General features: G+C 45.3%; 1 protein-coding gene across 2 annotated transcripts; it reads left to right on the forward strand.

Moving 5' to 3' along the window:
* The first annotated feature begins 24,278 nt into the window (after positions 1-24,278).
* Positions 24,279-97,702, forward strand: LOC142767581 (uncharacterized). Of its 2 annotated transcripts, XM_075869544.1 has the most exons (10): positions 24,279-24,374; positions 25,596-25,693; positions 41,680-41,850; positions 51,981-52,006; positions 78,379-78,522; positions 82,046-82,071; positions 83,211-83,272; positions 87,195-87,275; positions 90,337-90,463; positions 97,429-97,517. In XM_075869544.1, the coding sequence occupies exons 1-9, from the start codon at positions 24,334-24,336 to the stop codon at positions 90,453-90,455; spliced, it is 768 nt and encodes a 255-aa protein (XP_075725659.1). In that variant the 5' UTR covers positions 24,279-24,333; the 3' UTR covers positions 90,456-90,463; positions 97,429-97,517. The 2 variants fall into 2 exon arrangements, with proteins under 2 accessions (XP_075725659.1, XP_075725658.1); XM_075869543.1 differs by lacking the exon at positions 90,337-90,463 and having other exon boundaries at positions 97,429-97,702.
* The last annotated feature ends 46,477 nt before the right edge of the window (positions 97,703-144,179 follow it).

A 144,179-nucleotide genomic window follows, 5' to 3' on the forward strand; every position in this document is an offset into this window, starting at 1 on the left:
GAAAGAAAAACACTGCACAAATGTCATGTAGCAGAAGGAGTCTCCTTAACGCACTTTCTTCGACACGTCTCACCACGAAAACGAGCCCATTTGGTGATTTGTAGGTGCATTTTGGAGGCCATGAAACTGCGTCAAAAAACGCGCCGTGATATTATAGTGGCTAAGGTACTGCGCTGTTGACCCGCAAGTCACGGGATTGAATCCCGGCAGCGGCAGCTGCTATTTAGTTGGAGGCTTAATTGCTGTAGGCCCGTTCGCTCATATTTGGATGCAAGTTAAAGAACCACAGGCAGACGAAATTTCAGGAGCCGTTCACTGCAACGTCTCTAATAGTCATTGGTGGCTTTAAGACGGTAAATTTCAGATATAAATCAATCAATTAGTCAATCAAAAAAGGCTTGGATAGTGCAGCCATCGCCGCTGAAAACAAATAGAAAATTCGCAACAGACCTAAAATTGTACAACTATGTCCATCTAGCGAAAAACATATTGTGGCAATACTGAACCACACAGGCTCATAAAACAGTCGTATTTATTATGGTGACGCTGTGCTCACAAGTTAAAGTAACTGTAAAAATAACTGTGAGCCCTTCGAACAACAGAGGAATCTCAGAACACCTCTTCTTTTTCCTCACCAGAACCTTCAGCACGTGACGCATGCGAGCTGGGTCTGGCCATGTGCTTGTGCTGCCACGGTCTCTCTGTGGCACGATGAAGAGCGCTCTATTCAAATGCAGCCAATATATCATAGAAAAATTATGCCTTTCCCGAGGCGTTGATCAAGCAAACAGCAAACGCTAATCAATGTGCTGCCATCGCCGAGGCAATGCGAGACTCTTTATGGCCTCCGAAATGGCGAGCAAGTGGCGTGTGTCCTAAAGGCAATGTGACTCTTGCTTTAGATCAAAAACCTGTATGTACCATCTGCTGTGTGCGTGAGTTTTTTTTTGTGTGTAACAAAGCACATTAATAAGTATTCACTAAGAGGTTGAAGTGCCCACAAACGGCCAGATTTTGCTATCGCGTTTGACTCTTAAAGGCGAAGCTTAAGGTTCCTCGTTTTTTTTTTCAACAATCTTTAGGTATCAGTAAAAAGGTCCTGTCGAAGATGCGGAAGACGTTTTGGGCCAATTTGAGAACGCTTACGACCAAAATCGGTAAGATGATAGAAGAAGACGTCGATGAAGAGAAACTAATGACGCTTTAAACCAGATAAAGAGAGTGTCACAGACGTTTGGCCATGTTAACGAGCAGACAGAACCACTCAACGAAGAAGGCGCGGAGGCACAATTCGAAAGAGCTTTGCTCTATCAGATGAATATCGTCGCCGCTACGACAAAAATTGAGGAGCCATTACGAGAGTTAGAAGAAGGGACGCAGTTGACAACGAGAATAGTGACAGTACAGGCGTGTTCAGTGCATTGTGCAAACCACCTGTCGGAGGCGCAAGAGCTTGTTAAGTTGCCACGCCTTAAGATGACGAAGTTTGACGAGCAAAGAACGGTGTCAACAAGGTCTTGACATTAGTTGTGAACATCGGTGCATAGCAGACTGAACATGCCAAATTGTCCAAAATTTATTACCTTCTGGCATCGCTCAGCTGAGAGATTGCGTCACTATTTGAAGTTTTGCAGTTTTCTGATGAGAATGAAGAGCATGCACTCGGTGTACTGAAATATGCATTCAGACGACAAGATCATTTCAGAGAGACATACATAAAACAGCTAGCAAAGTAAGAACGGTAAAGAGTTCTAAAGATGTGGATGGATTGAAGAAATTTTGATTTTCCAGATGTTGCAAGTGAACACACGAACATTGTAGTTGTAAGACGTGAAAATGAATAGTTACGCTACAGTGATAACACCTCTTGAGAAATCTGCGCTACCGGTAGACATGAAGATATAGATGAAGATGAAGAAGATAGAGAAATGCACCAACAGACCAGTGATGACGGACTCAGACTCAACGTCAAGATAGAGCACGTGCATTTTCAAAGAAAATATAGAGTTTTATAACATATATATATATATATATATATATGCAGCAGAGAAGAAACTTCTGAAGAAACGTTTGACGTTACTCAGTCACTGCACAGCACAAGGCAGGCTAGAACATCTACGCTTCAAAGCACCTAGATGAAAAAGTGCATCTTCTGTTAGGTGACTGGACTTTGCACGGAAGATTGCGGAAGAAGCATCATGATGGAACAAAATAATGAAGCCTTGCAGTGGGAGCGAAAGTGCTTCAGATGCACTAAACCTCACCACATAGCCAAAAAATATGCCGAAGTAACGGGTGCTGGAAGACTTGCAAAGGGAGGCATGAAACGTCCATGTGTCGTCAACGTGTGCCTACAGGAAAGATAGCTAAACAGCAAAGCAAACAACAAAGTCAGTCTACGTTACTGAGCAGAGCCGCGGGGATGAGGAAGTGCGTACAAGTGTGCAAACGGACCAAGAAGTCCTACAACATGCGCGCACGGCAGCCTGGAGAGCACAAGTGCATATTACTGCAGACAGCCTTTCTATGAACGGAGGAAGAAGACCGCCAGGGCTACGCAAGAAGTTTGTTGGACATTGATAGCATGAGGACACTCATCCCGAAAAAACTGACAAGGACACTGCGGTGCAAAATACAAAAGATCTCGAAGGATCACTGTGTGGATTGTTTGGAGGTGGAGAGGAAAAACTAAACATAAAAGAGGTCGAACTCAACGTCAAAAAGGCACGTTAAAGAACCCCAGGTGGTCTAAATTTCCGCAGCCGTCCGCTACGGCGTCTCTCATATTCAATTAGTGCTTTTGGGACGTTAAACCCCACAAAGCAATTAATCAATGTCAAAAAGGACTCTACATGACAACAAGTCATGTTTGCGGCGCTGGAGATAAAAGTTGTAGCCTGTGACGTACTACCATTGCCACCGTTGACGATACACGAAAAAGCAAGATTAATAGGAATTAGTTTGAAGAATGACAGTAAGAAGATCAGCAGTGAGGTCAAAATCTGGAAAATGCTGCATTATTGGAGCTAAATATTACTGTATTGTGGTCACTTGTCGCATTAACTAGATTCATCCAAAAGTAATTGCGATAAAAATGGTGTTTGGACGGAGGGTACGAGGTCTTTAAGAACTTCGTTGTGTACCACTGAAATAATCGATGGTTATGGTACTTAAGGTCAGTGCCAAATTCGACACGATCAGTGATGAATTTCCAAAAGTATTGGACTTGGAAACCATGGGAATCAAGGAGAAACCTGTAACGAAGCTGAGCCAAGACCACGAGCTAGTGTACGTCCGAAAATTAATGGAGTTCAAAGCAGGAACATATCAAGGGTGACTACAATAGAAGGAAGGCGTAACGTTGAGCGACGATAACACCATAGCAAACAATAAGCTTATCCAGAACACAAAGAAATGAACAAGAATAAAGAAGACCTCCAAGCCTACGACAAAGCTATCCGAGAGCACTTCGAGAATAAAATAGCAGAAAACGTTGAAGAAGCTTTCAGATCAGATATACAGAACAGGTTTGTCTACTACATGCCACGTCAGGCAGTAATGAAGAAAGACCAAACAGCAAGAAAAATACGGATCGTCTTTAACGCATCGCCAAGCCAGAAGCCTGAACAATCCCTGATTGACAGCTTGAAAAATCACAAGTTTGTGGTATAACAACACAAGTTTGCTGATGAACATTCGACGGCACGAGATTGCCTTGTCATTCATTGTAGTAAAAGCATTTTTACAGATCGGTATACACAAAAACCCCCGAGATGCCCTGCGATTTCTGTGGTGGCTAAGGATACCCATCGAAAATATGTCAAACCGAAGAAAATAACTTGGGAAATGCCGAGCACAGCTTTCGGCACCACACCAAGTAGCTTTTTTCTAGTGGCAGAAATACATCGATATTTGGATAACTTTGAGGAGAAATATACTGTAGTTGCTGGCCACTTCGCAAAGGAATTTACGTCAATGATGTCTAACCAGGAGCCTGGAATACTTGACATCAACAAAGTTGTATAAATAAGCAAGGTACACTTTTCGTAGTACAAGAATGAATTTAAGGAAATGAACTACAAATGACGCTGACGTGAAACAAACTATTTGACGAAGGAAAATATTTAGATTGAAAAACAAAAAATATGGACAAATTAAGGTTTTGGGACTGCAATGAAATGACGTCGACGACGTGTTGAGCTTTCCCGACACTACATGGCAAAAATACATGTATATAACACTACTCTAAGAACGACAAGTTCTGCAAGCTATGGCAAGGCGATATGAACGTTTAGCTTTCTGACACCATTTTCAGTTAGAGCAAAGTGAATGCTGACTAAATTTTGATGGCGAAAGTGAAAGAGAACGGGCCGTTGCCAAGTCAGCACCGATCAGCTTGGAAGGACTGGTTTGAGGAGCTTCAGCCCTTAGGTGATTTTATTATTAGCAGACGCTACAACAACAGGCAAGCTGAAATGAAAGCAGTGACGTGCTCTCCTATAAATAGCCAATGGCGTGGTGCAGCAGCATATATTGTAATAGAGTACTACAGTAAAATCAATGAAGCCTTCCTAATCATTACTAAAGGAACCATTGCTCTAATAAAAAATTTTACCCTAGCAAGGCTTGAATTGTTGGCTGGCACCACATCAGTCAGAATTTCCAGTCATATAACTGAGAACTTTATTGGGAAAATAAAGACTAATAAATTCTCGACTCACTCTCAAATTGTATCATGCTGGACAAAGTCAAACAAGACGAAGGACTTGTTTGTGCATAACCGCGCAACAGAAATCAAGAGGAAGTCAAACGACGATTGATGTAGCTATGTTGAAACCCATTATTATGCGGCGCATTTGACAACAAGCATGAAGATGAAACGTTCACTCAACAGTGAGCTAAGTTGGAAGGGCCTCACGTGGATCAAGGACGAAAAACACAAGCTTGAACGATGACTTCGCGATAGAGGCGGACAATGACGAATACAAACGCAGCGAAGAAACCATGGCAAGCTTAACTACCACTACGAATCACGGGCAGTTAATTGATGGAAACAGGTTCGGATCGCACCAGGAAGCATTACGAGTTACATCAAGGGTGATGTGTCGTATTCGAACTTTAAGAAGAGAAAAAACCAAGCAGAGTTTGTCCTCATAAAGCAGGAGCATAAGACGTTACAAACTACAGTGACACGAATGTATGACAAGATGAATCTTTACATGAATATTTTCGTAAAGAGTCAAGGTGTTCTAAAAGTGAAAGGGAGGCTTCAGTTGATTGATTTGAGCTTTTGTGAAAAACATCCTATTGCTTTGCCAACAGAAAGCCACTTGTCAAAACACTTGGTTCTTATTGCGCAACGAGTGACACTGCATGGTGACGTTGTGCCAACAATGACGCAGTTCAAAACAAGGTTTTAGATTGTGGCCGACAGATGCAAAAACAAGTTAAAAAATACCTCGCTTCTAGGAGGTTTATTCTCAACTATGACGCAAGAAACTAGACTACTGCTGGCGGGTGGTGTAACGCAGAAAAGTCCATTTGACATAATTGGTATAAACTTTTCTCTCCCGCTAAATGCTCGAGAGGAGAAAGGCAGCATTACTGCAAAGTTCTAGATTGTGATATTTACGTGTGCAGTAACAAGAGCTCTACAACTGGGTTTGGTTCAGAGAATGCCATCAGGAGCCTTTTTACAAGCATTTAGAAGATTAGTAGCTAGAAGAGAATAGGGTACAACTATTTTCAGAGACAATGTAAGAGCGTTGAAGAAATCTGAGAAAGAGTGAAACAAGATATTAAAGATGGTATATGAAAGAGTGCAACAGTATGCGAGTGACCAGAAAGTGAAAGAAAGTTTATTGCAGAGTTAGTGTTACGGCAGGGAGGATTTCAGCAAAGACTGATCGAAAGCTTTAAGACGTGCATGTCAACAAGTATAGGAGATTGACTTATGGATGAAGAATTGCGAACTGTGGTTGTTGAAGCAGGTGTAAATAACAACCAGCCTCTTAAGTGTATGATGGTTCTAACGAGTCCCAGCCTATCACACCCATGAATGTAGTATGAGGTTTGCAAGCAATCAACATACTTGAACAATACTGTTTGCTAAATTACTGGAGACAAAGAAAACAGGCTATGAGAACATGCTGGAAAAACTGAAAAAAAGGAGTACCTGAGGTAAATTAGGTGTGTCCGCAGAGGCAGTAGTTCAAAGAACTATACAAAAAGGAGATGTACTTCTGATATCAGAAGCGCGAAAAATAACACAGTGGCATTTATGCAGGGTCGAAAATACTTTCCAGGCAAGTATAGACGTGTACGATCATGCTTGCTTCGAACATCTGAAAAAGAAAAAAAGCTTAAAGGCCGATTTAACGGCTGTATTGGCTCGAAGGCTGCTTTAGTTTTATCTGACCGGTGAGAAGTTGTGGAAAACACATAGAGGCTGAAGCTCGGAGGCAAAGAACGGGTTGCTTGTGGTGCGCTATGTACATTTTTCGATGGTCGTTCTGTTAACAATAGGCGAAGGCGTTTTGGATCTGCGGTCTCTCTGGTTTTTTTTGGAAACCCGTCTGTTATTGCGAGTCTGTTGTGTAGCCCACACCAGTGGAGTGATACGTCCATAGAACCAATGGAGACAGAAATTACACGCCTTGACAGCGCCGTCTCCATTACGGCAGCAGTTGTACAAATGGTAAAAAATTTATAATTTACTGACAACCCTATCGGAAAAATTGCCATGGTGGATACTGGAAAACATGGTGGGCGTAGTGAAAATAATAGTGGGCACGGTGGAAATAATAGTGGGCATGGTGGAAATTATGATGGCTATGGTGGGACGTAGTGCAAAATATGGTGGTTATGCCGGGACATACTGGGTGGTATGGTGTACAGATGATGGGTAAAGTGGAAATGATGGTGGAAAGCAGAGGCTAGATAGTGGGCAATAATGGGACACTCTGCCCACCATTGCGATAATGCTGGGAAGCCCTAAGCATATGGTGGGTGGTGCTTATTATGGTGGGCTACATGGTGTACCAACCTGAGAAACTCTTTTCACCATTGCCATAATGCTGGGAAGCACTAAGCAGATGATGGGTGCTGCTTGTTATAGTGGGCCACATGGTGTACCAAGCTGAGAAGCACTGCCCACCATCGCGATGATGCTGGGAAGCAGTAAGCAGATGATGGGTGGGCTTATAATGGCGGGCAATTTATATAGTGTACCAAGCTGGGATCTGTACACTAAATGTTCTACCACCATGATTTCCACCAAAGGTTAGGCCTACTGACCAAGCCCGTAAAATTGTGTTATCCGTGCTTCCGGGTTTCAGAATACACGATTACGACGATTAAGTATGACAATACAGCGCAGCCATAAGGCATCAATTAACCTAAATGAAGCATTTTTCATTGCGTATGGTGTCCGCTTAAGAAGCAACAAACATCGATGCGACGCGATTAAAGCACTCCCAGAAAACGTAATCTCACCGACAGCCGCCAGTCGCACTCACCGGCACTTCTCTAGCTTTTGTACGAGAACTCAGACGTGGCAGTTCGTGTGCTTGGTGAACCAATATGATAGCGTAATGTTTCCGGCACACTGCATTCGTTTTGGCCAAGCCGTTATGTAGTTGTTGCTTTAGCGAAAGAGCTACAGCATTGCGCTGGCGCGACCGCCCTCTACAATGCGCGAAAAGCATCCCAATACTCCATCAAATAAATTAGGCGGGCGTATCTATGGAATGAGCCTAGAAGCGTCGTAAAGCGTGAGCAGATGTCGCCCTTTAGAACGAGCGCGAAACGGATATTAAACTTGGCAGACCCCGCCGGTAAACTGTTGCTGCTCCCCAGTCCACTTGGTTTTTTTTCTTGAAGTTGTGAATTGTAAAAAAAATAGCACTAGTGCCATTAACATAGTGGCAATCGTTAGAGGCCGCAGTTGCTTGTGTTTTACAAATGTGCAATTTTTAGTAGCAGGTGTAGATCTTGTCTATGTTGTGTACCCGACAAACATAACTCAAGTTGAACCTTAAGTTTGTATGCCAACTAAGTATTTACACACAATCAACGTCATGTTGCTGTGGCGCAGAGGTTAGCGTCTTCGTATTGGAATCCACAGGTTGCACGTTCGATCCTCCGTGGCGCCTTGTTTTGTTACGGGATGGGTGTTTTTTATACCGCTTTTATAGAATTCTTTTTTTATTTTTTGTGGCAGCTCGTCACGGTGATTCTGACGTCATTTCGCGCTCAAGTGTTGCCGGAACTGCAGCACCCACCATACCCACCATGCGCCATGGTGGGCGTTTCCCACCATTCACCCACTACATTAATCCACTATAATGGTGAGTGGTGGTTTCCACCATGCCCACCATTCGTTTTTTTTCCGATAGGGAACTTAACAAGTTTATCTATCTTCTGCTCTCAAATAGCTTCTTTGAACAAATAATAACCAAAAAATTTTTTTCTATATTTATAGTGTCGTATAAAGCGAAATGAGTTTCAGAGCGTCGGGGCGTTTTCACAGGACGGCTGGCCGTTCGCATAGCAGACGACACCACCGTCACATTCGTTGTCCGCTTCTGCTTCATGGCTGTCGTCCGCTCGTTGGTGCAGCTCCCTGTCTCAACGTGTCTCGTTTCCGTGTAGTGAAACGCAGTAAACTACTCACTAAACGCTGACAAGTGTCTTGCATGTTTTAGTAAGTGAGTGATGCCACATACAGGCTGAGTTAAATGACAACGCTGATCAAACAAACTGTTTTTTTTTCATTGCAGGATATCAATTGTTTATCGCAGGCCATCAATGGTTTTATTGGAGGGCAATCGACGTTTACATGAAATAAAGATCACGTAGTAACGTTTTAGAGTGTACAGCAGTGAAGAATTTGCGTGCAAAAGCGTTCTTGTGCAAGCAAGGTGCGTACTGCGCGCATATCCAACGCAGATGCCAGGAGCACAGAAGCTGTTCAGCGCTGGCTTGTATATCCATCGCATTCCACGAAACGTTTGCTGCTGTGTGTAAAGGTATACTGATAAAGTTCCAGCACTTCTGTAGCTTAAGATGTCATAACACCTCATTGTCAGTATTCGCCAAACTTTCCGTAAATAATATCAACGTATTCGCGTGCCTTTCCCGAGCAATTAGGCACGGCTGTTCGTTTTGTTGACCACGCTGCCACCTAAAGCACGTGAACTTCCAATTTCACAGGTGTTCGCACCAAGCATGTTTCTCAATGCCTAGAGAATTGAAAAACAGTGTTTTAAGCTTACCATTCTAAAATCTTAGAAATAAAAGTGTCAAAAAAGGCTTGACGTTCGTTTGCCGCCGCCAGTGGTGCGCTGTCATCGTTTCGATGGTTGCAACGCCTTAGGGCGCGGATGCAAATCTTCCATCATGCCACGGGTTGGCCCACACTGAACAACTGTGTTGTGTCACCTGACCCCTGGTGTCGCGGTAGCACACCAGCGGGTTAGAGTTCTTGTAAAACCCCTAGTTAGAGCTAGGCTCTCACCAGATCTGTTCTTTGCGAAGCGCATGACTTAATTAGTGTGGTGCGCATGGAATAGTTCGATACAGTACTGTGGAGCCCCTATTGAAGCTGACGTTCCGTGAGTGTCGACGGGGGTAAGTTCAGAGCCTTCTTGAAAGTCACACGTATGACCCTGTCTGTTTTGTGCTCACCTGCTTCCTAAGATAAAGAAAGCTATAGGTTATGCGACTGATAACGAATGCCTGAATCAGTCGCATGATGTGTTCTTTCATCTCTCGTCATCAGTAAGCCATCCGACTTGGAAGCAGGACTGCATCATCAAACCACAACCACGCAACAAGCATGCGCAGTTCCATGAACATCGACGTCGGGCATGGGCAAAAGTTCACGACAACTACTCAGGCACTGAGGGCGCCTTCTTTGTCGATGCAGCTGGACCAATGAACGGCAAATCTACAGGAAGCGTCATTCATTGTTGAAAATGGGTCGATTGTATATCAGTCCAGGACACAGACACAACTAGTATGGAAGAAGCAGGAATAGCCTTCGGGCTACGAAACCCAAAGTTCACTTTAATTTTAACAGATTCAAAAGCAGCCTACCGGCATTTTGCAAAGGCTACATTGGCCCCACTGCGCATCGACTTCTTACACAACTCTCGTCCTCACGCTCAGAGGGCGATTGGAAACAGCTGCTATGGATACCCGGCCACTGCGGAGTTAGAGGCAATGAGCTCGTCAATGCCTCGGCCCGACAAATACTCTACCAGAAATCCAACCCCGCCATATCGTACCCGCCCTCGCCTATGCGTATTGACTCGTTTCTAACATATACAAATCTTCTAGAACATCAAAGACTCGAAAGACGGAAAATTCCACCCCCAGGGCCAAACTCAGTAAAGAATCTCAGGTAGCGTGGCGTTGCATACAGACCATGTCTTACCCCAATCCATATATACTGTCCAAGATAGATCCCGACACACACACACCACAGTGCAGGTTCTTCGTCACTAAAACAGCCACCCTATACCACATGGTATGGGAATGCCCACACAATCTACCTTCAGAACCCAGAGCACAGCAGAACACTGTAGGGTTGGAGGCAGCTCTGTTCAGCTCGGATCCGAATACCCAAGAGGCCATCTTGAGACGAGCGATGACAGCAGCCCATTCCTATAGGATCCCAGACTAAGGAACCCACCCACCAACATTCCTTCCTTAGTCGCAAATAAATGTTTTATTCTCTGTCTCTTCTTTGCGAAGCAAGGAGGAGGGCAAAACTCACAAGAGGGCCTGACGTCACTCGTTGTGAAGCCGTGGTTGAGCAGGAAGTCGGCCATATTGACTTTGCGAATTCTCTTTTCCTGTTTACATGCGCATGTAAACCAGAAGGTGCAACTTTCTCTCCTGCTGAGAAAGCACGTGAGCTACGCAGCTCACATGTCGTGACGATCAGAAACTAATGGAACGAGGCTCAACACTCTGCAACAGCGCGACACCTTCAACGAAATCATAGAGTTCGAGTATTACCAGCAAGTTATGGCTTGCCGACAAAGAAACAAGTACAACATAACGCGCTCTAGATGCACTGACAACGGCAACTGTTTTCACGTCTATAATTCAGCAACTGTAGAGACAACGCGATCGGTCGTGCAGCTTCTTCAATGATTGCGCTCCGACACGAGACCGACACAGCGCCCGGCCACTGTACCAGTGTTTCGCGTGAAACCCACTGGCATCAGCAATCAGCGACCGTGTTGACTTTGAGCATGGTGCAAGCGACACTTGAACGTGGTTGCTATAACGTTGAGATTACAATAATGAAGGCCGAAAAACAAGCAGTACAGAAAAGGTGTTTTATTACGCATATGAGAGTTGTAACTGCACTAATACCTTACACGAAACTACGTATGTGCACATGAACCTCATTGCGTTTTGCTGGGCACAACAGTTTCGCCCATTTCCACAAACAGGAGCACTGCCAAACCGTCACTGACCTGCAAGGCGTTTGTCGTCATTGTACTTCGTCATGGTGCCCAACATCATTGCGCTGAACACTTCAAATGCTTCATCCGCGTCATCCACCGCACGACACATGAATATATTTATGTGTCGTGCAGCGGATGCTCTTGTTCTACGCACGACACATGCCCTCAATCTACGCACTTTTCACGCCCGGTGGTGGACGAAAGGTTTGTAAATGTTGCTAAGAGTACAGAACTGCCAGGAGAACACTGTGTAACCATTAATACGGTGCAGAGCATGGATATTGTTCTTCACGGCTCAGCACGAGACCTGTGGAGGCAAACGTACCACCACCAGCCGCGGCTGCGCAGAGTTAGACCACCTACAATTCGCAACACGTAACCATAGAAACGCCGCCATTGTGCACAGTGATAATGGCCGCCATGACGTCCTTTCCTTCACTTTTTTCACGTTGCGCGCCGTCTGAGCATGCCGTCTCCTATCTTTCCTTCCTCCGAGCTGCAAACTACCTAGTGTGCACCTGCCGTCATGTGCCCAGTGTATTCAGTGACCAATCATATGCTTCCCAATCATAAAGAACCACCACAATAACCACAGGAGAGTATTCTCTCGTCAGCCACGCCGAACTTCGTCTGTATGTCGTAACTCACTGATCGCTCGGCCTCTCCGCCGGCCTATTGCCGGCTTTGCCATGCTCCAGCCGCACAGAACATATGGCGACAAAGTACTGAACCCTAAACTCAGGCGACGCCATGAAGTGCCCGACGTAAATGCCTCTTCCCGCCACCTTCTACCGCACGTCGGTGCCTTAGCTTCGCGCTGCGGTGGCGCCGTCTGATTGTCTATTTTGTGTGTGGTCTGGTTTCCTCGCGAAGCCACCCTTCCGTTACAGTTTGCTGCCTTCACTACGCGCGACGCTGGTGCCGTCTTGTGACTTTTCTTTGTGCTTGATCTGGCTTCCTCGCAAAGGTACCCTTCCGCTTAAGCTTGCTGACTCTCTCCTGCACCATGGCTTCCCTCTTTGCAAACCTTCCTCCGTTCCTCATTGTGCCCGCGCGCCTTCCATTCCGCAAAACAAATGAAAACAAATTATCTAGTTACACCTCAAGGCAGCCGGTGGAGGCACCCGTGACGACTGTCAGACGAGCGACAGCGCTCTTCAGCGCACTCGGCATCGAAGTTCACTGGAAAAACTGCCGCACGGGCAAATCTTGAAGCGTAATCTATCCAAATGCTTCACAAACTGCATCAGGCTTGGTGGCAGTGTCAACGATGGACAAAGACGCAGCGGCGACAGAGATTGACGCGGCAGCATCACGCTATACGCTACTTCAATTTCTCGATGAGCTTTTTGTCTAGACGACGATCGTCCTAGCTGAGTGGCACTTAATCCCATCCCGCAAACAACCACCCGGGGAAACGTTCCGCAAATACATCACTGCTTTCCAGGAGAAAGCCCTTACGTGCAAGTTTGGCGCCACTTACGGCGAGAGAATTAGGGATCAAATATTACACGAAGTGGCGAACGTGGAGGTACGAGCCAAAGCACTGTGTTGCAGTGAAACCCTTGGGCTACATAAAGCAGAGCAACTTGGACGAGACTTCGAGCACTTTACAGGGCAAACGCAGCGCTCAGCAGAAATGAACAGTTCGCCAGTGCCAGCACCATATTTCAGCACGTCGAAGCAGCTCAAAATAGTGGCTCGGTTGCTTCAACGGCAGTGAAGTTGCCTCAACGTGGCCACACTGGTTTGTGAGCAAGCCTGCACGGCTTCGGGACCAACACGTGGGTCGGCCTCCTTCCAAGCCCCCCCTGGGCCCTTGATTCTGCTGCGGCTAATTTGGACCCATGGCACGTTCACGAAACTGCCAGGCCAGGAATAAAATCTGCCACTTCTGCCGCATCAAAGGCCACTTCGCAGCAGTTTGCCTTGATTAGCAATTGTCTGTACAGGCGGTCAGCCCCGTTCAAAACTCTGAATCCGGCGCTGCCACCGTTTTTTTTTTGTGAACGTTATGCCGAGTAGCTCGAGGGCCTTCATATTGCTTCGGTTGTTGGCGACTAAGCCCGTACGTCCTTTTGATGGATACCGGCGCCCACTGCGTTGCTAATGACGAAGAAGGACTAGGACACGTCTTTCGCTTCCAAGCACAAACTGCTCCAGACGCTCGTTCAACTACAAAACTTTTCGAAACACCGCATAGCAGCCGTTCCATATTTCCGCACTGACGTGCAGCATGGCGGGAAACGCACCTCCGTTACTTTCTCTGTAACAGCACATGGCACTTCATTTCTGGGGCTGGATGCTATCCAACATTTGGGTCTGCTGATCCAGGGCACGACATTATTGTGTCAGTTTGCCACTCCAGTTTCTTCAAAGCTTTCTGCAGGTATCGCTCAGGGGTTCGAGCATCTATTTGACGGACAGCTGAGACTCGTCCATGACTTCACCCCCTAGGTCAAGCGGCGGGAAGACATGGTTCCAGTGTCCGCCAATCTGCGTTAGCTGTCCTTGGCCTATTCAAACAAGTCGCCAGCAAGCTGCATCGACTCGAGGAAAGCGACATCATCGAGCGGGTTTCGGCATCTGAATGGGTGTCGCCAATCGTGGTCACCCGTGCGAAAGATGGGAACATCTGCCTATGCGTTGATGTGCGAGAACCCAATAAGGCCATTGTCATGCACGCCTTCCACTGCCCCATGTAGATGAACTCTCCCGAATGCTGAATGGTGTGTCCTTCTTTAATAAATTGGACTTAGTGTCAGCTTACTACCATCTCCTCCCATAAAAATCTAGTAGAGACTTAACCACGTTCATTACGCATGAAGTATTGTTCGGTTTCAAACAAGTATGCTTTGGTCTAACCTCCGCACCTGCAGTATTTCAAAGAATGATGTATACCAATTTGCAATCCTGTAAGATTGTTGTTTGCTACTTAGACGACATAGTTGTGTGGGGAAGCTCGAAGTCTGAGCAAGATGAGAATTTAGGACAAGTCTTGAATTATATTGCGGAGATTGGCATGAAGTTGAATCACAATTGTCTTTTTGCAGTGAAGGAATTAACATTCCTGGCACATAAAATTTCTGCTGAGGTTATATGGCTCATAGAAAGCAAAGCTCACGAAATTCTCAATGCTCCTCCTCTACGTGCCTGAAAACCCTTCACTCCTTCCTTGACCTTACAGGGTATTATGCCAAACTCCTTCACCACTACGCCGATATTGCTGAACCTATCCGCACCATGCTGAGAAAGGGACAACAATTCTGCTGGTCGCAAGACGCGCAACGCAGCTTAAAACAAAGCCTTGCTTGTGCTCCTTATATAAAAACGTTTGATTTTTTATTGCCAGTGGTTGTCAAGACGGATGCCTCTGATGTTGGTTTAGGTGCACTATTGCAGCAACGTGCGGGTTCCCAGCTACACACTCTAGCACTTGCATCGAGGACGTTAACCCCTACACAACGGAAGTACTTTGTGGGTGAAAGAGGAGCCTTAACAAGCTTATTTGCATGTGAGCGGTGGTATATCTGCTTGTGGGGCAGACGTTTTACGCTCAGAACAGATCACCAGTTGGTCGTTGCCCTGCTTGCAGCAGGCAATTCAGGCAGACGTCTGCTGCGTATTTCCCGCTGGCCGGTCAGGTTACTCTATTACTACTTCAACAATGTGTACTGCAAAGATTCCGAGAACCGCATAGCTGATACCTTGTCGAGGCTTCCAGTGCGAAAGGATAATTCTCTTACAAAAGGGTAGGAAATTGTTTCCCTTGTGAATACTGTAATCAATGAGCAAGCTGTTCAGGCAGCTACTGCTTCCGATGAAACATTGAAGTGGGTTATCAACTATGTAGCTCCAGGGCGGTTCGAGAGGAAATCTTGGACCGGCACTAGCATAATACTTAAATGTACACGAATTCTTTCGTTGACGGACTCATATACTGGGGTGAACGTGTCAATATTTAAGATATACTAATATGGATCTTTTTGCAATTGGCACATGAGCCCATCACGGTATTGTTGGCACTAAGCAGCTACTACGTGAGCGCTATTTGTGGCCCGACGTTGATAAGTATGTGATGATTTTGCCAGGCAATAACCCATCTGGCAGCTTGCAGATAAATTCGCTGAAACTGCAGTGCCTCTCTTTATGCCAGTACAATGGCTGCAAAAGCCATAGAAGCAACTGAGTATGGGCAAACGTAGTCCTTTGCATACAGTTCCTGATCCTACATATGCCATCACCTTAATGTACAATTATTCTTAATGGCCTGAAGTCCTTTTTCCAAATTCAGGCACAACGCACAACATCATAACACTACTGAGTACTGGTTTCATCCGGGAAGGTCTGCCAGAAACCCTAGTTACTGATAATGCACCCCAATTTACGTCCAGATAATCTAAGAATTTTTTTGGAGAAAGAGGTATCGTTCATCAAAACTCTTTCAAGTGTTACCCAGAGGCAAACGGGCTTCTAAAGAGATTCAACCGTGTTCTCAAAGAAAACATTCAAGTGGCCAAGTTGCAAGGGAAGGATGTCATTCAAAGCACTACCGAGCTCTTAGGATCTTACAGGATAACCCCATATGCCACCACAGTTTTTCGCCAGCTGTCCTACTTCACGGCCGCAAACCACGATCAACATTAGACATCAGTAAGCACAAGCTTCCAGTACTGCAACGTACCTCTCCGTCCGCACTTCGCCAGAAGGTTCAGTAAAAGCTGAAAAACGAAGTCCATTTTAGATATGCGCAAAGGCGCTAAATTAACTCTCGTTTAAGTAGGCGACAAAGTGAAAGTTAGGCTACATTTGAAAGGCCCGTTCAGGTTCTGCCAAACCCTTACCGTTCCGGAACAAGCTAATCCATCGAAATTCCTTCTAAGCGATTGAAAAACGTGGAATGCGTCAAAGTTAACAATCTTCCTGCATGTGACTGCGGCATCTCTTCCATTAACGCTTCAGTCTGCAACAACCTCTCGCGCACATGTTCTCTTTATTCATGATCACTCGAGCAATTAAACCTCTCCCTCAAATACAGAGGTCTTCCATCAACACTCCATTTCTAGTGTCACGGCTGTACAGCACAGCTCTGCGCCTGCTATAGCCAGTACGACCCCGTCCAACCTGGCTTACACCCTCCAGTACCTGTGGCCCCAGATCATTCGTTTGGCCTTCAAGAGACAAACCCTCGGTATTCTTCACCTACAGTAGCTGGTCCAAATGCCCATTTGGGGACGAGGTATGTGGGACATGGGTTTTCAGAGTCTCCTCTCAACAGCAGATATCTGCCAAGTTCTTCTGCGAGTAGTGCAGATGAGATTTTGGAGTCGACTCCCGACAACCGCATTTCTGAAAGTCATCCTGCAGAGCCAGGGTCGCGGCGTCCACAAAAGACACGCAAGATTCCCGCCTTCTTTAAGAACTATGCCACGAACTAATGTAGTCAACTGTCTGCAGTATAGCTACCGAATACAAGTGCTTGTTCATACATTTCATTTAGGTGTGCAAGTTGCGATATGTGTTATTTGTTTGTAAAGTGTATTTCATTTCTGTTACACTGGGTTGTTGTTCCTTAGAGCATGCTTATTAGGTCAGGCTTCATTCTCTATGTTAGTCCCTGTACTTAAGAGGTGCGACTAACCCCTAGTAATTATGCGAATAGATTGAAGGTTTTTTTTTCATATTGTATAAGAATGCAATTTTCTGAAGGGGGATAATGTTGTGTACAGCGAATCCTGGCGTCACAGTAACACAACAGTTGGTTAGAGGTTTGTAAATGCCCCTAGACGGAGCTAGAACCTTACTAGGTTTGTTTTCTCCATCCAACCAGGTGTGCATCTGCCGTCATGTCACCAGTGTACTCAGTGGTCAATCAACTTCTTCCAATCCTCAAAAAACCACCGCAATGAACACGGGAGAGCATTATCTCGTCAGCCAAGCCAAAGTTCGTCTGCGTGTCGTCACTTTCCGGGCGCTTGGCCTCTCCGCCGTCCTGCCGCAGGCTTTGCCGCGCTCCAGCCCTGCACAACAACATGCTCACGCAAATGCCCCTGCTTGATATTGGGCTTGTGCTGTAATATTTTAGGGCGTGGGCGTGGGCTCCTTAGGGCGTGGGCTGTGCGTCCCCTGTAGCCTGTATGTTGCCACCTCTAGTTTAGTTCTTGCAGTGTTCACTAGATGGCGGTACCGTCTCCTGTATGTAAGCTCAGGGGAATGCACATAGATGAAGGTGGCTCCAGAAGTCTGGGTAGCGATCACAAACGTATCAAGCTAAGTTTTGGAAGAGGAGTGAAAGTGGGAAGGAGACAAGATGAGCAACTACAGGAAAAATTTTATCCAGAAAGGCAAATTGAAATAGCCACTAAACAAATTGAAAAAGTAATCATGGAGGATAATAAGACAGTGTGGACATACACGAATCTAATTAGACTCTTTGAGCTAGAGCTTGCTAAGACGCGTGACAAGTCACCCCGGAAAAGAAGACACAAACCCAAAAGTTGGTGGGATGAGGAAGTTAAGAGAGCCATAGCAAAACGTCAGGAAGCCTCTAGGGAACACAGACATGCTAAGCAGCGGGGTGAACCGACAGAGGATGTTGAAAGAAAATGGGCAACCTTTCTAAGCTGTAGAAGGGATTCATTCCTTCTGATCAATGAAAAGATTAGAAGTAAGGGAGCTCAGTGGCTGGCAGAAGTACATAAAAAAGATAGAAAGGCAGCTGCGAAATTTTGGAACCATCTAAACTCCCTAAGAAGTGAGACGAGCCTAGAGCAGAGATTTATAACTACAGCCCAAAGTGCTAGGCTAGAAGGGGACGAAGCCATTGAATATATAAGAACAAAAGTGACAGAAAAATTTCAACAAAGAAGTACTTTATGCACCACAATAGACGAGGACGAATCAAGTGGTGCAATGGCTCCATTTTCACAACAAGAGTGGGAAAGAGCAGAGAAAAGGGTTCCTAGTAGTACATCAACAGGCCCAGATGGCATTCCAATTAGGCTGATAAAGACATTAGGTCCGAAGTCTAAGCAGGCTTTGAGAGAGGCAGTGAGCACAATAATAATCGATGGTGATGTTCCCGATGGATGGAAACTTAGCAGGATGAGCATGATCTATAAAGGAAAGGGGGACAAAGCTGACATAAACAACTACCGTCCTATAACAGTGACATCAGTGGTCTACAGGCTGGCGATGCAGATTATAAGGGAAAGACTGCAGGCGCGGATAGAGGATGAGGGGGTGCTGGGGGAACTGCAGAATGGGTTTCGGAAACACAGGGGGTTGGAAGACAATCTGTTCTCACTGACGCAGTGCATCGAAATAGCAGAAAAGGAACACAGGCCCCTGTGGCTAGCATTTTTGGATATCAAGGGAGCGTACGATAGCGTGGTTCAAGAGGAATTGTGGGGAATACTGGACACACTAGGCGTGGAACATGTAGTCACTAATCTTTTAAAGGATATCTATAAAGGAAACAAAGGAAATAAAGTGGGAAAACAGGTATCCAAGCCTGCAGAGGTAAAACGGGGGCTTAGGCAGGGGTGCCCCCTGTCACCCTTATTATTCATGATGTACCTACAAGGATTAGAGGCGAAATTAGAGGGAAGTGGACTGGGCTTCAACCTCTCTTTAGTCAAACAAGGAAAACTTATTGATCAGGCACTACCAGCATTGATGTACGCAGATGATATAGTGCTAATGGCCAACAACAAGGAAGATTTGCAGAGATTGATGGACATCTGCGGTAATGAGGGAGATAGGTTAGATTTTAGATTCAGTAAAGAAAAATCAGCAGTCATGATTTTCAATGACAATGAAGGTAGTGAGCTTAGAATACAGGAGGTCACGCTAGAGATTACAGATAAATACAAATATATGGGCGTATGGATAAGCAATGGGACCGAGTATCTGAGGGAACACGAAATATACGTGACGACTAAAGGTAACAGGAATGGAGCAGTCATGAAAAATAGGGCACTGTGGAATTACAATAGGTATGATATGTTGAGAGGAATATGGAAAGGGGTCATGGTTCCTGGGCTGACGTTCGGCTATGCGGTCTTGTGCATGAGATCAGAAGTTCAAGCAAGATTAGAAATTAAGCAACGTGGAATAGGTAGGCTTGCTTTAGGAGCTCACGGGAATACACCAAATCAGGGAGTACAAGGTGATATGGGATGGACATCATTTGAGAGCAGGGAAGCTAGCAGCAAGATAAAATTTGAGAAGCGATTGAGAGAAATGGGGGAAGAGCGTTGGGCTAGGAAGGTTTTCAGCTACTTCTACATGAAGAATGTCGATACAAAATGGAGGAAGCGAACCAGGAAGTTGACTGGTAAATACTTAGAAAAGAGCAGGTGGCCAAACCAAAAAGAACTATCGGTTAAGAAGAAAGTGAAGGAAACGGAGACTGACATGTGGAGAATGGGCATAATAAAGAAGTCCGCACTAGAGATCTATTGAACGTTTAACCAGGAAATTGCCAAGGAAAGGATCTATGATAATACTCGGGGTAGTTCTCTACTGTTTGAGGCCAGAACCGGAGTACTGCGAACCAAGACATATCGGGCCAAATACGAAGGGGTAGACACAGTATGCAGTGCGTGTGGAGAGGAAAAAGAAACTGCCGAACACTTGATAATGTTCTGTAAAGGGCTTCACCCTATAGTTCAGGATGATGGCGCAGAGTTTTTCAAAGCACTGGGGTTTAGGGACCGGGAGGGCAAAATAAACTTTAAGCGGGTTGACTTAACTAGTAGGAGGTTATCTGATTGGTGGCTAAAGTCAAGGCGCGAGTGAAAATTAAACTCTTCACTGCAAAGTACGAATCCTCAAACTCTTTTTCTAAGAAAAAAAATATAGTTTTTCGTTCATTAGCTATTACGGCTTTGTGGCGCTAGCCACCGCCCGATCTAAAGGGTACAGCCATATCCATCCATCCATCCATCCATGTAGCCACCTCTCGTTTAGTTCTTGTAGTGTTTACTAGATGGTGGTACTTGTAGCTGATGATGAAAAGATGCAAGATGTTATAAACTAGAAAGCGGTACTTGTAGTTGATTAAAGACGCGAGATCTTATAAAATAGGAATGATGTCCCATATGGCGCGTGTCATTGGTTGAAGGCAATTGTTCGCTTTAGTGCGGCGACGTACGCTAGGGGGAGCGATGTAATGAAATCGGGTGGGCAAAATGTACAGAGAATTTATGGTTTACCAGGTTTACTTCCGGAGCTTTGCCCACTCATCATCATTCAATTCGTGGATATGGCGGAATTTTTGGTTTATTAGGAACTTGTTAGGTGAGTTGGGGATCATTTACCATGTAAAAATAGCATTCGGTACTTATGATTCTGACTTCTGTATCCTACCTTTATTGTGCAACTGTCACACCACATCCTATTTACATCGAAATAAAGTACATTTTCACCTACCAGTGCGTCTGTAGAAGTGCTATGGGGAATATATACGTAGAAGATCTGAAGAGCAAAGACGCCAGATTGGGTTAGAGGTGAGCTAGGCCTGAAACGCCACTTAGCACCACAGTGTGGGTTCTCATCAGATATGTAGAGGAGCTTCGAAATCTGGACCTCCTCTTTCAAACCAGACTCGCGCCACACTTTATTTTAGCCAAGCTCGAGAGAACACGCAGAAAGGCAGGACGCCTGGTTCAGCCTGTTTTCAGCAAGACAGGTGCTTTCAGGAGCAGGGTCGTGCTTTAGCCTGCCCATGCCTTCGTGACAAGACTGATTCTTTACGCCACTCAGTAAATTTGTCCTCACAAGTGAGAAGACAAAAGATTAAATGGCATCATCCGCAAGGCAAGTTGGCTAGCTCGAGATCTTAAAGTGACTACCTGGAGCACCAATCACAGGGCATTGAGTATGCTCAACTACTTCCATAGCTGCGGCATGCCCACCTTACGCAGACCACCCACAACTTTGATTACTCAATATTTTATGGCGTATTCAGTCGGGCGTGTTCGAACGCTCTGGTGCGTTCTGGAAAGATGCCACACCTTTGGTTGGTAGAATTGGGGCGCTCGGACTATTTTCAGTTGGTTCTTTCAAAGCGTTAGCCTCTGACTCAGAGCACTCCCGACCGCTCTGACTTCGAAGAGCGTAGCGTAGCGCGCTCTGACCGGGGGGGATGGATCGCGTGACGCAAGTTAGCCAATCGCGTGGCTGCCGGCAGGTGACTGAGGTGAGGAGCATGAGCGTGCATTCCAAAAGGAGGTATCACCAGGCGCGAAATACTTCGAACACGTGGGTTGTTATTGCCATTTGTGCACCTGTGTGGGGCGAATGCACATCTACGAAGCCATAAATGAACCAAGTCAATAAAGAGGCGGCTACAGTGCTTCGGAGACGACTTCGTGATTTGCCTTGAAGATAGCAGCTCGAACAAAAACGCTCGCCAGATTTATGTGTTGAGGTCACAAGGATTTTGCTGCCCCCAGACATGTCACACAGAGAAATTAATAATATAAAAATTGACAGACATGTCAGAGACGTCCACTGAGCCGATTGGCACCAGTTGTTTACGCAACGCAGAATGTTTACTGGGCAACTTTCCGTGCTGGTTGTACGGTGGCGCAACTGGCGCGCTGCTGTAAGCGCTGTTAGATTTCTGGTATATTTGCTTGGTATATTCGCAATTTGAGCGCCTTTCGCGCTCAAATTGCGAGCTGCCTCTGTATCTGGCGACGATGAGTCAGAGTACCAGAGAGGCCAACCGAATATGTATTACACATCCAAAATTCTTCTGCTCTAGAGGAAGTGGCACGTATTTCAGAATTGAGCTGGCATATGCTCTGGGTCCCAAGCAACCAAATTACTTACATGCACAAATGCGAACGACAAGCACAGCCTTGGATGCTTCCAAAGAAATTATGGCTCTCGATCGAGGGCGTAATTCGCAGACTTAGCTGGGCGGTCGCCCAATCGATTTTAGATGGCACCTCTACATCACCAAGAAAGCACGCTATTGGACTATTTTTCCGAGCGCAAAACAAAACACGCTGAGGGAGTAATTCGCTATAACGCTTGATGCATGAAATCCAGGTCCTAGAGTCAAATTCAGGGACTCCCATAAATCATCTGCTCATTACATGGCCCCCTTTGTGCGCCTGGTAGTTAGACAGGCTGTCACAAGTACAACCCCGAAATAAAAAATTTGGGCTGATAGTCGCCAGGCCTTATAGAAAAGAGGCCTCCGCAGCAGCCACCTGGGCGCTGATCCACCGAATGGCTCACACCAGTTGTCTTGACTCGGATTTGAACAAATCGAAGCCAGAATTAAGAGAATATCTTTCAGGTTATCACGACATTCACTGCATTTTTCTGGCTTCTGCAAAAAAATGAGTGACGTGGAGAAGTGAACATTATGACAGGTAGTCTACTCAGCACACGCTGTCTGCAGGACAGGTAGACTACTCCGTCCGGCCATTAATAAACACTTCTGGAACAACATGGATGAGTGTCGCCAACAATTTGGGCAGACATGTGATGTCTTCTACATGGTTGAAGCATGTACAAAAATCCTATTTACCAGCCCCTTTCTCAAGCTCATTGCCAAGGCGAAAGAAGCACATGCCTTTCTGGACCGCTGTGATAGGGTTATGAAGTTTTCCTTCCAAATACAGGCACTAATCCACCGTCCTGACGTCCACCGGATGAAAGTAGTCAATCATGTAAAAGTACCATGCTTTGAACCTTCTGCACTCTTTCAGTAGCAGTGATTTTTTTTCATCGCTCTTTCTTTACGTATTTTATCTGTAAGGCGTCATTCGTACTCTTGTGTGGTTGATGACTATGTCAATGTATGAGCCACTTTCAATTGAGATGAAAGCATTCAGCAGTAAACTCCTTGTGCAATCATCGTCGTGTGACGCCTGGTTTTCATGCTTCTGTTCTACAGAAAAATACTATATACGTACGTTGTCTCAAATAAACACGCGACTTATCGCTTTTACATGGTATTTTGTGAAAGTATCTGAAGCACAAGTGCGCCTCGGTAGAAGAACATTCAAGTGCTGCCCCGCCGCGGTGATCTAGTGGCAAAGGTACTCGGCTGCTGACTCGAAAGCCGCGGAATCGAATCCCAGCTCTGGCGGCGTCATTTTCCACGAAGGTGAAAATGCTGTAGGCCCGTGTGCTCATATTTGGTTGCAGGTTAAACAACACCCATGGTCAAAATTTCCGGAGCCCTTGACTACGGCCTCTCTCACTGTCACAGGTGGTTTTAGAACGTCGAACGCCACATATAAATCGAACAATCAACTGCTACGCAAAGGGCATGAATGAATATCTCACCCTACCCTTTTGTTTTTTTTGTTTTCATTTTTTCTACATGCTCGCGTGATGGTGCTTGCAGACAACCGTGGGGGCGGAAAAAGTACGACGCCAAAGTCCGATTGTAAAATATTCTCAATAAACATTTCACTGAATAGCTCCTAGACATAGAGACGAACACCCATATTAGGTGGCAGCACCCTCTGTGATTTCATTGGTTGCGCTTCCCGCCGTTTGCATCTCGTTAACGTGCTTCTGCCTGTCGACAGTCGGTGTCTAAAATCAACCTTGCACAGCAGGTTATTGTGTCCCGCAGTGAAGCTCTGCTGCCATGTGGTACAATCTGTCGATTGTGAAGAAACTATACATCATATATATTATCTTTCACTTCCAACATTAGGCATTGGTGCTACGAATAATAAAAAAAGAAGCAAGTTCACTATGGGGTTTTAAGAGCGATTGCAGAATTGTTTTATTTTTTGCTTCTACACTGCTATAAAAGGAATGCTGATATGCGTACCATTCAGTGTGCGGGGACTGTTCTCGGCGGAAAACCATGACGACTCGACAGCAGCAAAACTCTTCGCATTGCCATAGGTGAGCTTTCAACTTCAACAATGTAGCCAGTTTGTACATATTTTTATTCTTCTGTTTACATTGATAATAATGTGGCGGCGACATTCTTGAAAAGCAACCTAAAATTTAACCTATGCTGGTCTACGGAATGTTCTTTGTAGTCATTTTACTGTATTATAGTGATTTTGTATCTAAGAATGGGTGAATATAGGACACAGCGCCAGCACTGAGAAAATTGGTAAGCGTGGTTAAAGCACATGGTGTTCCATCAACTGACCGAGAAATACTGCCATGCTTCCGTCCTCCTAATGGACTATGAAGAGGACCCTCTTCCAATGAAAAACGCTAGAAAAAAAAACACCGGCATACCCACAAAGAGAATGTTGGTAAAAGAGCCTATATACATATATATCTTACCAACATGATCTTCAATATTATTTGAATGCATTATGCACATTGTATAAACTTACGAGGTATTCTTTTCCAAAGTTCCAAAACGGCGTCCGTCAATAAGCTCAGGGACTCGCTTCCCATAGAAAATGCTTGCTCAACAATGCATAAAATATATTATTATTATACATGATATGTTATTTCACAAAGTATAAGAAGTGCGGCCCTCGAAATTTGAAGACTCATTTTTCTTTGAATATTATTACTTTATTACCACTGAAGTGAGTTGGTAAGAAATTATTATGATGTGCTGTGGGACGTCCACCTGTAACGGGTCATCGACGTCTGAGATTTCAGGCGCCTGCTTGATATCCTCATCGCAGACCTTCTCGTTCTCTTGCATTTCAGTGAACAGGTGGCTGCAATGCTTATTGATTTCAGGGTATTTGTACAACGGTGAATGTTAGTGAAGTATGACCGGCCATATACGTGGAGTTTTTGACGAGACCTTTTCTGTAGGAAGGCTTGTTAATCATCCGCCACTTGATGTCTCCCTCGAAAGCATCGGCAGCGGGCAGTGTACACAGTCGGCCGAAATATCGAAATTTCAGCGTCTCTATCTAGTCTCTCGTAAAATATGGGTGTTGTAGCTGCACTTCTCTACATGAACGATCTTGTTTAGGTGTTTGTCGGTTATATGCTGGACGTGATGCTTACGCATTATTTATGTTATCCCAAAACGGGTTTGTATGTCAACCTGCTTCTCCAGTCTTAGAACATTAGCCATAGGCATTCTTATTCCAATTTACTTCATTGCGCATGTGTAAGATAACTTGTCTTTTTCTCGTGCAGATGCATTTCCGCAACAATGAGATGCACCCTTTTCTTATGTGCGGTGCTCTGGAGCTGTCTTACTCCCGTTTACACGCGTGTTACTTGTTGCCCAAAAGGTGCGTATTTTCTAGTTTGCAAAGCTAAGAGGCAGTTCAGCACCCATGCATTACCTGAGATGTTCAACACCAAGCGGCGTTTTACCGGATGGAGTACTTTTATATCTTGTGATATTACACTCAATATTATTTACTTCAATTTTTTCCAGTTTTGAGAACACATCTGAAAACATTTCCTGCATTCACAGCCCCAAGAGAGGGCCGGCGACTCTCTTTGAGGGAGTGGAAACTTGTCATATATTTCACTCTCTTTTCTTGAGTGCTGAAAACTATCTGCTGCACGGAGTAGGCACATTCCGCCGACAAATCGCCTCTACTGTGGTAGAAATATAGTGACCAAGCTTCCTCGCTTGAGTACAGTCATGCTTCTGAAGTAGATTTCATACACTGTCACAGATTGTTTCCATATGCTCCGGCTAAAGTGCGTTAACTCCCCCCAAGAGTAGAATTACTCCTGCTGCTAGGCCTAACATTGAAAACCAAAGTCAGGCATTTTTTACATATAAATAGTCAACATGCTGCAGAGATTGCTTGTAGCTTATGTCACAAATTTCTGCGAATAGCGCCGCTGACATCACTGATGGGTAACGCACCGCTGTCACCGCTGTTGGGTATAGCGTGTTTCTCAGCTCTTGGCTGCAACTGCGCAGAGCTGATAGACGGAGTGGACAAGGCTACTGTGAAATCAGGCAACATTTATGTACTGCACAAACTGAGGTGTTAGAAGAGTGGCAACTAAACATCGGTGACTCGGTGTTTCATAACGCATAGAGTTCGAAATTGACCGTTAGGGGCCGGTGCCACGTAGCTGGCAAAGCCAATGTATGGGGGACAATGAGATGCCGCTAGGGCGAAGCGCAGCATCAGTTATCGATCCCGCTCGACATAAGTTTGCTGCAGGCTCAACAAGGATAGTGACCTCCTAGATGGAGAACAACGAGGCCTCGCAGTGTAAGAAGAGGCATACAGAGAAGGGAGTATAGGGTGACAACGATGAGGCCACATCGATTTACCGTCTTAATGACATGACTCATATGGATAAAGAGGCACCCGATTAAGAGAAGAGAGCGTACATTGAGGTCACCTATCAAAAGAACCGAGCTACAGAGATTCCGTGGACCTCAGTATAATAACCGCCGAGGACTCCCTGTGGAAGGTGAATCCAAATGGCATGGTCTGGGATCAAGCCTGCTCTAAATTCGAAAGTAGCATCTTCAAGAATCAGCAGAGACAAAAGTTCTGGTGTTGGAGTACGATCTTTGTACACGGCAAACAAATTGCTGTTCATTAGGAGTCTGGCTGGCTTGCCTGTGCGTGTGACTCTACTCCAGTCTTATTTGAAGAATCTAACAAAGATAAGAGATGTTCATTTTGAATACAGCGATTCTTACCTAATGGAGTATTTCGAAGATGTTGGAGTAACCTCAGTCACATGACAAAAAAGATGGGCAAGAAATGAAGGTAGAATTGCCACAATGCAGCCAGTACGCAATGTAATAATCCAGTTTAGGCCTGACAGGCCATTGCCAAAAAAGGTTCTCTCGGCTTCACAGTTCACACTGTCGAGGAATACATTAAGCCAGCTGTAAGATGCAGCACTTTCCAAAGATATAGGCATATGACCAAGGCTTGCAGGAAAACCAAGAGATGCAAGGTACACGCGGGCGCACATCATTACAGAGCATGCACCACGAAGCGTCAACCTAAGTGTGGGAACTGTGCTGGACAACATCCGACGTAGTTTTCACGCTGTTCTCAAAACTGTTTGTCATCGGCTGCACAAAGAGATAAAATTGTAAAAGTGTACCTTAACATACAAAGAAGGTCAGCGCAAACTGCGGATATATATCTAGTGGTTGCTGCAGCACAAAGAAATGTAAAATAGTGGCGTCACGACTCCTACTCGGAAGTATGGAAGCGCTGAACATCGAAACATTGTGTTTGCGAAGAAGTCCGGGCCCAAGAACTTGCTGAAGTGGCCCCTTCTGCCAGGATAGACTCAGCGAAGGAGTCATTCTCTACCAAAGGAAAGGGTCACCCAAGCTTGGTACTGACAGGGCAGAAGGAAAGTATCGTTCTCTTCATAGATAGCGTTGTAAATATTCACTGGTGCGCATGATAGACTGTAAGCATCGGCACTCGAAGCCTTCACCACACTAGGCGTTCTGAGGGCTTTTAGGGTTCTTGAGCCAGCACAAAGAATGGTGGTCAATGAAAACCCTCAATGGGTGGCCATTCAGGGTAGTCAGCGGACAGGGTGGCCGTACACACACTGTGGCAAGAAAAGTAAGGTCGAAACATTGTTACGGCCCACACAACTGCTAAGCATTATTTATTCGCTGCAGAACAGTTTTTCTCAACAGGTGACAACGTTTTTTTGCATATGCAATCACGCGCTTCACGCAGTAATGCTACGGAAGCAATACAGCACTTAGGGCGTTGCTGGTGTCTGTGAGCAGCTCCGTGTCAGCAGTTTTGTCAAAATGACCCAGATGGTGTCTGCTAAAGGTCTCAGAGAGTGTCGAAGGCATAGTGCTGATCTGGTCCCCAAAAAAGCTGGATACCCTTTTTGGTGAGTTCACTGAGAGTTCGTGAGTTCTTTGAGAGTCGTACAAAAACCGTAGGTTGCGTTTATTTCTTGGCACAGGAATCGGGGCACCAGCGCTGTTTTTCTCTGGTTGAGCGTGGATGCCGGCATGAGTCCCGACGTGGCCAAGAAATTTCAGTACTTCTTACAGAAAACGACGCTTCTAAGGCTCGATAAAGAGCAGAACTTTTTAAATTGCATGAAGAACTATCTGAAGATGCTGGACAAATTGCGCAAACGTGTCTGTGAAAACCACTACATCGTCAAGGTACACAAGACAGTTTCTAACTGAGTCTCGCGAAAACTGTGTCCATCATCCTTTGGAAAGGTGCTGGCACTGAGCATAGACTGAAACGTGCGACCTTAAATTTGTAGAGGCCGTCAGGAGTGATAAAATTTGTCTTTTCGCGGTCATGATCGTGAACTGTGACTTGTCAATAGCCCTTACACAATTCTAGAGGAGACCTTGTGTGGTTCTGGACATCCCAGCGAAAAACTAGCTTATGACAGACATTTTTAGCGCGCTATGTCGGCCCAATCATTACCGTAAATGACTTGAGTGACGTGACCTACATAGTGGCATGCTTGACGTGAGCTGGTCGACGTTCAAGCAAAACACACTTGGCGCACGTATATCTTCTCAAGCAATTCCATCCCGCTCTCTGCCAGTGATTTGACTCGCCCAGTGGGCTTCACCTGCGAACCAGTGAATGATACGGTATGAGCTAGGTCATGATATGGGGACGAAGGTGGAGGGTTGGTTTGTCCTATATTAGCGATGAATAAACGTAGTTACACTCGATTTGCCCGTAACAATATATATATACATATATATATATATATATATATATATATATATATATATATATATATATATATATATATATATATATATATATATATATATATATATATATATATATATATATATATATACGTGCAAATTGAGTGTAACTTGAACTGATGGGAGACTTTGATGCAAAAGTAGGGAAGAAACAACAAGCTGGACCCCACCCAGTAGGGGATTATGGCATCATCACTAGAAATGCCAGAGGCGAGCTACTAGTAGAATCCATTTACCACAATTCTTTTACGGATTTTGAATACCTTCTACCGAAAGCGAAAAGACCGTAAGTGAACATGTTGGAGCCCTAATAGTGATATGAAGAACGAAATAGACTTTGGACTGAGTGCACAACCAGGCATCGTGCAGGATGTGGAAGTGCTTCGCAAGGTACGATGCCTTCGCGAAGACCATATATTGGTACGGTCCTAAACTGACCTAAACGTGAAGAAGGAACGACAGAAACTGACATGAAAGAAGCCAATCAATGAGCTAACACTGAGAGGGAAAGAATAGGAATTCAGAGTCTCACTTCAAAACAGGTACTCGGCTCTTATCGAGGAAAACAGCCTTAGCATTGACGCAATAAAGAATAATCTTACGAGTGCCTTTACTGAGTGTGCAGTGGATGTTAAAGATACGGTAGTTGGACAGGACACTGGCAAGCTGTCCCACGAAACAAAGAATCTCATCAAGAAGCATCGAAGTTTAAAAGCCTCAAGTAAAACAGACGAAATAGAGTTGGTGCAGCTTTCGAAATAGATCAGTAAGCGTGGGGTACCCGATGTAAGAAGGTTTAACGTGAAAAGAATTCAATACGCTCTGAAGAACAAAGGAATCATCAAAGCAGTGCAGACAAAACTTGCGATAGGTAAAAAAATGTAAGCACTAAGGAACGAGGAAGGCAATGTAACTACCAATATGAATGGGATAGTGAAACTAGCGGAGGAGTTTTGCAGAGATCTGTACTGTAGCCAGCACAACCACGACCTTAATCTAATAAATAGCAGTAACTTAGATGACACCCCAGCAGTAATGATAGAAGTCAGAAAAGTCTTGGAGAGCACGTAAAGAGGCGAAGCTGCTGTCGAGGATGATGTATCATCAGATCTGCTGAAAAATGGAGCACAGATTGTGTTAGAAAAGCAAGCGAACCTGTTTACCAGGTGTCTCCTGACAGAAAGAATACCAGAATCTTGGAAGAATGCTGATACCATCCTAAATCTTACGAAAGCAGATGAAGGGGACTTGAAGAATTACAGGCCGACCAGCTTGCCCTCCGTAGTCTACCAGCTATTTACTAAGGTAATTGTTAGCAGCATTAAGACAACATTAAAATTTTAACAACCAAATGAATAAGCAGGATTTTGAACAGGCTACTCAACGATCGACCACATTCTTACTGATACAAGTCATCATTAACATAAACGAATTCACCATGGTGGCAACGAAGATGACGATTGAACAAAAGCTCCAGTTCTTGTTGCCACTCCGCCATATTGGTTCTAGAACACTGTGTACTCCAAGAACAACCTGTAAATGTATTTCTCCCCTCTGCTTACTCTCACCCCGTTACATTTTGGTGGAGGTGCTGGGTAACAAGATGGAGCCACGCAGCAGCAGACACCTGGTTTCTTCCACAACGGCACAAAAGTGTCCCACTGCAGCTCCCGCAGCGGCCAGCGCAACAACGATAGTTGTTCTGCCCCAGCTGAAAGAACCTGGTACGTTCTGCGGGACCGACAAAGTTGACATTGAGGAATGGTTGCCGCTGTACAAGCGAACAAGCAGGAATTATCGCTGGGACGAAACGCTCATGCTGACGAACATCCTATTTTACCCGAAGGGGACAGCCAAAGTGTGGTTTGAAAGCACGAAACGGAAATTGGCAGCTGGGACGCGTGCAAAGGAAATATTCTTGCACTGTTCGGCAAATCGACTGGCAGGAAGACAGCGGCCAAGAAGGAGCTGGCATCTCGCGCTGAACCGTCATCAGAGTCGTACCTGTCTTACACACTGGACGTGCTTGCCTTTCGCCGCAAAGGAGACGACGGCATGGAGGAGTCCGAGAAGGTGGCGCACATATTAAAAGGCATTGTCGATGACGCGTTCAATTGGCTAACTTGCAAGGACTGTGACACAGTAGATGCCACTAACGTAGAGTGCCAGCGGTTTGAGACCGCCAAAAGCCGACGCATTCCCTATCAGTTCACTCGACTTCCGAAAGCCCCAGCGACATGGTTGTGCAAAGACATGCCTGTACCACCGGCACCACTGACAGCAGAGCACGTCACGAACATCAATTATGGAGAACTTGAAGTTGTGTCTCCCGCTTCAACATTCTCTCGTGCCTCTGAGTCCAGCTCCAAATTGGTACCTTTAGTGCATGCCATCGTTCACCAAGTGCTTTCAAACGTTGGCCTGGAATCTGTGTGCTCCGCCGCCCCCTCCCGACCGACGAACCACCGTCCGCCAGTTTCCTACGCCCAAGGCCACAGGCTTCTAGCGTGCTCTCGCAATCCCGCTGAGTGAAGGACTGCTGATGACCGGCCCATTTGCTTTAACTGCCATCGTGTTGGTCATGTGGCCCGCTATTGCCATAGCAGGTGGTATTGGCCTCAGCCTTCGTATGGCTACAACCGTGACGCAGTGGCAGATTATGGCCACTTCGGAACTTGCCACGAGTTGCCTCGGCCAGTCGGTGGTGTCTGTTCATCGATGGTGCATTGTCGGTCACCATTTCCTTTCCGCCATCAGTCCCGCTCAGCGCTGTCTCGTCGCCCATCATCGCACTCACCCCAATTTCGCCGTCCTCTTCGCTGACTGCACATGTGGCTCAGGCAAACTAGACAATGCAGCCCCCAGAGGTAATGCTACACTAACCATTCGCCAGCCAAATCCTCTCACTATGCCAACAGGACGCAACCTAACAGATGTTAAAGTAGACGATGCACTTGTTGTAGCCCTTGTAGACACAGGGTCTCACATTTCGGTGATGAACTCGGAGATTCGCCGCGGTTTTAAAGAGATTTTAACACCGCCCACAGGTCCGGTCATTCTCGTCGCCGACGGTAGAACTTTTCCAGGGCTTGGGATGTGCTGCACACGTGGTAGTGTTGCTGACCGCTCTCACCTATGCTTTTCGCCGTACACGAAAAGTGCTCTCTTGAACTCAACCTGGGAATGGACTTTCTAGACGCACACTCTGCCTTATTTGACTGAGGAATAGGCTTGCGTTTGCTTGACCGACCTTATTTCTATGACACTCCAACTTCACCTCAACCGCGTTTGTGTTCTGTTGAGTACGTTTGCCTAGTACTCCAAGTCGTTACCTGTGTAATCATGAGGTCTTTTCTTCCGGTACCCGATGGCGATTATGTGCTGGCATCAATTATGAACGTGTTACTAGACGGAAATGTGGCTCTTCCTCATACTCTGTAGACGATTACGAATATTGTGGCGTCGTTACTGATACTGAACTTCAGCTGGTGTGCTCGAGTTGTTCTAGATGGCATGACTCTAGCCAACGAATCTTCCATCATTGAACATTCTGTTTCTGCATTCACTGCTGACGCTCCTTTCCCGCTACTGCATCCTCTTCACAGAGCTCCACTCATTCTGACTTTGACAAGATGATCGCGCCAGACGTCGTTCCAGCACAGGAAGCCGATCTCCGGCACATCTTGGCATTTTTCAGAGACATCTGGGGCGACAGCCCTTTAGGTCAGACGTCGGTTGTTACTCACACGATCAACACTGCAGACGCCAGTCCGATTCGACGACGTCCTTATCGCGTGTCACAAGCAGAGCGACAAGTCATCCAACGTGAAGTACATAAAATGCTCCCAAAAAAATTTATTGAATCAGCATGCGGTCCATGGGCCTCACCAGTCGTTCTAGTAAAAGGGAAAGGATGGCCGATGGTACTTCTGCGTTGACACCGTAATTTAAACAAGGTCACGCGCAAGGACGTCTACCCATTGCCATGGATTGACGATGCCCTCAAATGCCTGCAAAGGTCTGCCTACTTCTCCTCTATCGATCGCCATTCAGGATACTGGAAGATTTCCGTCAATGAATTAGACCGTGAAAAGACGGCATTTGTCACACCAGATGGACTTTTGCAGTGTAAGGCAACGCCTTTTGGCTTATGCAATGCTCCCGATAAATTTGAGAAAACGATGGACTTTCTGCTACGGGATTACCAATGCTCAACCTGCCTCTGTAATCTCGATGGCGTTACTGTATTCCCGCCATCATTCAAAAGTCACCTTAGCCGTCCGTCAGCTTTCGTGGAAGTCTTCAGATAGTCAGGCCTACAGTTCAACTCTTCCAAATGCTGTTTCGGTCACCAAACAACATTGTCACCAAAAATGTTGTTTCGGTCACCTTCTTGTCTGTGCTAAAGGCGTGCAACCCGATTCCGGCGAAATTCGCGTCGTCAAAAATTTCCCCACACCACGTACCACGAAAGATGTACGGAGCTTTGTCGGCCTCTGTTTTTATTTCCGGAGTTTCGTCCACAACTTCGCCGACATTTCCCATCCTTCAGCACAGCTACTGGAGAAGGACCCGCCGTTTTCTTGGCGTCCCCAGCAAGCCGATTCATTTCCCCGCCCATCTTCCCCACTCACTTCCCCGCCCATCTTAGGTCATTTCGATCCTTCAGCGCCCACTGAAGTTCGCACCAATGCCAGCGGACACGGTATTGGCGCTGTCTTCGCCCAGCGGCTTTAGGTTCAGAATCGTGTAATCGCCTACGCAGGTCGCCTCTTCTCACCATCTGAGCGCAAGTTTTCCATCACTGAGTGTGAGTGCCTCGCTATTGTATGGGAAGTTGGAAAGTTCAACCATACTTGTTCGGCCGCCACTATTCGGTCATCACGGCCACCACGCCCTGTGCTGGTTTTCCTCCCTGAACGATCGTTCTGGACGTCTGGGTCATTGGGCTTTAAAGCTACAGGAATATAGCTTTGACGTGATCTTCAGGTCTGGCCAAATGCACCAGGATGCCGACTGTCTATCTCGCCATCCCGTCGATCCCCCTGGCATGTCAGCGCATGATTCTGATGCATTTGTCTTCGCCATTTCTAATCTCACGGGCATACGTAGGGAAAAACTCAGTCATACCAATTTGCGGCCTATCATACGCCGTCTAGCTTCTGACACCTCGGATCTTTCCCTTCGCCTGCTCACGTTTCATGACGGAATTCTCTATCGGCACAACACAAGCACCAAATACCCAGAACATCTGGTATTTTATGCAACGATTCGTGCTGCTGTGCTCGAGCAACATTATTATGCCCCAACTACTGGACATCTTGGAGTTGCCCGCACGTTTCACCACGTATGGCGTCGATTTTTCTTGGCCTGTCTTACCGCTCTTTGTGCCGATACGTTGCGTCTTTGGAGCCTTGCCAGCGCCTCAAGAATCGTTCATTGGTGCCACCTAGGCCACTTCAGCCTAATGACATTCCAACAGACCACGTTTACCGCGCTGGTCTTGATCTAATTGGACCATTTCCAACGTCTCTGAGTGGGAATAAGTGGGTAGTGGTGGGTTCAGACTACGCGACACGCTTTGCCATCAGGTGAGCCCTACCAACAAGCTATGCTACTGATATGTCGCGGACTTTCTTCTTCATGACGTTATTCTCCACCATGGAGCGCCGCGTCTACTGCTGACTGACCGCGGTTGTTCATTTCTCTCCAAAGTCGTGGACGACATTCTTCGCTCGTTTTCCACACGTCATAAACTCACCACTTCCTACCAGCCGAAAACAAATGATTTCACTGAGCGCCTTAACCGAACATTGACAACAATGCTATTCATGTATGTCTCCGCATATTATCATGATTCGGATGTCACTTTGCCTTAGGTGACGCTTGCCTACAACTCGTCATGACACGACTACGCTAGCTTTTCCCTCTTCTATCTCTTGGACGGCCGTCACCCCACTTTGCCTAGTGACATTCTTCTGCTGTCGCATACTCATACGCCTACCGACTACGCTCGCGATGCAACAACTCGGGCTCAACGCAACCGACAGATTGCCCAGAACCGCCTTTCTGCCTCGTAGCTATCTGAAAATGATAGCTACTACAGCCGTCACAGAGCTGTCTCTTTCTACGCAAGATTGTTCGTCTTGATCTGGAATCTCTCTCGTCATATTGGCCTCTCCTTGAAGTTCCTCGCTCACTACATTGGGCCTTACAAAGTCTTGCGCCAACTCTCTGAGGTCACCTATGAGATTGCCCCTTTAGACACTCTATCCTCATCGTCTCTGCGGTCCACTGATCTTGTTCACGTCTCCCGCCTTAAGTCGTACTTCTCTGCGCAAGATCGCACGCTTTCTTAAGCCCCGAGACGGCGTTTTCACCGGCGGCGGCTATATGATAAAAATCATCAACATCAACAATTGCACTGTAACTGCGACGAGATGACGATTGAACAAAAGCTCGTGTTGTTGTCACTCCACCATCTAGGTTCAAGGACACTGTGGCCGACCCTGTACTCTCTTTAAATATATTCATACCCTCTGCCTACTCTCACGCTGTGACCATACTATCAACCAGGTTATAGAGAACTGCTCAGAATATAACCAAACAAGATACATAGCCTTCTTAGATAGCGAGAGTGCGTTAAATTCAGCAGAAATATCAGCAGTCATGCAGACACTGCTTAGTCAGGGCTTCGACAAAGCATATGTAAATATCCTGAAAAAATATACAGGGAATCCACTGATTCCATAGTTCTTAATAAAAAAAGAAACCGAATACCAACCAAGAAGGATTTAAAATTGGGTGATACTATCTCCCCAATGCTTTTCACTGCGTGCTTACAGGAAGTTTTCAGAGGCGTAGATTGGGAACAGTTAGTCATTAGAGTTAATAAAGAGTACCTTAGTAACCTGCACTTCGCCTATGACGTTGAATTGCTGAGTAAATCAGGAGATGAATTGCAAGTCATGATTACGGAGTTAAACAAGAAAAGCAGGAAAGTAGGTCTTAAGAGTATTCTTCGGACAACGAAAGTAATTTGCAGCAACTTCGGAAGACGACAGCGCTTCGAGATGCGTAGTAGTGCACCTGAAATTGTGAAAGGCTATGTCCACTTAGGACAGGTAAAGACCGCAGAGCCGAACCACGGGACTGAAGTAACTAGACGAATAAGAACGAAGTGGAGCACATTTTCCAAGCACTCTTAAATCATTACTGATAGACTGCCACTATTCATCAAGAGAAAGTTATATAACAGCTGCATCTTGCCGGTACTTACCTACTGAGAAGAAATCTGGAAGCTTACAAAGAAGGTTCAGCTTAAATAGAGCATGACGCAGCGGGCGATAGAAAGAAAAATGATAGGTGTAACCTCAAGGGACAAGAAGGGAGCACAGTGAATAATGAAACAAACCGAGTTTAATATTATCATAGTTAAAATCAAAAAGAAGAAATCAACATTAACAGATTATACGCAATTAACATTGCATATAGTCTGCCGGCAGTGTAAATGCTGGTCACTAAGGATAACTTACTGAATCCCCAGAGAAGGCAAGTGGGTTAGAGGGAGGTTCAAGGTTGTGCCCCTAAACCTTCTTGATTATGAGCGCACAGACACACAGACTTTACTCATCCATTGAAAATGCAGCCGCGGCAGCGGGGATTCAATGCCGTGACCTGCGGGTCAGCAGCCATGTACCTTAGCTACTAGAACACCACGATGGGGCGCGTTCCCGGTAAAGAACAGCGAGAATGTCTTCCGCGTGGATTTCATGGTGAATGCTTGAAAGAGCGATGCCAAGGAATCCTTTATTTGTTTTAGTAGCTCTCACATACACATTTAGGCACTTCAGTAGTGAAAAGGAGCGTTGTATTGCAGCTGTCTTCGCGGGTAGAGTTGTCAGATTTTTAAGAAGATGGTGCGCGATTGGCAGGCATACATGGGGGCTATTGGCAACCACTTGCATCGCAGATAACCTAAGTGCTTCTCACATCACCTACTTTCATTTCACAGCCAACACTGCTAACTTCCCTTCAGCTGTAGAACGGACCACTCCCAACGCGGCAGCTGCGTAAATACCTGCTGCTGTATTCGCTGCCCTTCGCTTAATTAGTCGAGAACAACTTCAACAGTGGTCGATCTTCATCAAATCCTAAGCGGCCCAGCACTCTGTGCTATCAGCACTGCGTCGTCGCCCAAACGAACAGCTCTTGTGTTAAATTCGGCAGGTTATCCAACTATCACATGAGAAACGGCACCACGTGACGTTTCAGGGTTTTCCAAGTCACTGCGACGTCATAGGAAACGGACACGCTGATATTGCCACTCGGGCTGCTCTTGACGGCACACATGAAGATGGTATGCAACTTTCAAGGTATGACGATGCCAGCAACCTTCGAGGGCTTGCACAGGAGACAAATCTTTTTGTATGTTGACTACCAAGCAGCCAGATCAACTAGATTACTCAGCAACACCGCCTGCACTCTTTGATGTATCTCTGTATGCCAAGTTGGCTCCACCAAATATACGCTACACTGCTTTATAATTTATGGATACGTGTGGCCTTTACGAATCCATATGCTTTCGCACTGCAAAAGCCGACAATGCTCTCCACGATATATGTAATCGTGAAAAGGGGCTGCCCCACATACTACTTTCTGACTGTATGGTCTACGATGTGCAGAGACAACCACTGGCGTTCAATATAGAGCACATTAGCATTAGACGAATAACGGTTTTATCTATTATAGCATGTCTAGAAGATTGCAGCCGAAGGTGACCAATAAACTGCTGTGGTATTGAAGAAGACGGAGTTGCTATGTGTCTGTGACAGTGATGCCGCATTCCACGCCAGAAAGTTGTAGGTACTTGCGCGCGTGCTGTGTTTTGTGCTATCTCTCTGTATTTTTCTCTCTTTCCCCTTCTTTCTATCTCCCCGTCCCTTTCCCATGTGTACAGAAACTGATGAATTATCCCGGACTAGTTGACCTTCCTACCTTCCTTTTTCTTCTATTCTGTTCTATCTCCTCGCCATGCCGAAGTTCAGATAATGTTCAAATACTACGCCAGAAAACTCCTCGGCAGTACGAAGAGTGGCAGATTCGAGATTATTCTGCGGCAGAAGAAAAGAAAGCATCTTCAATGTTAGCCGATGCCTTTTAAAACACTCGAGGAACTCGCCCATTAGATAATGCAGAAAAGACAGAAGTACCCAAAGCCTAAACGGCTGCGCCCACACCAGGCACTTGCATGTTACTTTGATGAAGCTGCCTTCATGTGACACGCTGAATTCTCATTTCAACATGTGAGGCCTCGGCAGATTTTACAGCGGTGTCGTATATATATATATATATATATATATATATATATATATATATATATATATATATATATATATATATATATATATATATATATATATATATATATATATATATATATATATATATACAAGACTCCTGCATCGAGAGGAATCCAGCCTAAAGGTCGTCGACATGCATTAGGGTGACGGACAGGTCCGCAGGGCTATATTTAAGCAATTTCGAAAGCGGAAGCTGTATAGGGAGTACTTTTCTCCTGTAGAGTTCAGAGCAACCAAAGCTACGAAAAAAAGCACATTATGCATTTTGTAGCGTACTTTGGTTTCCTCGCGCATATACGGAGCGAACAAGCACCTTTCATGTGAGTAGGCTTGTTCTGGTGCCAGGTGCGATTTCGGTTGAGACAAAGTGAACATTCGTCAGCAATGGTTAGCCTGCTCTCGCAGAGGACACAAAAATGTCTGTACGATTGGATTACTTCATTCATATCAAAAGTCACTGAGCAACTGTAAAGAGAACCAATATTTCGATAAAATCTGCTGGAAAATGATGCGCGCGCATCGTGTTGCCAACGTGCAGCATAACTTAGAAAGGATTACTTATTGCGAATCACAAACATTCTTGGACGCGCTTGGAAAACTAAAGACAAAAATGCTCACTTAAATGTATCACTGTCTCAGAGCAGCTTGACATATATTGTTAACATAAAAATCTTTCCAATAGACATGCGGTAAGAAACGTTCATATGATAGATAAGTGGGGTTGAACGTCTCAAAACCACCTCATCATCATGAAAGACGCCGTAGTGGAGGGCTCCAAAAAGTTTGACCACGTGGGGTTCTTCAACGTGCACCCAAATCTGAGCATGTGGGCCTACAACAGTTTCGCCTCTATTGGAAATGCAGCCGCCGCAGCCAGGATTTGATCCCGCCACCTGCGGGTCCGCAGCCGAGTACCTTATCCACTAGACCACCGCGGCGGGGAATCTGTCCTAAATAGAAAGCACTGTTGCAGCCAAACAGTTATGTTTAAGAATCACACTTAACGATAAAAGTTGTGATCTATTTAAGTTTGATATTACTGCTCTAATTCATAGTTGGAGCAGTAAATAAGTTTCAAAATACTGCTCCAAATGCACTTCACCCCGACGAAAACACCGCCAATATGCTTAGCAAATACAAACAATTAACTATGTCTACGATCGGTATGGTCGTCTCAATGACGCGTTTTCGTAGACTAGCCTATTCAGTGGTGCGATGAGAGGCCGTTGCTCTAAACGGTCACTGTACCTGTCCTTTACTGTATTTTACTGCGAGCAGTTTACTTTTACTTAGCTCTTCACAAAGATACGCGGGTAGAGGTGTGGTCTCTGGACATTGATATACATGTGCGCAATCTGCTCGAACTACCACCTACACACATGTCAAAAAAAAAGCTTATGCCTGTGCCACCCTCTCCCCATTGAATCGCTGTAAACCCTCCCTTCTCCCCGAGAAATGTTCTGGCTACGCCACTACATCGTTGCTGCCACTTATCGGCTGACTTGCCGGCATTCCCTTATTACGGCGGCCTGAGCCATTAGCATACCACTTTCAGCTTTGGAAATCAGCCAGACGGGCGTCATTGGCCTTCTTGCTGAAAAAAAAGCGGCATTGCGTCTTTACATAACACGAGGTCAAAGCATTGCACCTTCCGGGCAGGAAAACTCTGCAATGTCTCACTGCTTCATTTACGACTGAGTCGGACAGTAGCACCCTCTGCTCCCGTACCTAGCCTTCACTCAGACGGCCGGTGGTCCGCTAAATTGCCGAGAGCGTCGAGCTGAATCCTCGTCAGCTGAAGTGGCACTTTTCAGATAAAGTTTGGTTTGAGCAAAAGGGCAGTACAAGAAATATTATTTGCTCTTAGAGTACCACAGGCTGTACCAGCGCCGAGTGCTTCGCCGGCCTTGGGTTGGCTCAATCCACCGATGCGATGGGAATTTATATGAAGCGCAGTCTGGTAGGACAGGAAATTCTGGAGCATTTGTGACGTCTCCCATCAGCTGGCGAAGGGTAGTGCATCTGTAAAGGGTGCAGCCCTCCTCTCCGCGAACTTTTGATGGCGTTGAAAATTCTTCGCACGGGCACTGCCAGCACACATGCTGGCGCAATGCAACCACGGCGACATTATTTATGTTGCGTATATGACACCGGTGACACGAACAGATGACGAAAAAAAGCAGAATATATAGTCTTAATAATTTTCGTGGGCTTGAATTCAAACTCATGACGTCTCTTCCAACGACGGCAAGAGCACGGTGCTTTAGCCACTGCCCTACCGAGTCGCATGCACAACACGGTCCAGCCACGCCCTGGTCTCTCACACAAATTTTACGCACTGAAATTGATTTCTGAGTCAGCGCAGTGGAGAATGGCTGCCCGATTTCTACTTATTTTGTGGGAATATAAATCTTGTGAGTGCATCGTTGCTGTGAAAAACGCACAAAGGGCACTGGGACGTTCTCGGTCGTTCAAGGTTCAAGCTAAAGGCTTTGCCTCTCGAGTTCCTGAAGTGTTGCAATCTACACTTCTGCATAGGAAAAAGTGTAGATTATGCGACTGCTAGAAAGTGAACTCCGTGACACTTCTCTCCTTGAGTGATTACCCTCTTATTGAGCTGGAAAAATATACTGGCTACCCTTTCAGCTATCCTTGCGTAAATAGTGGGTTAAACTGCAGTCTCAAAGCACTGAACAGACAGCCTTTCAAGTTCAAACATTCGCGTACATGTTATTCTAATATCCATACAATTTCTGAAATAATATGTTTAACAAGCATTATATTATTATAAAGCACACCGAAGTCGAGAGTCACTGAAATTTTGACAATGTGCAGTATCTATCCTCGTGAACTTGTACAGAGCAACCATGAGCAGTTCCTTCAGATCCCTAGCCATCAATATCAGCTACCGTGACTAGAATTTAATAACGAGTCATATGAAAAGTATTCCAATTTTGTGTTTTGAATCTACAAGAAATAACACCCAGATCAATCTCTTGCCTTCCAGTTACCACTGCTGATTTGCTTATCACTGCGTTTAGAGTATCCAGTGTTTTGTGATTCAATTAGCCTCGTTTACTCTAACGCGTAGACTAAGAGAGTGAGTACAGTAACAAACTTATGAGATACCAATGTGTTCCATGAAATCAGAATTTTTTATGATATGTGCTTGGTATTGTTTTTATTCCTTCAGAGTGCAGGCCTTATGAAGTTCACGAGCCCTGCTCCGATGGCATCAAAAAGGAGTTTTACTGCCCAAATAATAAAAAAACTGAGAGTTGCACTGTAGGATTTGATGATTGCGTCTGCAATACTGGAGAGTATCGCCGTAAAGATGGTCTTTGCGTGCAATACAGATATTGCGGTAAGTACAAATACTGACCTCATTGAGCGCAAAGCTATTGTTGAAGCAAACGATGCGTGATTTTTAGGCGTAATCACCGAAGATGTGTGGAAAGAAAGGATGAAGGAACACAACAATATCAAGGCAACATGTTTCGTGTTTTCCTGTGACTGACCAGGTATAGCCTCTGAACAACGAAGCTCAATAGTCTTTTTGGAAAGGGACCTTGTTTATGAAAAGCATTCACGCGCAGTTACACACGACAAAGGGCACCTCTTTCAAGACAAAGCTCAATAGCCCCAAAAGAACACCCCCATGTGCTAGTTGAACATAAAAGGTGATCTCGTTTTTATAGCGAGGACAACTCGACAACACATACTTTGCACCAAGACTTTTTCGTTGCGCTAATAAACGCATCTGGTGCTGTTGTTAACAAGAGTGACCCTTAAAATGTACCGATGCAACAATGTTGTCCGCTCTCAATACGTCTCTTGAACCACCATTTTAACTTAGGTAGAATTACCAGTGAAAAAAGGACATCGCGTTTTGTTTCCCAAGTTAGCTCAGCACAGCACGATCTACCTACCATCAGCGCTTGTATTTTCAATCGTAATTTATCGCAGCTTGGAAGACTCCCGGAGCGTGGCAGCTTGGGCTACTTGCTATGACATGACAATAGCTATAGCGCTAGAGCACATAATCGACGCAGAGACAAGAAGGACACGAAGGACAAGAGCGCTAACTTCCAACTGAGTTTATTGCGCAGAGCGCGAAAACATATAGAGGAGACAGTAAACCATGTGACAAAAAGCACGTGGCACGAAGAGCTATACACGATTAACGGGAAAAACAAAAGCACCGAAAAAGGCACAGAAAAGTCAATAAGAAAATCCTTCGTGTCTTTCTTGCTTCTGCGTCATCGTTCTATTCTCGTGCGATTACTATCGGCTCCTGGAACAACGATACGCATTTTCGACAGTCGGCTTCTACTACCTGTTTGTAAGCCCGGACTTGACCCTAGGCCCGCCGAATGCAGGCCCTCTCACGTTTGAACTATCGGGGCTCTTAGGTTGTCCGTTGATTACTCATATGGAAGGTCTTAGTAGAAAATGATGCTGTGCTCGGCACCCCGGCTAGCCCAGCTGCGAGGGATGGATGATGTCACTTACAATACAACCATTGGTGGCCATGCTAGGGCGCAACGCTGCGAACGACGTAACAGATGGTACAGCGATTGGAGACTGCTCGTGACACCTCTGACGAACAACTTTTTTTTCTCCTAGCCATATAAAACTTTCGCTGTAAAACAGCAATATCGCCTCGTACGTAGTAAAACTTTGGAGATTATTGTCTGAATCATCAATTAGTACGCGTGACAGATATTTTGGCTGCAGTTACCAACTGACACTGCCAAAATTATAGGCTGTACAGCGCTCTAAACGACCTGCTAAAGGGTCCACGAGCAGACGACGTCTACCACATGCACATGCAGGTGCCCCTCGCTTTTCACTCGCATGTTGTGTGCGAGCATGTGCAGAAAGCCTTGCGAAGAAAGACTCCTAGCAAGTGGCTGCAAACCCCTTCGCGATCTTAGCTTCCTCGCGTTGACTGGCGGTGCCCACTCCTCGGTGTCGGCGCGCGCTTTTCACACCGCGATGGAGTGTGCTTTGGGTATTTCGACCGGGTGTTCTTCGGGGCACGGCAGAAGTGCGTTGAGACAAACGGCAACAGAGGGTAGGCTTTGTGCAAGGACTAGTTGTTCTCAATGCTTTAGTGGGTCATTGAGTTTGGAAGCATTGGCTCACGCCATGCCGAGGAAGAAGTGAGAGCTGATGCCTCGTGACAATGTTTGGCGAGAAGCTCTCCTCGAACAGGGACATAGTCTGGCGGCCCTGTTCCGGTGAACTTGGTGGCAAACTTTGCTAGGACAACATGAAATGGCCAGGTATGCTACCACGCGCTGCGCCTTCAATCTCTCCACGCTGTCTCAACTACTTGTCAGCTGATCAGACAAACTCGCGCGTTCACAGGCGCACAAAAAAACACACAGAAACACACACACACACACACACACACACACACACACACACACACACACGCATGAACATATTTAGGTGAGCATGACGTGAAGCGCTGAAAGCTTGCAAGGACAGATACAGTGGTGGCTCAAGGTAAATATACCAGATCATTTTATTTGCATCGTGATTTTGTGGTCACGAACAGAGTCAATTATACAGCGAAGACTGTTCCAAGATCTCAAGAAGGGCGGCAGGTGCCGTTTTTCTGCCACCACGACGCTGTCCGAAACCACTATTGAGCGAAATTAGAAAATAAAGTAAATGAAAATCAACAAAAAACAACGTAGCACGTACCCGGTTGTCCTGCGTGTCAGCCCCATAATCTATCATTGAACCACGCCACGGCTTGAAACTCCATTGTAAACAGACCTTACAGAGGCTTGATATGCGGAAAAAAATCACGGTATTATGAATAATGAACCATCGTAGATGAGCAATGCAGACCAGGCGTCACAGAATACAAACTACGTAACGATTGGGCAAACGGATGATGTAATCTTTCAGAAAAGCTTCAGGAATACATCGTCTCTTCTTCAGCCACCACAAAAATACTTTTCACATTTTTTTACAGGCATGTAGTGGGTACCATTCTTCTTTAAAGAACGACGAATGAAAGCACAGGGAATGCCTTCATATCACAAAAAATTACGATGATTTATGGCCTGGTGGGTACCCTGCAAGCGTTTTGTAGCAACTACTCAAAGAGTATTTAACAAAGGCTCTGCAAAGCCACTTTTCCAGTTTTCGCTGTGACTGTGCTGGGCGTTCCGCGCAGGCCTGGTGGTTTTTTCGCTCACATTCAATGACACCGATGCCGCCATTTTTGCGAAACTAGCTCATTAACGCTATCGCGTTGTAACTCGAAGACGGCGAAGGTGCGCAGAAACACACGCATTTGCACGTGAAGCGCGAACAGCGATTCAGCGTGGAGTGGCCTTGAACGAAAGGCAGGTGACAGCGGCGGGCGCGCTTTCCCTTCTCTGCTAGCGAAGTTCGTCAGAGGACGCGTCATTTAAGTGCCCAATTCTGTGACTTTTTCATGACTCCCGAGCGAGTGCAGTTTCGCCTGCTTAAGAATTCTTGCGTCGTAATTTGACTCGCATTAGATACTTGGAACTGTATTGAGTACCAAGTTCGTTGTCGGTGAAGCCATAGTCAGCACGACCATATATAGAGGCCAGGCAGAGCTGGATGCGCGTGGGCAACGTCTAGATTCGCAAAGAAACTGCTGAGTATTGCAAGCACCATCATGACGACCACGCAGTTCTAAATTGATGTGATAAGTAACGAAAATGATTTCCGAAAAAAACAAACAGCGCGAAAAATGAGAGAGACAGAGAAAAAGAAGAAAGAGAGAGAGAAGGGAGCGTTTATTTTTGAAACTGTGCCCCGAGTAGTGTCCCGTGTTACCCTGAGGTGGGAGGGATCTTTAATCCTGGAACCCTCTGGCTTCTACTGTCCTGTTGGCCCTGGCGACGAATTGTTGGTATTCCAGGTCATCGACGGCGAGCTTCAGCCCCCCCCCCCCGTTTCGGTTTGGTCTTCATTTGTCCGTCCTGCCTCATTATCAGTCGTGTGTTGTTGCAGATTACGTCTGGCATTAAACTGGCACGTAAGAAGCTAGTGTGCCAGGGTGTTCGGTACGCTGCAGAGCGGACACAGAGAGCTATATCTCGTTAGGTAGAGACGGTGCATTATGGCTCCATGTGTGTATGTGTTGCCTTGCAGGAGTATCAGTATCACGCTTTCGTAATTTTTCTATCTTGGGTGTGGTGGAAGGTATACTTGTTGCTCCAGCCTGTAAGGCTGGGGTAACGACGAAGAGGTGTTTTGACCAACCTCCGTCTCTTAGACGACGAGTTGGATGTCATGTGGGCAGAGGGCAGCCCGGCTGACGTGCTCACAGGCAGCGACGTGGGCCGTTTCGTTTCCCAGCAGACCCTCGTGTCCTGGCACCAACAAGATACAAGTGTATGGCAGTGGAGTGCTTCGCCGTTTAAAAACATTGATCGCTGAGATACGACTCTTAGCACAACCAGCGGGAAGCTTCCGAGTCGGTGACCATTACCGCAGCGTCTGTACATTTAGTGGTTGCGAGAGCGATTGCACATTCTTCTGCTGCGTCAGAATTGAGTGCATTGAACGTGGCCAACGTAATTTTCGGCCTTGAGAATCTACGACGCTGACAGCGAATGCATTTCTATGCGGATACTTGGCCGCGTCAGTGTAGCGGGCGTCCTGCTCTTGCTTGAACTTTTGTTGAATAGCGTGAGCTCTCGTTCTGCGTCTACGTTTGTCGAAAGCATGATGCAAATTGCGTGGAATAGGAGCGATGGACGGCGACTCTCTAACGTACAGCGGCATGCACTTTTTTCGGTCTGCATCAGCGATGAACGTGTCACTGTAGTTGAGGTACCGGAGCATTGACCTCCCCGTGGGCGTCAGCTTCAGCCTGTCCAGCTGGCTGTTATGCGTGTCGTCAAGCTCTTGCCACGTGTGGTGGATGCCCAACTTCAGGGGACGTGTGGTGGTGGTCATTGGAAGAATTTCCAGGTCTACTTTAGTGGCTTTTCTCATGATGATATTACGTTTTTCTGTTTCAGCTGTTTTCAAATTCAGGTATGGCGTGCCCTAAATAATGCGGCTGGTTAACAGAGCTTGCATTGAGCGTAACCAGTCATGCTCTTTGAGTCCGTGTGATTGGTTCGCGATGCTCTTGACGATGTGCGTAAGTTGTGATAGTGTTGTCAAAGTGTAGGTATGGGGGCAGCACCCAATCCACCCTGGCAGATGTGAACTCCATGCACTCACTGCGTGTCGACTTTTGGAAATATTGTCCCATTCAGGGTTACGCTAAAGTCGGGCTCCTCGTATAGAAGGGGCTGTCTCTTGTTCTCGCTTTGAAGACGAGGTGCTCAGATTTTTTGGGGGCACAGCAGAGACCGCAGTTTCGGGGATAGCGTTCGATGGTATTTACGGCGGTTTTAGGAAGGTCTCTTGTCTCCCAGTGTTCGAAGCCCTGGTCCCTAGCGTAATGTGATCAGCGTAGTTCGCGTATCGTAAATCTGGTATTTTGTGTAGAGTTTTTGCCAGATTGATCATGGCCACACTTAAAAGTAACGGCGAGTTGACTGAACCCATTTGCGTGTCTTTTTTCGGTAGTTAGAAGCTTTTGCTGCGGTAGTTGCATAAGCCCACAGTTGCCGTACGGTCCGTCAGAAAGTTTCTGAAGTACGCCTAGGTTCCAATGCCGCAGCCAATGGCTTCGAGGTTGTTGAGGAACGCGCCGTGGCTGACGTTATCGAATGCTGCCTCTGCGCCGACTTCGCCTATAAAATACTTGCTTCGATGGATCAGGTGATCAAGGAAGTCTTCATTGAGTAGTAAGAGCCCGTCTGGCGTCGAAAGATGCTGCCTGCAGCCGAACATTGTGTCCGGTAGGTGTCCACTATTTTCTAGGTACAGGGTCAAGTGGTCATGCACCATCAGTTCGAACAGCTTTTCCTCGCATGAGGTGAAAGAAATAGGGTGTAGGTTCTCGATGCAGACTGTTTTGTTAAGCTTAGGCATCATGGTTATTTCTGGCTGCTTCAATACCGAAGGTAGCTCTCCTTTATCCCAGCAGTCATTGCAACATTGGAGAAGACCCGTGGTGGCCGGGCGTGGTAGGTTGCGTAAGTGCTTGTTGACAATCCTAGCTATTCCGCGATTGGTATTTCCTGTACACTTCATTAGGGCGGTGTGCAGTTCAGCCTGGCTGAAGGGCTGGTCGAGCTCAGAGTTTGTTGTGCCACTGTACTCTTTGGTGTGAATTGAAACCCCAGTGAGTGCATCGACACAGACCTTTTTTGTACTTATTTTAGGACGCGTTCTCTACCGAGCAGCAGTGTTTGTTGCGCCAGCGTACCATTCGGTGTGAGTTGAAGCCCCAGTGGGTGCAGCGCCACAGCATTTTTCGTACTTTTTTAGGTGGTTTTCTTCTGTACCAGCATAGTTTCGAATAAGCCTCTGAGGGTGACGCTTTTGTGCTGCTTTGGAAGATTGTGTGGCTAAAAGCGTGCGTAGCAGATGCCAGGTCTTCTTGGTGATCCGAGACCCCTGTAGTTTGTCACAGAAAGCGTGCCAGTTCTGTCTGGCTAATTGGTTCGCATGATCTTGAGACTTCTTGGTGAGGAGATAAATGCGTTTTCGTAAATTTCCGTTCAGTTTTTGCCACTTCCACCGCTTCAGAAGCCCTCTTCTAGACTCCGAAAGGTGGAGGAGATGTCCGTCAACGACGGGTGTAACAGCGTCAAGCTGTATATCCTTAGTGTAGCGTTCGGCTATCTTCAGCACATTTTTAAACCAGTCGACCGGACAGAAAGTACACATACAGATCGTTGTCATCTGGTCTGTCGGTTTTCGCGTTGTTTGTATTTCAACTAAGTCGTACCAACACGCCCAAGCAACCACTTAAGCTTTATATATTTTTATAGGTTTGACTCCAGTCGTTAATTGATAGTGTCCAAGCACTTCAGACGCACCATGCAGATTTGAAAATAAAAAAATTACGGCATATTCACGGGGTGAATGATGATGAATGGGCGAAGCTCCGGAGGGATTCATCGGTAAACTGTGCGCGCGCTGCTGCCGCCTTGCGCTCTCTCCGCTGTGCAGCCTTATCCATCCGGCGACTCCGAGCGCGCGCCAACAGCGAACGGATTTTATTACAACGTTCCCCCTAGCGTACGTCGCCGCACTAAATCGAACGATTGCCTTCAACCAATGACACGCGCCATATGTGACATCATTCCTATTTTATAAGATCTCGCGTCTTTCATCAACTACAAGTACCGCTTTCTAGTTTATAACATCTTGCATCTTTTCATCATCAGCTACAAGTACCACCATCTAGTAAACACTACAAGAACTAAACGAGAGGTGGCTACATACGGGAGACGGTACCGCCATCTAGTGAACACTGCAAGAACTAAACTAGAGGTGGCTACATACAGGGGACGGTACCGCCTTCTAGTGAACACTGCAAGAACTAAACTAGAGGTGGCTACATACAGGCTACAGGGGACGCACAGCCCACGCCCTAACGAGCTTCGCCCCTAAAAGAATAATCGATTGGTAGAGCTGCTGAAGCCTTTTTTATCACAAACACGTAATTAGGCTAAAATAGTGGGCAGCCACCAAACTTTTATGATGGCCTACGGACGTTTTGTTCGTTGGCGGACATGATATCCGCTCTTTGCGTTGGTTGACGGCTATTTTGCGTTGGTGAACAACCACGATTGCCCCAATTTAGCGAGTTGCTGAAAATATATTCCAATTAACAAGTTTGGGTACATGAAGAGTTTTTACAACACATTCGCAGCAATCCTATTTAGCGCCATGACGCCGGAAATAATTATTGCTGATAAGAATGCAACAAGAATGATAAAAATTGGTGCCAGAAAAGTGAAGATATGAGTGTTCAGCGTTTGAAACTCGAGCAGACGAGAAAGGTTCTCTTTCATATTTCGCTCATCTGCTACCGTCAAATACCACTTTCAATCACAACGCGGGTCTCATGATCGCACACTGGAAGTGCCACCTTTTGTGGCCTTCCCGCAGTACCTTGATATCACTGTTGTTGACGGCCTGGTTAGCAACGTTGGGCGTTAGCTTGGTTACGACCAAACACGTGACGTGCGTCGGGTAGCAGATGCTCCCATGGTCACGCTCTGTACGTTACACTTTAACGTAAGCATTATTTGACTTTCATGCAATCCCATAACTGCATTTTTGACTCGCTAAATTTTAGCATGCGATTACGCCTTTGGTTGCTGGCGTACAATAGCTGCGCTCGCTGGCAACAGAAATAAGTGTCATGTTCGCTTGTTTTTATGGTAGTTCTTTAGAAACAGAATTTTGTCTTTCTCAGAATACAAACAAGGAGATTTGTACTGTAATTAGAATTCGCTCATATAGCCTAGCAAACACCACATGATTATTGAACGCTAATTGTCATCTCAAGCCATTGAGAACCTGATAGTCTTTGTCGTCACGTCACACGACACTACCTCAGTTTCCATAGCGAAAAGAGCAGACGCATGTCGCCGCAGTCTGTAGTAGAGGTACATTTTCCCACTTATCAATTTATACCAGCTTCAATATTGACGTTTCCCTTGGCGGAACAAAAGCTGCGCATACCACAGCACCAGAATAACCGATGAAAAAGTTATGATGAAATTGTGGCATACGATCCCTTCAAACAACACTTATGTTTGCCGTCATCAGATGTACGTCCGACTTGTATCATTTGTCGAATAAATAAGCGTCAAATTAAAGCTTGTTTGTTGTATTTGTTACAACATTATTTTCATATACCCCACCACCGCCCATATAAAGTTCATAATACCGAAGAACTTGAGTAAGTTTTTATTGCTGCACTTCTTGTAGCCTTTACTTTGTACGTACTTCTATATTATTACTCTTTCCACAATGCAGAATCTTCGGAACCGAAGTTATCAGTAATTTAAGATGAAAGAAATTGAAATATTGTGACGTAGTTAACAGTTCATTTCCTCACATGGTATTGTTTGAAAACTAAAACCTTCAAGACATCAAACATGTCACGTTTTGTTGCATCAGATATCTTGCCGCGCAAGAGTTGCCCATCTTGAGCAAGCAGCCATGGTGCACAAAATCTGCCTTGTCAACTGTTAAAGCGTCCACAGTCGGAGTTTACAAACGTACTCGTAGGAACGAAGTTCAAACGACATTGTGGACTTTTTTCAGAATGAACATAGCTTTCCAGTTCATCGCTTTGTTCCACCTGTGCCAAAATATCGTGCCACTCTTTATTATGACAAAAAGTCGCAGATTGGGCTTGTTGGCAAATCGCTAGGAAGGGCACTTTTTTGCGGAGCCACCCGAACCCGAGCACAGAAGGAAACTTCATGAAAAAGACAACCCTAGCGCTACAAGCCTCAACAGCGTTAATTTTCGAGACCATGCTTCCTTGTATACCATCGTCTATACATACTCTCCGGTTGGTTGGTCGTAGGTTCGAATACAGTCGACTGTTGTAGCGGAGTCATGCTATAAAATGCTCTTCAAAACCGTATCTGATTTAGCCGTCTGTGCTTGGGTTAAATGTGACCGTGTGGCCATGGTTCGATCCAAATCCTAGAGTTTCCGCACTATACATTAGTACGTGGCGCAATCTCTGATGTTTAGAATGTGGGCCCACAAAGTGGCTGTGCATGTCCAACTCGCAGTACATGATCAATAGGATGTGTGATGGAGCAACAGAAAGCCAACGCATCTTTATAGTAATTCTCTGTAACGACACTACCCGCAGAGTTTAAAGAAATTTTAGGAAACTTGGCCATGCTTTGAAGCTGTGTGATCGCAATTTTCATGCTAACCAATATATAGATATAAAACTTTGATATCAATATTTACTGTTTCATTTATTACTAATGCTACAAAATAACGTTCCGGATGAAGTTGATGACAAATGTAATCAATAAACAAAAGCACAATGAGATGTAAACTGTACAGGTGACTAATATATCAGCCTCATATGCAACAATCAAAACAAGCACTTGCCCTGCATTGCAACTCTCGAAATAGCCTGCTTGTTTCACATGAAAAGGCGTTTTCTGAATGAAACCTGTTGAACATACATATATATCGCACAACAAGTGCGGAACAATCTTAACGACTGAGTGATTATCAGGGACGGCTAAACCCGAGGGTGGCACCTAAAACCCGGCCTTAGTATTAAGCCCGGTGCCATTACATACTATAGTAGAGCAATATTACATACTTTAGTTAGTAAAATTAGGTTTCTCTTTTATAAACCTCTACGGAAAGGTGTCATCTCACTAATCTTGTACAGCTAAACTCTCGAGAGCAATCAACGGTAATCCATGTATTATGTTTGATAAAATATAACTACCTAATTATGTTTTAGAACTATTTATTGTTTTTCTAATTTTAGTAGCACGTAATGCGTCAGCTAGTTTCTATTGGTGACACGCATTGAACTCTCTTATTTTTTATTTCGGGTCAATGGACGGAAATGGTACCGCACAGAGGGACTGGATGGCTATTTAGAAGACGTAAGTACCTTTACATACTGCTTTGTACGTGCATACATATTTCAAAATACTTTTGGACATATCAGAATAAAAAATATTCATCGTTTATGCGCTTTTGAGAAATAGATGACATGCCTGGAGTGAGTATGAATAAGGCAAGCAAATTTCGTTGCTGAGTGTGCGTGACAAAAACGTCAATGGTATTGACGCGATAGCGTTGAGAGCTCGTTTCGTAGAAATTCCAACGGCGGTGTTGGTACCGTTGGTTGTGAGTGAAAAATTGAGAAAAAATCTAATGAAATAAACAATAAAATCATCGGTCCTGTTGTGGATGAAACCCGGACCGTTTTTGTGGCAAGCAGGAGTCATTCCACAAACCTACGACGTTACTTGCAGCTACTACTGGACAAACACTACATAAAGGCCATGTAGTGGAAGGATTTTCCTTAACGCATTTTGTTCGAGAGGTATCACGACAAAAACGAGCCCATTTGGTGATTCGTAGGCACATTTTGGAGGCCATGAAGCTACATCAGAAAGACCGGGAAAGTGCAGCCATCACCGCTAAAGCATACAGGAACTTTCAAACAGCTCTGAAATTGAACAACTATATCCATCTAGTAGAAAACATACCAAGCCTTTCAAGAAGCGTTTATGAAGCAAACAGCAAATGCTGGATAATTTGCCACCATCTGTGAAGCTTTGTGAAACATCTTTATGACCTGAAAGATAGCGAGCTCGTGGCATGTATCTGAGATGTCGTGCGATTCTTGCTTTAGATCAAAAACTTGTATGTACTATGAACGTCAAACGAAACCCGAACAGCGGCAAGCCTTCGGGATAGCATAGTGCGCAACTGCCCACTGATCACTACGAACAAGCACACATATACCCTCAGAGCTGCCGAGCAGGATGCGCGCGTCTGTCAATGGTGATAAATGGACAGCACGCACTGGACTATCGCCGTTAATTCTCTGACTCATATGTAAGAATGAGAAATCTCGAGTTGGTATTTAGGCACGCCTTGGTGAACTAACACACTGGCGTACTTTTTTGCAGGATTGCATAGGTAATTTCTCTGGTTGATTCTTATTCGCATGTATCGATATAACTGCGAATATGTAATCTGGCTCACCGTATGTGTACTGCGACATCGTAGCTTACGCAAAAAAAGTACGAAATATTCAGTCGTGTGCGCGCATATCTACCGAACAAGGTATTTTATTACATCTGTACATATTGACCAGTAGCAAGTGTGAAAACCGACTATCAAAGGAAAAGAAACTATCGGCAGCAACAGCCAACAATCTGTGGCTGCTCCTCCAGTCAATTTGAGTTTTTTCAGAGTTAGGTTGTGGGTGCCTCAAGACACTTCGCGCTCTAGTTTATACTCGCACGTCATTCGGTTCCGGGAAGACGTTCGTCATTGTCTAATCAAGTTGCAATTGTTATTGGGTAAAGAATATGGCGTCAGTCTTGACTGTGTGGTTTGTAAACATGTAGTCAAACGGCGCGTTTTGCGATTAAATAGTCATTTTACAAGCTGCCATGAAGATTGTGCCATGGCGTAGTGGGTAGTGTACTCAGTTCGTGATCGGGAGGTAGCGAGTTCAAATAATGTCAGGAAGCCGTTTAAGACACGATGCGAAGACTGAAGAGCAAACTACGGTCGCATTGGTTGAGTTGGCCTTACATTTCGGGCTCGTCAAGCCGTTCAACAAAATCTATGTAAACAAGATACCGGTCAGATATTACTCAACTTAAAAAACTGACTGCTCCTACAAACGTTGCCACTGAATATTCCCCGTTTAAATATATATTTAGGGTAAATGCTGTCAGTTCACTTGGGGTAAACGACACTTGCTCTATGTGCTGAGAAGAGCTGACATTGAAGCTGATATTGAAGCTGGGATAAGGTGTCATTTGTCGATGCCATTATGCAGTAATGCCTCCGGCTCAAACAGGCTAACAGTAGGCTCATCTCATGAGGTGGTACACCTTCCGAGGACCCACGCGGCGTCCTCCTGCCTCGACCGATATGGTCTATCAGACTCCTGCGACCACTTTACGCGATTCATCAGGCGTGAACTTGAAGTGGCCATTCCAACTACAGCTTGACGAACGTCCCCTGACCCCCTTCCTTGAATGACCTTGCCCCTAAGTCAATAAGTTGTACGGCAGGAAACTGTGAACTTCAGAATTTGCTCTATTTAACAACCTCCCCATACCACCTTTTAGCCACAATTCATTCCAGCACCTTTTTTCGCGTTTGGCTCTTCATCAACGTTCCGCTATTCGTCCGCATGGCAAACGCACAATAAACAAGCCAATCTGCTTTTTGTGTTACCGTAAAGGGGACATTTCTCGTTGTTGCAGAAGCCGCTGGGTTCCTGCACAATTTTCCACTAGTACCTTCAATGCGCGTCCCGCTTGCAGTCATGAGACCAGAACCGAACCTCTTGCCCCGGATCCTGCTACTGAACCAAGCTACTACCGCTCTCGATCAACCCAACATCACCGGTCTCGTTCTCGGCAGCCCCACCGATATCACCTTCGCCTTCCCACGATGTTCCCCGACGGAAAACTAAGTGTTGCCATGGCCATTGGTGGCACTGCATCACTCGGATATACCAAGAATCCTCTTTGAACTTACAGACAAAACGGAACCTTATCGATGTTCAAGTAGATAGTGTGCATGTGGCTGCTCTTCGACACTGGAGCGCCGTTCACCGTTATGAAGAATCATTTACGCTGCAAGCTAAAGAAACTTCTCACCGCTGCGAACACTCAGTTTTCGCGTGTAGCCAATAGAGGAAGAGAATCTATCGTTGGAATGTTCCTTGCTCTTTGAAAGCACCACAGTTTACACACTGTTCTTCATTTTACCACCCTTGAAAAATGCCCGCAAGACATAATCTTAGTCCTCGGTTTCCTGTCCGCACATTTTGTCTTCATTGACTGTTCGACCTGCATCCACAGTGTCCACTTGCCCGCAACAGAACATCTAGCACAACCGCCCAGTCTCCTTTTCACAATGGGATATGCACGCATCTCTCCCCAAACACCGAACTACGCCCAGCTCGGCTCAACACCATTAGTTCTCTGCGGCAACTCCGTTCTGATACCTATCACCGATATCCTCATCACCCGCGGCATCACTTTACTACACACTATTCTGTGTCTCACAGGGAACTCCACTTGCCTTTTAGTTATCAGCTTAGTTTGACACCTCAAGTTCTGCCGCAAGCAATCCCCTCGGTGTTCATTTGCACTTTAAAACAGAACTCGGTGTACGTTTTCACAATGACCGTTCCTTCCAACCACGATGCTCAACAGCAATTGCACACTTGCTTCGACAGTGCTGTTAGGTGAATGATTGCTTCTAGCTTAATGCCACAGCAGACTGACGAGCTCCACTAGCTTCTACTCTCCTACATTGACATTTTCGAACTAAGCAGCCAGCCATAGGGGAAAACAATATGTGTGACCCACTGCATAAGCACTGGCAATGGGCCTCATATTCATAGGCATCCTTATCGATTGTCAGCGGCCGAGCGTTCCATTATTCAAAGTAAGGTCGACGAACTGATGGCCGAGCATATCATTGAGTAATGCTACAGTTTTTGGGGATCGCCTGTTGTGCTAGTTCACAAAAAAGATGGGGCTTGACATGCCTGTTTTGAATATAGACACCTAAACAAATGTTTAGAAAAAGGGAAAGTTTGCGTAGCAATGAATGCGTAGCAGCATATTCGAATGTTTTTTGTCGCAAGGCTAGCATTTTAAAAGCAATATAATTGTAATAACCATGCGCTTCCTAAGTAACCAAGTTTCCTGTGGTGTGGTCAGATGACCACACCAATGCTCATGCGTACGACATTGATATACGAAGTGAGGCTGGCAGTAACTCATTTATTTCCGATCATATTGTTACGGGTAGGAGACTGACTCAGAGGAGTAGTCACCGATGTATTTACAGCTAGTTAGGCGAGCAGCGCCTGCCACACAGATTAGCTCGTGCTAGTCTATCTGCTTTGTCTTCTTCAGCTCCATGCACTGGCACGTAGCATGACCCCCGGCCGCGGACGCACCGTCCCGGTGCTTTAAAGGTCGTTATCTGACGCATTATTGTAGGGCTTGATCCGCGAGACGTGTACGATATCACTGGGCCACATAGAAGATGATGATGGACAGATGGGGCTGATCTCGTAGGTGACAGGTGTTACTTGAAGCAATATACGGTAGGGTCCCGTGTAATGAAACAGAAGTTTTTCGGATAGGCCCAGCCGACGATGAGGGGACCAGAGTAAAACAAGGGTACCGGGAGCGAAATGTACGTCTCTATGTTCCGCATCGTACCGACAGCATTGGTTGGTTTGCGACGCCATCAGCCGAGCGCGAGCGAGCTGACAGGCATGATCGGCTCGCGCAATCGCAACGCGGGCATACTCGCTGGCGGACGAGGTGTGAGCTGAGATGACTGTGTCCAGTGGTAAAGTCGGCTCTCTTCCGTACAATAAGTAGAGCGGCGAAAAGCCCACTGTGTCGTGACGGGTTGAATTATACGCGAAAGTTGCGTAGGGTAAGGCGAGGTCCCAGTCTCGGTAATCGGGCGACACGTACATAGCGAGCACATTTGTTAAAGTGCGGTTATATCGTTCCGTAAGGTCGTTTGTTTGAGGGTGGATTCTTTGAGTAACCAAATGTCCAACCAGAAGTGCCGCTGGTCGGGAGGTGAGACTCCTCCAATGGGGCCGCCGCTGGGCCGCGTCTTCTAATCGAATCTGGAGCCACTGCGCTGCATGTGGCTGCACCCAAGGACGAGTAACGTCGCCACGCATTGCGTCAGACTGGCCAGACAGGAAGGCGCCGGATCGCTGGCTGAGGTGACTCATTGCACGTGCGTGGCAGAAAGGCGCCGTCGCGTGATGACGCTGTTGAGTTGTTCATCGCGTCAGGCGGGCTCGCGTGCTGGCCTTGACACAGATTGCCTTTCTCAGAGGCATGGACGTTCGCTGTGGACTCGCAGGTATAACAGCACCCCCGCCGCCAGACAATGCGCCGGAAAGACGAGCTGCTTCCACGTGGCTTGGATGTCAGGCGCGCTTGTACGCCAGGTACCCGCAGGTTCGCCTCCAGGGCCATGGGGAGAATGCAGCTCCAGATTCTGTTCCGGGAACACATCCCAATCTTGAGGATGAATCCCAGCTCCACTGGCTTGTCACCACAACTTGTCGACCAGCTTCGCTCGTCTCACGATCTTTCGTTTCAGCACTTTTCGATAGTTCTGCAACTTGTCAAGAACAGTTCGACAACAGACAACACACGACACAAGCAAGTGCCCTTGGTCACCCGACAGAACACCAGACAAAGTATATTACAACATATACCTAGCTACGTGTCAATCGGAATTTCGTTCCTCTACATCAAGAGGCACATGTGGGACACAAGACTCTTAAACTGACAACTCAAATTTTTACACGTACAATAACGTAACGAAATAGAATGGAACATAATGTTGCCTCCTTCAGCTCATTCTGGAAGAGAGCGCTCAGCTAAGGTCGTAACAAGGTCAAAATTTTGCCCCTAATTGCCAGCGAGAACCGAAAGGCGGAGATGGTACTAACTAAACGCACGGCTCAATGCGCCTGCATTAGCGTTTAGCCTTGCTTTTTTTTCGAACGTTAAAGTTACGCTGTTGGAGCTTCATGCTCCATCTCAGTAACCGGCCACTTTTAGGCGACGATACCTATGCGGTACCAACAGCTGCTCATACTTGCGACGTTGCACAGGGGAACAACGATACTGCTTGCTACGGATTGGCTTCTCACGAGTTAGCTTGATGTCGTGTTCAATCACCGTCGTGTTCCTGGGACGGTCCAAAAACACGTCTTCGAACTCGGAAAGAATCCTTTTCAGGTCCTCCTTCTGGACTTCACTTAACCTAGGCTCTAGGTTCAACTGCTCCAAAATTGCCTCTGATCCCCTTTCGATTAAATCACTTGTGATGAAAATTTTTTCTCCCTCTTTCTCTGAGGCATTCAACAGCAGATTTACGACCGCTTGACGTTGAACGTATGGTTTCATCAAGTCTATGTGGTAAATTTTGTTCAGTCGCCTTTCCAATTTAACTTCATAATGGGTATCAGAAAACTTCATGGGTGCCTTCCACTTGTCCGTGAATTTCCCCGCTCTCTGACAAGTGTTGCATGAGCGTACAAAGTCTTCGATATCCTTCCAGCATATCGGCCAATAAACCTCAAGGAAAACTCTAGCTTTGGTCTTTTTTATGCCGAGATGCCCCGCCCACGCGTTTTCATGCGCCAGTTCCAATAGTTGGCGAGGATACTTTTGTGGCACCAAGAGCTGCTAATACTTGCGACCTTGCGCATTTGTGTAGCTCCGATGCAAAATCCCTGCTTTCTCAAAAAAAGAAACATTCTTTTTCTTTTTTCCCAAGTTTACGCTTTCTATTAGCGCTTTTATCGAGAGGTCCTCACGCTGCTCTCGACTGAGCGTTTCTCGATGAACACTTGACAGCTCACTCCAACTTTCCGCTACAGGCGAGAGCGTTGCACCCCTCTCGCCCTGACTCAATGGCGCCGTGTCGTCTCCCCCTGCTACAGAAACCGCGCCGGTCGCTTCGGCGACGGGCCGCTCGAGTGACTGCTCACATGACTCACACGGAAAATTTTCTCTCTGAGGTTCCGTCGACTCGCCGCCAAGGTCACTTGAAAGTTCACAGCATTGAACAAGATCAAGCTCGTGCGAAAGCTTCCGCGCTTGCGATCGCGTGAGGGCCATGTACGCTAAGTTGGGGAAGAACGATTTATCCTGCTCCTTGAGAAGCTGCTCTGAGTTGTTAGAGAAAAGATAAGGAAAACTATCGGAATGCGCGACAGACATAGCCGCTTCAGTGCGAAGCTTACCGAACGGGCCTTCAATGAAATCCGTAGCGATTGGTAAGCAAGCACTCTGCTCCTCGCCGACTTGCCTAATCCACGCGCATTCTCCTGTAATGTCATCCGGAGACACCAATGAAGGTTGGACAACGTCCATGGTTTCTCCTGAGTCTCTAGGTGCTCGACACGTTTTCCCATTCACCCTAATTTCTTGAAGATACGGCTCTAACAACCGCATGTTCTTTTCCGATTCTCGAAGTGTTGCAAAAGCAAACCTTTGCTTTCAGTTTATCGCGATGTGCCCTTCCTTTTTGCAGTTGTAGCAGATTAGTGGCTTCCGTGATTCAAACGCCCGTGTGGTATCAGTGCGTTGTTTAGGAACCTCACTCGATTTCTCCGCTTCTGTTTGCCCTTCCCCTACAGTGTCCTTCGTAAGAGACGGGTCCTTCTTGAAATTACGGTGCGGAGCGGGTTTCCGTTGGTCAGGTTTCTTTGAAAAGGCCTCTTTCCTCTCACCTTTTTCAATGAGCACTACCCTGCTATGCAACTTTCCGCGAGTATAACACTCCTCAGCTAACTCTGCTGCCTTGTTTAGCTGTACTTCACCAAGCTTGTCCTGCAGCCAAAGTTTGACACCCTCCTGAATGCAGTGGTAGAATCGCTCCAATGCAACACATTCCACTACTTTATCACGGTCGTCATAAACACCTTCGCTCTTGAGCCATTCAAACAAATCGGCTTTAAGACGTAACGCGAAGTCAACGTGAGACTCATTCCCCTTTTTAGCATACCGGAAATTTTGCCTGAAAGCCTCGGGTGACAACTTATAACGTCTCAAGAGCACTTACTTAACCTCGTCATAGCTCTCAAACGCTTCCCTCGACAAGCAAATTATCGCGTCGGACACTTCGCCGGGAAGAAGAGCTAACAGGTTCTGCGCCCAAAGAGACCGCTCCAAAGCGTTTCGCTCACAGACGTGTTAAAACTTGACGAGATACTTCGCCATGTCCTCGCCTACTACGAACGGTGGCAGTTGGTCCCGAATTCTATAACCACTGACCTGAATCGTCGGAGAAGCTATGCTAGGCGCCTGTGAACACTGTAGGATTGACAATTCTATTCATTTTAACTCGAGGCGCTCCTGTCTCTCGGCCTCCTCGCGACGTTCTCGCCTTTCAGCTTCTTCACGTTCACGAACTTGTCGCCTTTCAGTCTCCTCGCGGCGTGCTTTGATATCCACCCAGGCCTCATCGACTTCCTCAGCCTACACTCTCTCTTCCTTCATGATCTCAAGGATCGCTTGCTTTCGTTTCGCACAGCCCAAAGTAATGCCGACTTCCTCATAAATTTCGGTGTGTTCCTTCACTTTAAGGTTCTCCATCGTTCACACTAGCCTCTTGCTGTTTGCCTCTGTTAAGAATCTATTTGTCGTACCCACTATAAGTCTACTAGCAAGACGCGTAAGCAATATTTAACGCTCACGTGTTTACCCCCTCCGCATTAAGTTTGGTATCAAAGCACTTCGACTTTGCTTGAAACGATCAAAGCTCACTTCAATGCTTCACACAGCCCTTCTCCAAACTACTACAACCTAAGCTAGAGTAGTCTGGTGAACTGAGGAGAAAACATCAGGCACTCACCGCATCGATGTCGCTGACGCCGGCCGATCGCGCTGCTGCCAACCACTGTTGCGAAGCGCGCCTCCGACGACGTTACGAAGGGTGCCACGAATCTCACCGCTGCAACCACTGTTTACGAAAGACGGCGACGCCAACATGGTCCCGAAGGCGCCATTGCTCCGATCTACGCCGACACGGTCACCAGCCGTTTGGTAGCGTAGGTTTCTCAGCTCGCGAGCACTTCTACAAAGAACTGATAGACGAGCGGACGAGACGACAGTGAGTTAAACAAGGTTTATGTACAGCATATATACAGAGGCATTACAAATTCGGCACTGGGGCCGACAGCTTAGAGACCCGAATAGCCGAGCTCTCCTCGCTAACACGTAGCTCTACTCCTAACACACAGCTCAACTGCTCGCGTCGCTCCGCAGGGCTACTTTTATATGCACCGGGTGGATTCTTTGAGTAACCAAATGTCCAACCAGAAGCGCCGCTAGTCGTGAGGTCAGACTCCTCCAATGGGGTCGCCGCTTGGCCGCGTCTTCTCATCGAATTTGGAGCCGCTGCGCTGCATGTGGCTGCACCCAAGGTCGAGTGACGTCACCAAGCATTGCGTCAGACTCGCCAGACAGGAAGGCGCCGGCTCGCTGGCTGAGGTGCCTCACTGCACGTGCGCGGCAGAAAGGCACCATCGCGTGATGACGCCGTTGAGTTGTTCATCGCGTCAGGCGGGCTCGCGTGCTGGCCTTGACACAGATTGCCTTTTTCAGAGACATGGACGTTTGCTGTGGACTCGCAGGCATAACACGGGAGAGGCAATGGGCATCACGGTGTAGGTGGCCAGATTTGTATACCTCCGAATAGGAAAACTTTTGCAGGCGCTAAGCCCAGCGACCAAGGCAGCCTGATGGATCTTTCAGAGAGTTTAGCCAGCAGAGTGCGTGGTGGTCCGTAACTGCCGAAAATGGGCGTCCGTATAGATAAGGTCGAAATTTCGCCACCGCCCATACAATAGTCAAGCATTCACGCTCTATTATCGAATAGTTACGTTCAGGGGCGGATAGGAGGCGGCTGGCATATGCAATAACACCATCATGGCCATGTTGTTTCTGAGTGAGCACTGCACCAATGCCATGCCCACTTGCATCTGTACGAATTTCCGTAGGGGAAGCAGGGTTGAAGTCTACCAGAATCGGAGGGGTAGTGAGAAGAGCGACGAAAGTCGAGAACGCAGAAGTCTCTTCGGAGCCCCATGAAAACGGGACTTCTTTCTTGAGGAGCTGCGTAAGCGGCCTCGCTATGTGCGCAAAATTTTTCGCGAAGCGTCGGAAGTAGGAGCATAGTCCGATAAAGCTTCGTACATCCTTCGTAGATTGTGGTACAGGAAAGTTTTTGACAGCGCTGATTTTTGCCGGGTCTGGTTGTACACCGTTGGCGTCTACTAAATGGCGAAGTACTGTAATTTGATGGCATCCCAAGTCACGTTTGGACGAGTTGAGCTGCAGGCCAGCGCTACGGATGATGCCTAAGGTGGCTGAGAGGCACTCAATATGAGTTTCAAATGTTGGTGAAAAGACGATGACACCATCCAAGTAGCACGAATAGGTGGACCATTTGAACCCTCTGAGCAGGGAGTCCACCATTCGTTCGATGGTGGCTGGAGTGTTACAAAGGCCGAAGGGCATGACCTTGAACTGATATAGGCCATCGGGGGTGATGAATGCCGTCTTTTCACGGTCCATTTCATCTACCTCTATCTGGCAGTAGCCGGAACGAAGGTCTGTGAAGGAAAAAGAGAGAGACCCAAGGAGGCAATCAAGCGCATCATCTATTCGTGGCAGAGGGTAGACGTCTTTTTTGGTAATTTTGTTTAGGTGTCGATAATCCACACAGAAACGCCATGCACCGTCTTTCTTGTGGACTAGCTTTACAAGAGAAGCCCAAGGACTGCAGGATGGCTCAATGATGTCCTTGGCGAGCATTTTGTCGACCTCACTTTGGAGGATGTGACGCTCGGCCGCCGACACCCGATATGGACGCCTATGAATGGGATGCTCATTACCAGTGTTTATGTGGTGGCTCATACCTGTAGCTTTCCCCAACGAACAGCCGCTGATGTCAAAAACGTTGATGTAGGACAGCAGAACCCGGTGGAGCTCATCAGTCTGCTGCGGCGTTAAGTTGGAAGTGATCATCGAAGTAATAGCGTTGTCGGAGCAAGTGGCAGATTGATGTTGAAGATTGGCAGATTGAGATTGAAGGGGCGGCCATCGCAAAAACATCTACCGCATTGTCTTCTAAGGTGGAGAGCAACGCCAAAGAGATCGCTTTTGGCAAAACTTGAGGTGTCAAGCTAAAGTTGACAACTGGGAGGCACGCAGAATTTTCTGTGACGGACAGAACGGTGTGCGGTAATGTAAAGCCACGGCTTATGAGAACATCGGTCATAGGCGTCAGAACATAGTCACCATCGGGAACTGGTGGTATTGAGACGAGCTCTATGTAGGTCAGTGTTTGTGGAGGGAGGCGCGCGTGTCCCGTTGTGCAGAGGCGACTCGGCCGTTGTGTAAGAGGTTCTGTTGCGGGCAAGTGTAGACGGAGCGTACTGGTCGAACAGTCTATGAGGGCAGAATGCGCGGACAGGAAGTCGAGGCCTAAGATTACGTCGTGGGGGCATTTATCAAGGATGGTGAAGAGAACAACTGTGTGTCGATCCGCGATGCTCACACGAGCGGAGCACATTCCAACGATAGATGCTATTCCACCACCCGCTACACGGACGAACTGAGTGGTCACAGGTGTGAGAACCTTCTTGAGCTTGCGGCGAAAATTACTCGTCATCACGGAAAGCTGGGCACCGGTGTCGACAAGAGCAGTGACATGTACGCCGTGTACTTGTACGTCTATGAGGTTTCGTTTTGTCGGTATCGTCAAAAGAGGATTTTCGGTCAGTCCGAGCGATGCAGAACCATCTCCGGGGGCTTCAACGCTTAGTTGTCCGTCGGGGAACCTCGTGGGAACGCAAGGGAAGATGGTCGGCGGGGCTGTGGAGAACGAGACTGGCGACGTTGGGGGATGGTGAACGGGAGTAGTGGTGTCTGAAGCAGGTTCCTGGGCAAAATGGTCGTGGCTGGTCTCATGACGATAGGCAGGACGTGCATAGAAGGGACGAGAGCACGGTTGTGCAGGAGGACCCCAGCGACTTCTGCAATGGCGAGAAATGTGCCCGATTCTGTCACACGAGAAACATATCGGCTTGTCATCGTGTGTTCGCCATGCGGATGGATTTCGGAACGTTGAGGGAGAGCCGGTCGGGAAGGGACGTGCAGGATTGTATCGGGGCTGGTAGTCGGTGCGGGGAGGCGGTGAGATAGAGTGAATTCCCAAGCTGGCGATTTCCTGCCGGACGACTGCTTGAATGAGAGGCAACGTAATTGGTAGAGAGGGGTCAGGGGATGTTAGTCCCACCTTAGCAGGAGCAGCGGCTTCAAGCTCCAGCCTGACAATTCGTGTCAAGTTGTCACTGTTGTCTAGTGGATGATATCTGTCGAGACACGAGGACGTCCTAGTGGTGTTCGGGAGGCGCTGGAACTGATGGGAGATGCGTCTGCTGTTAGCTTGTTGGAACCGGCGGCATTCTTTATTGATCGTATCAACAGATGACACAATGTTGAATACCATTAAGTTGAACGCATCGTCGGCGATACCCTTTAGAATATGCGCAACTTTTTCAGGTTCAGACATATTTTCGTCAGCTTGGCGGCATAGTGAAAGGACAGCGTGAATATAACCGATGTAGGGCTTTGTGAAAGATGGTGCGCGAGTCGAGAACACATTTTTCGCAGCTTCACGACGACCAGAGATGTTGCCAAAAAGCTAAAGGATCTTTGCCTTGAAGCTGTCCCAGCATGTTATGTCATGCTCGTGGTTATCAAACGAAACACGAGGGGTTCCGTCGAGATAAAAGATGACGTTTGCGAGCATAAGAGTGGGATCCCACCTGTAAGTGGCGCTGACGCGTTCGTAGAGGCGTAGCCACTGGTCGATGTCGGAACCCTCGCTTCCCGAGAACACGCCGGGGTCTTTGAGCGCGTGAAGTGTCACGAAAGTTGTTGCGGGCGCTGGGTTGAGAGGTCGGGCAGAAGAGGGAGTGACCGGAGAGGATGTAGCCGAGTTTTGAGTGGTCATGTTGTAAGCCACGAGGGAGCGTCCACTTCGGAGTTCCATGGCGAGGACGGGGATCGCACAACTCCACCAAATATGTTACGGGAAGGAGACTGACTCAGAGGGGTAGTCTCCGATGTATTTACAGCCAGTTAGGTGAGCAGCGCCCGCCACACAGATTAGCTCGTGCCAGTCTATCTGCTTTGTCTTCTTCAGCTCCATACACTGGCACGTAGCAATATCATCATCATCATCATCATCAGCCTGACTACGTCCACTGCAGGACAAAGGCCTCTCCCATGTTCCGCCAGTTAACCCGGTCCTGTGCTTGCTGCTTCCAATTTATACCCGCAAACTTCTTAATCTCATCTGCCCACCTAACCTTCTGTCTCCCCCTAACCCGCTTCCCTTCTCTGGGAATCCAGTCAGTTACCCTTAATGACCAGCGGTTATCCTGTCTACGCGCTACATGCCCTGCCCATGTCCATTTCTTCTTCTTGATTTCAGCTATGATATCCTTATCCCCCGTTTGTTCCCTAATCCACTCTGCTCTCTTCTTGTCTCTTAAGGTTACACCTACCATTTTTTTTTAGCAATATATATCTCTCTACGTAGCAATATATATCTCTACTAAACGCTGGTGTAAGAGAACACGGCCGTTCCAGGTACACTTTTGGCACAAGTTTTCGTGTATAGAGTGGAGCCTTTAGAAGCTCCCACCTGTTGCGGGAGAACAAGGCACACACTAATCAGTGCCGCGATAGCGCTGCAACGATCAGCGTCCCCCCGCCCTTCTTCCCTCACGAGGTCAGCACGTGCGCAGACCATCCTGGCCGAAAGGTGATGTTCACTACGCACGAATAAAAGGATAGGGCACCCTTTCCCCTATACATAAAAACTTATTTACTTGAACTACAATGGCGGCGATGGCAAAAAAACCAGTCGATTCTGTCCATATAATTATTATCGCAATAAAAAGACATCTATTCTCTTTCACAATCAGACAATGTCCTTGATTTCTGTACGGGTCCCGCTGTTTTTTTCTGTAAAGACCTTCGTTCGGGTACTCGCTGTTTGGGGTAGATCAGATAAAACGTGACAAGACGGCATCCATCACCCCTGACAACCTAAATCAGTGGAAGGTTTTGCCCTTTAGCTTTTGTTATGCTCGAAGCACCTTTGAACGAATAATGAAGTCCCTGCTCAGAGGCTTTATTGGTCAATATATTTGTGCCACTTAGACGACGTTCTTGTTTTTAGGAGCCTGCTCCTTCTGCTCGCTGGTTGTCCAGTGTCGGCCTCGAATGCACCAGTGTTGCCTGTCGAGTTTTGCGGTCTCTCAAGGTCACATCTCCGGTGATTACAACAATGCTCATGATTGCGAGCCACCATCAAGGCGTCAACATTCCATAGCCGGCGCACTTGCCTCCTTGAAGTAGATTCGAAAAAAATGAAAGCAAAGAAAAACTTTTGTCGTGGTAACTGTCTCTCTCTGTGGAGGTCATCTTAACAACGCTACACTCGGGATGTATAGGGGAGAAGAGGAATGAATGTGTATGAGATAGAAAAAGAAGGTGTGAGATTTATGTGGTATGATTACGCCAGAGGGTGCGCTGCCTTCCATGGCATCCGTTTATCGGTGAATATAAAAATTCTCACTAGATGATCAGCTATTGCTATTGGTTGGGCCCACTTCTCGGCACTCCCGCTTCCCTTCTCTCGCTGGGAGCTCACGCAAAGAGCCTACGTATCCACCATTTGGCCACATTTACAATCCCCAAGCCGAATGAGAAGCGCGGTAGGCTCGCAAAGCAGGTAGAGTTCAGTTGCCGCAAGACCTTGAGGGGACAGCCCAGACAGCCGAAGCAAGCAGTGCTCTCCCACAAGGAAACCCGGAGCTGCTGGGTGTCTGTAAACATATATAGTTTATCAAAATGAATATAGTGCATCTAGTTGTAAAGTAATAAACATTGCGTATGTAATGTATATTGACGCGTGTGTACTGGTGGACGAAAACGACGATAAGGGGATTTGGCGGACACCAGGTAGTGGAGCTCTGGCTGATTGAAGATAAAGAAGGCGATTTTGCTGTTTGGCTGCTGAGAGTCCCTGTGTCAACGTTTATCTGCCTTTGTTTCACGCTGTACCGTGACACTAGTGGAAGTGCTGGGACGCAACCCTACCTAATGCTCCATACTCCCACTGGGAGCCGTTCATCTAGCTCGGACGCATTGTCACCCATTGCAACTCCCGTGCACCGGTTCAGTCGGCGGCTGATAGGCCTCGCTCCAGAGTTCACGCCTTCCATGGAACCTCGCAAGTGCCGATTACCTCTCCAAATGGCCAACGCCAGTCCGCAACCTGCGCCCCAAGGCCCCCTGCCAACACAGCCTTCACAGGTAACCATCTTTCAACCGCTGGTTCCCTATCACTTTAGTGGCGGCGCCCATGAAGACGTGAACGACTGGCTCGAGCACTATGAGCGTGTCGCCAAGATTAATCTGTGGCCTGAACAAGAAAAGCTCTCACGCGCCTATTTCTACCTTGACGGCGGTGCGAAAATTTGGTATGAGAACAGAGAAGCCAGTCTGTTAACTTGGGGCGACTTCCGACAACAGCTTGTCGATACGTTCACCAATGTCGATTGACGCGACCGTGCGCAGCAGCTGTTGGAGCTACGGGTTCAAAAACCCAATGAAAGCGTTACTATGTTTGCTGAAGATATGACTCGTCTTTTTCGTCGAGCTGACCCGAACATGAGTGAAGATAGGAAGTTGACCTACCTCATGCGCGGCGTTAAGAAGCAACTTTTCGCCGGGCTACTGCGCCACCCTCCAAGTACCGTAGTTGACTTCATCAAGGAGGCTACGGCTATCGAGCGGGCGCTCCATCAACGATGCAGGCAGTATCATCGAATCTCTAGCAGCGCCCCAATCAATGCTGCTGCCATACCTGAGGATCAAAGCTCCCTGCGAGACCTCATTAGGGAGATAGTTCGCGAAGAACTGCAAAAGTTCCGAAATCCAGTTGCTCAAACCCCCGTTGCGTCCGTCGCTGAACTGGTACGAGACGAAATCCGCCACGCATTTTCTACCGCTGGTCCTGGTGACGAGCACCGTCCCATGAGCTATGCCGATGCTCTGCGAAGTTCACCGTCTGGTACATCGCCGCCATATCACCCAGTGCCGACGGCCCATACGTCACCACGGCAAGAGCAGACCCTGAGCCGACCGCCAAGCCAACCGACGTACCACCAGGCGTCCACAGCAGCACCATGGACATCGTCGCAGGAAGGGAGGTTCAGACGTCCACCCCTCCGAAGAACAGACGCATGGCGCACAATCGATCGACGTCCACTATGCTTTAACTGCGGAGGTGCAGGTCATATTGCCCGTCATTGCTGGCACTGCAGTGATCTGTTCCGCCCTCTTCGAACATGGTCTGACGATCGACGTGCGAACGAAGAATACATACCACGCCTGGAGAACGCCTCTTTCCATGGAGCCCGTTCTCACTTTTACGAATACCGTACTTCTGACGAGGAGGCAATACCTACCCGCCAGCAAGGTTTGGGACGTCGATCCCGCTCTCCTTCTCCTGCTCATTCACCTTCGTCACACCGACGTACCTCCGTGCACCTTAACGCAAGAAGGTCACCCAGCCCGCGACGGGGAAACTGAGGGCGGCGACCTCCGGGGGTAAGGTTGCAGGCCATGAAGATCACGACGAAAAGCCCCATTACACGACGCTGTAAATCCGACAAGGCGTGAGAGCGACGACATTGTGACCGCTGACCTGAGTGTCAGAAAGTGACACTTGACGGCCAGAAAGTGACAGCCTTGGTCGACACCGGTGCCGACTTTTCTATCATCAGTCAGGACCTCGCCATCCGCCTCAAGAAAGTGAAGACACCGTGGACAGGCCCTCAAATAAGGACGGCAGGTGGTCAGTTATTGATGCCCTCTGGAAGATGTACAGCGAGAATTGACATAGGAGGTTCTTCTTTCGTTGCGTCGTTCGTCGTTCTCACCGCATACTGCAAGAATTTAATTATTGGTATGGACTTCTTACGAGAGTACGGTGCCGTCATCAATATTCCAGAGAGTTTGATCACATTCCGCAACAGTTCTGGCGCCCTTATTGTACACAGGCGTGACCAAACCAATTGCGTCTAACTGATGACGATGTGGTTCCCTCTCCTCGGAAATGCACGCTTGTTTCTGTGGGAGCCGCTGTCCAGTTTGACGGCGAAGGAGTAGCAGACCGAATAACCTCGCTCCTTTTCACACACGGCATTTCCGTCGCAAGAGGTATCGTCAGTGTCGCCGCTGGACGCACGGACTTGCTTCTGACAAATTTTAGTGATGAGCGCCGGCAACTCCCAAAAGGCATGGCCGTCGCTTACTTCGATGATATCACAGACGCACAAGGCTGCTTGGCAGTTGTCGACGAGGCGCCAGAACTTGATTCGACACCAGTCCTCTACGTTAGCACTGCTTTGCCTAAGAACGAGCGAAAGAGGCTTCTTGAGCTACTGGCCGAATTCAAAGACTGCTTTTCGACAACATCAAGAGTTGGCCGCACGCCTCTCACCAAGCATCGAATAATTACCGAGGACATGTCGAGACCAATTCACCAAAACCCTTATCGCGTGGCTGCAAAGGAACGCGAAGTGATACAAGAGCAAGTCGACAAAATGCTAGAAGATGACGTCATTCAGCCCTCAAAAAGCCCCTGGGCGTCACCTGTAGTCCTCGTTAAAAAAAAGATGGCAGCCTGCGCTTCTGTGTAGATTACCGAAAACTCAATCAGGTGACAAAGAGAGATGTGTATCCACTTCCCCGTATAGATGACTCTCTCGACAGACTTCGACATGCTCGTTACTTTTCATCGATGGACCTAAGGAGTGGGTATTGGCAAATCGAGGTAGACCCAAGAGACCGCGAGAAGACTGCTTTTGTAACACCAGATGGCTTATATGAATTTAAAGTCTTGCCCTTTGGTTTATGTTCAGTGCCTGCTACCTTTCAAAGACTTATGGATACCGTACTTTCTGGGTTGAAGTGAAAAACCTGCTTGGTCTACCTTGATGATGTCGTAGTTTTCGCCGCAACGTTTGACCAGCACCTTAAAAGACTTGAGGCAGTTTTACAAGCCATACGGTCTGCGGGCTTGACGTTGAAGCCGGAAAAGTGCCACTTTTGCTATGAAGAGCTGCAATTTCTTGGCCACGTTGTCAGTCACGCAGGCGTTCGTCCTGATCCTGAAAAGATCGCAGCTGTTGCACAGTTCCCGGTGCCGACTGATAAGAAGGCTGTCCGACGATTCCTCGGACTATGTGCGTATTATAGGCGATTCATCGCAGACTTTGCACGCATCGCATCACCGTTGACCCGCCTCACGAGAGAAGGCGTTGCTTTCCAATGGAGCAACGAAGAGGAAGCTGCTTTTAAGAACCTCCGCCAGCGACTACAGACGCCTCCAGTGCTTGCCCACTTTGATGAGAAAGCCCCAACGATGCTACACACTGATGCCAGCAATATTGGTTTGGGAGCTGTGCTTGTGCAGCTGCAAGAGGGCACAGAAAGAGTAATCGCCTATGCAAGCCGAACACTAACACGCGCCGAGACCAGTTACTCCACGACTGAGAAGGAATGCCTCGCCGTGGTATGGGCGGTCACAAAATTTTGTCCGTATTTATACGGCCGCCCTTTCAAAGTCATCAGCGACCACCACTCACTGTGTTGGTTGACAAATCTTAAAGATCCTACCGGGAGATTAGCGCGTTGGAGTCTCAGGCTGCAGGAGTACGACATGACTGTCATACACAAGTCAGGAAAGCGCCACAGGGACGCCGACTGTCTATCCCGCTCACCCATTGAATCAGCAACTCTATCCGATGAGGAGGAAACAGCATTTCTCGGCGTGCTTGACTCAACCGCAATTGCACAGCAACAACGTGGCGACCCTGAGTTACTTGCCCTAATTAATTACCTGTAGAGAAGATCTCAGAAGGCACAACTGTTTTCGTAAGAACGCTGTCATCATTTTGCTTACGGAGCGGAGTACTGTACAAAAGAAAGTTCTCTTCGACAGGATCTGCGTATTTGCTCGTCCTCCCAGCAGCCCTTCGCTCCGAAGTACTCGAAGCATGCCACAACGAGGTGACTTCAGGCCACTTAGGTTACACAAGAACGTTGGCCAGAGTACGGCAGCGCTACTTCTGGCCAAGACTGACCATAGCCGTAAAACACCATGTTCGTACTTGCCTCGACTGCCAGCGACGGAAGTCACCGCCGACTAAACCAGCTGGCCTCCTGCAGCCCGTGCAGGTCCCAAGAACACTATTCGACCAGATTGGCATGGATATTTCGGGCCCACTTCCTACGTCTACTGCTGGGAACCACTGGGTTATTGTCGCGACTGATTACATTACCCGTTATGCTGAAACAAAGGCTATCCAGAGAGGTACAGCAGCGGAGGTGGCACAATTTTTCATCGAGAACGTTGTCCTGCGGCATTGTGCACCAAGCGTCGTAATCACAGACAGGGGAACCGCATTTACGGCAGCTCTTTTGGAACAAGTCCTCATGCTGAGTGGCAACACCCATCGTAAGACCACCGCCTACCACCCGCAAAGGAACGGGCTTACAGGGCGTCTGAACAAAACAATTTAAGACATGCTTTCTATGTACGTAGACGTCGAACACAAAAATTGGGACGAAATCTTGCCATATATCACATTTGCATACAACACTGCCAAGCAGGAAACAACCCAGATGACCCCGTTCAGCCTAATTCACGGAAGGGAAGTACGAACCATGTTAGATGCGATGCTAGCGCACGAATGCGACGACATCGAACCGGATGCCAAGATGTTTACAGAACGAGCGGAAGAAGCAAGACAACTAGCCCGCCTGCGAATCCAGCAACAACAAGAGTACGACGCGAGCCGCTACAATTCTCACCGCAGAACAGTCGTTTACCAGACCGGCGACAGAGTATGGGTTTGGACGCCCATACGGAAACGAGGACTCTCTGAAAAGCTACTAAGGAGATACTTTGGGCCATATCTAGTACTGCGACGACTGAGTGATGTTACCTACGAGGTCGTCCCCGACAGTTCACATAGTACGAGGCTTCGCCAGCACCGTCCTGAACTGGTTCACGTTGTGCGCATGAAGCCTTACGAAGGTAGTGACTGCGCAAGACACTTCTTAAAGAACAGAAAAAAAACTGCACTACTGGTTTAGCATCGGGGCGATGCTCATTAAGAGGGGGGGCAAATGACGCGTGTGTACTGGTGGACCAAAACGACGATAAGGGGATTTGGCGGACACCAGGTAGTGGAGCTCTGGCTGATTGAAGATAAAGAAGGCAATCTTTCTGTTTGGCTGCTGAGAGTCCCTGTGTCAACGTTTATCTGCCTTTGGTTCACGCTGTACCGTGACAATATATAACAAAGGTGTCTGGCTATATGCGATGATGGAAATTGTGTCGAAAAGATTAGCTGATTACCCGATCATACGCGAGCAATCTTCTGCAACATGATTCGCTGTTGGATATGGCGGTTATTGTTTTGCCAACGTTTCAAACTCATACAGAGTGCCTCTCAGACGTCTCAAGCATTTTCAGTTGCGCTGCAGGCTAAACTCTTCTAAACGTCACTTTGGGTGCGACCAAAGCACAGTACTTCACCGATAAGTTGACGCTAACAGTGTACAACCAGACCCGGTAAAAATCAGCCTGACAAGAACTTTCCTGTTCAATGCTCTGCGATGGATATACGCAGCTTTATCGAACCATTTTCCTACTTATCACGCTTCGTGAGAAATTTTGCGCTCTTCACGAGGTCTCTTTCACAGCTCCTCAAGCATGACGTCCAGTTTTCATGGGGCCCAGAAGAAGCTTCTGCGTTCTAGACTGTAATCGCACTTCTCACAACTCCTCCGATTCCGGCAAGCTTCAGGCTTGCTGCTGCTAAAAATTTGCAGAGATACAAGTGCACATGAATTGTTCGAGTGCTAGCTCAACAGCAACGTGGCTAGGATTGGGTTATTGCATACGCCAGGAACCTCTTATCGTCACCTGCATGTATTTATTCAAGTACGTAGCACGAGTTATTGCCTCTCGTTTGGGCGGTAGTGAATTGTTTGGTTTTAGCTATACGGAGGGTCCTTTTCGCTTGTGGCCGACCACCACACGCTTAGGTGCCTAAACTTTCTGGAAGATCTATCTGGGCGCCTTTGTCGCTAGGCTTTGCGCCAGCAAGAGTTTTCCCGTTCGGTCGTCAACAAATCTGGCCGCCTGCACCGTGATGTCGTTCGCCTCTGCCAGTACCCTGTCAGCGCTTTTGATAGCATCGACACTCCATCGAAGCACATCATTTTATCAGTGTCTCAATTCCACCACGTTGGGGGAAAACAGGAGCGGTACTGTTGCTTGACATCGTAAACCGTACGAAATCTTCGTCAAACGAAGCCTGCGTTCATAATTCGTGTATATAAAGGGTGTCTTCATTTGTGACCATTTTCGACTTCACAGCTATGACATTCGTTGTGTCATGCCTGAGAAATTTTGGCACTGTGTCCTCACTGAACTAGAGGACGCACCCAATGCCAGACACCTTAGCATGTCTCACACGTACGAGCACATACCGTGCCATTTGTGGCTTATGCCAACGTCGCAAAACATCACAGGTACTACCCGCGGGCCATCTTCAGCCAGTCGATATACCTCTGGAACTATTTATTGCGTAAGGGTTAAGCCTGCTTGGTTCTTACCCGCCTAATTGTTGTGAGACAACTGTGTAGCAGTTGATACCGATTGCGCTATACGCTATGCTATCACGCTAGCTTCACTGACGTATGTGCAACCGACGTGGCTGACCTGATTTATATAGGGCGTTTAACATCCCAAAACCACTATATAATTATGAGAGACGCTGTAGGGGAGAACTGCGGAAATTCCGACCGCTTGGGGTTCTTAAACGTGCACCCAAATATGAGCTCACGGGAATACACCACGTTCGCCTCTATCGAAAATGCAGCCGCTGCAGCCGGGATTCAATCCTGCGACCTGCTGGTCAGCAGCCGAGTACCGTTACCTCTAGACCACCGCGGCGGGGCTGTCTGACTTCCTGTTACGTGATGTCATATTGGTTCATGGAGCCCCGAGAGAGCTGCTCGCAGACCATTGCCGTATACTTATATCTCAAGTCATCGCTGACATCATGCGTCCCTTCTCCACGCAGCACATACCAACGTTACTAGACTCTATTGTATTCTAGTGATGTTGGCACAAACCGACAACTGCTTAGCACCCTCAAACCAACCGTCTCACGGATCACTTCATTCGCACTCTTACGGAGATGCTTGCCATGTATGTGTCCACAGACCACCAAGACTGCGATTTGGCCCTACTCTTGGCCAGCTTCACGTACAATTGATCCTGTCAAAGCACTGCAAGCTTTTTACCATTCCTGCTCTACGGAAGAAAGTCGAGCTTGCTGCTGCACGTTATCATTTAGGACACTGCCCCGTCCACTATCGACAGCGAGTATGTCCGTGACAATTGCGAAAGCTGATCATGCTCGTCAGCTCACCCGTGCTCAGAAGACGGCGTCACAGAGCAACCAACGACGTGAGTACGGTGCTTCAAATACAGACGTTTATTTCGCTGTTGGTACTATTCTGCTACTCTGGTCACCTCATTGTTGAGTGGGCTTATCAGCGAAAATTTCGTCTAGGTATTGTCTCAAGTACCTGTCACCTATGAGGCCAAACTCATCTGTTCAATTGTCATCTGCTGTACCGCCAAGTATTGGTGAGGTGTCTTGGCTCAAGCCGTAAAAGACCGCGTCTGAGAATGACCTTTAGGTCTTAGAAATGGTAGGTCCACCTCCAGTGGTTATGCTCCGTATTAGTAGCATGGAGACGAAGAGTACAAAAAGAGGGATGACATCGATGATAGACTTGCGCGAGCTAATCTATATTGTTGGCGCTGCTCTCTCAACCAGGTGAAAACACATCTTCATCTACTGTTAAAAGTCGGTATCTTTCTGCTAACATTTCAAACTAAGAGAAATTTTATGATATCACCCTTTCTAAAATGTTTCAGAAGCTCGGTCTCAGCTGGTGCCAAAAAATTTATTGTTGTATTACTTCCAAAATAAGCCACGGCTCCTGATATAATTTGTAAATGGCCGGATCTTGCTGACCTAAAGAAGGCTGCTATCACCTCTACCCACACAGAATTACATTTTGCCACACTTCATGCATAGCAGCCATGGAGCACGTCATTCTCCAAAGTCCTGCCCTACGTCATTATCAAAAAAAGCAGACATTTTTCTACATCGCTATTTGGAAGCGATACAAATATACAAACTCGAGGAAAAAGGCGTGCTAAAAAAACCCCTTCAAGGAAAAAGGCAAAGGTTCGTCGCCGCCCCCCCCCCTCCACCACCATCCATGAGGCAACTTCATGCTCGCCCTCCCTAGTCGGAGCGCAACTTATCTTTGTGCCCGCCCTCCCTAGTCGGAGCGCATCCTTATCCCTATTATTACAATTTGCAGGGCTGACTTTCCAACTCATTTTCAGGGGGCCCTCCCACTGCCGTAATCCTCGTGCGTCCGTCTGTACTCGTCAATACTCATAAACCTTCCCCATTATTCTACATGTGGCTTTGTAGCCACTTGGCGAGCATGGGTTAGTGTGCGCGAATCACCTCTCGTTCTCCCCTTCAGTGACCTTCCATCCTCAATTTTCCCCAATAAGATAATTTATGCATTTATGTAGCGCATTCTGCTCATGTTGAAAGATAAAATGTTGCGAAAAGAGGAGCTCCTGGAGAGTCTTCGGCATTACACAAGGTCGCTTACGTGGCGACGCCAAAGATAAGACATAATACACAGCGTTGGTGAAACATTGTACATCACGTAAATTAGAATATATGTAGGGTTTAACGTCCCGAAACCACCATATGATTATGAGAGACGCCGTTACGGAGGGCTTCGGAAATTCCGACCACCTGGGATTCTTTAACATGTGCCCAAATCTGAGCACCTGTGCCTACAGCACTTTCACCTCCATCGAAAGTGCTGCAGCTGCCACAGCCGTGACTCAATCAGCCACCCGTGGGTAGGCACCCAAGTTTTTTAGCCACTATACCACCGCCGGGAGCCACCACTTAAAGTAGAGTTGCACTAAGAAAGTATCTGCTCTAAATAATAAGCAAATGGTGAGCAACCACTCGCTTTTTATAGCTTGTTTATGGTCAATATTGTGATGTTTTAAGGCAGTGGTTCTGCAATAGGTGAGAGGTTCTTATTATTCTGATGGGCCTACTGTCCAGCGTCACTGAGGCTCGAAAAAGCTATCGCCTTAAGTTGTTATAGCGAGAGAATAAAACATTGACTGTTAGACAGCAAAGTGCACATGTCAACGTGCACATCTCGGACACTTTAGACTCTTTATTCTGAATATTTATGAAAAATGCGTCTTTACGTACGGAGTACCGTAGCCGGAGAAACTGCAACAGCATTTCTAAGTCGATACCTACAGTTAGCCTTCAGCGAACGTGCAAATAAATTCTACATTTAGATCTTGATTTGTTTGTTAAAACGAAAGTTGGGGGCCCTAAAGCGGCATCTTTCGGAGTTGAACCTGAATGCAATATGTGCTCCCTAGTGCATACTTGAAACACTCAGTGCACACGATTTATTGTAAGTTACTCGAGAAGTTTAATTTGTGAATCACTTGAATATAATCGATAGAGTTGAAAGAGGCTTGTGTCATGAAATTTTGTATACGGCTCCGTTCAGCGTATTGAATGCATATATGGAATGCCAATTAATAATGTCCCTGCAAGATGCACGCAAATGCGCTAACTTTCACTTTATAAGGGATCAGTTAGGTTTTTTTTAAATGGAGAGCCACTGGTAGGTGGCAGCACCAAGTCGTTTTTACGAAAGCCCCCTAATTTCAATTAAAGTGTACGAAAGACTAGCTTTCACTTCATAAGGGATGAGTTAAGTTTTTTTAAATGCAGAGCCACTGGTAGGTGGCAGCACCAAGTCGTTTTTGCGAAAGCGCTCTAATTTCATTTAAATTGTACGAAAGACTAGCTTTTCGTTCATAGTGTTTCATTGTCCACGCAGCGTATTAAACACTTCAGTGTGTATAATTACCTACCAATGTCTTTTCTAGAAAAAAAACACAATGCCTAACACCCATGTATTGGCGTTGTGCCTCATGTATGTGTGTTATTTCCGTTTTCATCGACAATATTTGCAAGTATGAATGCTGCCACCAGATCAAAATGGATGTCTCTTTCGCCGGCAGGTTGAATCGGTGCACATAAACCAACAGAGAGACCAACTTATTCGCGTTTAGGTAGCTCAAAAAAGACAACCACCTTTAAAAAGTGTTGCACACCTACGCTAGTGATCCCTGATAGCGCAGTTTGCACAACCACACACTACAACATATAAACCCACGTATATATCCCGTCAACTGGACGAAACAATGAACACCACTATAATTCAGAGGTTGCGCGATAGGATGTAGTTCACACATAGGAGGTTCTGCCTCTGCCAGTGAGTACATATATTTTCGCTTACTTTTCTTTGTTTACATCTACATTACAGTGACTATTTACTGCAATCTCTATAACTTTTTGTCATCAATTTTTGTTAATGCTGAATAATATTCCGTCATAGGTTGACGTAGAATAAAGAAGTACGATAAATGCAAAGTAGGTCTTACCATTCTGAATTTTCATCTTGGTATTGTTCTCTAGAAGCCGAAGGGTGAACTGGTCGTGGCGTCTCTATTTCATCCTGTTTCGCGTGCGCTCTTGATATTTGTTTTTTTTTCTCCTTGTTCAACTGCTTCATCCGCAGCAACATTGCCTGGGATGTTGCAGTGCCTAGGTAATAATTTGATTTCATTTGTTACTGTACTATCCTCTGCAACTGACACAACTGAGCGTTATGGAAGGAAACTGCTTTCTGCGTTCGATTGGTCTGTCACGAAGGCTTGACGAGAATATCGTGCATGTGTGTGGAAGTTTGCCTTTTTTTTTCGTTCAATTTAACTTTTTCCTCTACATCTTCATAGACCCGTAATTGTACACGCCGGAGCAGAGTAGATAAGGAGTTGCTAGTATCTCACGTCAAGTTCCCTACATTTTTTATTCAATAATTTTACTTTTAGTTTATTTAAAACGTTTCTGCACTGTTGGCTGACGATTCTAGTTGGACAAATTAAGACAGCCGGCAGTGAATTCTGGCTTCAATTTTCAGCATAAATGCACTGCGAGATGCGTTGATTCTCGCAGATGGTTGAAAGGACAATACAGATATATGTAGGAAGTCACCGGCTAATAAAACTGCGGAAAAGTGACTTCTTAATGAGAACCAATGATTGGTGACAAGACCACCAAGGAATAAGACATAGCACTGTAAAGTTGAAAATAGATCAATGTGATTAATAGGATTTTAGAGAATTTATTTGAGGCAGCCTTTTACAGTCAAGGCATTTATGGACAGCGGACTTTAAAGTTGGTTGGTTGACCAATGAAGACTCTGATTGTCATTTTGATGTAAATGGTGTTTCACTTGACGCGTACAAGTACTATGCTTTTTCTTATTTTATATTGTATGTGCGAATTCTTTACTAGCTCCGGCAATTTTCCTCTACACAGTTCCTTCCCAAAAATCAACGTCTCCATCTCGTCGGCATGTCAGATGTTGATTTAGGAAGCCCTGCTCGATGTATGCATGCTGAGTTCAAGTGGGGTAGCACTGACGTTGCTGAGGCTGATTTGTTTTATGAAGAAGCGGATCAAGTAAGTACTAACCCCTATAGTCAGTTATTCACTTTAAGTATATATTTATTTTAAAATAAAATAGTAGTCTGCTTACGCTAATTGAACTATCAAAGCGGATGTCTCCATGACCTTACATAGGAGGAGCTGCATGTCTTTAAAACACTACACCGTTTTTCATTGTTCATTGAAATAGGTCAGCGCATTTGTGCCTAAGTACAGTGGGGCCTTGAAAGGTTATAATGAAGGAGAAAGTTAAAAAAAGAAGAAGGGAGAGAGGGTAATTGCAGCTAGCATTTAGCTCACTGAAAAATATCCTCCTGAAAGTTGGGCTTCGAGGCATTCTCCTGCTGCTTCTGACTAGGACATAACTGTTTCAAGAAAAACAAATCACGTTGCTTAGGCCACCTAGGCGTAATAGAGTTATTGTCTGGCGTAAATGAGTTGAAGAAGTTACAATTGGAAGAAGGCAAACAGAAGATATAACTGCGGTGGAGGACGTAAGGGCAAGAAAATACGCAAGGCTTCAGCGCTCGCCGCATAACTGCAAAAGTGCATGAATATTCATTTGACGTACTGTTAAAAACACTAAATAAGAACAATCACTGATTCAGATTCAGATTGACAACCTGCACTTTGAGAACTGAAATGCGATATGTTTGCTTTCATTGGTTTAATAGTAGCGGAGAAAATCCAGGTTGAAGTTTTCGTGTTAATTTTGCGTCAAAATTTCCGCGCGTGACGTAAGAAGTTTCAAAATGTATTCTTAATAATTTTGTGGCATGGGATTGATGAAATTTTTGATAACTCTGTTTGTTTAGACTATGGAACAAACAAAAATACAATGTAGTTAATGTTAATTTATTGGAGTCTACGTCCAATAGGAGTCTGGCCCCACCACACTCCTTCAAAATTTCTTACTTCATGGTTTTTACGCTGCGATCTCAAGTTAGCTTCGCCACTCGCATTTTCTTTACGCTCGTTTCCCGCTTTCTAATTGTGGTGTCTGGATAAAAGCAGTATTTTCGGGATTGTGAAATGGTACTTTGCTAATACACGATAAATTGTTTCACTCGTTAGAGTTCCTTTAAAGAAGCCTCCTGAAGGTTTGGAAACCAGCGAACACAGTGAAGTGGTAGACAGGCGTTTTCTTAATCTTTGGAAGAAGAGCATTAGTGAACGAACCTGAGCAGAGTAGATAGTGTAAGAATATATTAAAACAAGTTGCGGCTTTACTAACGCAAATTGAAGAGCACACCATCTCACTCACAAAAACAAACTAAGGGGATGTCTGTCAGGAGAGAGAACTATAACAGTTGGGGTGTGGTGACTTCTTCACCACCACTTAGATCCAGATAGCAGAAAGGCAGCGTTTAAACAGCAATTATATAGATGGCGCCCTAATTAGGCGTCCCTAAAGAGGAACATGATAAAACGAACATAGAGGTCCGTAAGCCGAGCGTATAAGAGCATAAGAGCATAAAAGTTATGTAATGGGACAAAAGTTGTCTTTCGTTACGTCTGTCTCGCTTGCAGAGATAAGAGCGGAGATTAATCGGCTGAGGACTAAATTAGTGTCAGGGCCGGACAGAGTGACGAACAAAATACTCGTTAAATGAGTCGATATCTATATCCATAACCTCAACGCCTGCATGCTAAAGAGTACGAAAAGCAGACAACGCCACAGGAGTGGAAACTTGCTGATGTAATGTTGGTTCTCACGCCTGTGAAAAAACGCAGTTTCCAAGACTTCACAGACCTATATCCTTAATGTATTGCGTGGGTAAGATTACAAAGCTCGTCGTTCAGATGCTGTTCAACATTTACATGAAAGAATCTTGTCCGTATACGGACAGCATCATCGGCTTTCGACCAACACTCTCGGCTTTCGACGCTATGCTACTGTACAAGGACGACATTACAGACAAGCCACGTGAGGCAGAAAATTGACTGTGACGGTGCCGGCGGTGACGACCACATTTCAAGCTTCGTCGAAAAAGCAGCCGCCGTAGCCGGGATTCAATCCTGCGACCTGCGGTTCAGCAGCCGAGTAATTTAGCCACTAGACAAACGCGGTGGGGCACCGGAATTTAAGAGAAAATGTATATACGTCATACAGGAGAATTTCTACATGTGTGTTATGAACCCGCCACAGTGGTCTAGTGACTATGGCACTCGGCTGCTTACCTGCTGTTCGGGGGATCAAATACCAGATGCGGAGGTCGCATTTTTGATGAAAAATTATTGATTGATTGATGTGTAGGGTTTAACGTCCCAAAACCACCATATAATTATGACAAACGCCGTAGTGGAGGGCTCAGGAAATTTTAACTACATGGGGTTCTTTAACATGCACCCAAATCTGGGCACACGGTCCTACAACATTTCCACCCCCATCTGAAATGGAGCCGCCGCCGCCGGGATTCGAAGTCGCGACACGCGGGTCAGCAGCCGGGTGCCTTACTAAACATAGACCACCGCGGCGGGGCATGGAGCGAAAATCATTGAGAACCGACTGTTTATATTTTGGAGCACGTTGAAGATTTGCAGGTGGGCAAAATTTCCGGAACACTCAACTGCGGGATCTTACATAAGCATATAGGAGTCGTTTGACGTTATAACCCAATTATTATTACTAATATTATTGCATATGTCATAGAGTGCAGAATCCTAAACTAAAACAACCGCATTCAGAACGTACTAAAAGAAACTGTAGCGAAATTGTTACTTTGCCTATTCGTCAAAATGACGCACACCTTTGTATTCTTTGTAGTAGCAGCTCAATTCGTGCCCACTTATAATATTTATCTGTTTCGACTATCTAAATGCGCTAGGGAAGGAAGCGGTTTTTCAAGACTGATCAATAAGTATTTCACCGGCACATTTATGTAGTAGTGAACGTGGTTATTCGTGCTTCCTACTTCTATATTTACTACGGTCATGTACAAATATCTACCACAATTATAAAATATACAACAGCAAGGTCGTTCAGCACTACACTCGTGGTTGCATGTAGGGATGCTACTCAATGCAAGTTAACGGACGTAAAACCTGCAGGGCCATAGTTATCGTCGCATTTATTTTGTGTTTGACAAAAGGCTTCACTTCCGAAGCTTTTACACCGAAAGGACGATCTGTTGTAGTTTTTCTTTAAGAGTATTCACGAATAGAAATTTTTTCCCACATACCTGGCTTAGTTGAAATTCTATCAAGTCACTGGGAAAAGTTGTTCATGGACAAACAACTGCTATATTACAATACTATAATTCAGTAGTCTTATTGATATTCTGATTACAAGAGTCGTCATAAGTAGTGGCTTCGGAAATATCTACCATTTGGTGTTTTGTTAATATTTACCAACATCGCACAGTATACGAGCACATCTCGCACACGTACCTTGCTACTACCAATGCCCATTCTGTAATGTTTGACATACACAAGGCCTGAACAGCCATTTTTCCACGGAGTATCCGGCAGCTGACTTCTGAAAGATGTTTGAACGATGAACAGTGCTGAATTGTTTTCTTTTCTTGAAATTTTTCAGAATAATGGCGGTAGCTGGACCAGCAAGTAAGTATTGTCTTGCACTAAAACAAAATGCGCTGCACTCACTTAATTAGAATTAGTGTAAGTCGTGATTATATGTGTAACTGTGTTGTAACGGGACACCCATAAAAAGCCTGTATATTAGAAATTTAGGTGAATTACGCTCAACTAGGTTCCCTAGGAAAAAAAATAGTAAGGTGAAAATTGTAAAATTCAGAATTCGAAGCTGAAGTGCCTGGTGGGAAAAGTTGTAAGCGAAATTGTGATCGAGAATGCAGCTTTTCTCGAGGTTTCCACATCGTGGACATGTTCATTTCTACAACGCTCCTTCATTTGATTGAAAGTACAGCGAGCCATGACATCATGGCGCTCTTGACCACGTTGACGCACCACACCCATCGGTACAATTCCTGCGTAGAGCTAGATGTAGAATAAAAGCACACTAACAGGATATTTGTCCTAAATTTCCCAGTCCGAACTTGTGTATGAACGAGTTGAAGTGTTTTAAACCGAAGCAAGGATCATGCACCACCCTTAATTCTACGTCAGGTAAGCAACCAAGCTGTAGCAATTCACAAGAACATTAGACGACGCGAACCACTAGAAAAATTTAGGCGTGAACCTTCCGCCTACAAATTTGTTAGTGGTTCGCGTCATCTACTGTTCTTGTACAATGCCTCGACTAGCCCAACAAGTTTTACTCCAGCGAATCACAGTAGGCCGAAGTAAACAGTTCACAAGGTGGACATGAGAATCGCGTCCAATAATAACCGTTTGCATTATTTCCTACGACTGCGCAAGTTCTTATTTACGAGAAATTGTTGCTGCTCGTTCAATAAAGTGTACTTGAAGCAGAGAACTACTCGAGCAGGGAATCAGGAGACATAAAATGGTTCTGCTTGGCGAGCCGGTTCCTACTCAGCAGAGGAAAGGGCTGCACGCGATCTATAAATGTTTGCAGAAGGCACGAACAATTGCAGTCTTCCGCATTCTTGTTTACTGTGCACGTCATCATTTTTTCTTGCAAGTGGGTATCAATGCAAAAGTGGTAGACCTGGCAACATGTGACGCGCAGTCACCTTTATTGATACAGGACCTAAGTTTGCACTATGAGAGTGTTTCAAGAAATATGCCCTAAATCTAACTGACTGTGACATTTGCAGGACAGCGACTCTTAAATTCACGAAGGAGCTCATTGGGCAACATGTGGACATTATAGTGAACGGTAAGGCACATGGCACACCCACTAAAGAACGGAGTAATGATGAATTTTCAAGCCCGAGAGGCAGCCTTTATTTACTCGGCACCTTAGTATACATTTACATTTTTACAAAGTTTGAGTTGCGTCAGTTGCGTAGTTGTTACTTTAGTTCGATTGTGAACAGCATGCGGGGTCTCAACAGCACGTTCAGCACCTAGAGATAGTACTGTGACGCGTTTAGTGATCCTTGCACGCTGGCTTCATCGCCGTAACCGATTATTCGCTAGAAATGATAACGTCGACCGTCTTTGTGTCGTATTCGTGGTGGCTCTGGGGAAAGGCAAGCTCGTGAGACCGCAAGCTCGTGTTCATGCGATAATCGAGAGATGCGAAATGGTTTCTGAGCCGTGTTCTCGAAAATGATCGAGAATTCTCAGTAAAAGTACCCAAAATATTCACGTCAATTAGCGTTATCGGCAAATTAGTTGTTAATAAAACAATAGCAGTAATAAAGCCTACTTTCCATTTTTATATAGAATAATTGGCGTTGAACCCACATTTGCGAAAACTCAGAAAAAAAGGCAAAACAAATATTTTAAAAAAAGTGACAGCTTTGCTGCAAAAGCGAGTATATAAACGCAACAGCAACAGAATAGAAAGTTATGCGCACAATGACAAGTAAATCGAAACGTACCCCGCACTTTTTATGCATAACTGACCCACAGAACGTACTTTCAAGTACAAATGAACGCGAATTTATGTCTCAGTTGTTACTTCACTGTGTCTGAAAACCGCACCCGTCACGCTATTGGAGACTGTGCAACAATTTCAGTGACCTTTTTTGCGCCCGGTAACCACATCAGAATAGCGCTGGTGAAAGCCCGATGCCAGCCAAGGCGTACTATTGTCTCCTTCTTGAGATAGGCAAGCGCACCGGTGAGCATCCACCCTGCCCCTCTTTTACGGAGCAAAGTACTCGTGGGAGATGAGAGCGTGCGCCGCCGCATCATGACGATATGGTGATGCGCGCTCTTTGCGCCGTCTTGCTGGCTGTACTAAAACACGATAGTTTCTCCCGAGATGTCCATCACAAGTAGTGAGTTGTTAATATAAATAGCTTTCTGTTTGAATATTGAAAGAGGTACTTCTTCGTGGTTCAGTGGTAAAGGCCATGCTCTCACGACTCAGATATCCCACGTTCAATTCTGCACGCCTGAGTCTCTTCCTGAATTAATTTGTTTTTCTTGTGTTTTACGATATATACGTACGTGTATATATGCGGTGATTGATGGCAACACAAGTAGCGAAATTGAGCTGACAGTGTTCATATAAATGCTATTGCTAAGTGCACCTATACCCTCAACCAAAAGCTCTGAAGCATTTCGCGTGCACTACAACATTGCACTTCTCAAGGCACTTGATTGTCTTTTCGTATGGGCTCACATTGTCACCTTATTCTAATGGGGGAATATGTAGTCGGTGTGATCAAAGCGATTTTCATGTTGTCTTGCCGGCTGGCAGCCTTTTCCGCGTGAGGGCTTTGACCCATACTTCTTGAAGGAGGCCTTTGCAATGGGCCTCTCAAAGAGAATGTGCTCAATGTTTCATTACTAGTTTATGCAACTGCTGAGCATTGTTCACTGATGTGTTGAGAAGGTAGCTAAACAAAGAAGACTAGCGCTTTCTCTACCCATGGCCGAGTTGTACACGGAGATGTTCTCGTCTGCCCTGTCTACACCTTTCAAATTGGCATTTTGCTTAGCTCTCAGTAATGGCCTATTATACGTGACTCTAGCTTGTTTTTCTCCTAATTATTGCTTCACCACTGCGTTGGCAGAACATCATGACATTGGAGACAAAAGTAACAATACTGTTATCTATCCAGTGGCATACTATTACATCGTTATCAATTTCTGCACGTAGGATGCATGAAAAGCTAGCAATGCCTAGGCTTGTAAACGTTGAGAATGTGACCTGCTTGACATCGTGTCAGTGGCGCTAGTCATCAACTAAAAGTATAGCGAGGTTACAGTCCATGAAAGAAGCATCCTATATGTAGGAAACTGGGCATATATGGGTCATTATGCAAAAGCCTGCAAATCAGACGAAAGTTCCTACCCACTCGCTTTGTCTCCAAGCCACAGAGAAGTTTTATTTGTGTCTTTTTTTGTTTATTATTTTTTGGCTATAATAATTTGTGAAGTATTTAGTTATTTTGTACCCTCTTGGCTGTTCATGTGCACGTTCCACCTTACAGTGGAGTTTCTACAGCACGGAACAAAAAACAACACAATACATTGAGGTAAAAGACCAATTACATACTTCAAACTGACTAGTCACGAAAACAATGGTTATCTTTTCAACACATATCAACTACCTTATCATAGCAAATGAGCAAGTGAGTCGATATTTTTCTCCACAAGGGACCAAAATAGGCCCCAGCAATCTAAACGTCACCGGGCCAGGCAGATCTGGAGACGGTCATAGCATGTCACTGGTTCTCTGCACGGCAATTTACCTAAACAGATATAGGCGAATAGTTGTTTCGCGTACGTGGCACGAATTACCTTGAACTTCACGCAATTTATTTTCATAAACTACATTTTTGCAGCAGATGACACAGCAAGTATAATGAATCTTTTATATGTTCAGACCACCTGTTTATATCCTTAGTGAATAAACATTTTCAAAATAGTTATTTTAGACAATATAGCCAACAACTTACTGGGAGGCATCAAACACTGAAACAGTTATTATTTGAAGCCACTCATTGAAATATATGCGCGGAATAACTACAATCACAAAAACTTAATTTTGTTTCTGATTGAACTGTAATGTTCGCCTAAGAAAACATGCTCTACAGTAAGCATAAGTAACTGACCTCAGAATTGATAGCGGGCAGTATGAGCCACGCACTAGCAGGGGTTTGTCAGCACGCGCGCCCCTTTGTCACTGTGTCTTTGCCGGGGCGCTCTGTGTGGCATGCAGGTACCTAGATGTTTACCAGCCCAGGGCGAGAACATGTGAACACATCGGCCGTGACCGTATTGATAGTAAAATAACACATGCTGCATCACAAAAGCTTTAGAAAAATTGCCTGTAGTCCGGTAATAATATATGCGCACGTCCTTGGGCTCTTTAAATTTTAAATAACAGCCAAACGTGTACAGCTAATCACTATCACTTCTTGGCTTCAGTGTGTTGTCGTGCTTGCACTGATTCTTTTGCGGGCCATGACCTATCTGCCCGATATAAGAACTTCCACACCATGTCGAAATCTCACACGTGAGACATCCCTTCACACTTGCTTGTAGCGTAGTTTCTTGAGTGGTCTTTCCACAAAGATTCTAGGCTTGTTTTTTTTCTAATCAACCTTCTTAGAAATGCTCCTTAGTTTGTTGGGGCCAAAAACAAATCACCCCGAAGCACGCAGCAGCCTTCTTCATGCTATGGGAGACACTAGGCCCGTGCAAAATAAGTCAATGTAGTGTCTTGAGGGCTTGAAAGGATGTGTTATCTCGCAGACCGTAACCTCAACGAAAGAGCTGTCGTCAAGAAAGGTGGTATTTTTCTCGGTAATCGTACTTCTTGAGCCCTTGAACTGAAGACGTATAGCACCTTGTGACCAAGTCGTGGCAGAGCAAACTGGAGCGCTTTCAATGTACTACAGCAATGAAGTGATGAGATGAAAACCAGTGAGGGATTTTGTTCAAACACGCTGAACAAGCCTAGAGATTATGGTGTTAGCGGAAGTATATTTCTTGGTGTAATGAATAAATGCTTAAGGCAGCATCGTATCCGTACTTATTTTGAGCTGTTTCAACAATCAACTTTTCAGTCTACTGATCTGCATTCGGCACCTAATACAATATAGATGACTGTATACATGCAGTTAAAAAACCTAGCGTCAACAAAAGTTGTGCTCCATTTTTGTGCCTTTATGCAGGTTCACCACGCCTCACATTTGAGTTTTTTTACGCGAAAAATGAATGCCTTATCATGGGAACAAGCTTGCCACCAACAGGCGGTGCGTATACATCTTTACATGCAGTATATAACCACTGTAACTAATATGTGTATGTGTTTCATCAATTTTTACATATTTTTATGTGTACTCATAACTTTTCACCATGAACCTAAAGGATAGACGCATCTCAACTCTTGCTAAATGTTTTTTCTTTAACTTATGCTTTTCTGTCACCAGTGAGTTCAAGTTTCTGCTTCTCGTAGAAGATAATCTAGCGCTTTTCAAACAATCTCCTCTTATTCTATCTGGCGCATACGTTGTAATAAGAGAGTGCCAAAAACACAAATTTCTCCACGTCCTTTGAATGCTGAACAATAGTCAGTTCTACGACAACTTTCGCTCTTCGAAACATAGTGCTGAGCAACGCCTTCCGAAAATGTATTATAGGAGCTGTAATTCATTCCTATCTATAATCCTAGCCTTCAAAGTGTAAATTTTATGTGGCTATTTAAAGACAAGCACGTAAGCGTAAACGTTTATTATTGTGATAGCAGACACCTGGAACCCTAAACAGCGGTATTAACTTCCTTGCTTGTTCTCCACGGTGTTGTAAGTATCGGCCTTGGCACTTGAATACAATGCTCTGCGTATACTAAATTATTAGGTCTAATGAAGCTAATTCATTCCCCCTCAAGCCATACTGACAGAATAGTGGGGAGGAGCAAAGTATGTGGAGAATGCTAGGTCATTTAGCTAGTGTAATTAGGTTGTATAAGAAGTCTCCTTAACATATGGATTAGGTGGCAGAAGCGTAGATTCACACCAGATGCCCACGCATGTGAACTGCTCATGGGGTGGGTGTGTTGAAGGCCCACCCATTACGAAGTGCTCACACATATAACTGCGCAAGTTCACGTGTTGCCATACGCATGCGTATTTTATTCTCCACTGAACCGCAAAGAAAACAGCGGCGATGTAGCGGGCATTTATTGGCTCTACTTACAGAAAGACATTCTAGAATAGCTTTCCTCGGCCGTTTCGACGCATACAATCAATTGATGCTTTACGACATGCACGATGGACACGTCTGTCCAGAATAACAGCAATGCTATCAGTTAAGAAGTCAATACGCACAGGTGCCGATTGCGGTATCGCCCCCTACTCTGGAAAGGTCACTCAAGCGTTCCGCAAGTTCTTTCTTGAGTCACTTCATCTTTTCATTCCTTTTATTGTGTGTATTTTTTTCTTACTACCGATCTGTTTCTTTTCTTCGCTACATTTCTGTACTCGTTCCCGCTAGAGCTGTTGCATGCCACAAGAGACAAACGGGCACACGTTTTGTATGAGCGAAGTTGCAGACGAAGAGGGCAGAGAAAGCACGTGCCAGTTTACGCCAATCCACCCTATTATCGTTTGGAGCCAGTCAGCTGGGTGTGGGCCGCAGTGCTATTCTGTCAGTGCTACATAAATTCATTCAGGCAACCGGAAGGATACGCTGCTTGTGATACTGCCAGATATATCCAATTCTTTGTCCCCCTTCCTCATTCTTGTTAATTTGTTTTATATATTCTTGTTTATCGCATTCTTCGGCACTTTTTCACGTTTTTTTAAAGGAACATTATTATTGTTCCTATCTAATTTCTCTTTCTTTTTTTAGCAAGCGTTGTAAAAATTATCTATTATGAGGTACAGTGTGGCCAATCCCCCATGTGGGTATGAGCCAATATATCCTAGGCGACAAGACAAGACAAGACAATGTACTGTTCACTTAGTATGGACTAACAACCAGCTTAAGTAGCTCCGTCGTTAAAAGCCTCAAGGCCCTCCATGAAGTATTACTTTACCTGAACGATGAGAGGGGAAAAAATGTGGTCAGTGGGTGAGTGAAACAACTTTATTAGGCTCAAAACAGAAAGCAATATAAGGGGATTTATCGACTGAAACCAACTGCCAGGTTTCGGGGGCATCAGTCACTGTCACGGGCTCAGCTCTTCGCCGCCGTCGTCGTCTAGCTACTCCGACTAGATACTGTCTCTCTCTATCTTTTCTTCACTACACTTGTCCCGGTGGTGAAGACGAGCCATCCTGGCGCCTAACGGCGCAGCAAGCACAAGGGGTTCATAGTAAATTTTTAAGCAGCTGATGTGGACTATCTCACGACCAAGGCATCGTCTGTCATCGGCAGGTGTCACTAGACCGTCGACGTAGTTGACCGGTGATGTGCATTCAACGATACAGTAGGGACCGTTGTACTTAAGTGCGACCTTTTGGGAGATGTCGTGGGACTGGAATGGAACCGAAAGCCATAAAAATATGCCTACGGAGAAGCTGTGAGCAGGCTTGGCTTGGTCAAGCTGTTCTTTTTGAAGGCATTGTGCGACAGACGTACATGAACGTGCTAATTGGCAACACTCTTCGGCACACTGAACAAGTTCAGAGGCTGGGCGGTATTCTGAAGCATCTGGGCGGTAAGCAACTATTGTGTCAAGCGTAGGAATGCGCTCACGTCCGTAAAGTAGAAAAAAAAATGAAAACCCAGTAATTGTTCGCATGGGTGTATTACACGCACATGTCACGAAAGGAAGTACCGAGTCATATTTAGAATGGTCAGAAGATATGTACATAGAGAGCATATCACTGAAAGTGCAGTTAAATCGCTCCGTGAAACCGTTTGTCTGTAGCCGATATCTCGTAGTGGTGGGTGAATAATATTGCACTCACTGGAAAGCTCCTGGACGACGTGCGATAGAAACGCACGCGCATAATCACTAAGCATCTCAGCTGGTACGCCATAGTGAAGGATAACACTACGTAAGATGAAAAAGACGAGACTATGAGCAACAGCGGCTGACAAGTGGCGGTCTACGCGTAACGGGTGAGATGGACAACGGGCAAGAAAATCCTGCGATTTCCAGCAGGAGTACCAGGTAGTGGGCCGTAGATGTCGATGCCGTATCTATAAAACGGCCGAGCTGGACACGGCAATGGTTGTTATTTTCCAGAGGCATGAAAAGTAGTTTTCCGTCGCTGACACGCAGTGCAGGAACGTATGTACTTGCGAACATACGAGTACATTTCATGCAGCCCTGTATTGTACCACAGCCGTGGTTTTGTGTTACAGTGTCCACTTCGGCGGCGGGAGGTCGTAGGTTCGAACCCACCTCCCACCAGATACCCGCCGATTACACAAAACGGGCACAGGCTTTCTCCGGCCTGACACTCGGCTTTCTTCAGGAGTGAGCTGCCTGGTAAGGGAAGCTTACGCCATTCAAATACCGTACAAACACGTGGGCACAAAATGAACCCTGAATAGGAAGGTGAAAAGAGTTCTGGTACGCCGTGAGAAATTGCCGAGAAACCTTTGTTCACTGCTGTGCGTCGCACGCAGACTCAAAGCCGCACGTTGCTCGGTTCATGCTGATGCTGATGCTGATGACCTCTGATGGAAGGCGCTTACCCACGCAGGGGGATGGGCCAAGAACCGTTGGCATTATACCTAAATGAAACTAAAATGAAAAAGAAGCCAATCTGAAAAAAATAGTTTAAAAATAATACTATACCAAAACAACAAAAATGTTTGCTGAGCAAGCGGTCAAACCATCTCTTGTTTTTGATAGACATTATTACGAATTATAAGCTAAAGATCTGAAAAGGTAGAGGTTCATTTGCACGGTAAGCTTTTAGTTGCGTTGATGCAATCAAACACAGTGGAGCATACATTCCTGTGGCTGTAACCAAAAGAAGTTCCGCCAAGTGATAAAATTACTTGTAGATTTCCTTGTATTGCTAGCTTTTGTAATCGGGCAACTAAAATCTTTTTTTTTCTGATAAGAATAACAATGACAGAATAAAACGAAATGTTCAATTGTTTCAGTTTCGTTGCACCAAATGCATAGCGGTGACGCCTTGAGCCAAGCTTTGTTAAGGTAATAATTTAGTTGTGGAACTGCACTGCGCAATATGGTATAAGTGACCTTGAACTGGCGAGATACACACCACTGTTTATTCCAGCAATAGCTTAAATGCTCGAAATCTTTGTAATTATCCAAGTTACCTTTTCTCATTGCAGGCAAGCATTTCGGAACCTTAGCCCTGTCACGTAAGCCGTATCTGGCAAAACTGGGATGGTGGGCCCACCCAGGGATACTGCTGATAAAAAGTCAGCCATTTCGTTCAAATATAATCCGCGGTGGCCTGGTACCCATAGCGATTGCAGTTTTTTTACGTTTATCGGTACTACTGGTTACCGCTCGCAGATCGAGTCACGGACTCGGCTCTTCGTCGTAGTCGTCCTCTAGCTGCCTCAACTAGATACTGCCTCTCTATATCTTTCCCACTACTGCGAGTTCATGCAGCGTCGTCTGGCTAGGCCCATTCAGACATGGTTAGATGGATGGATAGATTGATATGGCTGTATCCTTTAGATTGGGCGGTGGCTAACGCCACCCAGCTGTAATCATTAGTGAACCAAAAACTAGATTTATCTCTTTTATCTTTTGAATAGAGAGGTTGAGGAAAGGTACTTAGCAGTGAAAGGTTAATTTTCACTCGTGCTTGACTTTAGCCACCAAGTAGATACTCCCTTCTAGTTAATTCTGCCCGCTTAAAGTCCATTTCGTCATCCCTGTCCCTGAGCTTCAGTGCTTTGAAAAACTCTGCTCCATCATCCCAACCTATAGGATGAAGCCATTCACAGAACATTATCAAATGTTCCGCAATTTTCTCCTTTTCTCCACACGCACTGCACACCGTGTCTACCCCTACGTATTTGATCAGGTTAAAACAGAATCAGGAAGGGTTAAACCAGAGTGCCCTTGCGCGGGCCCTCTGGAAAATCAGGATTTGAGGGGTGCGGTCCTGAGCCCTATCGATCGCTAGAGCTTAGTATAACGTAAAAACACGAGAAGCGAGAAAATCGTCTTAGATAGAAGCAAGCGCTTGAAAATGACGTTTAAAAATGAAAAACGAAGGAGTATTGATTTGGCATGCTGTCAAAAGGTCATGGGGTGCTTCTGATTGTCACGCCAGCTTGCGCAGACGACGAAGGTGCCCGGTCTTGCAGCTGACTCAGTTCGCTGCGCGGGCACTCTGTGCTCGCTGCCTACGCAAGACTCACGACAATGATGATCATGTTCTTCACTGGTGGAGCATCAAGTGGTGAAGCATCAGAATTATTTCGAGGCAAACGTGTCCGCTTGGAAGTCATTACAACGTGCACTTGCAGTGACGAGCCGTTTAGCTGCACATGCAGGAAAGACATGCTGGCGCTGTTCCGGTAGAGTCTGTTGACAGACATTTCTCTGCGCCCTTCCTTCGATGAAGAGGTGCATGGGCGTAAACGGCAGGCCTTTGAGACACAGGCTTTTGCCAATGAAGCACAGGCCTTGAGACACAGGCCTTTGTGACAATGCAGGAACAACGGGATCAGCCTAATGGAATAAACATGAAACATGGCGTTGCCCTACTCGTGCGTATGTAAAAGATTGTGGACTATTCGTCGTAGATATTGAAAGTTGGTATCAGATAGAGCTTTGAATGACTTCTCTTCGTACCACTGCAAAAGACAACTGCGGTAGATGGTGGTCTTATAGGTACCAGATGTGGTGCCGCACACCTGGCACATGAGTCCTGACGCTGCCTCCTAACAATAGCATGAACTTGTACGTCGAAAGCTAAACAGAGAAATTCAGTTCAATGAACCATAGGATGTAGAAGTGAGATACATGGAAAGCATATTATGAAGCTAGTTCATGAACCACCGGTTGTCTTGGTTATATTCGTAAAAATCAACCAATACCAATAACGTTGTGCTTGTTGCAACCACTCAACTTGATGACATGAATACCACTGCCATACAAATTGATATCATGGATATAAGCACGAAAAAACAGTGTAATCCTGCCTTCACTTCACTACTGCTCCGGTCAAATCCGGTGTCCCTCAGGGCTCAATTCTCGGGCCCTTACTCTTCCTTACGTACGTTAACAATCAACCATCAAGAATATCACCATCCATTCATTTATTTGAGGTTGACTGCCTCTTTTTACTACCGCATAATTACAACTAAAAAACACAAAATTCCACAAAGTAATCTATTTTTAGTTGACAATAATTGTTCAGTGTGGTTGATGCAGACAAGTGTTTCCAAATGCGAAATCATGCGCGTATCTCGGAAGCAGTGAAACACTCGATATGGCTACAATTTAAACTGAACAAACTTGGCCTGAGTCGACAATTGCAGATACTTTGGCGTGCTTATTTGTAACTCACTCACATGGCCGGATAACAATACACACTTGGTCATTGATTGATAAAAAAATTAGTTACATCCGTAAAATTGCGTACCTAACGTTCGTTGGCACGAAGCTTGAATACGCGTCTTCCGATTGGAGCCCTCACCAAACCTATCTGAATAATGCGCTGGAATCCGTTCAGAATAAGACTGCCCGGCTTATCACCTCCAATTACAATCACAAAAGAAGCATAACTTTTATGAAGGATTCTTAAAATTGCAGAATCTAGCTGACAGACGTAAGTTTTCTCGACTTTTTTATGTCACATGTTATAAAAGTCTTTTCATTACTTGCGTGGCTCCCACATTCTCCCACCCGCTATACTCTTAGCGGCTATTTATTTCCTGAAGCCTCCAACAACGTCCTTTCACAGTAGGATCGTTGCATTCAACAGTTCATTTCTTCCCGTCGCCAGAAAAGAATGGAATAACTTACCGGGAGTCAACGTCTCCGAGCATCACTTGTGCGCATTAAAACAGCTACTCTAATACTCACCTAAACTTGGCAGCCAGTGGAAACTCTACCGAAGTCAACGTTTTTGTGCTCGTGTATGTTTAAATTTTGTGCGCACAATTTTTACACTTTTATCAGCAATTTTCTTTACGTCTGTTCTAAGATCCTTCTTTACGCCTGTTCTAAGTACTTCTCCATTGGCCCTGTTATATGCGACATTGTTAAATCTGCAACAAAAAGTATTTCTCATGGTGTGTCCCTGAAGTTTTAGTAAATATCTCCGCATGTTGGTATTCCTGGCAATGAAGAGGCCGATCGCCTCGCTTCAAGTTGTGCCCGCAACAAGTGTGACTACTAAGAATTTTTATGCCGGTTTGACAGCATTCTTCTACTGATTCACCATCATCTTCTGATACATTATCCTGATCAGCGTGGGGCAAGTGGATTGTTTCCTCCTCGCATTCACGGTCGAGAATTGAGTCATCGTGCCACAGCCCTTGTTATACTAGTTAAGAGTCAGTTATGTGTGAGTGCGCGAAAGATTATATAGTCAAAGATGTGCTGACAGTCCGATATTTTCGTCACAGGACTCCTGCGAGACACTGAAACACGTCATTTTAGAGTGCCTTAAACTGGTTGTGCAGCAAGCACTACTCAAAAACAACTATGGACTGATTGCAGTTAGATGCACGACTCTTGATGATGGCTTGTTCCAAGGAGAACGTACTTCTATAGGCGTGACCAGGCTCACGGAGTCCTTTTATTTTCTTAACGAAGACGGACTTAGCATCACGTTTATACAGAATTTTTATGTGACTATTTATTTTTTGCGTGTGTGTTTTTTCTTTCAACTTTCTTCTTCTCTTTTTTTCTTTCTTCTCTTATTTTCCTTATGCCTTCATTTTCCAAAAGAGCAGGCAGGCGTTGTGCTCCAATATTGTTTGTTTGTTTGTTTGTATCCTCTAATGCATGGCTCGTACCCACTCTGGGGGATTGGCCAAGAGAACATATAGTCTCATATGGACGATAACTGCTTTATTGCTTACAACGAAAACAAAGGGCGGGGGGGAGTTGTATAGTGAATACAGTATCTTAAAAAAAGAAAGAACCAAAAACTTAGATAGTGAGAAAAAAGAATCAACAACAAAGTAGCTACAACTTGATTTTGGGAGCCGACCAGACAGCTGGTTTTGCCGAACCCAATTAATTTGGTATGTCACGGATTTATCCAGAATTGAAAATTACTTTTCGACCCGGTTTTAATTTGAGTATCTGTTCAAGTGGGCTTTATGTTGAAAAACATTTAGAGTCTTGAATAAAATTACACACCGCATCGAATGCATCTCTGTGGCAAAATCCCAAAACAGAGGCACCAAAACTTAGAACATTTCTGTGGTTAAATTCAAACCTAGCTTCGCAAATGGAATATCTAAAAGTCGTTTCCTAATTAATGCATAGTTATGACATGAGCCAAAATGATGTTAAATAGTTTCTGATTTTTCGCAGAACGGACAAAGGGGGGGAAAGTGTCAGACCAGCTCTGTGTAAATAAAAATTTCACGGGGGGACACGGCACCGGAATCTGGAGATTATAATTTCAAGTTTTTTTGATGGACTCGACTGGGCTTTCCATGGAAATTTGAGGTGCTGATAATCTGTCGATTGTGTGATTTTTTCTAAACTATCTGTAAAAATAGCGAATTTCCTATATATAACCCCTGATAAGTTATACAATAGGTGACAGCTCTCAGCTACTTCCCTTCCTTTTTCTTGTGATGTTTTCTATTTACTCGAACCAAGTGATAATAATAATAATAATAATAATAATAATAATAATAATAATGGTAGTAATATAGTAGTAGTAAAATTAATAATATTATTTGCGTTACAGCGAAAGCTGTTATAAAAACACGGCGCAGTTTACGTGCACACCGTAGCTTGTCCACCGCCGCCGCCACTCGTAACCACTAAAGCCCAAAATAACGAAACACCTTGTAAATAAAAACCAACAAGGACACAATGGGATTTGAACCCGCATTTCCTGCGTACCAAACCAGCGATTTAACACCTAGCCGTGGTGGTACCTCAAACTCTTTTCTAAACTGGCCTTCCGCAGGTGTGATGCATGGTAAAAAATAATTGTGTTATTATGAGTTATAGTATTTTGCAGCATCCAACAAACATCATACTGGGAATCGCACAACTAGAGGGTGTTCGAATGCTTCAACCCTTTAAGAAACATGGTCTTGATCACTTATTATCTTTGGTGCACACCCACGTTGGAGTATTGTGGCGAATAAAATCTTCTGACAATTTTTTTTATTTTTACAGTCAGCCAAAGCACACAATAATTTGCACAAAACTCGTTGCAAATATGCATCAGGTACCCCAAGTCTTTGATGAATGACGAAAGATTACATAGTGAATGCCTGCCTACCACTTGATGTACAATGGCGTAGTGGTTTCCCTGCAAAAGTGCTCGCAGCAGGTACACAAAGAATGTTAAATAGACACTCTGAAAGGGCACTCTTCCAGCTTTCGCTGTGACTGGAAGAGCTGAAACAGCGGCCTTTCATAGTTTTTTTTTCTGATCTGAAATGCCCTTGCAAAATATTTTGTGCCAATTTTTTATGAAGTGGCTGGCGATGATGAAGAATTAGGCCCGAAGTGGGTTTTTACCACAGTAATAATATCACGCCTGGTTGTTTCTTTGCTGTTATAAAGAGCTTTATTACTCATATACCCGTGATTCCTTTCCCGACATCAGGCCTGCGTAAAACAAGTTTGTAAGCGAGTTGAAAGCACTAGCGTGGCTCATTGGTAGAATACTGCGCCAGTGCGCAGGATACCTGGGTAAAAATCCCACTGCTTTTTTTTGAACTTAGTAATATGTTCCCCCCCCCCTTCCTTATGTAATTGTAACAAAGAACTTTAAGGGTCAAATAAACGATGATGGTGACGATGAGCCAGCTCAGAGCAAAATGTCTTTCATTTGAATAAGCAGCTACTTTGGCCGCTCTACAAGAAGCGGCAATTTACCCCCGACGGGTGAACGTGCATGGATACTAATCCAAACTCTCTCAGTCACATGCTACGAGTAATAATTTGCGTTGCTGTTATCACTTTTATGCATTTTTGATTGGTGAATATTGTTGAAAGGGAGCAAGACGATTGTGCCGATACATCTCAAGCGCAAAAATTTAGTATATGCAGCCTAGGACAATGACTCCCTATTTCATAAAAAGCTTTATTTAACCGAAGCTTAGTCAACTTGCATCCTAATTGCAGCCTGGGATATATGTAACAAAAATGAACATCTGCAATAATTCATACTAACACAGAATTCGTATCAAAATAAAGTTGCGATTATATCTTGTACATTGAGTTGAAGTTATCATGAAATGTCATAGGTAATTAGGTTGCAGCGAAATTAAACACTAATCGATGGTTATGCATTCACATTTCAGAGAAAACGAACTGTTTGATTTGGAGCACACAAACTGATTTTAAGAAGCTGAAAAAAGAGTGCGTGTTTGTTGCTGAAGAATTCTGTGTAAAGCCTAGTCAGTTCACATCGAGTCTTCAGGAATGTCCCAGATGGTAATGTCATAGTTACGCCACCGGCATCAACTTCTAGGGAACTTCGCTCTTTTAGATTGCCTTCGAAGTGCTTCTTTGCAAACAACTTGCAAAGTTTTTTTTTACCCTTGGGTAGTAATAAAGTTGCCTAATTCAAATGAAGGTTAGTCTATTTTGCTTCGTCCTTGTTTCTTGATGTCTTTTCTCCATTAGGCTAGCAAATTTTATTGTAACTGAGGTGAACAGCTGCTTCTGGAGCAATTGCAGCACCGGCTCTGATGTCAGCGTCGTTATTTGTGAGCGAAAAGTTCTCGCCTTGCCTGCGGCAGAAATAAAGAAAAAGACGCAAACCTCCTAGTGAGAAATAACTATAGCCAGTCTATATGACCTGGCAGGACATATGTTGCAGAGTCATTGATACTGCTTGAACCTTCTTCGAAAAGAAATACTACATATGACGGCCGCGTTGTCGAAGGAGCCTCATGAACGCATTTAGCATTCCGTGGAAAAACCAACGATCCAGGCCAGGTGTCAAAACCTATGGATTGAGAAAGAAGTGCTGAATTTGCCTAAAATTACATAGGCACCGCACAAGGACAAGAGGGAGGTCCGTTCCTTGCCCCACCCCATCGTAAATTCGTTGGCGTTTGCCGTCAGAGGCACACTGAAAACAGACGCGTGCCCTCGTTTGTTGTGAGTCTCTTTCACAATCCACCCACCTATGCAGAAAAGGATACGCACGCATCGCGTACTATTTTGAGCGACCCCTTTTCGTTATGGTTAGTTTTATCCGCTAAGCTTTTCGTTCCGGCGCCGCACTGAGGTAAAATCGACTTCACGATACCTATAGCGCGAAGAGCTCTTTAGACAGCTGCAAAAACATCAGCAAAGTGAGCACTTGCTGATGTTCGCGTGTTTCCTTACGGGACAATGGTCCTCTTGCCGATACACTAAAGGCGGAGCTATGTGGTAGAAGGTAATAAATGACTCTACGAGCAATAAGTATTGTAGCACAGCTTCGAACAGGCAATGTAACGCGCAATGACTTGTTGCTTTAGGACACGATTGAGGCAAGCAACGAGACCAAAAACGAGGCTAGCATTGGAGAAGGCGATCTGCACGAAACCCGATTGCGATATCGCATTCTACTCTGCAACGCAAAGCCCTAGTCTTCTTCAAGTGTTATCAAGTGTTTTCTTTTCTTCTCTGCGTAGAGATTGCCTACCTTGCTCTATTTCGCACCTGTACCAAAAGCACCAATTATACAATGAGATGCCCCGCCGCGGTGGACTAGTGGCTTAGGTACTCGGCTGCTGACCCGCATGTCGCGGGGTCGAATCCCGGCTGCGGCGGCTGCATTTCCGATGGAGGCGGAAAAGAACCCCAGGTGGTGAAAATTTCTAGAGCCCTCCACTACGGCGTCTCTCATAATCATAAGGTGGTTTTGGGACGTTAAACTCAACATATCAATCATACATAATCACATACTCAAGGGAATGTTGCTATTACTTCTTCTAAAAATTTTTCATTCATAAAAAACCATTTTGCAAAGTGTGTCTGCACTATCAAGCCACACAGAACACTGCAAACACATCTTTCACCTTCGGGATAAAGATTCTTGTCAGGTTTGAATGTGACAGTAACAACGGTATGTATATGTTGAATTGCTGTGCTCATTAAAACGCTGTATTGGTCTACCAGAAACTATGTTTAGAATAGACTTGAATGGCCAGGTATCACATACCAATATTTCCACTCGTCTATCGTTGTCACGACAACATCACATACCAGGCCACTCTTTGGACCAAATGCAAGAAACCATTTTCGAACCTGGCTTCCCTTCAAATAAATTCGCGAGCTTCGATAATCAGACTAGATATTTTAGCTTAATACTCTAGCAGGTGTTATCAGTAGGTTCTTCAACGTAAAGTCGATGAAAGCATGCCTGGCCGACCTCTTAAATTTCTTTCAAAGTTTCGTGTATTGCTGCCTGGTCAGTGGAACAAAGAAATCAGCAATCAGTTTTATTGAAGAATTTTTCGCGAAGCACAGCAAATCTGTAATGCCATAAAGTTGAAGGTCTGCACTGACCTGCTCTGATGTTTTTTTTTTAATTTGGCAACAAATGATACATAAAAACTTGAAAATTTCACATACAGTTAGAATCAAATATATGCGGAGCGAAGATGAGGAAGGTTGACATGTCTCTTTTAAATCAATACAACTTTGTGAGGCAGACATTATTTATACTTCACTTGACTTCCTTCTCATGCTTATCATGTCTGGACGTGTCATTTCCTTTCGTCATCTATACACGTCACGTGATACCAAATTTGGTATATGTTGAGCTAGGTAAATGGTCACGAGCACGCTATGAGCGCAGCATGTAGTCATGTTCTACCTGACACTCATATCATGATTATCATGTTTTGACGTGTCACTTACGTTCATCACCTATGCACGTCACATCAAATCAAACATTGGTATACGTGGAGCTAGCGAAACGGCCTCGATCATGCTATCGAGCGTAGCGTGCAGTCATGTTTTAGGTGACACGCATGCCATATTTATCATGTTTGGCCACGTCATGCACCTTCATCGTCCATTCGCGTCACATAAAAGAAAGTTTGGTATATGTGAAGGTAGCGTAACAGCGATGAGCACATTAGGAGCGTGGTATGTAGTCATGTCATATGACACGCTTCTCATGGTTATTATGTTTGAACCAGTCACATATCTTCGTCATCCATTCACGTCCTTCACGTCTTTTATTCACCACGAGTGCACCATAAGTGTGGCGTGTAGTCAACACATACGTAATATCTATATCTTGAATTCTACGTCAGGGTTTATCACTTGTGTTCGCCATCCAGTCATGTCATACCTTAACACTTTTGCAAGATGTCATGTGAACTGCAGGCGCAGCAAGACTATGTGAAGTATATCATGACAATAATAACGTACATATTATGATTTTTATGGTACGACTAGTCACTTATGTTCTTCATACAGTCATGGTATGTCGTACCAATTTCGGTATTGATACCCTTATCCAAACGGCCTAGAGATCTCAAAGTTGTGCGCGGCTAGATAAATAGATAGATAGATAAATAGATAGATAGAGAGATAGATAGATAGATAGTAGATAAATAGATAAATCTATTGATAGAGAAAAGATGCACAGATAGATAGCTAGTTAAATATATAAAGTGATAGCAAGATAGATAGATAGATAGATAGATAGATAGATAGATGGATAGATAGATAGATAGATAGATAGATAGATAGATAGATAGACAGATAGATAGATAGATAGATGGATAGATAGATAGATAGATAGATAGATAGATAGAGAGATAGATAGATAGATAGATAGATAGATAGATAGATAGATATGCTCAAAGTAGGCAAAGTCCTCTATCCCATACTTCGCATTTAACATTCAAGATTTTAAAGCTACGTATCTCACACTTGCTTTGAGAAATGTAGGGGCACTTTCGCTTTCGATCAGCTACATATTGATTCTCCATATGCTGTAGGTTTTTAAATGAAAACTTGATATTTGACCAAAAAGATTGCCTAGTATAGAGGTTTATATTTTAAAAGGGCCTATCAGAAAGTGGTGAAAATTTATTTATATGCATGAAATAAGGTGCCAAAACCACTATATAATCACAAGAGATGCCGAAGCGAAGAACTCAGGAAATTTCGACTAGCTGGGGTTCTTTAACATGCTCCTAAATCTGAGCACACAAGCCTACAACATTTCAGCCTCCATCGGAAATGCAGCCGCCGCCTGGATTCGATCTCGTGAACTGCTGATCATCAGCCGACTACCTTAGCGACTAGACCACCGTGGTGAGGAACGAAGCAATAAAAATTCCGCATTACTTTCTAAGCATGCCTATTTATGAAACTGTCAAAGCTTATTTTACACTTTTCAATACAAATGGTAAACACGCTTACTTCAAAAAAATACAGCATGTGATGACTAAAATACAAGCCTATTTTTAATACTTTTTATACTTTCCATAAATATTCTCCATCATATGAACATTCACTAAGAGCAAAAACTAGTGTAAAAACCACATCAGACGCTTCGTGCCGCACGTTCTACAGGTAAGTGCACCAATCAGAGCATTCCTGCGCAAAAACTCCACAAGGACTTTGGGCCTAGCGCAGCAATCAGCGTTCTCTGAACTCAGAGAGCTACAGTGTTCTGCGTGGCTTGGTACAATACTACATTTAGGACCACGATATCGGTGGACGCGAGATTCTGCAGTCTCAGGACAGTACTTCACCAAGAACAGCCGTCCGGTGAACGTCGAGCAGTCGCCTTTGCACTTCCTCACACTCACGTCGCGGTGGTACAGCCCAACCGAAAAAAGAGGCTTTGGCAGCCAGCTGGAAAATGCTAAAGTTCGCAACATACCTACATCCGTTGAATTTACTTTTCCAGATGGGCCATTAACTGGTAGGGGCACTTGTGAGTTCCATGGATGTTAATCTTCTGCCACCTCAGATCTTGCGTTTTCGCTTGAAGCTGTTGAACTTTCAGTACCAAGTGCTCTACGTTCTGAGAAAATTGGTAAAAACTGCGGGTACGCTTTCACGCACACTCCATGATTGTGCCTCATTGAACCGGGTGAGAAACGTAAAGTCTTTGCACAAAAAGCTCTCTGCTCAGTAAGGGACATCGTATTTACACTAATCGAGCACTTCGCCAAGGCCAAGCTAAAGACGGCGAGTACAGTCTGCTGCTTTAGTACTGTGCCAACGACTGCGCAAGTGAAACCTTGGTGCCTCTCCATGAGAAGAGATACTGGCAGTAAAAAAGAGACTTCAGCATCCTGAAGAGACTGCTTCTAAAAGGTTTTCACATCTTTAATCTGTCTTCCTTTGAACACGCGATGATAGAGCTCTTCCATGACGGGCATCAACTGTTGCAAAGCTTTAGCTCTTGAATCAGTCTGGTGGCCGGGCATCAACAACAAGATAGAAACGTAGTGCTGAAACTGCTCCACGTATGCCGTAACTAGAGTGCAGTGATCGGAGCCCATGTTGCCGTCAACCATTATTACTCTGCCCTGAAAAAAGCTTGGTTTCATTTTTTTCAGGGTAATGGCCAAGACTACGCTCGTCTGGTAAAGAACCCATTGCGCTTCCGTGGAAGCCTTTAGCCTGTGTTCGACCACAGAACCTACGGTAATCAACGCCATCAACAGAGTTTTCTCACGACATGGGATTCCGAGGCTGGTGCGCAGCGACAACAGTTCTAAGTTCACTGCAAGAGATTTCCGCCTTTGAAGAGCCTAGTGGCTTCTGGTACGCCATCAGCAGCCCTCAATCACCGCAGTAGAATAGGGAGATGGAACGAATGGTGAGGACAGTCAAAGAGCTGCTGCGTAAAGCAGATGATTCCTATCTTGCACTTACCGCATACCGGTTCAGCCCAGGTGTAAAATGAGTGCGTTCCGCCCAGCAGCTCATGGGTACACGTCTACAGACCCAGCTGGCGAATACATCACACTTGCTGAAGCCTGCATTGCCTTCGTCGGTCTTATTCAGTCAAAGTGAACAAGACAAGCGAAAACGCCAAGTGTCATATTATACCTGAAGGCACACTGCTCACGTATTGCGGCGTGTGCATGCTGAAGAATGGGTCTGCGTGCAAAACGTGCATATCAGGGTTTCACTTGCAGCCACGGCCCGTCAAAAACACTCTAGTGCAAGTATAGGCAACGGTAGATCCGACTTCCTGCCCGCCAACTACGTAATGAAGGCCCACACTTCACTTTTTTGGAAAGCAAGCAATACAGAAATAGCTGCGAAATTTACCGATGACGCCAATTTTGAAATAAATGGGTAACGAGAGCGGCCTTGAGAGAAAGATTAACGTTAACGTGCCAGAAAAAGTTCACAGTCCGGCGTGTTCCAGGGCAAACAGGGCTCGTTTTAGTGTCCTCAGACGAATAGGTTGTGATACAGCCGGGGCCAACTTTTACGCAAGGGCATTAGAGCCTAGCTATTTCATTCGCCCTTTGGCCGCATAGCTGTCACTTAACATTGCACACGTAGCAGACATCTTGCACTTTATGTCTCCAAAGTAATTACGAACAGCAAGCATGTCTACAATAGTACTTTCATACTTAAAACTGTCTCGAGGTGTGTGATCTACCTTGGGTAAGACAGGATTCAACGAATGAGATTGGCGCGTATACAGAGGCGAATGACTAAGGTCACAGATCCACTGTCTTTAGCTTCAGTTCCCCGTCCGCATTCGACGCCCGCAAAAGAAACACTTCGAAGCATCGGCGTTGAAGCTTTGATCCATCTCTGGGAAAGCACCTAAAAACTCTTGTCAGGAAGCTGCAAGCAGCCGCTTCCAGCACATGGGTGTGAGCCGCTTTACCTAGAGAAACTGCAGCAACACGATATGATTGATTTCAGTGAAAAGCAATAGGTGGTGCTCCATGCGCTAAATCAAAAGAAACCAACTGCTTAACTATGCACAACCAGTGCACCCGCCCATTTCAGATGGCGGCAGCAGACGACTTGTACTGGCCGATCGCCCGGGCCGCTGCTCACACTTCATTTGACCCCGACAATGTTCGCGCTTTTCTCTGCTACTGTGCGTTTTATGACAATTGCTGCGCAGACTGCCAATCGAAGCACGAGAATCTCATATCAATAACACAAATGTATTGCAGAGATACCTTCTTCTACGTGACAGCTTGATGCCGCAATGCCTCAGTGAAGCTCACGCGTACAACGCTGCCTTCAAGTTATTCCCGACCATGTTCATCAGTGCTAATTTGCAATAGCAAGACTAGATTACTCAATACAATATCATGCCTAATTGAATAGCTGTATGTGGCTACAAATTTTATACAATCTTCAGAACAACATGCTGCGCGCTTGCTGACTAGTTAATCCCGCTCTTATCGCCATTTTCTGCTACCAAACTAGTTAGAAATTGGCGTCATCAGTGCAGTCGACAGCTATTTCAGTGCTTCTTGCCCTTTAAGAAACTAGTGTATCACCCTGTCTTACATACTTAGCGGGCAAGAAGTCCAACCTACAAATGCCAATCCTTGCGCAAGGGCATATTTGATGAGCCCTAATTGTGAAGTGAAATGATATTATGGAACGTGTTTTAGGAGTGAAGCTTCTTAGGGCGCCGGTCATGCGTCTCTTGTATGTAGTAGCCACCTCTGATTTTAGTACTTAGAATAACAGCTAGATGGTGGTACTTTTATATGATGAATATATATGAAAATATGCGACATTGCACTACATTAAATGTTCACTAGATGCACAGACGGACGGACAGACAGACAGACAGACAGACAGACAGACAGACAGTCAGAAAGACAGGCAGACAGACAGACAGACAGATGAACGGACGGACAGACATATGAATCAGTCGATGGACGGATGGGCGGATGGACGGACATCTATTCATACGTACATATACACATACAGAAGAAGGACAGGTGGACACATGGACGAACGCATGAACGCCATGAGCTGATGATTCATTGTTTTTCGGTAAAACCCTTTGAAGCTTCACTCTACTCAACATCATTACCTCAATGACATGCTGTGATTTTTTTGTTGATTATGAAAGCTAATATGCAAGACATGTGGGGAAAATATGAAAATATCACAAATGGGTTTTGTTTTTCTATAGTCTTCAGAAGTTTCTCTTGCGTGATCTTTATTGTTAGCGCAATTATATATTTTTTAAATCAGTTAATAATAAAGGCCTTGGCAGTTTTATAAATAAACATGCTGAAAAAGTAATCCGATATTGTCGATATGGCCGATATTGGGTATTCTGTGTAGCCAGCTTGTGCAAGGCATAGTGACTGGCTAGACAGTGAGTGGTTTTTTACCGTTCACGCCTGAACTACCGCGTGCCATGAAAAACTAGTTAGCTTGACGCTCGCCAAGCCAAAAAAAATAGAATAAACTTACTTCTCAGACATTCTCTTCTGAGTAGTTTCTTTCTTCCAGAAAACCACAGCTTTTGCCACGTGGATGTCTCTCGTTGCCAGCAGGAGTTGGCGGGCGAGGGAGCTGGCTGAGACCCATAAAAGGGCTCGAACTTCCCGAAATTTTTCACTACCATGGCAGCTCGTAAACTGCCCAAACGAGTACGCTCATAAATAAAATCGCACCTGCTTGGATTGTTGACGTTCCCTCGGTCAGCATTTCTTAAACACCAAACCAGTTGCAATACCCACAAGGCACCTTATCTGCAAACAAACTACTCATACACAACATCCGTGCTATGATTGCACGAACAGTTTCTATAATGGGATTGATAGCAAGATTGGTATGTCATTACATGCTGTCTGACGAGCATAAGTGAATAAACATTTGTATCAGGCCAACACAAAACAAGCGCTTGTGTTGTGAGTTCCGTGTAGTAGTTACTGCACTTCCTACCAAGATGGAGCATAAGTGAATATTCATAACGAAAAATCATGACATGTATGTCATGAAGGTCATGATTTACATTTCATAATCTACTGCAGTTCCGGTAGTTTCGTTCACATGACTGGTTGCAAAACAAGCTTGGTATGACCTGACTGCATAGTGAACATAAGTGACAGCCCCTAACGTGAAAGTTATGATATTAGTTTCATGATTTTCATGTTATGACTAGTCATGACTACACGCCACGCTCATGGTGCGCTCGCTCACATTTCCCTCGCTTCGCATCTAGCAAATTTGGTATTACGGGATGTGAATGTATGACGAAGGTATGTGACGCAAACATGATAGTCATGAGATGCGTATCAATTCACATCGTGACTACACGCCACACTCATGAGGCGCTCGCGGCCGTTTTCCTAGTTTCACTTGCCAACTTTGGTATTACTTCATGTGAAATGAGGACGAAGGTGTGTGACAGGTGCAAACATGATAATCATGGGATGCGTGTCATGTAAGAACATGACTACATGCCACACTCCTGGCGGTATTACAGTTACGTCGTGACCCAACGCGTATGAGTGCCAGCGTTTAATTTGTCCCGTCAATGCCTGCGATGGCAAGCCAGGCGCCGATCTGCCTGCCATATACTTGCAGGCGTGCGCCGTGCTGCGTTGCTTTTACACACGCACGTTTGAGCACGCCCGGCGTCCCTCCATAACGAAGAGAGGCAGACGCAGTGCTGTCACGGTAGAGCTGGGTATTGTCATGGGTGCGAAATGCAGCTTGTTCTATTTGGCGCTGGTTACCGCCGGGCCACGCCGACAGACGCTGGTCGTGCCAGTCGCACCTGGTGTCCGTTTTCCTAGCGCTGCTCTGCTGTGCCCTGCGTGCGCGCTCGTCAACGTTACGTTGGAGTATATAAGGACCTTCATGATGCGCTCGTGGCTGTTTAAATAGCTCCAGATATACCAAGTTACTTGACGTCCATGTACGACAAATGAATATGACTGGTGCAAGCATGATAATCATGACACGCGTGCTATGTAGGAACATGACAACATACCACGCTCATAATGTGCTGGCGGCTGTTTCACAAGCTCGACATATACCAAATTTGTTATCACGTCACATGAATAGACGATGAAGGTAAACGACACGTCCAAACATGATAATCAAGATATGCGAGTTATGTTAAGCATGACTACATGCTACGCTCGTAGCGTGGTCGCGGCCGTTTCATAAGCTCTACATACACCAAATTTGGTATACTTGACGTAAATGAGCGACGAATGCAACAGACAGCTCCAAACACGATAATAATGATATGCTTGTCATCTAAGATATGACTACTTGCTACCATCATTGAGTGCTCACGGCCGTTTTCCTAGCTCAACATATACCAAGTTTGGTATCAAGTGACCTGAACAGATGACGAAGGTAAATGACACGTGCAAATATGATAATCATGGCATGGAAGCCATGTACGGCATAAATTACCTCCGCCTTGTAACGTTGCGCCGATTTTGAAGTGATATATGAACCTTTCTCATTCGTGCTTCGGATATCATCGGTTGCAAGTATACATGGGGTCTGCCAGTTTTTTTTTCTTTTAGAGGCGAAGCTTCTTATAGCGGCACCCGTTCGTCCCTCGTAGTCGTAGTAGAAGTCGTAGTGTGTAACCTGTCTTACATTTTGACCTCCAAGGTGGTGCCGGTGAGAGATTTCTAGTGTGCGTTGTTGAACAATGAAAAAAATGGCAGCATATCCACTGAGTGATGGATAGTGGGGCGAAGCATCCGTCCGTCCATTCGTTTTTGCTTCCGTCCATCCATGCGTGCGTCTGTGTGGCCACCCGTGCGTCTGTTCGTGCGTCCGCTCGTTCATCTGTGCGTCCGTCCCTGCTTTTGTCCATGCAACCGCTCCTGCGTTCGTCCTTGCATCCACACGTCCATGCAGCCATCCATGCGTCCGTCCATGCATCTGTTTGTGCGTCCGTTCCTCCACCTATTCAACACTCGAATTACCGTCATCTCGCATTTTATCATCGTATATTCCTCCTATAGAAGCACCACCATCCAGCGGACACTCAAATTACTGAACGAGAGGAGGCACACGCACACCTTTTACGGCTTGCGCTTCATGTCTACTTCCAACCTTTCTCCACCTCGAGTTCATAGTATATACTAGTTCACTGCATTCATGGCACTGCGGCTCAACGCTCGCTAAACCTTTTTAAAACCTAGGAGCTTACGCCCAGCGAGTATAACGTAGCAACCCTTTTTTGTCTTTTGTGCTTTGTTAAACAATAAAAAATTTGCAGCGTGCACGTTAACTAAAACCTGAATTCTCCTGTCTCTCATTCCCCCTTAGCAACCATTGGCATGTACATTGAGCCCAATCTGACAAGAACGTGTTGCTACGTTATACTCGCTGGGCATAACTTCCTTCGTTTTAGAAAGCTTTAGCGAGCGTTGGGCCACAGTCCATGAATACAGTGAAGTAATATATAACATGAACTCGAGGTGGTAATTGTGGGCAGAGGACTTGAAGCGCAAGCCGTAAGAGCGCAAGTCATGCGTGTGCCGCCTCTGTTTAGTTCTTGGAATGTCCAGTGAATGGCGGTGCATATGCGGAATACTTGATGAAAAGATGCGAGTTGGTGGTAATTGGAGTGTTGAATACATGGATGAACGGACACACAGACAGATGCATGGACGGACTCACGAATGGACGCATGGACGGACACAGGGGCAGATGCATGGACGAATGCAGGGACGGACGCACAGATGGACGTGCGGACGCACGAACAGATGAATGTACGGATGGGCGAATAGACGCACGGACGGTCCCACAGATGGACGCATGGTTGGACGGAAACAAAAACGAATGGACGGACGGATGCTTCGCCCCACTCTCCATCATTCACTCTGTGGTTATGCTGCAATTTTTTCAATTGACCATTTCACGGCGGAGTTCAGCTACATTGCACTCCTGATCAAGTTCTCATGACTGAGTAGTACAATGCAGGCCAACTCCACCATAAATCTGCGAAGTAAAATAAAAGGGCGAAACCTGCAACGATTCTTCACGCAGCGGCAACAAGAGGGCAGTTGCAAAAATTTTCAAATGCTATGTGGTTCAAATAACTCACCTACCTACTAGAAAACTACACCAGCTTGTTCGCACAAATGATCTTCTGGGGCACATGTACTTCTCAGAAGTTATATACAAAATACCATGTGGGGAATGTGATGGGTCGTACAGGCGAGAGCGGTGATTTCTAACAGCGTTTGAAAGGACACAAAATGTCTTCGCCAAGGGCCACACAACTGTGAACGCCATGGCGGATCACCACAATCAAACTGGCCACAGTGTTGACTGGGACGCACCAGCTCTCATCGCAACAGAAATAAATTTATCTGCCCGTCTGCCTTTTGTAATAATTTCCATTCAGTGGACTAGCCTTACGTTAGGCAGGACAAATGGCAATTTTTATGAGATTTACGAACACGCTCAGCGCACTCTGACACATAACTAGCCCCATGTGCAAACTTACGTATCTATCGTAATCGAGGGAGAGTTACTGGCCCCCAAAACGTCACTGTTTATTCGTTTTTATTATCACCTTGACAAGGGTGCGTTTACTCAGCAAATATGTTCCCTGGCCAAACAATTGCGCCCCAAGTGCTTCATTAGAAAGAAACCATTTGCGGTTCCGACGCTTCAGATCATTTGAGAGGAATTTTCAGTGACCATGTTTCCTCTCGTCGAATGCCTGACCAGACGAACTTTCGTCGGACTCTGAACTAATCGGTTCTATGCGACGTTGTGGTGCGCAGACTTTTCAAAATTAGTGTAGGCCTCCAACGAGGACACAAAGATGTTCATGTCATAGCGTTGGCGAACGCTTGAAGAGAAAAATCATGATTGTCAAACTTTGAAAAAAAAAGTAATGACACCACCAAGCATCGTTAATTTCGAATTTTCAGCTGCAATAGTTCCTAATTCTGGCTACAGAAAAAAGTGGAATCCTATGAGCATTTGCCGTGGAATGAAAAGTTCTGCTTAAGACGGCGAATGTCGTAAAACTAAGTTTCATTAGATAGAGTTCTTACTGTATTGCCATTTTTTTTACTTATGCATTCGCTTTCATTCCACTTTGTGCGTCAGTGGCACACATGAGTCCTACATTTATTTTGGCAGAATTTTGTTTTTTCCCACATCACCTGTCGCAATTAGTGCCAAACGAAGTGACTTCTCTGTTAGCAAAGTGTATGTAACCTCGAGGAACCGTTTACCACGGTTTGTTAAGGTGGAAGTAGTTCCCCAGTGCCCTTTGAAATTTCGTCTGTTTTTCATTCCTTTTTTTGCGGGACGTTCGAGATTTTTTTTCTCGTTAAGTCTAAGGAGCCTGGCATCGAAAATGAAAGGGATTGTTCTTTTTCCTGATTTTTGGGAGAGATGATTTTAGCTCTCAAACATTGTGTTTTCGTGGACTTGTGCAGTAAGATGAGTGATAAATGCATCGATACACAAACCTTTGCGAAAGTGCCACTCTTATCACCAAGCTTAGCCTGGAATTATTTTTGGTACTACATATTCCCCCTGTATATTGCGCAGATGTTCACTGGAAAGAACATTCAAAGCTGATAACTCTGCGCAGGTACCGAAGCGTCCATTGCTCGTTTTCCTATTCTGCTCGACAACTTTTTTCTGCCTATTGTTGCATGCACAATTGACGTAGTGTGCTGCCGCATATGAGTGGGCGATAACAAGGCGGCACGCATCGACTGCGCCAGAGCTGAAGAGTGGTAAACTTCACCTTACTTATGTACAAAATGAGTCCCGGTTCGCAGATGTTCATTAAACAACATTCAGTCATCGGAAGTTCGCTTAACTGATTGCAAATAGCGCATCGGAAAACTACTGGGGACTTTTGTAAGAGTTCGTTTCTCTGAAATATCTTTTACATCGACGTTTTTTCAAGTGAGAGTTCACTGCATTTATGTTGTAAGGCAGAGACATTCAAAATAGGACGCGATCCTAAATACTTCTCAAAGTCATCGGTAATTGTCACTCGCAGCAAATGATATTTAACGCATTCGTTTGGTGCAAATCATGTGAATCCTTAAACAGCAATGACAACGTTAGTTCGAAGCGGGCGTTAAAAAACACCATCATGTTTATGCGCCCTATACGTAAACCACACAAACAAGGTACCGCTGTATCTTGAAAAATAGCTTGCGTATTGTAAAAGCCATCGCTTTTTCAGCATATACTGTGCATTATCATTTGAATCCTACTATTTCCGCTAAGCGCGCCATTCCACTAAGCTCGTTAAAATATAACAGTCTAATAATTTCGCTAGTTCACATGTCTAAGACACTTTGCAGATCTGAACTTTTTGTTTTCCTTTCTCATTTTCAGGATTTAAAAGGTGTTGTAATTGGTATAAGGGATGGGGTATAGAGCTCTATAGGATATATGCTGTCAGTGGAATGCAGTGGCAGATCTGCAAGAGTTTATGGTCGTTAAAAGTGATTGCCTCAATTCTCGCGAAACTCCTACGTAAGCCCCCCCTTCCTGAACTTTATTGATTTCCTTCAATATTCAACTCGAGCTCATACGTACCGGCGTCTTAAGTTCGTTTCTATACACTAAAAGCCCAGAGCTGTGAAACGTGCCTATATCTGAAGCATGCCCGTTGCCAGGGATGGTATTTAGTGTAGGGGGAGGGAGGGGAGCACATGTTCAGGGGAACGAATACACTGTATACTTTTGTTTTTTCCTCGTGGGAACACCCCTTTCATTCAAGTCTCAGGGGGGGGGGAGGCGTTTAGTCATTTAACCTAGACTGGCTGCAGGCCTGATCTGAAGTATTGCAGTCCGTGAATTAATTGCGCTAAACTTTGATAACAAATTGCAACTACAATATCAATTTCAACAACTGAGCGATGGCACTTGCCTGAGCACTTCTTAACAGTGTTTATTGTGTGAGGAGCTCTTCTGTTAACACATATTACAGAAAAAAACAAAACAAGATCCTGTTTTTTTCTACGGTTTTACAGCAAGCGATCATCAAGCCCCAGAAACGTGAGTCTCTTGGTAGTACGCTGGTGGCACAAGGATCTGTTGAGTAAATCACCAGAATGATGGAACGCTGTTATTTAAGTTTAGCTCGCGATGCAGGCCTAAGAGCAATAAATTACGCCCACCTATGAAATTCCTAGATTATCATAGTCGGAGTCTGAGAGCGCAAACATCTGCAGCAGTTCAGCTGGATTGCCATTCTCCACTGCTATTTTGATGCCACCATAATCAATATTAAGAGCTGTGTTCAGCGGATGAGGCAGCGGCGCGATACACCCATTGATTGATGGGTTTGCTTGCATGCCTCTATAGCCTTTTTAATACTTATTGCTTATTTATTGAGGGTTCATAAATAATTTCGTGAATACCACCGAACACGTGCGCACAGCTTTTGAACATCGTATACAATAGCACTCTTAATTTCAGCTTGTGCGTGCCTACTCGAAAGTGTCTCAGCTGATTTATGCCACAACTGCATTCTCTGCTTAGTAACTAGGAAACTTTTATTATTCCTTTCAAACTACACAAGAGGTGTTGACGCTTCTTCAAAACACCGGGTGTTTTTTACCATGGATCTGAAAACCACCGGAAAGAAAAAAATTCACAAAAAATAAATTAACCTCTAGGCGGCGTTTACGTAAGCCCAATCACATAAGAGCAAGCGTATCTGAGTATATGAGTCTCGTCCGCTGTTAACGCCATAGCTCTCTCTCTCTCAATTATACACAAAAAAGGACGCACTCCTTTGTTTCGACTTGCATAATTATACGGGCCAAAGTGAAACATGCGATGCTGAAAAACCATCTCTACTTAGATGATAAATACTCGCGAAACCAAAAATGCCTCCCGATTGAAGCAGCACGAGAGACTCGGTGAACTTTAGGCTGAATCATTTAATGCTGCGATCAACGATCCAGTGTGGTACTCAGGCGTCGAACTTTCGTTATTGCGCATGAATAACAGTGGTGACGGTGTTGCACCATTCTAGTAGACGGATTCGGACTTGCTAATGGCTACTACTTTCTAACGGAACATGCAAACTAAGGTCTTTCTATTTGGCGCTTTCACGAGACCATAATGAGCCCGTCATCTGGATTTCTCTCGGTCTGGTTGTTCCTGTTGCTCTCCTTCGCTAGCGTGCGATTACCGATTGGTATCGTGCACGTACCACGGTTCCTCACACGTGGGCCCAAAGTACGCACACCAAAACGAGCAATGTTTTTTTTTATAGTGTAACAATGTTTCCAGGTAGTTTTTTTCAGACAGGTATACTAATTAGCAAGTGCGATGGAACGCAAAGAACTTGGGAAACCATTCGTAATGTTCGTGGTCTACTGCTAAAAACAAAAAGAATAAAATGGGAAGTATTTCTTAGCGAACTTCGGCGACATTGAGTCTGTCTGTCTATCTATCTATCTATCTATCTATCTATCTATCTATCTATCTATCTATCTATCTATCTATCTATCTATCTATCTATCTATCTATCTATCTATCTATCTCTCTACAAAATTTAGCTCTCCTGGCAATCTCGATAATGTTAATAGTACCAAAATTGGTATGGCATAAAATGAGTGTAGGACTAGCAAAAGTGGCCACACACAAAATGAAAATCATGGCATGTATGTCATGAATGTCATGAAATACATTTCATGGTCCTGCTGCTCTTGCGGTGGTTTCCTTCACATTACATGTTGCAAAGCTGCTATGCTATGACGTACCTGCATGGTGAACACAAGTAACATACCCTAACAAGAAAATCATGACACGCGTGTCATGTTACAGCATGACTTAATTCCACACTCATGATGCGCTCGAGGCCAATTCGCTGATTGATTTGAATTATATATGGGGTCCAACGTTCCTAACCCACCATGGTATTATACGATAAGCCGTAGTGGAAGGCTCCGGAAATTTCACCCACCTGGGGTTTTTTAACCTGCGCCCAAAAATGAGCACACGGGCCTACAACCTTACCACCTCGTTCGTAAATGCCGCCGCCGCCGCCGGGATTTGATCCTGCGACCTTAGGTCAGCACCCGAGTACCTAAGCCACTAGACCACCACGGCAGGGAGCTGTTTCGCTTGCTTAGCGTATACTAAACTAGATATTATTGGACGTGAATGAATGACAAAGGTGTGTACCTTAGCCACTGGACTACCACGGTGGTGTACCGTTTCGCTTATTTAGCATATACCAAACTTTGTAATACGGTACGTGAATGGATGACGAAGGTATCTAAAAAGTGCAAACATGATCATTATGACATGCGTGTCATGTACCAACATGACGACATGCCACAATCATGATGTGCTCGCAGCCGTTTCGCTAGCTTCACTCATGCCGAACTTTGAATTACATCACGCGAATAGATGACGAAGGTATGTGAGTTGTGCAAACATAATAATCATGAGATGCGTGTTATATAAAAACATGACTACATGCCACACTCAAAACGCCAAAACACTTCGACGGTATGCGGTGCACGTGCGCGCCAGCGTTCGTATCGTCGCGTCACGCCAGCTATGCCACGCAAGGCACCATTCGCGCCACGCTGCGTTGCTTTGACGCATACGCGTTTGGGCGCGCCCGGCGTCCCTCCGTCACGAAAAGAAGGTGATGCGGTGCTGTCTGGGCAACATGCTGGGCAACGTCGTTGGTGCGCCGACGGACGCTGGTCGCGCCTTGCGTCACAGTGCTCGGATTTTGCTAGCGTAGCGTCGCTATGCCCAGCGAGCGTGCGCTTCAACGCTACGTAGGAGTATATATGGGCCTATAATGATGCGCTCGCCACCGCTTCGCTATTTCATATATATCAAATTTTGTATTTTGGACGTGAATGAACGACGAAGGTAGGTGACTGGTGCAAACATGATAACCATGATATGCGTCTCATCTAACAACTTTACTACTTGTTAAGCTTATAACACGCTCACGGCCGTTTCGCTAGCTTCACATATACCACATTTGGTATCAAGTGACGTGAATAGATGTCGAAGGTAAAAGACACGTCCGAACATACTAATCATGACATAAAAGTCATGGCATAACTTACCGCCGCCTCCTAACGTTGTGCTGATTTTAAGTGATATATCTACCTTCCTCAATCATGCTTCGTATATAACTGATTACCACTCCACATGGGATCTGCCAGTTTTTTTTATTATGAAATACACAAAAGTGAAAAGAAATATGCTTGGATGCGTATATTGCAATACCAACCTATGCAGAGTGAGGTGGCTCATGCAAAAAGGTGACCCTATATGAAATAGCGAAGTTACTTGGGAACTGATTTATAGATGTATTACTGACGTTCCGGATATTCGTATATATTTTAATACCTGCTGGCTCTTAACACAAGGCAACAATAATGTTTGCAAAAAAGCGTAAGAGCACACTTGTGGCTAACGAAGAGCAATTCATTGCTTCGCCGCATCTCACACGCGAAGAAACAGCACCTCAGTATTGGTCCTATTGTGATAGCAATGATATAGACTCTCGGCTCGATCTTGCTGCTAACACCTGTGTCGACGTAGGCGTCGCTGTCACTCTTTGTATATCTATAGGTAGCCTTATACATGAAATTGCGAGAAGCAAAAATCCGGAAAAAGGCTCCAGCGCGCAGAATCAAATTTCGGTCCTCTGAATCGTGATTGCGAGGCGTTAACAACTGAGCCACCAAGGAACACGTCTTTGAACAATAGAACGGCAAGCTATCTATATCTGCCACTTAACGCTTCTGACAGGGATCTCATGGGAAGGGGGTGGGGCTAACGTGCGTCTTATCAGCATCACTAGCAGGACGACACAATGAGCGCGCGTAGCAACAATGTCATGACGCTGCGGCGCGCGCTTAGATTCCCACGCGCACTTTTTCCCGCCAAGAGCAGTGGGTCGATGCACGCTCCAATGCCCTTATTTCGCAGTTTGGCGGATCGAACGTCTTGGGTGGTCTTCTGCTTCTCGCGGAATGATTTTGTTTTACCTACCGGGCACGCAAAGGTCGCTGCAGTCATTGCACAGACTCCGTTGGCAAAAAGAGCGCGCTTTTCAGACACAGCGAGACGTTCATTCGCGTTCGTCTGTACCTGAGAGTATTTTTGTGTGACAAAAGCAGAGAGCGTTTCAATCTGCTTGCAATTCTGCACGTGACCTTTCAATTTATTAAATGCAAAGCATTTCTTAGCGAACCTCGGTGACTTTGAGCGTATCTATCTATCTATCTATCTATCTATCTATCTATCTATCTATCTATCTATATATCTATCTATATATCTATCTATCTATCTATCTATCTATCTCTATCTCTATCTATCTATCTATCTATCTATCTATCTATCTATCTATCTATCTATCTATCTATCTATCTATCTATCTATCTATCTAGCCATCTACGACTTTTAGCTCTCCTGGCCGTTTCGATATTGTCAACAATACCAAACTTTGTATGGCGTAACATGACTGCCTGAAGAACATAACTGACTAGTCATAACTTGAAAATCATGAAATGAATGCCATAAATGTCATGATTTACATTTCGCGGTTCTGCAGCTCTCGCTGTGGTTTCGTTCACGTGGCATGTTGCAAAACTGGTTTGGTATGACACGATTGCATGGCGGGCACAAGCGACAGACCCTAGCATGAAAATCATGACATGCGTGCCATGTAACAACATGAATACATGCCAAGCTCATGATGCGCTCACAGCCGTTTCGCTAGCATAATATACACCAAATTTGGTGTTACGGTACGTGAATGGATCACGAAGGTATGTGACCTGTGACATCATAATCATGAGATGCGTGTCATGTAACAACATGACTACTAGCAACGCTAATGATGCGCTTGCGGCCGTTTTGCTAGCTTTACTTATACCGAATTCGGTACAATGGGACGTCAGTAAATGACAAAGTTATGATACTGTTGAAAACATGATAAACTTGATATGCATGTTATGCAACAGCATGACTACAAGCTACGCTCATGATGCGCTCGCGGACATTTCGTTAGTTTCATACCCTATTGGAAAAAACAGTGCCACTGGGTACCTGCGTCCAGTGCCATGCCTGATTATGGGCCTAGTATGGTTCTGGTACTAGCGCCTCCAAGCGCAGGTACTGAAATTTTGGAGCAGCAGCGTCCCTGTACTCTGCGCAAAATGGCTTCACAGCGGTAAAAAGGTAGCCAATTTGCTGCAAATAAATAAATATATAAGTACAATTACCCGCATTCACAATAAAAATAAAAATTAATAATTGAAATAAATAAAAAAACACTGCTTGACAAGATTAGAACTCGCTACCCCCTGATCTCTAACAGAGTACGCTACCCACAACGCCACGCCAATTTTTCTTCTTTATTGCAGCAGGTGACCTTGCAGCAGGTGACCTTGCAGCATGTGACAACAGCAAACACACTCGGACTGAGCTTCTAGCTCAATTCCATTGCTTCGAGGCAGATGAGCCATTTACCACACATATTTAATTGGTTTGAAATGACATAATTCATCAATAACATTTAGTGTTTCATCATTGTAGCAAAGTTTTGCAAAAACTTCTCGCAACTTGCACATATGTTCAATAAAATAAATACGTACTGGCCACGCGTCCAAATCACAATGCCTGACTGACATGTGGCTTGGACATATGCCATGTAAGCCAAGGAGAAAGAACGTATCATATTTAAGTCGGTCAGGTTATGTTGCTAAAAACCAAATTCAATGTTAATTGAGAGGTAAATCTTTCTCAAGTGTTCTCTGTAGAACATCCCAGAACAAAAATCTGTCCCAGCAATCTATAAAAACATGCTCTACCGACTCAGGCTTTCCCCGCAATAAGCAGTTGGATCCCCACGGTAAAATATCACCTCTTTGTTCTAGCAACGCTTTAACCGGTAGCGCATTCGTGTGCAGCTTATGAACGAACGTTTTAACTCCAGCTGGTCCGATCATCCGTTTAACTCTTTTCAAAACGTCTTCTCCTTGGCTTCCACTATACATAAAACGATACAAATGAACAAGAAAAACAGCTTTAATCAAGTCTCTCGACAAACGCTTCCAAGTGACATTAGATAGGTACTTCAAACTAGATCTAGCACTAAGAAATCGAAAAGCCACAACAACTTCTCGAAGAAACGTGCTGACACCATTCATCATTCGAGGTAAGAATAAAGTTCGGCAATGCCGATGCTAGCCTGATTTGACGGAATATACGTAAAAACGGATCTTGTTGATCTCGTAGAAACAGAAACCTTGATACAACCTGCCTCAAAAATAAGTGTGGCAAGGCTAAACCACCCCTTTTAGTCTTAAGAAGAGGTTGTTGCGGCTTGTCCGTTCGTACTAGATTTGCCACACGAAAACAGCAAAGAAACCTATGAATCCTCTGGATATTGTTTCTAGAACACGGCAGTACTTGCAGCAAATAAACCAGCTGTGATACTAAGAAGACGTTGCATATTGTCGCGCGAGCGAAAATGAACAGGTACGACTTCCCCATTTCTTTGTCAGAAGAGATAGCCCTCAGGTTTTCTCGGCCCACAGATCATCGTTGATCTTATACTGGTCAAGCGGAACACCGAGGTAAGTGTTAGGCTTGCTTGACCGTTTGATCCATTCATAAACCTCTGGTAACGCTTCGCAATTTCCAAGCCACAGCCCAACCCACTTGTCTATGTTTACAATGCTACTAGTAGCGTCACAAAACCTTCGTACAGTGCTCAAGAAGGTGGGTATGCTCTTCAGACTGGTACAAAATATTGCAACATCATCAGCATATGCGAATATCTTCACCTCACATGTCCCTAAATGAAAACCCCGTATATTTATTTTTTTCGTAATGGCCACACACAGAGGTTCCAAGTACAAATCAAATAATAAAAGTTGAAGCGGGCATCCTTGCCTCACAGATAAACATACATTAATTCTTCTAGTTAACTCGCGGTTCACAATCAACTTCGTTGAGCAATTGTCGTAAGCCTTCTGAACACCCTTCAGTATCACAGAGCCAACCCCAACATGTTCTAACAATTTAAACAAAATACTACAACAAACTTGACCAAGAGGCTTTGCTAGATCCACTTGAAACATTGCAATTCTTCTGAAGTCAGCGTAACCGCACTCCAATATGCTTCGTGTTACATGTATGTTCGTAAAGATTGATCTTCTTCTCATTCCACAGGTTTTATGTGGGCCAACAAGTGTACATATGACTGTTTGCTGTATTCCACAAGTAGTTTCTTTAAACTGTTCTCCTCCACTTCCTTGTATCTTGTTTCTGCAGCCCTTCCCATGGCGCACACTTTCACAGTAGATTTAAAGTATTCCCAAATTTCTGACCAGTCACTAAATGCAAGGGTGCTAAGTTTGTGTAATTCTTGTTTGATACAATTGAAAAACTTATCATCACTGAGTAATTTGGCATTTAACTTCCAGGGGTCCCATATAAATGCACTTTTAGTCGCTTCTTTTTGGCTGAAGAGAAACGTAACAAGTGAGTGATCGCTGAATGAGACTTGTGCAACACCATAACCAGCACAAACGTTTACCAGCTCTAGTATAACGTAAGCTTTGTGCAATCTTGGGTGGCTAGATCCCTGAAAGTGGGTATAATGACGCTGCGATCCGCCTTTAGCAAAGAAAGCAACAGCTTGAAGGGAATACTTGTCAATACTCTATTTTAGTTAATTAGCACAGTCATCTTTTCAATCTAAGAAACTAGATCGATCATATGCACTGAACACACAGTTAAAAGTGCCAAGAACAACAAGTAGCTTATTCGTTTCAAAATAAGGACACAATTCTTGAAAAAAAAGATAAGCGATTATTCGCAAATTATTCTGAATTTTGCCTCTTCATAGGTAAAATCGCACAAAACAAACCTTTCGTACAAAGATGTAACCACTATTTCTTCAACAATGCCTAAGAATTTCTTAAGAAATATTGCACACCCTGCAGAAGTACCTATCGCATGACTAACACACACGTTATACAGCGTGCTGAAAAAAGCAACCATATTGCCATGTTACATTTCTCAAGTTTTGTTATCGTCCCAAAACACCACACTGCTATCTGTGCAAGACTATTTGTGTAATTGAACTTTCCGTTTACCGGGCACAGGTTCGCCCAAATAAACAGTTAAGCCCCAACACGAAGTCTCCTGTGTTCGGCCACGTCACGACCCCGTGACATCTGGTGGAGGTGCTGCTCTGTTCATGTACCGGACGCCGAAAATATCGTCCTACGTCACGGCGCCCCGGAGGTCCTTATCACCGACAGAGGAACGGCATTCACTGCCGACTTAACTCAAGCGATCTTGGCATACAGCCAAACAAGCCACCGCCGGACGACAGCGTACCACCCACAGACCAACGGCCTCACCGAGCGCCTTAACAAGACGATCGCCGACATGCTGTCAATGTACGTCGATGTCGAACACAAGACGTGGGACGCCATTCTTCCGTATGGGACCTTTGCATACAACACGGCGGTGCAGGAGACGACGCAGATATCTCCATACAAATTGTTCTACGGAACAAGCCCGGCAACGATGCTCAATGCCATGTTACCCAACGTCACCGACGAAGAAAACCTCGATGTGAGCGAGGCTTTCAACGCGCCGAAGAAGCCCGACAACTTGCGCGTCTCCGTATCAAGAATCAACAGACGATCGACAGCAAGCGTTACAACCTTCGACGACGCTTCGTGAAATACCAGCCCGGTGAACGTGTTTGGGTGTGGACGCTGATACGCCGACGTGGACTAAGTTAAAAGCTTCTGCGACGGTACTTCGGACCGTACAGGGTGGTTCGACGTCTCGGCCCACTTGATTACGAGGTTGTCCCCGACGGCATCACGAACTCTCAACGACGCTGATCGCGACCTGAAGTCGAACATGTCGCGCACCTCAAGCCGTTTCATGCACGTTAACAAACTGAAAGAGTGTTTTTTTGTATTATAGTTGTATCGTAATTTATTCATTGTACTTTCTTGCATTATTATTTTACCTTCATCTTTAGGTAAAGCATCGGGACGATGCCTTTTTTCAGAGAGGGGCAATGCCACGTTCCATTTCCCAAGTTTTTGTTATCGTCCCAAAACACCACACGATTCTCAGCGCGAACCGCGCCTGCAGTTTTCGAGAAGGCTCCGGACTGTAGTAGATCATTTCGATAAGATCACGCCCAGTGTGCGAACGGTACAGATTGTTCTGGAACCTACGCCACCGCCAGCGATAACGCTAGAACATTCGACAGCAAGAGTATAAATGCCGACGCGCTTCGCCGCTTGTCAGTTGTTGATCGAAGGCCGACGCTCCGTTCGCCGCTATCAGTCCGAGACTGCTATCTGTGCAAGACTACTGGTATAATTGGACTTTTCGTTCGCCGGGCACAGGTTCGCCCAAATAAACAGTTAAATCCCAACACGAAGTCTCCTGTCTTCGGCCACGCCACGACCCCATGCAATATGTATGATTCTATTCTCGCTTTCGACCTTTGTCTCTTGAAAAGTAAGTATGTCCAAGTCTTTTTCTTCATTGAGACGCTTAACCTGACACTGTTTACGCCTTGCAGACAATCCACGCACGTTAAGCGTGCCTACGCGAATCGGTGCTGTCAGACGCATCATTTCAACAAGTGTGAACAGACTTACATTATTAGCTCAACACCACCAGTGTGCGTTCAGACTCAATGCCAGAACGCTCACTTTCTGCGCCGTTCGCCACGCACAGGCGACGAGGGCACCAATCGAGACATTGCAGATGTATTGCCCTTTAGACCACCGGCCTTCGGCGACCGATGCTCGCGGCGTTGCTGCTTTCAGTCGGATGCCTTCTCGCTTGGCAAGGTAGCGTCTGTCGTCGGGCGCTTTGTCGGCGCTTTGCTATCCTTAGACAGGTCACAGCCGTGGCGGTCTCCGCACTCCTGTTGCTCCACTGCGTTCTGGTCTTCAATCGTCTCCTCGTCATTGACCTCAGGCTCTGTCAGCGAACTTTCAAAGCACTCAGGTTGTCCGCTTGGTCCGCGTTGTGGAGAACAGTTTTTCGTCATTGGTGCCGCAGTTTCGGCCTCGTCGGTGTCCATATAGTTCTCGTGGCTGTCGTCTACCGTAGGAGACGTGCCAATAACGCTGGCATACGTTCTCGCACAGTCCTTCCTGACGTGCCCAAAAGCACGACACCCCGTGCAGCGTGGCGTCTGACAATCGCGTCTGATATGCCTACGCCTTCGGCACCTCAGGCAAACTGGCGCTCGTTCAGGCACAATAACAAGTACAGATCCTTTGTAGAACTTGAACAGATGTGGTAGTTCCTCGACTGACACCCCTTCATTGAGGACCATAGTGGGAGCGGCGGCACTACAGCAGCAATGTCGCTGAAACATGCGTGGCTTATCTTGCAGATGGTGCCGCTCGTGCACTGTGCTCCAACATCGACCGACAAAGTCCCGGCCCTGCCCAGATTATTCCCGACAGCATCCCGTGACGTCATCGGATCAACCTATGGAACTGCAAGACTTCGGTGACGTCACCACGCGAAGAAGACATAAAACCTCGTCCGGTTCCGCGGCACCTCAGTGGGAGCGGCGGCACTACAGCAGCAATGTCGCTGAAACATGCGTGGCTTATCTTGCAGGTTGGTTATTACGCTCCTGCATCTTACTATCGTTCCTGCAATCTTTTTTTGATTGTGCTGCCGCTCCCAGCGAATTGTTTTGACATTTTGTTCAAGTTGTGGCCAGAATTGGTGCTATTGCTTTCCGGGGACATTGAACTCAATCCCGGACCAACTGTTGAGGAAATGCTAGAGACAGTCTTAATGACACAAACTCAAATACAAGCTAGGCTAACTCAGATAGAAGAAAAATTGGAACCTTTGTCTGAATATGCTGCTAAGATAAATAACCTTGACATTGCTGTTGAAAGCCTCCAGCGCACGATTGAACAACAGCAAGAAAGGTTAAACGAATTGGAAGACAGGGCTAGAAGAAATAATCTTCTTGTTTTTGGTGTCACTGAGACGGATAAAGAAACACGACATGATATTGAAGAGAAAGTATTAAAAAACATATTCTCAACGTGCCTTGGTGTTACAGTGTCCTCAGTAGAAAGAATTCACCGCATTGGTCAGAAGAAAAGCAAACAGGACAGACCAGTAATTGTAATATTTTATAACTACCATGAAAAGATGGCCATATTTAGGAGCTGAAAAAAATTGAGAGGTACTAATATCGGAGTCTCTGACGACTACTCAAAAGAACATTAGAAAAAAGGAAGTCTCTTTGGCGCTCTGCTCTTGATGATAGGCGCAATGGTGCGAAGGTGAAGCTTGTTTGAGATAAGCTTTACATCGACGACGCTGCTTATACGTGGGATTCCCGATCCAATACACGCATGAAAGTCAAGAACGCTCAAAGCGAAGCACGCCGCCCTGTCTGAAAAAAGATGCAGTGCGACATTAAGCTGATAAACGTGAATGCACGAAGCGTTTTGAACAAAACAGAAGAACTAGAATCCTTGACACTAATTTATGCCCCTGACTTCGTGGCTGTAACAGAAACTTGGCCAACAGAGAATGTTGCAGATACGGATGTTTTTCCCATTTCATTTCATGTACTGCGTAATCACAGACAAACCCGAGGCGGAGGCGTTGCTTTACTGAATAAGAAAACTCTTCGGTACGAATTATTGTCGCCCATTAAAGACTGTGAGTACGTGTGGTGCAAATTATTTATGCGAGATATCACGTTACTTATAGGGGTTCTCTTTAGGCCCCCCGGAACTTCATTTGATAGTTTTGAGAAATTGGATGACTACTTGCTAACAATGACAAACAAACGAAGCAGAGTAATAATCACAGGCGATTTTATTTTACCAGGTGTTGACTTGAATGCACGAGTTGCTGGGCCGCTTAACAGGCCTCTTGCAGAAAATCTGCTTGACATCATGATCAAGTACGATTTGGTTCAGGTAGTTGACAAGCCCACTCGAGTTCAAGGACAAACCGAGACATTGTTGGACTTACTATTTTTGTCACTGAAGTGTTTGATTATGAAATAAGTATCGAGGATGGAATCTCGGATCATAAGGTGAATGCAGCAACTCTTAAACCAAATAAAAATTTAGAAAAAATAACCAGAGTAAAGGTGTACAATTTTCAGGCCGCAGATGATACCTCAATTTTTGATTACTTAGAAATGGCTTTTGACGCTATCCCGCCTACAGATAATGTAAATGACCTCTGGGAATACTTTATGAAGGTAGTAAACGACTGTTTGTCACGTTTTGTTTCCCAAAGAGAAAAGAGAACTGCAAAAGCTAATCCATGGATTACCAGAAGTATCATTCACCTAAAACGGCGACTATGTCGCGCCCGTCAGAAAATACCAGGAAACTCGTCTGTTATTGCTCACATTAGGCTCAGGTACGAAGAGAAGTCAAGCAATTTAAAAGTAATTTTCTAACTAATATATTGTCTGAATACATAACCAACTCTCCCCAGAAATTTTGGCGGTACCTGTCTAGTTCGCAGTCTGAAATAACTGGGCTTTCTATAGAGGGGACCTCCTATAGCGAACCGATTCAGATTGCCGAAGCACTCAATCATTACTTCAGTACTGTTTTTTCTCCAAGTATTGATCATTCAAAAAAAGGCTGTTAGTTCAATGATACTAGTTCCAATCTTCTTACCGTATCTAAAGAGGGCGTAATGGCATTACTGCTTGAATTGGATCATAAAAATTCACCTGGTCCGGATATGATTCCCAACGAATTTTCGAGGCGCTACTCTGATTGGGTTTCTAGTTTCTTAGTTAAAATTTTTAATTTATCTTTGTGTACTGCCGCTGTTCCGATTGATTGGTTATTAGCAAGAGTTGCGCCCATTTTCAAAGCTGGTGACCGCCTTAATGTTTGTAATTACCGTCCAATTTCTATCGCATGCACGGCGTGCAAAGTAATAGAACATATAATTTCAACATATATATTTCAATATATAGAAAACAATAATCTGTTTTATAATAAGCAACACGGTTTTAGAAAAGGCCTTTTAACTGTCACTCAGCTTTTTGAATCTGTTCATGCTTTCGCTACAGCGATAAACTCAAAAGAACAAGTCGATGTCATAGCAATTGATTTCTCTAAGGCCTTTGATAGAGTATGTCACCAGAAAGTTATTCAAAAAATGTTAAAACTTGGTATTAATCCCGCAATTGTAAGATGGGTTGAAGCGTACTTGCGCAATAGGTTGCAGTTTGTTGAAATAAGTGGCGCATGTTCTTCTCTTTTACGCGTATCCTATGGTGTGCCACAAGGCTCCGTGTTGGGACCTCTACTCTTTTTACTTTATGTAAATGATATTGCAACGGTTGTGCCTCCTTTTGTTGATGTAAGGTTATATGCAGATGATTGTCTCTTGTTTTGTCATGTGAAAAGTGTTTCTGATCAAATGCTCCTCAATGATGCTCTTCGATGTATCGACAACTGGTGTGAAAAATGGGACATGAAAATTAATTTTGATAAAACTGTTTGCATGACAATTTCAAATAAAAAATCCCCCCTTAACTCTAAATACACAATAAACAAGAGAGAAATTAAGAGTTCTAATGAGTTTAAATACTTAGGTGTTACTATATCCAGCAGTTTAAAGTGGAACAATCATATTGACAACATTACAGGACTGGCGAAGCGAAAGCTGAGTTTTCTGAGAAGGAAACTCCGTAATGCAGCGCCCTCTGTTAAATTGTTGGCGTATAAGACTATTGTTAGACCAACGCTGGAGTACGCAGCTATCATCTCGGATCCGCATACTAAAACTGAAATTAACAAACTTGAACGAGTACAAAGATTGGCCGCGAGGTTTGTTTATTCAAATTACATGAGAACACAGTCTGTATCACTTTTGCTTGCTAGGGCTGACCTTCAATCGTTAGCTACACGTAGAAAAATATCTCAATTAAATTTATTTATGACCTGTATCATAAGAACTACAAGCTGGATCTCAAGGTATACCTGCGCCCCCCAGGACGAGTGTCGGCTCGTACCAATCACTCAATTTCTGTCCAAGCTTATGTACCGCGGGTGGATGTATTTAAGTTTTTGTTTCTGGTGCGATCTATTGTTGACTGGAAAGCGCTTCCTCCCGAGGAACTTACAGGATGTAGATCCTCACAGGATTTTCAACGACGGCTGGACTTGTTTTTTGCCTAACATTGTTTGTGTATTGTTCACCTGTTCACCTCCCACCCCTGCTACAGCCCGCAAGGGCTAGCATTATTGTAAATAAATAAAATACATTTCGCGTTGTCGACTCTGCGAACTCAAATCCAGGAACATGCCACTCACCAAGGCGCACGTTCTTCACATCACCTAACTCACTCAGAGCCTTTCGCAGAGCGTCTACTGGGATGTGGAAATGCACCCAGTGAATCTTCAGCGTAATTTCCTGCTTACAAGGATGAAATAAATGCACAATATGCACCTTTCACACGAAAGCCTTCTTTCCAAGTCACAGTGTACTTTGTCTGTCGCGTGCGAAACTTGACAAGCCAGACTTGGCTCATCAGGAACGCACCTATACCACTGACAGCCTTCAGCACGCCGGCTTTTTCAAAGGGTTGCCGGAAATATTCGATTTCATAGGGCCTCTTCGAAGGGTCTCCGTGGAGAAAAACACGAAATTTCATTCCTTCACCAGTCGGCAAAGTCGGCAGTAAAAAGCGGTAGCCCGGTGGGGGGCACGAAAGACCTTCATCCCGGCCAGCGTCGGCCGTTTGTTCACCTCGCAAGGAGCGAGCCATCTCCCCGTCTGGTCTAGTCGAGCGCCCGATGTGGAATCCACTACGACACGCCAAAACGTGCATGCGAGGTTGTAAAACGACTATTTAACCGAAGAACGCGCTGTTGAACTTCTAATTTACAAGTCGCACATTCAAGACTGACACAATATTCCTTTCCAAATAACAACTTCTTCTTGATTGGACAGTGCCGAACGGCTTCCGGGCCCCGAATGACGTGCGGACATAAGCAAGTGCGCAAAGTTTTTTGAAGCATCCACATCTTAATTCTGAAAAATATTTCAGATTGACTTAAGGAGCAGTCACAGATTGTCAGCCGTAGTTTACGATAGTTTTTCCCCCTGATAGTCGGTTCTTGATTTTGCTACTGGTCAACAAGTACAGTTGATTTACATGTCTTGTTTGGTAGATATCTACGCACACGAGTGAATATTGAGTTTGGTTTTGCGGAAGCGACGATGTAGCAGTACACATCCGGCGTGCAACATTGCATAATTGCAGTTATATCGATACCTGCAGCTAAGAAATAGCCGAAGAAATCACTAATACAATCCGCTAAGAAGTATGCCAGTATGTTAGTTCACTAATGCGTAACAAATTACCAACTAAAAGTTCTGTGTTCTTACGTACGTGTCAGAGAAGTACCGGCTCCTGCGCTCAGAAGGATGCTTTCGGTGACAGCCTACGTTGCTTAAAGCACGAGACATCGATCATCGCCGCTCCTTGTGCAGGCACCGCACACGCGGATCAATGGTCGATTTAGGCTCAAGGATGTCTAAAGTGTACTTTATGGATATTCTTACGCTTTATAATTGTGCCTACTTTAAGCAAAAAGCGCCGGCAGCAGGTACACCGACGCGGGCGCCACGATAGGCCTCGCTGGGATGGGGCACTAGGTAAGGCTGCTTTCGAAGCAGTTGAGTTGTGATGCTTGAACTTTCTGCAAAGCGAGCTTCTAAATATTTCTAACTGTTACTTAAACTGTACCTGAAGTAAGTGGGAGGTCAATAAATGCCAGAAATGCATTTAGGAAGAGGCGATGGCGAGCGACAGCCGTTTTTCTGGATACCGCTGGCCGTATACAGCGGGCGTGCCAGTGTTTAGATATATGCAGTTATATCAATACCAACAATAAAAAAAACACTCGTAGAAATACCAATCCAATCCGCTGAAAACGTGTGCCGGAGAATTAGTTCATGAAGGCGTACCAAATTAGTAACTGAAAATTGCGTGTTGTTACATATCAGTCGGAGAAGTACCGGCTAAGTGCAGCCGGCCCCTTTCGGTGACAGCCTGCGTAGCTGAAAGCGCGTCGTTTGATCGTCCGCGCTCCTTGTGCGAACATCGACACAAGACAAATTAGTTCATTTATGTTCATGAATGTCAAAATATAATTTAAAGTTATTTTCACAATTTAAAGTTGTGTATACACGAAGCAAGAAGCGCCGAAACATATATACCAAGGTGGCTGGCATGACAGGTTTAATGCTCGCTGGATCGGGCACTGGGTAAGACCGCTCTCAACGCGTTGAGTTGATATGGTTGAACATTCTGTATTTGCGCTTCGGAACATTTCCAACTCTCACCTGAAGTAAGTAGAAGGTTATGAATGACAAGACATACATTTATGCGGTGTGGCGGAATCGAACGACAGCTTTTTTCCTCGCCTCCGCTGGGAAACCTTGCGAAGCGATCGAGAGAGCTCATTCACGTTTCCTCGATTTTGCGACAAAAACAATTTCGTGTTTCTGTTAGGAGTAGCGTGCAGCTCCAGGCTTACAAAAACTGCAACTTGGAATCGTTGCAGCAATACACGGATGATGCGAATATGGCTGGTTTACGAGGGGGCTTATGCGAAAAAGGCGCATTATAGTTTTTTCGATACGCACGTGCGCCGCAAAAATTACGTATGCTAGGTGTCTTTCAGTGTAGCAACTCTCCCTGCCGTTGAATCAAGCATTTTATATTGAACCACATCAAAAGAAACCACGGCACATGCTACAATAACATGCACGCCACAACCTCGGTGGTAGAAAAAATGCGTGCTCCAGTATTCGCCAGCGTTTGCCAGCAAAAATTTCAGCGCTTCCTGCGCTTCGCAGTACGCACCAGCATCACAGCGGTTGAGCCAGCGCCCCTACCAGTGCGATACAGATTTTTCCCAGTGCCCCCAGTGAAGAGCAAGTGAATACAAGCGTGTAACAGTGTCTCCGGCGTGTACCATTGCCAAAAAACGTACTGGCATCACGCTGTTTTTTGCAATAGGGCATGTACTAAACTCGCTATTACGCGACGCGAACAGACGACATGGGTAAATGACACATCCAAACATGATAATCACGACATGCGTGTCATGTAGCATCACGACTACATGTCACACTCATGATGCGCTCGCGGCAGTTTTGCTAGCTTCACATATGCAAATTTGCTTTTACGTGACGCCAATGGATGACGAAGTTATATGACTGGTGCAAACATGATAATCATGAGATGCGTGTCATGTGAGAACATGAGTACATGCCACACTCAAGGCACGAATATACTTCGACGTCACCCGGTGCGCGTGCGCACTGGCGTTCGTTTCGTCGCGTCTCGCTGGCGTTGCCACGCCAGGCGCGGGCCCTGCCATATACTCGCAGGTGGGCGCCGTGCCGCGTTGCTTTGACGCATTCGCGTTTCAGCCCGTGCGGCGTCCCTTCTTCACAAAAAAGGCAGACACAGTGCTGTCTGGGTAACGCACCAGCGTGAAATGCCGGATGTCGCATTACACGCTCGTTGTCGTCGGGCCACGCCGAAGGAGGAGGAGGAGAAAAACTTTATTCACCCCAAGAGGAAAAGGTGCGGTGGTGGAGTGTCAGAGGAGCCTACCCAGCTTAAGTCTCCGCTTACCTCTTGGCCAAATCCAAGATATGGTCCTGGACCTTGGGCGCCGAGCTGCACATAGCAGCCTCCCACTGCTCCTTACTAATAATGTGTAGAGAATTGGGTGGTGGGTTTCGAGTACACCCCCACATCATATGGTCTAGGTTAGCTCTTTGTTGACAGTAGATGCACAAAGGGGAGGGGTATATCGCAGGGTGTATAAGATGGCGAAAAGATGGGGTAGGAAACGTACGAGTCTCTAACTGGCGCCATAGTATTTCATGGTAGCGCGAAGCTCCATGATGTAAGGGGGGGGGGGGTATATAGTGCGCTGTAGGCGGTAGTGATTTGTTATATCGTGGAAGGTCAAACGACAATCTCTCGCGCTGAAAAAGGCCGCGTGGTCAAAGGCGCCATCAGAGGCCTGCGCTCGGCCGGTCATTCCTCGAGCACAGGTATGAGCCGCCTCATTGCCACTCAACCCAGCATGCGCGGGCGTCCATATGAGAGCAACGCCTTGCGTAGGAGGATGTTTCTTAAGAACTGAAAGGGCAGTTGATGAGATGCGACCTGCGCTGAAGTTGCGAATGGCAGTTTTCGAGTCACTTGCAATCGTAGTGATATTGGGGATGGATAGACCTAAAGCGATGGCAGCTCCTCGGCCTCATCCGAAGAGTTGACAGTGACGGATGCTGTTGTGAGCGCCTTGCCGTTATAGTCGACAGCAGAGAGGGTATAGCATGAAGAGTATGGGTATTCTGCCGCATCGACATAGAGCACGTCATTGGTTCCATGCAAATTTTTCTGAAGACTGAAGAATTTATCAAATAAATTAAAAAAAATTTTTGAAGAGCTTTCGCGCTTTGGATTCGGCGCTTAGTATGATAGGTTGGATGTATGTTTTTAGGAAGGGGCGGTGTGAGTGATTGTTTGTGTACGTTTTGGGGAATGTTGTGTTTAGCATTGCTGAGTGAGGTGAGGTTAATTCGGGTAGACGATAAAATGTGGCGACCTGCGCTAGTGGTCGCGAGCCTTGCGTATTGAGTTGTTAAATGGGCTTAACGGATTTCACATAGGGTATTTATGACTCCTGTCTGTTGGAGTAGTGCATTAGAGGTATTGATTGCAATGCCTAGCGCGTATTTGTAAACTCTGCGGAGGAGGGTGTCGACAGATTCCTCCTCTGCTAATTTAAGGTGAAAGTAAGGAAGGGTATATGTGATTTTACTAATCACAAAAGCTTGTATAGGACGAAGTAACTCGGACTCTCGGAGCCCTCCATTTTTCCCTGAGATTCTTCCTACCATTCTTAGGGTGTTTTCAATGGTACTGCGCAAAGCTCCGAGTGTGTAAGTATTAAGTCGGTTGTTTTGGATAAATAAACCTAGCACACAAATGCGTGATACTCTAGGAATGAGGCACCCATATATGTGAACTTCGATTATTGTAAAGTGTTTGTTCCGACAATTAGTTGGTAGAAGGAGTAACTCTGATTTAGTTGGGGTACAATAGAAATTCATCTGAGATATAGTGCTGCTATGGTATCTACAGCTGTTTGTAGGGTGTTTTGATTGTGTCCATCCGAGCCTCCTTTCACCCATAAGGTGATACCATCAGCATAGATGGAGAAGTTCAAGTCAGGGATACGTCGAAGAGCGTCGGGTACAGGTAGCGTAGCCAGATTAAAAAAAATTGGAGAGAGCACTGACCCTTGAGGTGTTTCGGAGCTGCCTAGTGTACAGGGTGAGGAATGTTCTGGTTCTAATGTTAATGTTGCTGTGCGGCCTGTGAGGAAGCTTTTGATGTAAGAGTAGATTTTAGCGCCACAAGAAATGCAGTTGAGGCCAGCATATATAGCTGAGTACGCTACGTTATTGATTGCCCCAAGTATGTCCAGACCAAGGTTTGCCTGAGTTTCCTCGCTCTGGTTAGGAGTTATGATGTCGTTTTGAAGGCGAAGCGTCACGTCTGGTGCGCAAAGTGAGGGCCTAAACCAATCATTTCTGGAGGCAGTAGTCCATTATCCTCCACGTGTCTCTGGAGGCGTGCAAGCACAACATGCTCCGTATTCTTTCCGACACACGTTGTTAGGAAAATGGGCCTCAGATTTGCTACTAAGGCAGCTTTGTTCATTTTAGTTTTAAATATGACTCTGGCATCTTTCCACGAAGGTGTAAGGGTGCCCGTGTTAAAACAGTTGTTGAAGTACTCATTCAAAGCTTTAATAGAAGTAGGGTCAAGATTTCTAAGTAATTTGTTGTTAACGCGGTTGGGACCTGACGCCGATGTGGTACGGAGTGCTGCGAGGGCGTGCCTAACTTCCGCTTCTGTTATCGGCGCATCTAATGACTCATTAGGTTTCCCTGTGTAGGATGGTATAGGATCCTTACGTAGTTGAGGTAAATGCAACGTGCGGAGGTTATCGAAGAGCTGTCCTAAATGGCCACTGTGCTTGTGTAACAGTTTAGTGATAGCGTGAGAGTGTCGTGTGCGAGAAGTGCTGGGGTTTAGGAGATGTCTAAGAAAGTGCCACGTTCGTTTATTACTGAGGTGGTCATGCATGACTTCACGAAGCTGACCCCATTGTTGTGCCGCCAATTGAGTCGTGTATCGCTCAATTTGTTGTCTAGCTTCGCTATTCTAATGCGGAGTTTCCTGTTGTGGCACTGGTGTTTCCGCCGTCGCAGAAGTGACTGTTTTGCTTCCCACATATGGAGAAGCTTGGAGTCGAGAGTAGTTATCGGGGGGTCGGGGGTATAGTTTTTGTGTGAATTTCAACATCTTTTTGAAGCTGTTGAGTCCACTCGGTAAGGTCTGCAATACGTGAGGGAGCGGTGCTGTTGCAGGTCTCTCTAAATTTGTCCCATTCTGTGAGCATCAGTGGTTTAGGCGCAATGGGTCTGTGTTTTAGTTTTAAAGTAATGCTAATAATGTAATGATCACTGCCAAGATTAGATTGGTTGTTAGTTTAAACCATTGTGGGGGCATTGTGGGAGAGAGTGATATCGGGCGATGTATCTTTGTTTGCACTGTTCCCCAAACGAGTTGGCTCCTCCGGGTCGTTGCGCATTGTAAAAGAATGTGCCTGAATATGGGAGCAGAGGGCTCTACCTTTTGGTGTAGATACGGTGTAACCCCACGTTGGGTGGGAGGCGTTGAAATCCCCAACTATGAGGAGAATGTGTTCGCCTGCTGAGGATGTAGCTCGGGCAAATGGGGAATTGATGCGGTGCCTTTGCTCCTGTGGTCTACTATATACGTTGAGAATGTATAAGAATGGAGAGTTAAGTTCTCCAAATACTACAGGATAAGTAGTATTTGGAGAAAGTCGTGCTCAATGTCGGTGTCACCAATTTTCGAATAGGTAACTGTAAGGCGCTTCTGAGTTAATACAGCAGTATTTGGTTTGGTATCAGCCACATTTTGATGCGTTCTATAACTTGGCAGCTGCACTACACCATTTCTTTCTTGTAACGCAATGATTGGGCGAGGAGTAGTTTGTGATTTGATGTACTGCAGGAGGTTCGCCTTTTTTCGGCGAAACCCCCTGCAGTTCCATTGTCATACGCAAAGTTCATTGCGGTTACGAGCAGCCCATTTCGCTAGGTTTATTTGGCTTAGGTTGGGCAAGCTCTGGATGGTTAGCGTGGACCGTGTCGATCCACTGCATGACTCTACCTACGGTTTGTTGCATCGGTAACATGGCTTGTTGTATCGAGGCCACGAACTCATGTAGCTTCTGCAAGGAAGCTGTGGAGAAGGCAATAAAATTGTCTAGTTTTTCCTCAAGTTTGGTTACTTTTTTTCTCTTTGTCAACCTTCTCTAGTTTTGCTTCGACGTGTTCCACTCGCTCATCGAATAAAAATGTGGAGTCGAGAGTTTTCGTTTTTGCGCAGGTGGTTGAGAGAGAAGCTGGTGCTGGTGAGATAGGTGTAGGGATGAAAGATGAGGTGGGGAGGTGTGTGGAGGTATATGGTTGTTTGAAGGACTGAAGTTCTAGGCGTAGTTTTGCATTTTCTGCCATCAATTTAGCCATCTCATCCTGCAATAGTTTGAGCTGCTTTTGAATGGAGCTTTCAGGGGAGGCTACATCAGCCCAGCTCACCTCGTGTCCAGGGCCAGTTCGACGGCTGGGGTCTTGATGAATGCTTTTGTTGCCGCTTCGGCTGCTGCTGCGACTTTTTCGGCTTTGCTGTCTTGTAATACTTGGTGAGCGTCTTCTAGGGGCGTTCTTGAAAGATGGGCTTGGGTCGAGGAATGGAGCTGCATCTTGCCGGAAAGTGGCCTTGGCAGCATTGCGAAAAAAAATTGATCGGAAAATCTTATTTATGCACTCTTTGAACTCCGCCATTCTGTTCTCAATGTAGAAGGCTCTGCCAGTGTAGGTCAGCCAAAGTTCCATGATCAGCTGGGTGGCGCCTTCAAGAACGCAATGCATGAATTCTGGCAGTAAATCGCAGAAGAAATACAACGATGTCAGCTTGGTCGCAAATGTGCCCTTTATGCCATTAACTGCAGCTCCTCCTTGCGGGAAGAGACGTTGCCAGCAGCACCACATCGTGGCACGTCTAGACCATGGCCACTCCCGCAAAAGCTTCTTCACCTTCGAAAATAGTTTCTTTCTGTAAAGACGCCAAAAACTGCCTAAGTATCCGCTCAACTGTTTTGTATTCAGCAGCGCAGCTTGTGCATGCAAGTTGACAACCCAGCACACAATTTTCACATCAGAGTGACCAACTTGCTCTCCGAATGACCATGTTATCTCTCCAGGACCTTGGAATTTGCAATCAAAGACCTTTCAGAAAATGTTATCGGATCGACATTCATTGCTTAACCAAACTGTTCCAATCAGGATGCTGCTTCAATGAAGAGACACAGGCAACTCAATGAAACCTAAGCTGGCCATACTGACCCTTTGCTAGATTTGAATTCTGGTGAGTCACCAGTGTTCAGGGGTAAAGGCAAGGCACTCTGCCTCATAATGAGAACATAGCACATCTTATAGAGCTTACCATTAGTTATATCTAAGAAAAGTAATTCACTGCCAGGCATGACTGGAAAATCTGGACATAATTTTCTACGATGCACTAAGCAAATCTGATCAATATCACGTTTTACTGTTTCGTTGTTGACGATCATTAGAAGCGATTCAAACTGTACCTTGTCTTTGGGGTTAGTTTACGTGTTGCATCGTAGTGGGAGAATATGTATTGTGTTGCAGCACATAGTGCTTAGGCTTGCAACATGAAGAAGCAACAAAACAAGGAGGGTGACAATAATGCATAATCTCCGTCACAAGACCCTCGTCATCAAAGTAGGTGGCACGGAATCAACACAGTGACGTTATAACTAGTGAAGAGTAAAATAAGACGTGTGTGCCGCCCGCAAGCTCGACAACGAAGAAAAAAAGAAAAATTCTGCAGTTCCTGATCTATTATGCCATGAGAGATACAATGCCTGCGAGCGCTAGAAAATGCAATGACTTGCGATTTCATCCACGCGACTGAACGGTTGCATGCAAGGTTTTCTTGCATAACACTTACGAGTGCAAAGATTTAGAAACCAAACTAAAATTTAGACCAACATATTATCGATGAAATTAGAGGCCAACATCTGAATTACACCACCAGTGCTCCGCTACTGCATCCAAGATTAGAGCACACACACTTCGTCCACTAAAAGGAAAACAGGAGCTATTTGTACAAATATGGACATGACCTCTTCAACAATTACACTGTTGTAAGGTGCACCAACCTAACTAGCAAAGACATCTTGGATATTACAAGAAATAGTACACAACATTTAGTTATTCTAAAAATATTTGGAATTTTGGTTACAACAAATGCTTCCCCTCAATTGACAAGCACACAAAATGAAGCCTCGTTGCTTTCACGCAACAGACACTACCCTACATGTACTGGCGGATGCTCGACGCTCTACATGAGAGGCGAAAAATGCTGCTCAATAATAACTTGCTGGTATTATAATATTATGGTCGCCCCTGCGGCTAGGACACCCTGAACCTGGAAAACAATCCCACTGTGGTCGTTAAAATAATTATAACATGTTTTCTCGGCATGCGTGTATTTTGCACGGTGCAATGCGATGCCTTCAACACGAGCTCTGAAGTATTCTTCAACGGTTACACCTGTAGCAACCGCTTCCGTTATTAGTGCGTGGACATTTTTCTTCAAAACACACAAAGGCAGAGGAGCACCTAACACACAGCAGTTGCTCTGCTCAGTACTCATTCCCGAATTTGTTGCCTGTTGCCTTTTTAAATATGGTGGTTGAGCCACAAGGCGTTCAAGCGACTCCATTACCCCGTGCATAACTATACGTTCAGTGATCTGCCTAGGCACACCTTTTGCTGCACACACTAACTTCACAATGTCTCAATTGCCTCCTACAAATGGAAATGTCGAAGGGGCCCACAGCGACCCAGTCATTCCAACAGCTTTCGCCAAGTGAAGAAGCTGATGAAAATTAAAAGTCTTAGCAGCTGCATCATACAGTACGAAAACCTGAACTAACCCCTGCAACAATCTCGGAGCAATAAAGGTCTCGGAAGCCTCAACAGTTTACTTCAGCAGCATAAAAACATGTTGAAAAAAAAGCAACATGAAATGCCTGATGTACTTCGGTAGAGGAACCCATCAAGACATGAGACCCTATAATACAAAATTCCGAATTTCTATTCAGTTGCCTTCCAGAAGGCCCTTTCTGAAAGCTGCCTTGGCAGCCTGGTGAAAGAAATTGATAGACAAACCTTCTGAATGTGCTCATTAAGCTCCGCAAGTTTTTTCCCAATGTAAAAGCCTTTGCCAATGAAAGTCATCGAAAGTTCCACGATCTGCTGGGCGATTTCTTCAAGAATACACTGCATGTAGTCTGAAGGTAAACACCAGACTAAATCCAACAATTTCAGCTAGGCAAGAATAGATGGTTCCTTTGTGCCATCAATTGTGACGTTCCTCCTTGCAGCAAGGGACATTGTTGACAGAACCACATCATGGCACCTCCCTACCATGTCCGCTCCTTTGTATGGGTACTTGACAGCTTCTGAAGAATAAATAGTGCCGCTTAGTTCAGTTCCACTTAGTTGAATAACACTGAAGCCTTTTATAAGAGACATTGATGTAACAGACAATTGTGTATAGGAAACATCAGTGTGCTACCAGAAAAATAGTTTTCGTAAGATAATGCATAACTTAGTACCCTGCTTATCAGAAAGACCTCAGAGTATTAGCTTTTAAGCCGCAAGGTATCCAAGCCGTTCTTGGACAGTTTGAAACATGAATACATTAGGACAGCGGATATTTTTGCTAATATAAGGCACACTCATGAAACAAAACCATTGGAAACTATATTTTCTTTTTAAGAGGAGCTTCATTACCTCAGCAACGAACAAGTGTGCAATATAAAGGTATGAAACCAGCTTTATTACAGTCAATTTTATTTAGGTAGCAGTTCATTTTAATGGATTTTGTCAACCGAGAATGCCCCATTCGTAAATACCACCCTGATAACATGTGGTGCTGTGCTTCAACTGAGCCACAAGTAGCAATCTCCAAGCATCTGATACCTGCAGACGTCATAAATTATTTGATCGCATACAGTTTATGCATATACACAGTGGATAGCGAAAGCTCCCAATGCTAGCTGCTATGTTTTTTTCTTGCTAATTGCACGCAGGCTCCCTGCCTCTTGCTTCGAAGGTTGTGGCTTAGCAGTGGTTTGTATTTATACACCTACGTGCCAATATCAGGCAATGTAGAAAATTCTTTACTTTCCGCAAGGGTTCCTTTCTGCTGGCACCAAGAACAGCCGTGGTACCCGTTGAACTGTTTTGAATTCAGCAAAGCAGCTCGTGCAGGCGAGTCAACACAGCAGCAAGCATTGTTCATGGCAGAATAGACAACTTGAAGCGCAAATGACCATGTTATCTTCCCCAGACCTCGAAACTTGTGAACAAACGCTTTCAAGAAAAGGTGAGCAGGTGGATGTTCTTTGCTGAACCAAACTCTTCCAACCAGAATGATCTTTCAACGAAGAGGCACAGACAACTCATTCAGTAAGACCTGAATTGGCCATACTGAGCCTTTGCTGCATTTGAAGACTGGCGAGCCATCAGTGCTCTGAGTTAAAGTCAAGTCACTCCACCTCATCTTGAGCACATGGGGCATCTTCTTGTACAGCGCACCGACGGTAATGTCTTTTAATCAATCCGAGGAGGTTCAAGTGACCTTTTGCAAGTTGTTGCCAACAATGTTTTCCGTTGTTTTTAAAAACTGCTGCAACTGTATCTTCAGGTCCATCAGGATGAAAAAACTCCCTTCCTTCAGCATTGGAGAAAGTGGAAATACCTGGGAGCAAATGCGACAGAGCTGTTCGTTGAGGCCACGGGTTTCATTCAGAAAATGGCACGTCGAGCAATACATGTGGACCTAAACCATTTGAGATATCAGCAAATCCCAGAGTTTTCTAAACCCATACTTAGTGAACGGAAAATCCTCTTGGCCAAAGATTGCATTGAGCAAATTCAACGAGCCGTCTACTTGGGTCCATGATAACGAAAGTAAGTATCAGCAGCATGGCTTGCAACCTAGTTGTGGAAATGCCAGGAAGATGTACAGATAAACTCTTCGCAATAAACTCCGAGAGATCAACATCTGGATGGTGGACGTCAGAGTCTTCTGGGTCTGGCCTATCAGCTGGAGTTTCTCAGCACAGTCTGAACTGTCAGAAAACTGCCCGTCAGTCTCTGGGTTGTTGTCCTGTGCATTTGGTCTGTATTCCAGGCCAATATCATCATTGTCTGGAATTTTGGGAAGCTCATCATCTGTAACATGGGAACTATCTCTTGAGCCTGGCTCATCTTACAGCAGGACGCTGTCTTCAGATGGCTCACTGGAGGTTGTCTGCAGAAAAACAGAAGATAAAAACAATACATAAATGAGCCAATTGCCTGGCACAGAGAATTTGAATTTCCTCATGCATAGAAGAAGTGAAGACTTAAAATTAAAAAATTAAATTAAAAGTGTGACAACTGGTATGAGCACGTGCAAAAAATAAACTGGCCATGTGGTGAGAAATCTGATACAAAGAAGGCTGACAAATTTGACAGAACAAGTAATAGTTTTGTAGTACCATGCAATCAGTATCTTTTAGTAATACAAGCACAATGCCGTGAAATATTCAACATTCATCCAGCATAAAACGTGTAAAGCAGTGGTGACATGCACGGTATGTGTGTGTCTACAGCAAAAGCTTGTTGCCTTGAATTTCATGAGACCGAAGAAACCGTCTGAAATAATCAAATGCAGAATCACCGATATTATCAAGAAAGCAATGAGCAAATGAGTGTTTTATCAATGGACTCATTTTGTTTGAGTATGCAAGCCGTTTTGCATAAACAAGCCAAAGACCACAATTTTTGTCATTTGCGACGTTTATTTTGACAGACCGCAAAATTAGTGGTTGTGCAAGAGTTTCTTCGTGCGTGTGTATTATTAAAGTTAGCTATATCAAATAGCCCACAAATAAGCCCTCCTAAGTGGTACCTCAGTACCTCGTGCGACAATGTATCTGGTTCCAAGTGGCAGTGATAATGTTTTCGAGGCATGACGTTGGTATTCAACAGATCATCCGAAGCGCATTCACTTAGTATTCTACAGGTCTGCTGCTGGCATCACGTAACGACGTACGTGACGGCAACAAAAACCTATATTTCGTGTGATTGCACGTTATGAGTGCCCCAATTCACTAGGGCAATAACTTGAGGCACAAGGTTTTTTTTAATAACTTCATTTGCAGTCGGAGCTATGTATACGTAATCGACTATGCGATCGAATCTTATCGTACAAAGAACGGTTATCACAGAACACGATTACTGCAAGCGCGGGCTCCTTCATTATTTTAGTTGCGAAAGTCTCCGTAGATTTTATGTATAAAATAGTGTTCACTATGGGCTCAAATTGGATGGTTGGATTGATGGGTGAATTGATATGGCTGTAGTCTTTGGATCGTAGGACGGTTAACGCCACCAGGCCGTACTAATTGGTGAAAAAAACACCACATTTATTTTTTTCCTTTAAATAGTGAGGTTGAGGAATCGTACTTTGCGGTGAAGGGTTTATTTTCACTAGTGCCTTGACTTTAGCTACCAATGATATAACCTCTTTCTAGTTAATTCTACCCGATTAAAGTCTATTTTGCCCTCCCTGTCCCTAAACCCCAGAGCTTTGGAAAACTCGGCGCCATCATCCTGAACTACAGGGCGAAAACCTTTACAGAACATTATCAAGTTGTCTTCAGTTCTCTCTTCTTCTCCACACGCACTGCATACTGTGTCTACCCCTTCGTATTTGGCCGATATGTCTTGGTTCGCAATACTCCCGTGCTGTCCTCAAACAGTAGAGAAATACCCCGATTCTTATCAATGATCTCATTTCCTTAACAATTTCTTGCTTAAAAGTTTGACAGATCTCAAGTGCACACTTCTTAATCATGCCAAATCTTCACTTATTGGTCTCAGCTTCCTTCACCTTCTTTTTAACCAATAATTCTTTTTGGTTTGGCCCCCTGCTGTTTTCAAAGTATTTACCAGTCAACTTTCTGATTCGCTTCCTCCATTTTGTATCGAGATTTTCATGTACAAGTAGCTGAATCCCTTTCTAGTCAAACGCTCCACCCCCTTTTCTCTCAATCGCTTCTCAAATTTTATCTTGCTGCTAGCTTCCCTGCCCTCAAATGATGACCATCCCATATCACCTTGTAATCCCTGATTTAGTGTATTCTCTTGAGCTCCTAAGGCAAGCCTACCTATTCTTCGTTGCTTATTTTTTTTCAGCCTTGCTTGAACTTCTGATCTCATGCACAAGGCCACATTGCCGAACGTCAGACCAGGAACCATGACCACTTACCATTATCCTCTCACAACCTCACACATATTGTAATTCCACAGTGCCCTGTTTTTCATCGCCACTGCTTTCCTGTTACCTTTAGTCGTCACGTATATTTCTTGTTCCCTTACGTACTCGGACCCTTTCATTATCCATACGCCCAGATATTTCTATTCATCTGTTATCTCTAGCGTGACCTCCTGTATTCTAAACTCACTACCTTCATTATCATTAAAAATTATCACTACCAATTTTTTCTCACTGATTCTGAAATCTAACCTCATGACCGCAGATGTCCATCAATCTCTGCAAATGTTCCTTCTTGTCAGCCATTAGCACAATATCATCTGCGTACATCAATGCAGGTAGTGTCTGTTCAATGAGTTTTCCTTGGTTGATGAAAGAGAGGCAGAAGCCTAGTCAACTTCCCTCTAATTTTGTCTCTGATACTTGTAGGTACTTCATGAATAACAAGGATGACAGAGGACACCCCTACCCGAGCCCCCGTTATACCTCTGCAGGCTAGCATACCTGTTTTTCCACTTTATAACTGCCTTGTTACCTTTACAGGTATCCTTTAAAAGATTAGTGACTTGATCTTCTACACCAAGTGTGTCCAGTATTCCCAACAAGTCCTCTTGAACCACTCTATCGTACGCTCTCTTGATATCCAAAAATGCTAGCCACAGAGGCTTGTATTCCTTTTCTGCTATTTTGATACACTGCGTTAGTGAGAACAGACTGTCTTCCAGCCTCCTGTGTTTTTGAAACCCAGTCTGCAGTTCCCCCCGCACTGCCTCATCCTCTATCCGTGCCTGCAGTTCTTCCTTTATAATCTGCATCCCGAGCTTGTAGACCACTGATGTCACTGTTATAGGGCGGTAGTTGTTTATGTCAGCTTTGTGCCCCTTTCCTTTATAGATCATGCTCATCTTGCTAAGTTTCTATCCACCGGGGACTTCACCATCAATTATTACTTTGCTCACTGCCTCTCTCAAAGCTTGCTTATAATTTTGGACATAATGTTTTTATTAGCATAATTGGAATGCCATCTGGGTCTGTTGATGTACTACTAGGAACATCCTTCTCAGCACTTTCCCACCCTCGTTGTGAAAATGGAGCCATAGCGACACTTGGTTTGTCCTTGTCTATTTTGGTGCTAAAGGACTTATTTGTTGAAATTTTTCTGTCACCCTTGTTCCTATATATTCAATAGCTTCGTCCCCTTCTAGCCTAGCACCTTGATCTGTCGTTATAAACTTGTGCTCTAGGCTCGTCTCATTTCTTAGGGAGTTTAGATGATTTCGAAATTTCGCAGCTGTCTTTATATCTTTTTTATGTGCTTCTGCCAGCCACTGAGTTACCTTTCTTTTATTATTTTTATTGATCTGAAGGGATGCAACTCTTCTACAGCTTAGAAAGCTTTCCCACTTTCTTTGAACATCATCTGTTGGTTCACCCTGCTGCTTAGCATGTCTGTGTTCTCTAGCGGCTTCCTGACGTTTTGCTATGGCTCTCTCAACTTCCTCCTCCCACCAACTTTTGGGTTCATGTATTCTTTTCCGGGGTGATTTATCACGTGCCTTGGCAAGCTCTGGCTCAAACAGTCTAGTTAAATTTGTGTATGTTCACACTGTTTTATCATCCTTTGTAACTACTTTCTCAATTTGTTTAGTAGCTATTCCTATTTGCCTCTCTGAATAAAAATTTTCCTGTAGTTGCTCATTTTGTCTCCTTACTTTCCCTTCTCTTCCATAACTTAGCTAGATATGTGTGTGATCACTACCCAGACTTCTGTAGCCACCTTAAATATCTGCGTTGCCCTGAGCTAATCATACATCCTAAGTGACATCAGTGCGTAATCTATTGTCTACTGCAGCCTTCCTACCTCCCATGTTATTTGCCCTTCACACTTCTTGCCCCGCAGGGGTGCCTGCGCAAGTAGGCATTTGGTGCGTAGCGACACCATGGACCCGAACTAACGGGGGAGTTTCTACTCCCTCCCACGCCTAGCCGTGCCTGGCTTTGCCGTGTCCGGGGAAAAGGGGATCCTGGGGGTTGAGCCGACGCTGGGTGATTGGACCTTTGGCCCCCAGCGGAGGCAACACACTCCTTTGGCCTCGGCTTCACGTAGACGGCACTCCTGGGCTGACCCAACCAGGGGAAATTGGCAGTCGCCTTCTTCTAACCCTCTCTCTTTAGATTTTCGTCTTTATCGCTCACTTTTTACCTGTCCTGTCGTCTTTTCTTTTCCGTTTACTTCCAAATTTCCTGGCAAATTGAGTTAACCCTGCGGGACGGAACTCCCTTGGTCAGGACCATCGGGTTATAGTAGCAATGTAAGGCTAACGTGTGTATACGTTCCCTTGTTGGACTCCAAGGTGGGTGGCCAGCATAGCTACCGAATGATCATGCTTTTCTATATAAAAAACTACCCCCCTTTTCCACAATGACCGGTCCCATAAAAGAACGCACCGAAGCCAATAGAAACTTTCTGACTAAAGAGAGCGATTAAACAAATTTTTTTTGTAATGTCGTTGACTGAGACTAAGATTCAGAACATATCACCATTTCCGATTGCAAAAGCAGTCAAAGAATGCATTGGAAGTAATTACAGTGCAAAAAATGAATTCAGGAGATCTCTTCATTGAAGTGAAACACAAAGAACAAAGTGATAAAACCAGCCACCTTGGAAAAATCGGACAACATGAAGTCGATGTAACAGCCCACCGATCTCTCAATTACATGCGAGGTGTAATATCCGACAACGAACTGCTAAAGTACACCGACGCAGAAATTGAGGATGCTTTAGCGGATCAAGGTGTACTTGCTGCACGAGAAATCATCATCCGTAAAGATAAGAAGGAAACCCGCACAAGGAATGTAATACTAACCTTCGCAAGCACGACTCTTCCTTCTGCAGTTAAGGTAGCGTACCTATACCTACGTGTGAGGCCCTACATACCCAATCCTCGCAGGTGCTTCCGGTGCCAGAGGTTCGGGCCCGGGTCTCACTCATGTCGTGGCAATCCAACCTGCATGAAATGCGGCCAGAATGAACATGATGATGGCGAATGCACGAACGCTTTAAACTGTGTGAACTGCAAGGAGCCCAATGCAGTGTACCCGCGCTCCGGCCCAGAATGGCAAAAAGAAAAAGACATACTGAAACTAAAAACCAAAGAGAACATATCGTACCCAGAAGCGCACAAGCATGTGGTTCTTGCCCAAAAGGGCACCTACGCTGAAGCGGTGCGAAGGGGGAAGGCACCGCCGACGGTCTCTGTAGGCACACAGGTCAAACTCCAGGACCTAGTGGCCACGGTCCGTCCCCCAGACAAGATCGAAAAAAGGCACCAAGTGCCTTTTTTCAGGGAGGCCCCAAAGCCTCGACCAGTGTTGGTGCCAGTCAACCTAATATCGAGGCAAAAGAGGTCTCAACAACGGTGCCGATTAGCCAGCCTCCCTTGAGGAGGCCAGCATTCTCGCTGGGTACCAACACTTTTGGGCACCCTGGTTGTACCGAGTCCATGGACGTGAGTCTAT

This window comes from Rhipicephalus microplus, chromosome 7, assembly GCF_043290135.1.
Source record: "Rhipicephalus microplus isolate Deutch F79 chromosome 7, USDA_Rmic, whole genome shotgun sequence".
Classification (NCBI taxonomy): domain Eukaryota; kingdom Metazoa; phylum Arthropoda; class Arachnida; order Ixodida; family Ixodidae; genus Rhipicephalus; species Rhipicephalus microplus.

Excerpts from the sequence above, each read along its gene's own strand:
- LOC142767581 (XM_075869543.1), top strand. The coding sequence starts at position 24,334 with ATGACGACTCGACAGCAGCAAAACTCTTCGCATTGCCATAG. Across the intron at positions 52,007-78,378 it reads TGGATGGCTATTTAGAAGAC|TTCCTTCCCAAAAATCAACG; the intron begins GTAAGTACCTTT and ends TCCTCTACACAG. Across the intron at positions 78,523-82,045 it reads TTTATGAAGAAGCGGATCAA|AATAATGGCGGTAGCTGGAC; the intron begins GTAAGTACTAAC and ends GAAATTTTTCAG.